Source organism: Anopheles moucheti, chromosome 3 (assembly GCF_943734755.1).
Source record: "Anopheles moucheti chromosome 3, idAnoMoucSN_F20_07, whole genome shotgun sequence".
NCBI lineage: Eukaryota > Metazoa > Arthropoda > Insecta > Diptera > Culicidae > Anopheles > Anopheles moucheti.
The window spans coordinates 50,802,512-50,946,381 of record NC_069141.1 but is presented as its reverse complement, the minus strand read 5'-3'; the positions used below and the strand labels follow the sequence as shown (position 1 = coordinate 50,946,381).

General features: G+C 42.4%; 11 protein-coding genes across 12 annotated transcripts; 8 read left to right on the top strand and 3 right to left on the bottom strand.

The window, feature by feature from the left end:
* Window positions 1-41,484: 41,484 nt before the first annotated feature.
* LOC128303435 (homeobox protein orthopedia) lies at window positions 41,485-76,980 on the top strand. The gene is made up of 8 exons (XM_053040382.1): window positions 41,485-41,518; window positions 50,181-50,407; window positions 50,523-50,684; window positions 72,311-72,380; window positions 72,463-72,597; window positions 72,840-72,968; window positions 75,325-75,569; window positions 76,499-76,980. The coding sequence occupies exons 1-8, from the start codon at window positions 41,485-41,487 to the stop codon at window positions 76,682-76,684; spliced, it is 1,188 nt and encodes a 395-aa protein (XP_052896342.1). The 3' UTR covers window positions 76,685-76,980.
* A 1,756-nt stretch (window positions 76,981-78,736) lies between these two features.
* On the top strand, window positions 78,737-79,872 carry LOC128302424 (charged multivesicular body protein 5). The gene is made up of 2 exons (XM_053039244.1): window positions 78,737-78,904; window positions 78,985-79,872. The coding sequence occupies exons 1-2, from the start codon at window positions 78,836-78,838 to the stop codon at window positions 79,591-79,593; spliced, it is 678 nt and encodes a 225-aa protein (XP_052895204.1). The 5' UTR covers window positions 78,737-78,835; the 3' UTR covers window positions 79,594-79,872.
* An 18-nt stretch (window positions 79,873-79,890) lies between these two features.
* LOC128302423 (centrosomal protein cep290) lies at window positions 79,891-88,430 on the bottom strand. Its single transcript, XM_053039243.1, has 11 exons — window positions 88,260-88,430; window positions 87,052-88,190; window positions 86,360-86,515; window positions 84,696-86,287; window positions 84,487-84,640; window positions 84,185-84,413; window positions 83,042-83,267; window positions 82,593-82,978; window positions 81,101-82,528; window positions 80,864-81,036; window positions 79,891-80,524 (listed from the first exon to the last, which is right to left on the bottom strand). Exons 1-11 carry the CDS (start codon window positions 88,428-88,430, stop codon window positions 79,891-79,893), a joined length of 6,288 nt encoding a protein of 2,095 aa, XP_052895203.1.
* A 358-nt stretch (window positions 88,431-88,788) lies between these two features.
* On the bottom strand, window positions 88,789-90,319 carry LOC128303821 (nedd8-activating enzyme E1 catalytic subunit). Its single transcript, XM_053040898.1, has 2 exons — window positions 90,163-90,319; window positions 88,789-90,098 (listed from the first exon to the last, which is right to left on the bottom strand). Exons 1-2 carry the CDS (start codon window positions 90,317-90,319, stop codon window positions 88,906-88,908), a joined length of 1,350 nt encoding a protein of 449 aa, XP_052896858.1. The 3' UTR covers window positions 88,789-88,905.
* Window positions 90,320-91,140: 821 nt separating this feature from the next.
* LOC128303232 (vitellogenin-3-like) lies at window positions 91,141-94,067 on the bottom strand. The gene is made up of 6 exons (XM_053040113.1): window positions 93,933-94,067; window positions 92,488-92,740; window positions 92,004-92,402; window positions 91,704-91,938; window positions 91,600-91,637; window positions 91,141-91,534 (listed from the first exon to the last, which is right to left on the bottom strand). Exons 2-6 carry the CDS (start codon window positions 92,732-92,734, stop codon window positions 91,320-91,322), a joined length of 1,134 nt encoding a protein of 377 aa, XP_052896073.1. The 5' UTR covers window positions 92,735-92,740; window positions 93,933-94,067; the 3' UTR covers window positions 91,141-91,319.
* Window positions 94,068-96,479: 2,412 nt separating this feature from the next.
* LOC128304494 (uncharacterized) lies at window positions 96,480-98,335 on the top strand. Its single transcript, XM_053041688.1, has 6 exons — window positions 96,480-96,618; window positions 96,759-97,019; window positions 97,099-97,172; window positions 97,368-97,602; window positions 97,668-97,756; window positions 97,840-98,335. Exons 2-6 carry the CDS (start codon window positions 96,806-96,808, stop codon window positions 98,302-98,304), a joined length of 1,077 nt encoding a protein of 358 aa, XP_052897648.1. The 5' UTR covers window positions 96,480-96,618; window positions 96,759-96,805; the 3' UTR covers window positions 98,305-98,335.
* Window positions 98,336-98,788: 453 nt separating this feature from the next.
* On the top strand, window positions 98,789-100,686 carry LOC128304327 (uncharacterized). Of its 2 annotated transcripts, XM_053041506.1 has the most exons (4): window positions 98,789-98,899; window positions 98,973-99,346; window positions 99,419-99,733; window positions 100,183-100,686. In XM_053041506.1, exons 2-4 carry the CDS (start codon window positions 98,975-98,977, stop codon window positions 100,597-100,599), a joined length of 1,104 nt encoding a protein of 367 aa, XP_052897466.1. In that variant the 5' UTR covers window positions 98,789-98,899; window positions 98,973-98,974; the 3' UTR covers window positions 100,600-100,686. The 2 variants fall into 2 exon arrangements, with proteins under 2 accessions (XP_052897466.1, XP_052897465.1); XM_053041505.1 differs by having other exon boundaries at window positions 98,973-99,733.
* Window positions 100,687-101,061: 375 nt separating this feature from the next.
* On the top strand, window positions 101,062-114,631 carry LOC128302796 (uncharacterized). The gene is made up of 7 exons (XM_053039647.1): window positions 101,062-101,321; window positions 101,391-101,619; window positions 103,361-103,437; window positions 113,459-113,585; window positions 113,655-113,726; window positions 113,829-113,918; window positions 113,991-114,631. The coding sequence occupies exons 1-7, from the start codon at window positions 101,274-101,276 to the stop codon at window positions 114,629-114,631; spliced, it is 1,284 nt and encodes a 427-aa protein (XP_052895607.1). The 5' UTR covers window positions 101,062-101,273.
* LOC128301660 (uncharacterized) lies at window positions 104,780-109,121 on the top strand. Its single transcript, XM_053038247.1, has one exon. The coding sequence runs from the start codon at window positions 104,807-104,809 to the stop codon at window positions 108,944-108,946; it is 4,140 nt and encodes a 1,379-aa protein (XP_052894207.1). The 5' UTR covers window positions 104,780-104,806; the 3' UTR covers window positions 108,947-109,121.
* A 12,157-nt stretch (window positions 114,632-126,788) lies between the features above and the next one.
* On the top strand, window positions 126,789-130,095 carry LOC128304049 (uncharacterized). Its single transcript, XM_053041171.1, has 5 exons — window positions 126,789-128,057; window positions 128,275-128,359; window positions 128,432-128,506; window positions 128,734-128,811; window positions 128,893-130,095. Exons 2-5 carry the CDS (start codon window positions 128,284-128,286, stop codon window positions 129,528-129,530), a joined length of 867 nt encoding a protein of 288 aa, XP_052897131.1. The 5' UTR covers window positions 126,789-128,057; window positions 128,275-128,283; the 3' UTR covers window positions 129,531-130,095.
* A 3,643-nt stretch (window positions 130,096-133,738) lies between these two features.
* LOC128302795 (uncharacterized) lies at window positions 133,739-136,909 on the top strand. Its single transcript, XM_053039646.1, has 3 exons — window positions 133,739-133,963; window positions 134,042-134,754; window positions 135,487-136,909. The coding sequence occupies exons 1-3, from the start codon at window positions 133,739-133,741 to the stop codon at window positions 136,907-136,909; spliced, it is 2,361 nt and encodes a 786-aa protein (XP_052895606.1).
* Window positions 136,910-143,870: the final 6,961 nt, after the last annotated feature.

Sequence of the window (143,870 nt, the reverse complement as noted above, 5' to 3'; positions counted from 1 at the left end):
TGGCACAAAGGGACTACTTAAATGGACGTTTCTTCGCTGTATTATGATATTCGTTAGCAATAATGCAATTTTAAAATTGGATCGAAATTAGCATTTTTTATGTTTGGTAATGTAAGTATTAGCAAAGAAATGAATCCCATAACTTGAACGCATTTACTTTTGATGCAGTAAACACTTGTCAAGAAGAACAGTAATACATTTATTATAATTATAATTATTATTATTATTATTATTATTTTTAGTATTATTATTATCATTATTATTATTATTATTATTCCTTATAACTTAACTTAACTTAACTTAACTTAACTTAATATTAGTTTATTTTACGATATTCTTAAATTTTATTCATGCAGATTGTTTTTATATATTTTTGAAAATATTTACCTTTTCAAGCATCTTGCAATATATTTTACATGCACTCTCCTCCCAAACCCAAACTTTCTTCAACAAACATTAACTCCTATCCAAGCAAGCATTTTTTCCATACTCCATTTTTTTTATACGAATTGAACCCAATAAAGCATCAATGATTGATACAATCAAAATTGAAAATATCCAATTTGAGACAATGCCGCAAGAGCACAGAAAAAGAGCTGAGAAATAAAGAACAGCAAAACGTGCGAAGTAAAGGACCCCAAATCACATCAAACATTTACCCTGCGCGACCTTCGCGCAAGTGTCTCGTCCAAATCGGTCCGGCATGCGAACCATCAGAATGTAAATTGAATTTAGATAATAAATCTCATCCCAAACGTTTCCGGTGACGGATTTTCCGGTGTAGTTTCAGGGCGCCGTTCCGCTTCTCCAACGGACGGTTCGAAAGGTTGTCGCAAAATTGAATTCCCTATTTGGCAAAGGAGGACAAGAATCTTGCTCTTATCGGTGGAGCTGGTGATGTTTTCCTTGACTTTGAGGTCTATACGCTCTAAAAGAATGCTTCACAGAGCAACCTTCCCTAGCGGTGAGGAAATAATTCTTGCTGTCAGTACGTTGGCCCCTTTAACCGTCCAAGTCCGTGTACCCGTTGTCGATCAATCGATGTAGGTGATTCAATTTTAGTTGGAATGTTGATGGCCGATTTGCCGCGAGGTTCAAACCCATCGGCGGATGCGAAGAGACACGGTAGGCTCGAGGGTGAAACTACGATGCCAACGGTTTGACATTTACAGTACACCTATGTACACGCTTCGAGTTCCGGTTTGGCTTAGCGTACAGCGTTATCGTTCACTGGTTAGATTTATTTACTTATTTTATTTTATGCACCCATCCGCTCATTTCTCTCCACCCTGAACCCTGCGAGGATGATAATCCCGTTTCCCCGATAGTACGTTTAGCGAACACTTTCCAACCGCTTTCTTTACCCTCGGGGAGATGACTTTTTTGTTGTTGCGAATCGAATGAAACAGAATTGAATGCACTTGTCGTAACAACATAACAACAACAAAACCACTAATGGAAGAGAAAATGGACAATCAGCTCTGATTTAGTTTCATATTTTATTTACCGTCTATCAATTTGTATGCAATTTTTGATGAGGAGCTATTCTTTAACGATTGGCTTTTAACACCCATCTGATCTGCGCTCGTCCCCGAGCACTCGTCGGTGCTGGCCGGTGAGCAAAATCGATGGATGTGCAACATGGTTGAATGCTCTCGAGGCGTACCAGCACCAGTTGGCGGTACGTGCTAGTGTGAAAAATGTAATTTGCTGTGCAGTTTACGTACGGAGCAAAATGTTTTCACTAGCTGTGTACACTCATTGTGCTGAGCTGCGATGAGTTTTGCCGGTGGAATGCAGTAACGAGCTTCATTCAGTTGCAGTGTGTAAGGGTGTGTATCTCTCTCTGTTTATATCCGAATAGTTTAGAGTTGCGTGATTGAGCATGCGATGTGACCATACGCAATGGAGATTGGATACTAGATGTTCCAGAAGAAAATATTGAACGTTTGTTAAAATATTATGTAATTTTATTATTTTTACTTTTTCTATATTTCATACGGCATTTTATTGAACGATTCTAGAGTGTATGTGATTTATTTACTGATATTGGCGCAATTATTATGCACTTATTATTTTTTCAGCAACTCTTTTCATTATTTATAATTTGTTCCACAAGATCGATAAAATGCTTAATAAAACTATAATTTGAAAGCTTATGATTTAATAAGCTGATATCGCAAATCAATCAATTTACAAACTAATTAACAACGTAATAATGAAACAAGTAATGATGCATTCATAAAACATTCTTAGTTAAGCAACAGAGTAAATCTGTTTAAATTAAATACTAAAGGGATTATAGCTATAGTTCAAAATTCTAAAATTATGACAAAAAGCGAAACCTTTTCCACACAATTTACTTAAAACCATTGTAAGTTTAAAATTTTTACCGTTTGAATGTCCTTCTTCGTGATTTTGCACCTCGTCCAAAATACCCTTGATACAAAACATCGAAATAATAACAATAATTTTCAGCTTTTAAACAGCTACATCATTCGTCTGTTTCATTCGCTAACACCCTCAAAACACTGCTTCCGTACAAAATAGCAGTAAAGGTAAAAAAGGCATAACAACTCTAACTAGAAACGACATTTTTGCTATGGCTGCGAGAAGCGAACGGCCACGTGGAAAGCCCACACGTGGTGCTGTTCGATTATACGCATAATTTTCACGCTGCCTCGACCACAGTAGGACCTCCAGCATCTGTCTAATTTTATGACAAAAAAAAACACACACACATACATATAGTGCGCCCTACAGACCAAGCTTATCAAACATGCAATCGTAACAAACGCGAGCACCATTTATCGATCGGGGGCTCGTGCCTTTCGGGTTACAACGGTGCAGTTGTAAAGCCGAGAGCACGGAAAACTACATTGTCGCAAAAATTAATAATTACGGGTTAACATTTGATCGAAGGTTTATCGATGGTATGACCGTGCAGCGAAAGGAGAGGAAATGCGCGGAAATATGACGTCCCATGGCGGGTCAAAACGCGGGGGTCACGGGGACAAATATACTCTTTTGCCTTTTTTTTTGTGCTGCCAACCCCGCCACGTTACCCGCTGCTCGTTCGCTCGGGGCAATTGTTGAAGAGATTTTGATCAAATTATTTCGTTTTCTTAGCGGGGTGGCGCGAGCAAGCGCTAACAGTTTCATTAACTATTGACAAAACCATTGCCGTACGCGATGGTAATTCGGTCCGATCTGGATGGTGATGATGATGCTGGTGAGTGTTGGGGAGTGAAGCAGTGGGAAGATGTTTATCGTGTCGTTGCCATCTGTTAGAGTGAAGTTTACTTAAACCCTAATCGACAGAGTCAAAACTTACTGATTAGATTGTAATTGGCTGATATAATAAACTTCCTTCATAGTGTAATATTCTTAATGTGGTATTGTTTTCGTCGAATTATGTGCAAATAATTGGAAAGATAAAAGAGAATGATGGTTAAATAGAAAAATCATTACAGAGCAAAGGGAAAAGGCAAAAAAATTGCACAAGTTCCATAAGTTGACGAAAGAAAAATATAGAAAAGTTAAAATGTATAATAAATAAGTATAAACATTCAGTAATAGCGTAGAATGAAATAAAACAATCAGAAACCAGTTTTCAATACAAAACATAACACACACACACACTGAGAGAGAGAAACATGCTTCATGAATTTTGTTCATATCAAATGACATAGCACTGTAAATCAAATAAAGCAAAAGAATAAGTTAAAGTAAAAGAATTCCATTATGGAACAAAAACAATGTAAATAAAAAATTTGTACTAATTTATTAATGGTACTAGAATAGAATTGCACACAATAGAAAAGTGATACGGAATATCTAAGTAAAAATAGTATGTCATTAATAACATTCAGTATATGCTAGGACATGCAAAACGCATTTTGTCATAACGATGCATTTCGTTGTTTCGGTCCCAAAACACGGACTTTCGGAATAAAACTAAATAAAACATCAACAAAAATGCTCTTTTATGAAAAATTTGATCGTTTATAACGAGATAACATAGCAAATGAGTGAAACTAGTAGTTTTTAAGCTAAAAGAAGAAAATAATGTGCCTAAAACGAACTCGATACGTACCCGCATCTTATGCAATAGTGTATTCATCAAGATCGCAGCACTATCTCACGATCTCGTTACATAAACAACGCAATACAAAATGTAACTCGCAGTGTGCCGATTTGCAGCCAGAGATAGCCAAGCCGATGCATCTTCAGACATGACGAACAACGAACGAGAACAGCAGATATAAAGGCTATCAGTTCTAAGTTGAATGGCAGTAAAATCGCACGATCTGAACTCGTCAGCGCATGGGGTAGAGAACATCATACAGCCGCTATTATTATTCTATGATTCTAGCAACTACGAGCACGAGTACGCACGCTATCAGCACGAGTACGCGTGGTCCCACGCCAATATGGTCTACAACAACCACCCACCTTTTGCAATTCGTGAAACCCTGCCATGGTGCTATTGATGATTTCTTACAAGTCGATGCAGTTTACATAAATAATAAAAACTGCATGTGACTTTTGGCTTGACTAAGCTTGGCCATCACCCCATCCTGTTGGCCAAGCTCAACGCATTGAGAAAATTCTCAATTTGTTAATGTCATTGTAAAGGTTTTAGTTCTCCAGTCGCTCCTATCTCGGATTTTTTATCTACAACCTACGGTGTGCCGCCAGGCAACAATCTTGGGCAATTGTTGTGCACCATCTTCATCAAAGACGTCTCAACGATTCTACCAGCCAACAAACATCGCCTTAACTCCTGGTGCAAACGTAATGCTTTGGCATTCTGTCCCTTGAAGTGAAGTGTTGTAACGTTCAGCCGTTCGCGAACTACAACGGATTTAACATATAAAATCTGTGACCATTCTCTAAAACGATCGTTGTGTGTACCAGTATCAAAAGATTCTTAAAGTACAGCTGGGATCTAGACTATCCCTTAAGTATCAACAGAAGCCCGTTGTCGCCTAAGGTAATCGTATCGTTGGTCTGATTGTCAACCTAACTCGCGAGCTCCGAGATCCTCTCTGCGTTAAGACATCTTATCGCAGTCTTATCTGGTCGATCCTCAAGTACGTCAATCTCGTCTGGTGGCTTACAACCGCTCCACTTGAGTACATTCAGCGAAAGCTTACCCGTTTCGCTCTGCGCTTCTGAGTTCACCAGCTCGATTTCCGGACGAGATGTCTGATATTAGGACAAATACCTCTCGAGGAAAGGGTGTTGAATTCCAGGCGTTTTCAGGCGACTGATGACGGGATTAATAAATGATCACATTGAGTCTTCTGCGCTACCCTCGACCATCAACATTTACCTACCCGTGCCTTACGATCGCGGTCCTCACTAGCGGTGGATGATCGGCGCACAGCGTTTGAATTTTCGACATATTAATGCGCATGTGCCAGAACTTCAAAGATGTAATGACAAATTCGAGGCTGGTATGTTGGACTCGATATTCGTTAACAACATTGATGTCCTGCGTGCGTCATCCTGAGCCCTGTAATATGTTGCATTACATGATTTATTGCCAGGGTGCTATCGAGAGAGCTATGCGGATCGTTCATTAATGACCGAATCACCAATTACCATTAATTTATTATCTTGGCAAACAATGTGGACCCAGAATTCGTATGCATTTCGAACGCCACCAAAACAGTCCATTTTAAGTTACTTTTTTAAAGACAATGTTTAATTCATTTAACTGCAATTAGCTCTATATGCGATTCTTAATGTATAAGTAAAGAAATATGTAACTGAATGCATAATATATACCAAGTTTACCAGTCGTTGAAAACCCCTTGAACTGAAGAAGAAATACAAAAATGTAACCATTTTCCTTCGAAGTCACCGCCTGCAAGGGCAATCGAGCCAGCTTGGTAGATGGATCATGGCTAATTATCAAGTCTTCAGGTACTTTAACATTTCCACCATCCACCGTGATCATCAATTTACTCCTTCTCATGCTTCTATTTCCTATTCTACCCCCATCCACGTGCTCCGAGCAGTTAATCCAATGAAATTCAGGTGCGTAAGCATCTCCATTTGCTTTCTATTCCGCCATCGGGGGCACTCGGGGCGGTGCACCAAGCATTGGGCGGAGGAGCCGACGAGTTCGAACCGAAGCGGATCAATTAGAGTAATTGTTTATGGTCACTATCCCGCGTCGCGGGCATTTGCGAGGAGAGCCATGGGGAGGCAGCTTTCCGTCGGAACCGGAGATGTCTTCTGACCGTGTTTTATAACGCCGAACGCTACCATGAACGAATGAATGGGGCCGTACATCGGATGAATCTGGGCGAGCGCGCGAGCGCTTACGCGGACTTTCAATCTTCATTAGATAAATTACGCGCGTAGGCCGCTGATTTTCCATCGTCAAATTAAATTAATGACCGGACACATTCATTATGGGCGGAGCAGAGCGTGCGTTGATCGATCGTCGCTGAAGGTACGATCGTTACCATCGTTCGAACAGCTTAGATTCCATAGGTCGAAATGTTGATGGTGAAGATGAATCGTTAGACCAACCGTAGCCCTGCCTTGGCTAAGATATTGATTTTTGAAAATCATTTTCCAATATCCTTCATCGCCCGAAGGTGAGTAAGAACGTGGAAGTTGCGTTACTGATGTTCACGATACACATTAAAGTAGATCTATTTAAACAACTTCTTTACCATCTAATGCCATTTAATGTTCTGTAGTAGGAGCGTTGGGGCGTAGACGGATAGTTTTGTAGTATGAATTAATCATATTCAATAATTACTTCATATGTCTATACTAAACATTCTATATACAGATTCCATGTCGTATTAATCGATAAAAAATTACCCAAAACACGATTTATGCTTCACGCTTTCAACCCACTTGAAACTACCTCGTATGAATCTATCGCTTAGAAAGAACTTTACTTCCTAACGCAAGGAGAAATTACATCGTTTTGTCGAATCATCATCGTTTGGGAGTTCGTTTTTGCTACACTCGCCAATTTAGAGCATCCACTCTTCTCGATCTGCAGGTCTATTTAATCTCCCAAGATGGATTTCGGTTCGATTTCCAATCGCACGAACCGTGTTCGTCCAATCGCGAATCGCATTGAACCTTACCGCAAAATTTCATTACTCCAACCGCACGGATATGCTTGAGCAGTGTGTTGGTGGCAGTGGAACCGGCAGATTAGCTTCGATCATACCGCCCCAAGATGGTGGAACACTTCAATGGCACTTAGCTGGCTTGTGTGCTTTTGGCGCCACACGTTCAATTTAACGGATGATTTGAGCGTTAGTTGATCGTTAAATCAACTGAAGGACGACAAAACGAAACGACGGTTTGAGTTGCACTCCCACACATGCACAAAACACATCTGTAACCATGGTGATGGCTTTAAATCAACGGTTTGCGTCATGTCACAATGGCAGGACTGAAGAAAAAATTTGAGCAACAATTCTAGTTTTGATTTTATACGTTTCAAGCAGTTAAGTTCTTGCACCAAACTTTAGTATTTTATATAATTTTTCTCTTCATCGTACCGGATGTATAACAATTTAAATAAAGATAAACTTAACAAACGTATTCCAGAGTAATTTAGGCGGTCTGATTTTGTATTTGGTAAAAACATTCGTTTCACACGACAGGACCGGTCCAAAATGCCATACAGTCCCAAAAGTAGTATTTTTTACATAAAATACTAAAGGGATAAAACGTGTCACAATGTTTAGAAAGATTTAGTGCAGGTCTCGACGAGTGAAGGACTTTTCTCAAAACACCTACTGAGGACAGTCTACTCAAAACACCCATCGCGACTAATGAAGCAGGGTCCATGTATAACTTATATGTTTTCAATACACAAATACGCCTATGCGACATGGCCTTTGTAGAAAAATTGACTTAGCTGAGTTTAAAGAGGAAAATATTCTGAACAATTTTCGACCAAAATGATTGGACTCATTTTACTATCGGTCCGATGATCTCAGTATCGCGGAAGGTGTTATACTCGGCAGGCTTTGGACAGGCAATCTTCGAGATACCCGGGAAAAATCCGCGTAAGTCGAATCCTGGTGCAATTTTGTTTATTCTTCAAAGTCACAGAGTCGACTTCCTTATCTGCACTTAATTTATTCATCGATCCAGACGGTTTTAAGAAAGAATACATTAAAATAAGTTAGAAAGAAAGGTTTTATATGAAAAAAAAAAGGATTTTAGACCAATTTTTCAACTTTTTGCTTAGATTTTGTGCTATAAACTAGCTCATCTGTCAAATTTCCAAAAACCGCGAATCTCCGAATCCGTGTACAAGAGGAACCACGTATCTCGGGGACTGCCTGTATATGGTTATATCATTAGAATAGACCAGAATACCCAGCCCGAAAAGTAGTTTTAAGACCTTCAGAGGAGGGGCTGCTAGGTTCAAATTTATACCAGGATAACGTATTTACTGACGATGTCATTTGTTCGTTCTATAAGTTTGAAGCGTTCTGCTACTGATTAATCGTTTCTGAAGTCTTTACACTAACGTTTCTTCTTACTAACAACAACTAATCGATAAGACTCTTTAAGACAAACGAAATATGAATCTGTATCATCAATATTCTATAACTATCAACTTACTAACCCATTTTAATTCATTTAAATTAATTTAAATCATTAAAACTTGAATTAATTTATTGCATTATGGTATTCGTCCGTAACTGAAAGAAAAGGCATATTTTCCCTCTGTCTGCTGCACTACTAGGTGGTCAATTTCTCTGCGGGCTTCCCGTTCTGCCACTTGGTCAGTTTAATGTGCGAATCCTCCCGTCGTGCTGCTTGCGCACGAAGTGCCGGCTTCAACGCCTGCCGTACCAACCGTGCTGCAATATTAGAATAGTTGACGTAGTTCAATCCCGCCGCTCGCCAGGCAACCATCTTGTTGCGTTGCGTTTCCTACTGCGCTGTATTTCTCGTACGTTCGCAAGTTTGGCTGAGTTTGCCAAATGTTTTTCCTCTCGATACCACAGTTTCCCTTTTACCGATCAGGCAACAATCAGGCAGGCTAAAATCAAACACTTCAATCGATTTCCGGTATAATTTATAACATACACCTCAAATTAACACTTACCACACTCAACCAAACAGAGCGAACAGACAGCCAGAGTAGCACCTTGTTGCCGTTTTTTTTTTCGTTCCTTTCGTTTGCGAAAACCAAGCCTGCCATATTAATCCACCGCCTGCTGTGCTAATGATCCGTTTTCACACATCTTTTTCTCGGCTACAGTTTCACATCCATGTACGTGTGCTTGTGTTTGTGTTCACACGCATACCGTGAGCGGGTGCATCGCAGCAATCGAACGGCATCTCTCACCATCGGCAGCTTTGCGGTAAGCAGGAACAAGCCGAAAAACAGCCCTTTCCGGTGACGGTGATTGTTGGCTGGCATCGGTTTGTTTTGTGTCTCGCCTAAAAGAGCGGCTTACAGCGACAAACAACAACAGCGCGCAAAGAAACCGAACTACTCACACCTCACACATTTTATTCTCCCTATTTCTTGTCCGTCGCATAATGCGCTCCTCGATCGATGCCTAATTTTGACACCGTGGCTAATTCTGACACGCACGCTTACAATTGGACCGTAACCGCACACCGTCCCCGAGGGACAAACAAGGAAGCCATCGGCATTTGTGGCAAAAGGGATACGATACCCGATAGCTCGGACGGCGTTATTTTTGTTACATTTTGCCAAACCTGATCGCTGCCTCTTACCAACAGCTTTTGGGTGCTCGAGTCCTTTCTCTTACATGGGCAAAGTAAACAAATGCGACAAAGAGATTAAATATCATCTTGCCAAGAACACAGTTGCGCTTACAGTTGTGCATTGGAATTGCACATTTCGCAGCTTGGTATCGTTGGAAGGATTATCCACAATCTATATCCAGCATCTTGGCTGCTTCATTGTTAATGTGTCAGTAGAACGCAGCCTCCCAACATCAAAATTCACATATCTGAAGCAGGATCATGTTAGGGAGATGATTCGAAGAAGGCTCTTCTGTGCTTCCGGATGGATCTAATTGAAACATGATGGAAAAGAAAAATCGGTTGGCACGCGCTAGATGGCTTCGTAGATTATTAAATGCTCAAAGAGAAACATTTTATTTGTATCACAGTGCTCGACAGCAAACAGCAAAATGCTGTTGAGAATTGTGTACTTTGTGGCCTTTGACATATTTTGTAATTTTATAATATGTTACAAATTATACTACAGTATTTGCCCAAGTTACGCAAATAATGCGTGCCAGAGAAATGCGTGTAACTTGAAATTGCGCTTAAATCGAATTCCCTTTATAATATCGTTTATATTTCATAATTGATATTTTATTATGAAGAATTCATAATTGATATTTTTACGTTTATTTCGACAATTAGAATAAATTTTTACCAAAATGTATGTTTCTAATATTAAAATGTAATGAAGTTTTGAAAAAAATTGTAATTTGACAACTAAAAAATTCAAATCCATTAGGAAAATGACACGAACTGTCAAAATTTTGAGATTCGCGTATCTTGAATTCGCGTAACTCGGGAAATGATTGTAATTTCATACACAACTACTTTATAATTGCTTCAAACCACCAAGTATTGATGCTCATGGTAAAAAACACATTTTAGTTTGTCAATATCTTAAGCAGGAAGCACTCCAGCTGATGGGAAACTGCGAATAATTGTATCTTTACACGCTGTACTGCTTCTGTTCATATCATTAAGCTGTTACCTGCACAATTGATACCATCAGACACATTTGTAACTCTTAAGAAGCATCGCCCAAAAAACTCCACTCAAATCGGATTCAAGTCTCACACTATTCTTCTTCCTATCCAGTTTCTCTAAACTCTGTTAAGCCTGGTGCTTCTTACATTCGTGTGGCATGGCCTAAGATGTCACGGTACGGTAGTTGTGCGGCATTGTTTGCAAAGATGTACAGAACCGCCATCTTCGACCTGATCTACCTAGTCATGATCAGCTAAACAGGAAACGCTGAAGAGGTGTGAAATGACGCCACATTGTTTGCGGCTTCCGTGGCGGCACAGCAGGCCCAGCAAAGCTTCGATGCATAGTAAGGAGTGTCTAATGCCATTTCAATAGATGCGGCTATCCTTATTTTTTCGAATGCAGCAGATCTTTTTTTGATACCAATGTTCGCATTGTCTATGCGTTGAGATTAGCAAACCGTAAGCTTCTGTTTTGAGGTCAAACCAGCAAAACATTCGAAAGTAAGCAATCAAATTGAGTAATTGTTATCCATCTGCTTCTGGAATTTCGGAAGTATAATACTTCAAGGTATTCCATTTATGAAAATTGCTTGCAAAGATATAGGTATGACATCTGTAATAATACTAGACTATGCATGTAGTAATGACGACTTATACATTTATATACTCTGATCGGAAATCGGAAGATCATGAGATATGGTCGTGAAAGATTAAAGTATCAACTTCGATGATCATTAAAAGGTGGGAAAAGTATTGAACCCGGAGGGAAGTTAAACAGTACGAAGCAGACGGTGTTAAAAATGTAGTATTCGGATGGATGTTACGATGGGCGATTCACTTAAATGATTTCTGTTCAGCTACAATGTACACATTATAAATTAATAACGTGAGAATAAGGTAGATATTAACTAGATATGAAATAGACCGTAAAACTTAAGGCAAGTCTCAAATTTGAGTTGATAAGTGTAAGTGGGTAACTTGCAAATCATCTTTGTTACTTAAATTTTTATCACAAAATATTTATGTTATGTGTTGTTCAGCGGCGGATCAAACGGTAGGCGGTCGCCTAGGGCCTCGCCTTGTTGGGGGCCCCAAACAATTTGTGCTGATTATGCCATTTTTGGAAATTTAACAGCAGAGTTAATTTATAGCAAAGAATCTAATTAAAAATGTATAATATGTCCTTGATTGTATAAAACATTTGTTTCTAACTGATTAGCTATATTGGCCGGTGTACACGGCTACGCAAGAGAAATATGCAGTGTACTCAAACTCCTTCTTGTTGATCGGCACGACATCTTTAGGGTGTTTAAGCCTACCATTTCTATTTTTATTATTACTTTATTTACCCGTAGGATAGTTAGTGCTGCGTACGGAGGATTGGTGGTCCAAATGAAATTTTTCCGTGGCCCTATCTTGTACAGACCGACTGCGCTACCAATACACCATCTGGCCGCCCCGTGAACCCTTATATGCCCTTTTACTTCAACCTATGCATGTATTCTATTTGTTTTGTTTTTCTATGCATGTATTTTTTTTCATCAGTTCGTAAATGATCCTACCGTTAGAGGCTAGAATTGAAACCATGCTTATTTTCACTTCCGCAATATTTGCAAGCTATTGCCATTGCGATACTCGTGGTGTGGTATTGTTTTCTCTCCCCCATTGAACCGTGAAAATGTCCAGCCTACGTGTTTCGAAACAGTATTGTGGTGGAGTATTGTGTTTAGTATTTCGGTTGTCACAATTTCTGCAAGTTTGCAAGCCGGTAATGATGTTATAATTGACACAATCTGTCAGTGTACTACGAAATAGCTAGCATTGTCATAGAATATGAATAAAATCATATTGCAATCATTAGAACTTTCTTTTCCGTTCGATATTTCATACTTCATGGTTCTTGGAATACCATTTCTGTCTTTCTTGATTATTACTTATTCGAAGCTGGATTGTAGGTCCAGCTTATGTCCACCCATCCCAAACTGTCCAAATATTTCATCATATCCCCGTGTAGAATGCTGTTCAAACTACATTGTTGTAATCTCGGAAACATTTGCATCGTTGTTAGACTGAAGTTGTTTTAAAATTTCCAATTCGAAATCCATACGGTTTAAGATCATCGCCGCGAAATCGTGGATCTAAATTAAAAAAGAGCACGAAAAAAGATACTTGAAGAAAACAAGTATGCATTGATATAAAAACGATGTATTTAGTGAAGAACCTATCATAATAGTCTTGCTAAAACATTGTCGTGCGTGCTGAAAGCGGTCTCGGTTTTTGCATTGAAAACTCAGTTTGTTTGAGAAAAAATAGTGAGAGCTCTGAGCTTTGCTACTGACTATCAAATTGTGCATGAGGAGCACGTAGTGTGTTTCATACTGATGTAAATGTGACGAAATGTTCGCAAGTGTCTTCACAATGAGCGAAGAGATCGGCCCAGAAATTCTTGGATTTTTTGACGCACGGACAACCGACCTAAAATTGGAGCATCAAACTTAATACGCGAAAATCAAGCGAACGATCGAAATTCACATTAATATGTTCAGGGCCACGAGAGTTGACAAAATGCTGACAAATTTGTCCAAAGACCAAATCAACTGGTCAACTGTGAAAACCACTATATCGTAGCCGCGCACACAATTGTTTTCAGATTTCCGATACCAGGAGAGCATGTTTTTTCCAGAGGTGACATCTGCAGCTTGGGACAAATTTGCCCATCACAATTGCTATTGCATACTATCAAACACGTGAGAACGATCGCTAATAAGTAATATCAATCAGAATACTGTTCAAACTACATTGTTGTAATCTCGGTAACATATGCATCGTTGTTAGACTGAAATTGTTTTAAAATTTCCAATTCTAAATCCATACGGTTTAAGATCATCACTGCGAAATCGTTGATCTAAATTAAAAAAAGAACACGAAAAAAGATACTTGAAGAAATCAATGCACACAATTGTTTTCAGATTTCCGATACCAGGAGAGCATGGTTTCCCAGAGGTGACATCTGCAGCTTGGGACAAATTTGCCCATCACAATTGCTATTGCATACTATCAAACACGTGAGAACGATCGCTAATTTAAGGAAGATCAATAAAACGGAAAGCATCCTTCATCTCGCTCAAACTTTCCGTCGGTACGAAATTCCATACAAAACCAGCTGTTTTCCGATTTCCGATACCAGAAAAGCATCCACGGAAGAGGTAGCACCTAGTACAGCAATTTTGGTCGAAAACCGCCGAAAAGTATGCAATGTTTAAACACTAACTTTCCCGTTGGTCGTGAAAAATTTCTTCGAAAACTACCAGTTTCCGAATGTATAATACCAGGAGAGCATCCACGGAAGAGGTAGCTCCTGGTACTACGCCTTAAGGTATGCAATGTGAATACACTAACTTTGCATCCAATTTTCCGCCGTAAGGTATGCAATGTTTATACACTAACTTTGCAACCAATTTTCCGCCGTAAGGTATGCAATGTTTATACACTAACTTTTCATACAAACCAGCTGTTTTCAGATTTCCGATACCAGGAGCGCATGTTGTTCAAGAGGTACCATCTTCCATCCCCCTCCCCCCCTTCCCGACAAAATGGCAACCAAGCTGGCGGCCAAGATGGCGGACAAGATGGCGACCAAGATGGCGGCCAAGATGGCGGACAAGATGGCGGACACATGATGGCGGACAAGATGGCGGACAAGATGGCGAACAAGATGGCGGACACAAGATGGCGGACAAGATGGCGGACAAAAGATGGCGGACAAGATGGCGGACAAGATGGCGGACAAGATGGCGGCCAAGATGGCGGACAAGATGGCGGACAAGATGGCGGACAAGATGGTGGACAAGATGGCGGACAAGATGGCGGACAAGATGGCGGACAAGATGGCGGACAAGATGGCGGACAAGATGGCGGACAAGATGGCGGACAATATGGCGGACAAGATGGCGGCCAAGATGGCGGAAAAGATGGCGGACAAGATGGCGGACAAGATGGCGGCCAAGATGGCGGACAAGATGGCGGCCAAGATGGCGGACAAGATGGCGGACAAGATGGTGGACAAGATGGCGGACAAGATGGCGGACAAGATGGCGGACAAGATGGCGGACAAGATGGCGGACAAGATGGCGGACAATATGGCGGACAAGATGGCGGCCAAGATGGCGGACAAGATGGCGGCCAAGATGGCGGACAAGATGGCGGACAAGATGGTGGCCAAGATGGCGGACAAGATGGCGGACATGATGGCGGACAAGATGGTGGACATGATGGCGAACAAGATGGCGGACAAGATGGTGGCCAAGATGGTGGCAAAAATGGCGGACAAGATGGAGGACAAGATGGCGGACATGATGGCGGACATGATGGCGGACAAGATGGCGGACAAGATGGTGGCCAAGATGGCGGACAAGATGGCGGACATGATGGCGGAAAAGATGGCGGACAAGATGGCGGACATGATGGCGAACAAGATGGCGGACAAGATGGTGGCCAAGATGGTGGCAAAAATGGCGGACAAGATGGAGGACAAGATGGCGGACATGATGGCGGACATGATGGCGGACAAGATGGTGGCCAAGATGGCGGACAAGATGGCGGACAAGATGGTGGCCAAGATGGCGGACAAGATGGCGGACATGATGGCGGAAAAGATGGCGGACAAGATGGCGGACATGATGGCGAACAAGATGGCGGACAAGATGGTGGCCAAGATGGTGGCAAAAATGGCGGACAAGATGGCGGACAAGATGGCGGACATGATGGCGGACATGATGGCGGACAAGATGGCGGACATGATGGCGGAAAAGATGGCGGACAAGATGGCGGACATGATGGCGAACAAGATGGCGGACAAGATGGTGGCCAAGATGGTGGCAAAAATGGCGGACAAGATGGAGGACAAGATGGCGGACATGATGGCGGACATGATGGCGGACAAGATGGCGGACATGATGGCGGACAAGATGGCGGACAAGATGGTGGCCAAGATGGCGGACAAGATGGCGGACAAGATGGTGGCCAAGATGGCGGACAAGATGGCGGACATGATGGCGGAAAAGATGGCGGACAAGATGGCGGACATGATGGCGAACAAGATGGCGGACAAGATGGTGGCCAAGATGGCGGACAAGATGGCGGACAAGATGGTGGACAAGATGGCGGACAAGATGGCGGACAAGATGGAGGACAAGATGGCGGACAATTTGGCGGACAAGATGGCGGCCAAGATGGCGGACAAGATGGCGGACAAGATGGCGGCCAAGATGGCGGACAAGATGGCGGACAAGATGGCGGACATGATGGCGGACAAGATGGCGGACAAGATGGCGGACAAGATGGCGGACAAGATGGCGGCCAAGATGGCGGACAAGATGGCGGATAATATGGCGGACAAGTTGGCTGACAAGATGGTGGACAAGATGGCGGACAAGATGGCGGACAAGATGGCGGACAAGATGGCGGACAAGATGGCGGACAAGATGGCGGACATGATGGCGGACAAGATGGCGGACAAGATGGCGGCCAAGATGGCGGACAAGATGGCGGACAAGATGGCGGACAAGATGGCGGACATGATGGCGGAAAAGATGGTGGACAAGATGGTGGACAAGATGGCGGACAAGATGGCGGACAAGATGTTGCGCAAGATGGCGGACAAGATGGCGGACAAGATGGCGGACAAGATGGCGCGCAAGATGGCGGACATGATGGTGGACAAGATGGCGGACATGATGGCGGACAAGATGGCGGATAATATGGCGGACAAGATGGCGGCCAAAATGGCGGACAAGGTGGCGGACAAGATGGCGGACAAGATGGCCGACATGATGGCGGACAAGATGGCGGACAAAATGGCGGACAAGATGGCGAACATGATAGCGGACAAGATGGTGGACAAAATGTTGGACAAGATGGCGGACAAGATGGCGGACATGATGGCGGACATGATGGCGGACAAGATGGCGGACAAGATGGTGGACAAGATGGCGGACAAGATGGTGGACAAGACAGCGGACAAGATGGCGGACAAAATGGCGGACAAGATGGCGGAAAAGATGGTGGACAAGATGGTGGACAAGACGGCGGACAAGATGACGGCCAAGATGGCGGACAAGATGGTGGACAAGATGGCGGCCAAGATGGCGGACAAAATGGCGGAAAAGATGGCGACTATGATGGCGGACAAGATGGTGGACAAGATGGCGGCCAAGATGGCGGACAAGATGGCGGACAAGATGGCGGCCAATATGGCGGACAAGATGGCGGACATGATGGCGGACAAGATGGCGGACAAGATGGCGGACAAGATGGCGGACAAGATGGCGGACAAGATGGCGGACAAGATGGCGGACATGATGGTGGACAAGATGGCGGACAAGATGGCGGACAAAAGATGGCGGACAAAATGGCGGCAAAAATGGCGGACAAGATGGCGGACAAGATGGCGGACAAGATGGCGGACAAGATGGCGGGCAAGATGGCGGACAAGATGGCGGACAAGATGGCGGACAAGATGGCGGACAAGATAGCGGACAAAATGGCGGACAAGATGGCGGATAAGAAGGCGGATAAGATGGCGGACAAGATGGCGGACAAGATGGTGGACAAGATGGCGGACAAGATGGCGTCCAAGATGGCGGACAAGATGGCCGACATGATGGCGGACAAGATGGCGGACAAAATGGCGGACAAGATGGCGAACATGATGGCGGACAAGATGGTGGACAAGATGGCGAACATGATGGCGAACAAGATGGCGGACAAGATGGTGGCCAAGATGGTGGCAAAAATGGCGGACAAGATGGCGGACAAGATGGCGGACATGATGGCGGACATGATGGCGGACAAGATGGCGGACATGATGGCGGAAAAGATGGCGGACAAGATGGCGGACATGATGGCGAACAAGATGGCGGACAAGATGGTGGCCAAGATGGTGGCAAAAATGGCGGACAAGATGGCGGACAAGATGGCGGACAAGATGATGAACAAGATGGCGGACAAGATGGCGTCTAAGATGGCGGACAAGATGGCGGACATGATGGCGGACAAGATGGCGGACAAGATGGCGGACAAGATGGCGGACAAGATGGTGGACAAGATGGCGGACAAGATGGCGGACAAGATGGCGGACAAGATTGTGAACAAGATGGCGGACAAGATGGCGGACAAAATGGCGGCCATGATGGCGGACAAGATGGTGGACAAGATGGCGGCCAAGATGGCGGACAAGATGGCGGACAAGATGGCGGACAAGATGGCGGACAAGATGGCGGACATGATGGTGGACAAGATGGCGGACATGATGGCGGACAAGATGGCGGATAATATGGCGGATAAGATGGCGGACAAGATGGTGGACAAGATGGTGGACAAGATGGCGGACAAGATGGCGGACAAGATGGCGGACAAGATGGCGGACAAGATGGCGGACAAGATGGCGGACAAGATGGCGCGCAAGATGGCGGACATGATGGTGGGCAAGACGGCGGACATGATGGCGGACAAGATGGCGGACTTGATGTCGGATTATATGGCGGCCAAAATGGCGGACAAGGTGGATGACAAGATGGCGGATAAGATGGCGGACAAGATGGCGGACAAGATGGCGGACAAGATGGCGCGCAAGATGGCGGACATGATGGTGGACAAGATGGCGGACATGATGGCGGACAAGATGGCGGATAATATGGCGGACAAGATGGCGGACAAGATAGCGGACAAGATGGCGGACAAGATGGCGGACAAGATGGCGGACAAGATGGCGGACAAGATGGCGGCCAAGATGGTGGACATGATGGCGGACAAGATGGCGGACAAGATAGTGGACAAGATGGCGGCCAAAATGGCGGAAAAGATGGCGGACAAGATGGCGGACAAGATGGCGGACAAGATGGCGCGCAAGATGGCGGACATGAAAGTGGACAAAATGGCGGACATGATGGCGGACAAGATGGCGGATAATATGGCGGACAAGATGGCGGACTAGATAGCGGACAAGATGGCGGACAAGATGGCGGACAAGATGGTGGACAAGATGGCGGACAAGATGGCGGCCAAGATGGTGGACATGATGGCGGACAAGATGGCGGACAAGATAGTGGACAAGATGGCGGCCAAAATGGCGGAAAAGATGGCGGACAAGATGGCGGCCAAGATGGCGGACAAGATGGCGCGCAAGATGGCGGACAAGATGGCAGATAATTTTTCGGACAAGATGGCGGATAATTTTTCGGCCAAAATGGCGGACAAGATGGTGGACAAGATGGTGGACAAGATGGCGGACAAGATGGCGGGCAAGATGGCGGACAAGATGGCGGACAAGATGGCGGACAAGATGGCGGACAAGATGGCGGACAAGATGGCGGACAAGATGGCGGACAAGATGGTGGACAAGATGGCGGACAAGATGGTGGACAAGATGGCGGCCAAGATGGTGGACAAGATGGCGGACAAGATGGCGGACAAGATGGCGGACAAGATGGCGGATAATATGGCGGCCAAAATGGCGGACAATATGGCGGACAAGATGGCGGACAAGATGGTGGACAAGATGGTGGACATGATGGCGGACAAGATGGCGGACAAGATAGCGGACAAGATGGCGGACAAGATGGAGGACAAGATGGTGGACAAGATGGCGGACATGATGGCGGACTTGATGGCGGATTATATGGCGGCCAAAATGGCGGACAAGGTGGCGGACAAGATGGCGGACAAGATGGCGGACAAGATGGCGGACAAGATGGCGGACAAGATGGCGCGCAAGATGGCGGACATGATGGTGGACAAGATGGCGGACATGATGGCGGACAAGATGGCGGATAATATGGCGGACAAGATGGCGGCCAAAATGGCGGACAAGGTGGCGGACAAGATGGCGGACAAGATGGCGGACAAGATGGCGGACAAGATGGCGGACAAGATGGTGGACAAGATGGCGGACAAGATGGCGCGCAAGATGGCGGACATGATGGTGGACAAGATGGCGGACATGATGGCGGACAAGATGGCGGATAATATGGCGGACAAGATGGCGGACAAGATGGCGGATAATATGGCGGACAAGATGGCGGACAAGATGGTGGACAAGATGGCGGCCAAGATGGTGGACATGATGGCGGACAAGATGGCGGACAAGATAGTGGACAAGATGGCGGCCAAAATGGCGGAAAAGATGGCGGACAAGATGGCGGACAAGATGGCGGACAAGATGGTGGACAAGATGGTGGACAAGATGGCGGACAAGATGGTGGCCAAGATGGTGGACATGATGGCGGACAAGATGGCGGACAAGATAGTGGACAAGATGGCGGCCAAAATGGCGGAAAAGATGGCGGACAAGATGGCGGACAAGATGGCGGCCAAGATGGTGGACATGATGGCGGACAAGATGGCGGACAAGATAGTGGACAAGATAGTGGACAAGATGGCGGCCAAAATGGCGGACAAGATGGCGGACAAGATGATTAACAAGATGGCGGACAAGATGGTGGACAAGATGGCGGACAAGATGGCGGCCAAGATGGTGGACATGATGGCGGACAAGATGGCGGCCAAAATGGCGGAAAAGATGGCGGACAAGATGGCGGACAAGATGGCGGCCAAGATGGCGGACAAGATGGCGCGCAAGATGGCGGACAAGATGGCGGATAATATGGCGGCCAAAATGGCGGACAAGATGGCGGACAAGATGGCGGACAAGATGGTGGACAAGATGGTGGACAAGATGGCGGACAAGATGGCGGGCAAGATGGCGGACAAGATGGCGGACAAGATGGCGGACAAGATGGCGGACAAGATGGCGGACAAGATGGCGGACAAGATGGCGGACAAGATGGTGGACAAGATGGCGGACATGATGGCGGACAAGATGGCGGATAATATGGCGGACAAGATGGTGGACAAGATAGTGGACAAGGTGGCGGACAAGATGGTGGACAAGATGGCGGACAAGATGGCGGACAAGTTGGCGGACAAGATGGCGGACAAGATGGCGGACAAGATGGCGGAAAATGGCGGCCAAGATGGGGGACAAGATGGCGGACAAGATGGCGGACAATTGGGAGGGTGGTGACTCGTTGCAGAAGGATGGTGTCCCGTGGGATGTGGGTAGTGACCCGTGGGAGGTGGGTGGTAACACGTGGGAGGTGGGTTGCGACCCGTGGGAGGTGATTGGTGATCCGTGGGAGGGGGGAATGTGACACTAGGGAGTAGATGACGGCTAATTGACGGCTAATCGACGGCTAATCGACGGCTTGTTGACGGCTAATTAACGGCTAATTGAAGGCTAATTGACGGCTAATTGACGGCTAATATACGGCTATTTGACGGCTAATCGACGGCTAATAGACGGCTAATCGACGGTCAATCGACGGCCAATCGACGGCTAAATGGCATGGAATTGGCATGGAATTGCATAAAAAGTTGCGCGCCATCCACCGCCATCTTGCTTGGCTGGTACCAGATGTCATCTCTTGAAAAACATGCTCTCCTGATATCGGAAATCTGAAAACAGCTGGTTTTGTATGGCATTTCGTACCAGTCGATGGAAAGTTTGAGCGAGAGAGATGAGAGATACTTCCCATTTCATCCATCCCACTTGCATTGGCGATCTCACGTGTTTGATAGTATGCAATAGCAATAGTGATGGGCAAATTTGTCCCAAGCTGCAGATGTCACCACTTGAAAAACATGCTCTCCTGGTATCGTAAATCTGAAAACAATTGTGTGCGCGGCTATGGTATAGTGGTTTTCACAGTTGACCAGTTGATTTGGTCATTGGACAAATACGTCAGCATTTTGTCAACTCTCGTGGCTCTGCACCATTAGGTGAAGAAAGAATGCTATAAAACATAATCAATTGTTGAAATAGTTCAATAAGTAGAAGCCCACCACAGAAATCAACCGTTAATTTTTGTTCATCACCTAAAACATCGACGTGAGCAAATGATCATGGAGGTAGTCTTTCAACACAAAAACTTGACCTAGCATTTTAGTTTTCAAATGCTAAAAGCAATGCAAATCTAACCGACTGTGCATAACACAAATTATTATTATTATGTAAAATTTGCGTTGCTTGTTTAATGGGATACACAATGTTAAACAATCCACTAAATAATAAATAAACAAAAAAAATCGAAATTCAAAACTTAGTAACTCGCTCATTCTGTTTTGCAAAACGTATGACAGGTGACTACCCCTCACAATGCATCAGAGAATGAGCGATCTCCGGCCAGGATATGCAATATACACGCGGCATATTTACGTGGAGTAATTTGATTGGATGAATTTTCCTCTGCATTCGGCTCCATCTGGGGATCATTCTCATGACGTCATCACTATCTGTGTTTGTCCCCGTGCTCGATGGTCTCGGCTGTCTTCCTCGGCGACGTATCTTAAACATACCATGAGTCCAGCCGGCTTCACCCCGTGGAAACAGGATCGAGTACTATAGTGGACACATCATCTGGTTGGTCTCATACACTGGCCTTAAGGATCCTGTAGCACGATGTTGCAGCGCAATCTTCCGTGTATATTCCGTGCTACCGGCGATATCGTCACAAACACACATGAGCCATCTCACCTGCAGTCGGTGCGTTGTTCCGGCACTGGTCAATACCTGGTACACGTGAAAGGAGGCAAAGGCGCAGCTCATCGCGAACAGACATGCGTTCATACGTATAACTGAACATCCGAGTTAGGAGATTGCGAGTGATAAATACTCGCTGCAGGACAGACAATATCGATTAAGTCCACCACCAACTGTTGGTACTTGATTGTTTTGTAAAGTTAAGTTAAGATCGAAGAAGTATAACTGAGTGTTGCATGGTGTTGTGTCTACTTTTGGTAGACTGTGTCTATCACGAGATAATTTGGTAGTTTACATTAACACACTATTACTATAGACACAAACTTTATACAAAATTTATTTCAGTTTTAATTGTACACGCACCGCCCGTAGCACACCGAACGCTAAGTCCTTCTGATTGCGCGCTAAGCCGATCCTGTGGTCAGCGCTCTTCGGGTACTCACGCACTCATCACACGTGACAACCATAGCCGAGCGGCTGTCAGTGCGTAGCGCTAGCAATCAGGTTGGGCCATAACACATGGCGAATATCCCGGAAGCACAGCGAGCGAACCAATTCGATGGCAAAGTGTTCCTTGTATGCTGAAGTTGTAAATTCCACCACGTGCAGCTTCTCGAAGTTGGCGCACATCTGATTCTAGCTCCATTTAGAAGAGTACAGGTACAGTGGTAACTGGAGTTGGTGGTGATATAGCCGGTTCCGATATTGTATTCGAAGATAGTGATGGCCCTGGCGGACCATTTGAAGAAGATGATTAGGGGCGGCCCAGCGGCGGATCAAACAGTAGGCGGAGTAGGCCCCTTTTTACTGCGCTTTTCGCCGTGTCTCATTTCACGTCCCCTCAATGTCCCCCTTCCATCCTGCATCGTTTTTCAAATTAGAGGCCCCAACTATATTTCCGCCCTGGGCCTCCAAAGGGGATTGATCCTCCACTGGTGTTGTTATTTAATTGACCGATGTTATTTACATGGTCGATGGTTTAGGCCTAAACATTGTACTTAAAGCTATCCTAAGAGCCTAACTTAATGTAAAGGAGCAGTAGTTCACTTCTAAAACGATGCACGAAAGAGCTGAAGTCAAAGTGTTCATAGAACTCTTCAAAGTATAATCGGTTACGCAGGGTAGGACCTAAAACTTGCTTACTTCTGATCATTCTTTCACAACTTAATCAATTAGATGTATCCAAAAAGCTTCCTGACGGTCCCCATAGGACGCTATTGTACTCTACAATTGAACCGACAACGTTTACTTACCAAGTTTTGTCATACATCGTTTGTATCGTTAAATTCTTCGAGCTTGTCTATCAGTTGTTTATAGTAGGCATTTAACGTTAACTTATTGTCTAGCACGACTCCGAGATTACCGACCTCAGTTACCAGTTCACATCCTTACCCAAAAGAGTGTAATAAATTTCCTATGGCGACTCAACACACCATATTTGCAAATAGAGATACTGAGGTACTTTAAACCAATCGCAGAAGTTATCACAATATTTTTGTTGGGAATCACTGTTAGTCTTAGTCTTGATAAGCAGGAATACCTGCGAGTCGTCAGTACAGTACAGTGAGCAGGTACACTCGAGAATCACGGCAGTTACTATATTGACGAAGATTGATAAAAACAACGGAGAATGCTTAGGAACTACAATTTGAGGAAAAGTACACTTAAAAGAAGAAAACTAGATATTTAATTTATTAACTAAAAAACAACAGGTTTTTCTCTAAATTTAATGGAAAAAAATTTACAGTTTGCTTCTACAACTCTAGGAAAAATAAATAGTATAAATTTTCCTAAATCTAGGTAGTTTAACACTTTTTGAAAAAAACCAATTAAAAAATCCGTACGAATCGAGTGTTCAACCTAAATTCCCTTCGCCACATACTAGCGACACCAACGGAAAGCATGTAAAGCATGTGCCATAATTGTGCTATAATATTGAGCCATAATTTGAGGCTTCCCACAACAAAGCTTTCAGCGATGTTTTGGAGGAAACTTTCCGAAAGGCTTTTTATCCTTTAGGCTTTTACTATTGTTATAGGCTCTTTTTGTGCAACGAAAAGTCCTGCAATTTATTAGCATTGCAGAGAGGAAGGAGTGTTTTAAAAATATAATGATTGTTTTATTTGATGTAATGTTTGCATTGCTAAACCTTTCGATAATATCTTCCATATTGTTCATCGACAATTTTATTCCATAAATAGGGGAGTGCTGTTTTTGCCGAAACTATAAGCACAATAACATTACCTGCATGTTGTGTCACATGTTTTGGAAATTATTATTCACATTGAAACAAAACTGCTGCTGAAAACTAAAAACATTTCATGTCAAACATTGTTTAAAGTTCTATTATTTTATGAATAGATAATTTATAATACGTTCAGACAGTCCCCATAACACAGTATTATAACCGACCGTAATAATCCTCAAAAGATTCGCGTATGTCTAATTTTCGCATATGTCGAATACGACAGTGAAACCTTTTATACTTGAAAATCATATAATAGACATCTCATAAAGTATTTCTTTGCTCGTAATATATTCAACATTGCAGGTGACTTTTTTAAAGAACGAATATTGAACGAATATTTTAAGAAATGATTTGAATCGAATTGAAAGCTATAATAAATAATTTTTTAATTTATTTTGCTTGAATATTGGGATATAAACTAATCCAATTTCAAAAAAACACGTTCATCCGAATCTACATATACGAGGTATCGTGTATCTCAGGGACTGGCAGTACTATTCTTAAAGAAATTATAATTCACACAATAATCATTTTACAGTCTAGATCCAAGATTTATTCTGGACTAGATTTAGTTTAAAATTGTGTAAAGCCCTCATATGGTCTCGATTTAATGTCATAACAATGTAAAAGATGGAAAATTTTTCTTTCCCATTTTATTAAAGTTTTAAGTAATATTAGTAAGTAAATTTTCCTGTAAGAACTTGAGAATCATAACAATACTTGAATTGCATATACTTTAAAGAGAGAGCAGCAGCAAGTCAACGATTCGTAACAGGATATGTATAATAATAAATGCACATTTAACATTGTCACCTCGCTTCCTAATACTCTCCCGCGTCTCCTAGCTCATTGTACGCAAATCGATTAATTGTTAACCAGCTGCGATAATAAACAACCGCACGATGGTGATAATAAAAACCACATATTAGCCTTAATTGCCGTCAACCGTTGCACTCTTAGCAGGCGAACAGTTTTACTTTCATTCAATGCCGAACCTATCCCCGTCCATGTTGTATGTGTATAGTTTAGAAAATATGGCTTCAATTTTCCTTCCGGAAACAACTGTCCCTACACCGTTTCGTCACGTTTCACTTTCCGCGTGTGATGTCTTACTCCTTTCAGTTTCGCAGCAAAAATGAAACTATAACAAAACAACACCATCCCGGTCAACTCTCAATGCACCTGAACAATAAAATGCAGCTTCTCACTCTAATGGCTGTGAGGTGGGTGGCTTCCCCTTGAAGCTACCGAAACGGTCTGACGGTCCGTTTGTCCGGTTTCGACCAAACAAAAAAAAAACCGTTTGACCGGTTCGGTCAGCTAACCTCATCGATGATGATTACTGCAAAGGTGAAGAAAAAGAGCATCACTGTGTGTGTGGACGCCTTTATTCCTGCCGGCCATTGCGTAAAGCCTTTCGAAGCGTAAAACCATACCTACATTAGCGCAAACACAAGCGGAACGTTTTATGATGCCGCTTTCGGTGGCCCGCGATGCTCCGGTTATGGCGGCTTTGATCTAAAGGATTCTGCCGTCCTCACGTATCGCATCGCCAACGATCCTTCCGAAAACGGGCCCCCGAAATCGCCATCGGTGTACCACGTTGCTACAACAAACATTATTGCCGTTTTATTGTTGTGAAATCCGTAGCAGCCGCATACCACCGGGGTAAGTGCTACCCTTTTTTCGTGCATCTTGAATCCTGCGCGCCATCCGCGCCACTGGTTACCTGGTGGTGACTCCCGGAACATAAGACTACTTGAGGAGAAGCGTTATTTTTATTTCCTATTTTTGCTCCACCCCTGAGTAAGTAGCAGTAGATACTCATTTTCGATGAGTTTTTACCTTCGCGAATGTCGGCGACGGTCCGTGGACACACACACACACCGGGTCGGGTTTAAACCGTCGAAATGACTTTCCGTCAAGCCTTTCCGGGTGCCGGCCGAGAGCGGGGACCTTGATTGAATTTTTACCCCGGGGCACGTGCATTTAATTAGGTGGTGAATGCTTCTATTCGAATGTTTTATCTAAATAGTGTGTTTTATTAATATTTTGCTCCCGAACCGGGCACGTGGCGTGGCAAGTGTGGTGCAGGGCGCCGTCGAAAATCTTCCCACCAAGGGCCGACCCCCCGAATTGGTGGTGTGCACAGGTATTGTGGATGCCATTTGCTCCCATCAAAGGGAAACCACTCGCAACTGAGGTTGGGGACATCGCTTGGTACGGGCAGACCCGGATCTGGCCCGGAAACCATCCTTGAAAAGGGAGTACGTTCCGGGGAATTTTGCGGATAGTTTGCGAGCGAAACGGAACCGAAACAGGAATGCGGTTTCTATGGTGAGCCCCCGGGGTTTCATTTCGTTTCCTGAAGTTCGGTAGCCCTGGGAACATCAACCCCGTACGCCAGGAGGCCGAACTCAAAAAGCGCTCGAAATGAAGCTAACATTCCTACCTCGGGATATCATCAAGACTCGTTGTCGACTGGTTTGGCAAGCACAAGACTGGGACGAGGTACAGGGGCGGGCTACGGTACACGCTTTGAAGAGGGTTTTCCGACGATGGCAACGTTGGATATTAAAAATGTTTCGAATTCACCTTTTTCCACCACAATCGCCCAACCGACCGGCTGCCATGCTGCCTCATCGAGTGCTTTCGAAGGTCTGGTTGAGGGGTTGGGAGCGGCTAACTGTGGGCGAGAACGGGGAAAGCTTGTTTTTGAAATTCAACAGCGACTGATTGAAATGTTATTGGCTTTCTGCTACTGGCTACGGAGAAAGACTCGAACACTGGAGTATTCCATGCCCACTACAACAGGTCCGCAGCGCGCGCACAGTGTCGTCTTCGTGTGCGGGTCAAAGCTTCCTGAGGGGTAATCAAATATACCCTGCATCCAGGTCTGTGGGCAATGGAAAGCCAGATTTTTCAAACATTCGAGCCCTATACCCGAGACCCGGGGCAGCGCAATGGAGCAGTGAGGAATGTTTGATTGAATTCTGATACTAGATTAGCCAGTGGAGTACAGAGTGCGCCAATAACGAAGTGCATTTCGAGCTATTTCATATTCGTGCAAAGCATTTTAGAAATATTCATAACTACCCGATGCAACTCAATCAATCCGTACGAGATTCCACTTCGGATTGTGTTCAGCTCTGTACACTGCACCGATTCTCCAAATGCGAACCAGAAAAACGCTTTGTTTAATATTGAGAAACAGCCGATATACGGCACTCAAGCGACAAAATGCATTCCAAAATGGCATATAAATTTGAGCTCGCTAGAAATTAATTGTCGCTTTCGGGATAATTCATCTGCATACATGGAAAACACACGAAGTAGTAATATGATGCTGCGTTGTTGCTGCGATTGCATAAATCCAGTTCACACAAAGGGAGCAAAGCATTCAGGTTATCCCCATATCCTCGGTAGGTTGAAGCTTCATTTCAAACGCATTCCGAAAATCCAGCAGCGACATTATTTGATGCTAGACGAACGACTTATTGCTTCCGATGAAAAATGATTCTACATTCAATTTTGTGCGTAATGCAATTGTTTAATATTGTATCGATGCACCATGATATCGGAGTTCTCCGTAGACATCCTGAAGCTCGTGACACTAAATTCAAATCAAATTTTATTCCAATCTTTTTATGATCCTTTCCTTTTTGTTTTTGTTTTTTATAAGAGACAAAAACAATGATTGAACGGTAAGAAAAAGAGTATTGCCTTTACCGCCCGCGACGCAACTCTAATGAGTGTGGGTATTAGAATGGACGAGATTGACATCGGCTGACAGGTTGCTTACAAAACAAAACCATTTGCGCTAATGCACACTACAGAAGAAGTCGAAGTAAGAAAAACGCACACACACACACACTCACAGAGTCCTTTTTATTATGCAAATGCGTACGACGCACACCGACGAATCGTCAAGCTGGATGTTGCGACTGTCGTTACTAAACACTGTTCACACCCGATTGGTTCACGGGTTTCTCAGGTCGAAAAATGACGGATGAGCCTTCATCTTCTGCGCTGATGGTTTTCCTCCACATTTGCTTCACCTTCCTCGCGTTCACGCGCTGCCCTCACAATCTGAACTCGTGTCGTCGGTTGCGTGACATTTATTACAAAACCATTCATCATTTCATTTCCGCATACTCTACCAGCAAGACCACCACCGCGCTGACAGACTTTGAAATTGTAACCGAAAACATTGATCAATCGGGATGATCGAAAGCCCGGACGAAAGGGCAGCTGGAAAGGGCATTTTGTTAATTAAATTCTAATCATTCATTTGCTCACCCGGTACTGAAACCGTTCGGTTCGGTTCACTGGAAGCTGTCGGTCAATCGGGATGTCCTCACACAGAGGAAGGTGTTAGGATACTGCATCCATCTTTACGGTGGCGGCACCTTTTACGATGCGCTTGCCCGGTCACGGATGCACATGGTATCCACTGCACCTTCTTCGGGTTCGGTTCCGTTTCACATCCTTCTGGCAAGTCGATCGGTGATGCTAATTAACCGATCTTCCCTAGTACGGCTACCTTTCCTGTTTATCAAATGAATGAACATTTTAATCAACTGTTCGACGCGAACCCTTTATGTGTGGCTGTTTAAAACAATAATATTTAGTTTCGACAATTTGTCATCATTCTCTAACCAAAGAGTACTTTTAGGATCGAAAAATAATACTAGAAAACGCTTTACCCGGAACCCGTTAAACCGTTGTTATTAATGTAAACTACAAGAACTGTTCATATTGCAATAAACCACTATTATTGGTACTACTGTAACAAATATAATCTAATGTGTAATCTATTTGGAGATATAATACAAACTGGTTTATGGCTTATGGTTTACTGGTTACTGGAGAATATGGGGTTTTATCAAAAAACGTCGTACATCCAACTTCATTCCTAACCGCCTAATACTCGACAAATCCTCGGCTTTGAGTCCTGACCGCTGTAATCTATTCGCCTCTCATTTCTCTAGTATCTCTAGCCTTCCAAAACAATCGAACAAACACCGATCTCAACTTCGTACAACTCTAATAATATTATAAACGATGTCACCATAATAGTTCGCCTCGATATAGTACTACAGGCGATCAAAAAGCTATAACCATCATTCAGTCCAGGCCCCGATGGCATTTCTGCGTCGGTGTTAAAGAATTGTAATGTTGTTCTTGGCCCTATTCTGCTTAAATTACATCATATGTCAATAAGAACGGCTACCTTCCCGGATTTATGGAAATTAGCATGGCTCATTCCGTTCCCTAAAGAGGGTAATCTGGTTGATGTTCGTAATTACCGTTGAATCTGCAGTCATCATGTGTATCATGTGCTAGTTCTAAAGTATTTAAATACATCTTTCACTCCCATGTTCTATCTGGCTCCCGAATAGTGTTACACCTCAACGGCTTCTTCCTGAAACGCTCAACTCTGACAAATCTAAATTCCCTTACCTCCTTCGTCACTCACAGCCTTGATCAAGGATCGCAAGTAGATGTCATCTATACTGATTTTAAGGCTGCTTTTGATCGCATGTAATCTAGAGGAGGTGAAAATTAATAGAATGCAATCAGCAATCAGATCAGATCTAGATGTAAACTTTGACAGTAGAATAACTTTCACTAGACACATCGATTAAACAGACAAAAACATCCGCAAAACACTAGGACTAATCAAACGAATGACGAAAGGCATTAATGATCCCTTGTGTTTAAAAGTGCTGTTTTGTTTCGTCCTGAGACCAATACTCGAATACTGTTGTATTATTTGGCCTCCCACTGCTACCTCTACCAGTGATCGCCTAGAAAGAATGCAACGATCATTATGCGATTAACCCGTTATGCGGCCAAGAAAACGTTAGGAAATACACCAGCTACCTTGCCTCAATACGAGGATAGTTATCAACTTTTATATTTAGAATCCTTGCGAAAACGCCGATATATTTCCCAAATAATGTTTGTAGCATCCCTGTTGCATGCCGAATGCTGTGGTCGCTCCTTGCATTGTTGCTCCCTCGACTTCCTACCTTCGAACCCGCGCCTTACGTTCCCGTCATGTTCTATCTGTCCCAAGCCGACGTACCTCAATAATATTTAATGACCTTATGCTGTGCGCCATTCGCTTGTTCAATCAATTGACTACTTGTATGCCCAATCACCTTCCTTTAACATCCTTCTCCATCGCATGAGAATCCATCGCATCCCCGTGATAATATGAAGAGATTATAAATTAAGTTGGCTTAAATTAAATTAAGAATGTTGTTAAGTGTATGTCTCACACAACAGATAAATAATAATGATAACAGTTTAACGATATATTTACTTTTTATTTGTAACAGCTAAGTTTAACGATATATTTACTTTTTATTTGTAACAGCTATATGGGGCGGCCCGGTGGTATGATGGTAGCGGAGCCGGTCTTCACACGAACGGACCGGACCAAAATCCCATCCGGACCAATCCCCCGTAGCAAGGACTGACTATCCGGCTACGTGGTAAAATAAGTCGATACGGCCAGGCCGTTCTAACGAAAAAAAAACATCTAAAACAACTAGGAACAAAACAGTAAACAAATAACATTTGTGACCGAACATGGGACCGAACATACGTGGGTGGCAATATCCTTTCCATGCATTTGGGCTGAGTTATGTAATGTGTTTTTTTTTATGCAAACACATGAATTTAATCGATTAACTATAATATTCTTTAATAAGAACATTCTCAAAAGGTTTTTTATTATTGTTTTACTTACAGCATCATACTTACTTGTTATGCATTATTCAATTGCAAATTAAACATTGATTTATTGTTTTTCAAATACCACATACACCACCAACAGTCTTTTCAGTCAACACCTTTTTTTTTGGAGTTTAAGTCTTATGTTAAATTGCATCGTCGTATCCAATGATGCGCATAATATGATGGCCAAAATATGCCCAAAACCTTTTAAACTATACTATGTGTTATTTATATTCAGTAAATAGTAAATAGTGTCCAACAAAGCCAGACAAAGCTGGGCGAAACGTCCTGTGGTTGTAGTGCCACTAATGAAGGAAGGAGTGGGTATTATATCGTTATAGCTGACGAAACGTACTTATGTTCCCGAATTTTAGCAAATAAGCATTATGCACAATTTAGAAACAAAGATTTAGAAAAAAATGAGCATTTTATAGATCAGCTGCGTTGTCTAATTTGTTGGTCTTAAGCAATAATAGGCTCTTTGCTTGAAAGAAAAGCTCCCACAGTTGATGTTCTCCCAAACCTTACTCCACGCTAAAGCAGGAGTTTCCAGTATTACCTTGGAATTAGAAAAATATTACCTCACTTCGGGTATTAGTGGCTAAGTTCAGTTATTCTGCTAGTGGCTGAAATGGTACGCTCGTTGCTCCGTTTCTAGCTTAACACATAAATATTAAATTTAAATTATTCAATCTTACCTCAAACAAACGTAACAAAGGTTTCGTAAAAAAGGCTTAACATGTCCTCTGCTGTCACAGTGAGGCGATATTCATAAAGATAGAAAAGGCGCGTAATAGGTGATGTTCATCTTCTACTAAAATGAATCATATAGTGATCAACTTTACTCGTCCGATATATCAGGGTGGATGTCACTGTACGGTGATTCTGATTTGGATTCATAAATCCGCATATATTGATTGAATCCTTCAAACCTGTTCGATAATTTCGAATCTTAATTATGAAGATTGATTAATCAGATTTCGATTTTCTGATGATTTGTAAGCGAATTCATTGCACAGGACATAACATTTTTAAAAACTCATTAACCTTTAGCGAGACGACTTAAATATCGAATGATTTTACAATCCCGACTCAAATGAATGGCTCTTGAAAAGATATTCATTAATCACATCTCTAATCAAGGCGGACCAGTGCCTAGGGAGGTCAGATCGGTGAGCAAGTTTCCAACATTCACCCAACCTGTTACATAACTGAGTTATGTAAAATTTTTAAACATATGAGGTAACAGACTTCAACAATCTTAGGGATTTCCAATATTGATTGATCATATCAATCTAACAATAAATAATAATCTAACAATAATTTAGATGAGATCTTTTGTTTAGTTCTAAACTCATGTCCTTAAAATAAACAGGTAAAACATATCAAGCACATGTGTTTAATAATTAGGATAAACAATCATAAGCATATTCCTTCCTATTCCATGTTCGATTCTGTTTTAAATCGGTATTTTACAAAACACAACTCGGAGCTTTTGTTCCGAAATACCTTAAACATTTTGTGGCCAAGGCAACAAAGGCAACTCCACACGCCCCTCATAATAGGCAAACTCTTGGCTAGTGGAAAAATTCATTCGATTTTTCGCAGCTCTGCTTGACTGCATGCGCTGTGCACGAAGCAGATGACATCGGGACGGCGTCCAAACATTGACACTTTTTCCCCAAAAAAAGCATACAATAATCTCCACACAAAACACGTTCGTTTGCTTTGGTTGGTTCCAGTAGAGTGCAAATTTCAGCAGCTACCGAACGGTGAAGCTTTAGCTATTTTTGGGATAAGATGTAAAGTTCCAAAAATGCGGCATTTTTTTCCAGATACCCAGAAACATGCGACAAAGATGAGCGATAAAATACAAACCGACTCATTTTATCCAACATGCCTTGGAACGTCTTGGTTAATACGAAACTTTCCATCGCGCACCTGAAAACAGACGCTGATCGGTGGGATATATTTCCCGAAAAAAAAGAACCCATCTCGGCGAGCCACAGGTGCTAATGAACGATAATTGTATTTTTGCGCGATCGATCCAAACATGGCGCTTGGAACGGAGCTTCCATCTTGGGTAGCCATGTCTCACCACAAAAACGGCCCATGTTTACCTACACGGTACACTTGTCCCTGGTGCCGCGGGATACACATGGGTCGGGCAAACGCTGCCGATCGTGAGTCGATCATCCAACCGTTGCATGGCAAGACCGTCGGAAAGCGTTGGGGGCATGGATGGGAGCGTTTTACCTTTGGCCAAATAATGCCGGTGCCGGGTGGTGGTTTACGCCACAAAGCCACCCGGCCATGGTATGGGCACGGTGCCTGGGGCGTGAAGATGCTACGCTACCTTGCAACACGGGAAACACTCGTGATCTGCTGAGGGGGTGTTATTCCTGTGAGCGATACGGTTAGATTAGCAGCTAAATTAAATCACTCCAACATCCGTACTCAATCGGTACGAACTACTCTAGTTTGTTTCTAATTCTAATATGACGAGTAAACCGGATCGATTCTTCCGACTCACAACACTCAGCAGTAGATAGACATCTTACTTACTTTGAACATCTTTTTTGTTCGAATGTTTGAGGATGGTATTGTAACGAATGATATCATGTGATTCGTTAATCAATACCTCGAGAGACCGTTGTTTGACTAATTTATGTACAAATAATCGAAGAAATATCTCATTGTTAGTTAAAAGTGCATAAATAAGTAACATATCTTGTCCTACTGACCACTTTCAAAGAGAAAATCGGCATTTTAGCATAACAATTTTCATTTTTCCTTTTCATAATGACATAAAAGATAACTTTACCGATTGACGTGGTGAAAACTAAGAGCAAGCTTTAAAAAATCAATTTAAAATTGCGAAAATTCTAACAAGTTTTACAAACCTATCTCTACACAATCTAGTTCAACTTTCGCATAATTCCAAAATAAATCCAATTTTTCTCACTACAAAATACCTTAAATTAGTTTTTAATAGCAAATAAGTGTAATGGAGTAAACCCATTACATCCCAGGAATGCTAAATTGTGATCCGTTAACGAATGATCTAAACTGGGGAGCTACTACGTGATTTTTCTTTTGCTTTTTTTACTTTTCCTGTATTTTAGATATCTAAAGAATAAAAATTCAATACATGCAAACTTTTTACCATTTCGTTTTTTTTTTCGAATTTGTTGCAAAAAAACATTCCTACGGCTTTCTGTAATATTTATATCACAAATTAAAACATCACCAAATCCTTTAGAATAAGCTATTGGTTGTATTGTTGCAATTCACTTTTATCTATACTAGTTTAACCGTACTTTGCACCCTCCAAAACACAACATTATCTACCAAAACTTGACCTACGAAATATTACTAACAATAGAGCCACTCTTAAATTATCATCTGGTATCATTGATAACAAGCTGGACATTAAAGTTTGAGAGTTAAAGTTATAGAGCCTTTTTAATAAACATATCTTAAATTTCATACGCTAGGATATGATCGAGTAATTAACATTTAAAGTTGGATATTGGGGCGACCCAGTGGTGTATTAATAACGGTGCCGGTCTTCACACAGCAGGACTGGGACATAATTCCATCCGGACCAATCCTCTGTCTGACTGACTATCTTGGTACGGGAAAGGAAAGTTGAAAAATTTCCTTTTATTGGATTAATTTCAAGGTAGTCAAAAATTGCGTATACCTTGTTAAGTATTGCCATTAACTAAGTAGTGCTCCCATCAACCAATATATTTGAAATTATTAGTGATTTAGAAAATGACGATACATGAAAAGGAAGATTCACGATGATAATGTGGACAGTTTTACGCTTCATGTATCATGTAACATCCAACATAAATCAAATTTATTGATCTGCATTAAAAGTATATTCTGTTGATTGTTTTTGATTGCTGAATTACTTTTTTTCATTTCCCTTTAATTACAAACGATTTTGAACTTAATATTTCATATTGAATTAGAGAGGATTTACAGGGTTTTTGAGATGATAATTCAATGCAAGCACATGATATTACAATGGCAGCGCAGCTTATCACAAAACTTGTACGTCGGTATCAGCCAAGTACGATCCGAGCAGTATAAACGCATTATGAGAAGGATTATCCTAACCAAACGATGTTTGTTTTGATCTGAAGAAATATTTACTGCCTTTATCGAATTAAATATACTTTATTTCATGCAATATACAGTAAATGTAACTGACACTCATCGTCCGACTGTGAAAATTCATCCTAGGACGAGTTTATACTCTTCGGATCGTACTTCACTCTTACCGCCGTACTGGTGGCGTTGAAGTATGTCTGTTGCGGTTGTGGTGTCTAATAAGGCCGTTGAGCACATGACAGCTGCGCTTGTAGTAATAGGTACTTGCGTTGTTCTATGATCTCAAAAACCCTGTATTTGAGCATCTCTTTAACGCATCCTCGTTTTTGAAACCAGTATAGATTTTTTTTCTTCTCTGAACCATAACAATCGAAGATTCAATAACATAAGTTTGATGAATGATTTATGTATGGGCCGTGCAAAAAAGGTAAATGACCAACCTATTCAACGGTTTAAAAGTAAAACTCAATCGTAGTAGTGCAAATATACTAGCAGTACAATATTAAATTTGAGCTACATTTTATTTATGGATAATAAACAAATTTATAGACAGTTTTTGAAATTTTGAAGCAGGTGTATTATAAAGTGCAAGAATTCAAAGTAGAAAATTAAATAAATTCGGTAATTCAATTAATCTAACTCATCCGTTATCAAAATTGAATCCCTTTGCTCTGTAATCGTCTGTGAATAAACTTGAACAAACTATTAGCCGTATCTCAAACAATCCATTTGCTCGTGATTTCATAATTTTCGTTTGAATGATCGCAGATATCAGTGGCAACATTTACAAATTACCAACAAAAAAAAACCCTCCAAAAACAGACATCACCACGGATTCACCAAAACAAAAAACCCAAAAACTTCGCACTTTTAGCACCAACAGTCACAAAAGATGGTTATTTGCTTTCAGTTCCTCGCACAGCCCCACTTTTCAACCGTTGCTGCTACTTTTCACACCGTTCAACTCGTTTTTTTTTTTGTAAAACTTTGCTGCAAACAAAGAACATTTACCAAAGCAAAATGCAACCCAGCAAAGTATTTGGAAATAATAAAAAAAAGAAATCCCTATCAACCGAAAAGTGCGCTTTTTTGTGCAGTTTGTTTCCAGCACGAAGAGAAACCTCTTCGATTCTAACCACAGGCGGCACTCCGCTGCGCTCCATAGGCGTATGGTGTGCATTCGAATAGCAATAGCCGTTGGGTGTGTTTTTCGGTTGCGGTTTGTGGAAAACGGTAAAACATGGAGCCTTTCGTCGCCAGGATGAAAGGATTTAGGTGCATCGCAGATAGCCCGGCAAACGGCGGCAGCAGTCAACCGCCGAAAGCCAACACGCCACACTGAGTTCACTGCAGCGGGATTTTGTCACTTAGCCGCACGTCAATTGCTCTCCCCCCCCCCCTCCCTCGATGATGAGTGGAGCACCAACGGGCCCATTGTTCCAAGGACGCCCTGTTTCCACCAGTCTGCTCAGCACACGCTATAGTAAATCCATGCTCCGGTTTCAACCTAAGCATTAATGCGGTAATATACATTCAAAACGACAATTTTTCCGAACGCGCCAAATCCCTGCGAAAATCCTTGCCAACGGAACTGCGCTAACTGCGCTTTAGTACGTTCCATTCCGGTCCCTCACTCCCGTCTCGCTTGCTCGTTCCTGCTTTTCCTATTTCTGTCTGGTGCAATTTCCATCCTCACTGAGGAGTTTTTTTATTGTGTATCTTCTTTTTCCTTTCCCTTATGCAATGTTCCCCAGGCCGAAGTGATAGCGCTGAAGATCAACAGATCGTGCGTGTATGTGTGTGAGGTCGAGTTTTGATTCTGCGCTTCTTTTTTTCTTTCGTGCACTCCAATTTATGGTATTTTGCATTTTATCTTCACTGTGAAGAGACCAGAACAAAACATTGGGATGAGGAAAAAAGCCCACACGGCGAGACTGATTTGTTTCACCACGAACCTCTGACCATTTGAAGCATTTATTTGGTCGAATGTTCGCACGCGTTTTGGACTCCGATCGGTACGCCATGCAATGGTAGTTTCATCCCATTTCCACCCTCCCAATAACGATTTGCTGACGGTGGGGACGATGGTCGTAGTCTGGCCGGAAGCCAACACTCCTAGCAATGGGGTAAGCCGAAAGCTAAAAAAACATAAATCACCGCTGATCGCCGAATGGCCATCGAAACTAAATACGTGGCGGATTGTAGATTGCTCTCGTAATGTGTTTTTCGGGAACACCCGGACCCGGACCAGGACTCGACTTGAACTGCATACTTGAACTTTTTCCAAGTCCGAATGTGTATGTGTGAGTGCCAAAAAAATGTGTACGTGAGGTGTGTGGAAATGCTGTTGTGCATCGCGGTTCGGTAATAGATGCTAGCGGCGTTTTTAGTAAGACTATACCGTGATTTACGAGCGGAAACAAATTTGAATAAATAATATTGTGCAAAAATGGTCTTATTGTATTTTCTTATCGTTTCTGTTTGTAAGTTTAATTTCCTCCATGGCGTAAGGGGTTTATTGTCGTTATTATTTATTTTCAGTTTGCATTTTGTTACGTGCGAAAATTAAATGTGTTGATTACTGATTTGATTATTAAGAAAATCATTTTTGTAGAAAGTTTCACTGTTCTCTTTTTTCTGAGCAGTTTTATTTTCATTGTGTTATCAAAATTATTATTTTAAATAATTGTTCTTTACTTGTACAATTTCACAAAAAAGACTAAATATAAGCAAAAAATGAGTTAAGTATACTGAAATATTTTAGGACAAGCGATGATAAAAGTTATAGTACACAAAGACATAGTAAACCAAACACAAATCAATAAACAGATTTAAAAAGTATTAGTAAAAATGTAAAACAAGTTTAAAAATACTAACATTAAATATTAATATGATTATTATATACAATTCAAAAGAATGTCAAAGAATTTACTAACATTTACTTTTTTAAATATATTATAGTTAAAAGAATGTCAAAGAATTTACTAACATTTAATTTTTTAAATATAATTTTAATTCATCCAAATAGTCAACCAAACCCTACAAAACATCAGCTCATGAACGTTTCTAACTGTCATGTGTCTATCGCCGGTGGCACAAATCCCAACAGACACTTCCAATCGCTGTAACTATTCGCTCTAAAATTCATTCACACTGCAGCGGCATTAAAATCGAACATAAAACTATTTGACGGAACTACCTCCCATCGTCACGTGGCATTAAAATTGTAAGGGCTTTCACAAATGTGTGCGGCTTTACGCTACCATTTTATGTCCCCTCGTTTTGGCCCGTTCGCCCAGGCCCACACCAGGCACACACCGGGAGGATATCTGTTGATCCTTACCATGACCAGGCGCCCCAGACGCCCCAACGGCCGAATGGTACAGAAGTATCTCCTTCGCTTCGTAATCGCCTTCTCTCAATCTCCCGCGCACTGTGCAGGCCAACCGCCGTGGAAACACGTTGAAAAATGGGCCCCGAAAGAGCGGAAAACGAGCCGAGCATCGTCAAGGGTGGAAAAGAAAAACGGTTTCCCCGGCCCAGCGGCAGGAAAAAGATATTTGCATCATCACTCACGTCAAACCCGTCCCGGAGTTGGTGCGTTTGCCGTGCATGGTTTCAATCCCACGCCCGTACGATGGTGCGCACGAGCTTTACCCTCCATTCCGGGATGTTTTATTCGTTCAGTGCCATGTCCAAGCCGGGCTGCATGAATGGATGCAACGAAAAACGACGGGAAAAACTCCAACAGCAAATGCAATAAAATAAAACTACAAAAAAACGCAACTTTCCACACACACACACACACACACGAAAAGCATTTCTCCCTTTGCTTAAAATGAACAAAAAACGCAAGGATTGCAAAAGGAAATACCACTGCTAAGAGCCACAACAAAACACAAAAAAACCCTCACTAAAACACAGCCATATAGCTGATGACGATGATGATGATGATGGTGATGTTGCTATTGCTGCTGCTGCTGCTGCTGCTGCATAAATGTGATGCAGCAAAAGAAAAGAGCACGATAAGCAAACGGAAAAGCTACGATGAGCTCATTTTTCTGCGCTCCACAAACGAATAAAGTCTAGATGACAGCGGTTCAGCAAAAAAAGCTAAAAAAGCTCTCCATACATTCTGGTCCCTTCCGGGTGCAGAAAGAGGTTGGGAAGGACGAAATGCACTTTTGGGTTGGAATAAAAACAAAAATTAAATCGATGCACTTGCGGGAAAACACAACTCTCGCGAGCTTGATTTCCTGCGCAGTCGCACCAGCGCAGGATGCTGCGAGCATGTACCGTGCAGCTAGCTGTCCCGTTCCGATGCACCCTGCTCATGGCCTACTAGCTTTTCGCGCTGTTTCATTCGCCCGAAAACGTGCTGTAGCTACGCCTATTAAACGATTCCTTCTCAACCCGTTTCCATGCGGGAAGAGAGTGAGAGAGCGAGAACGAACCCTCACAGTGCGAGAAAAGCACACCCTTCCGTAACAATGGACACGCGAGATTGATGCTGGGATTCAATCCTTCGCTGACAGGCACCGCGCTTACTACACACTCGCACCCGCCTGAACGTAAAATTCGAAAAATAAATCGCACATTTCTTCCGCCACGGTTTCGTTGTTTGCTGGTGTGTATTTTTCCTTCGTCAAACTGCCGTGGCTCACCCACGACAGCAGGGCGCCCAAAACAACCCCTTTAACTTACCCCTAGCTCCGTTCTCCCTCCTAACTTCCCTGCCTGCTGCTTCCAGCAGCTTGCAGCACACACTGTTATCTCTGTTGCTCTCTCGTGCACACGCGTTGTCGCCCTGCCCTCAATCTGGTACGATCTGGTAAGGCGGTTTTCGAGCATCGAGATTTGTCGCCGGACTGGAATCCCGTCAGACTCAATCCGGACGACGCCCGACCAGCTCGTCTTCTGTCCGTGGCTCGTGCGTGCGTGTGCATGCGTGTGAGTGTGTGTGAGAGCGTATGGCGCATTCTGGCAAAGAAAACCCAGCATCAGCTTAAACGCCACTGCACTCAGATCGCAATCGTTCGCAAAACTTGGTTCACACTAGTGGTGTGCACCAAACGCCCACTACCACCACCACCACCAGCTTCAGCACCGAACCCCTCCTTCGGGTAGTAGCCGAGCCGAGTTTTGATAAATAATTTGCTCCTCCAGTCCGTCGTAATGAATTTAATTTGTTACTTACTTATTTAATTAATAAAGCCTAATTAATAAGCGTGAGAAGTGTGCTGGCGCGGCGCCGAGCGCCACTGAGGTGTGCGTGTGTATGTGTGTTAAAGTGTTTGTGTATATTTATATGTTTGTGATCGAAACCTGAGCTACTAGGCTGAGTGTGTCGCGTGCGTACAGTGTATTTAGCTTTTTTATGCTGGCATCAATTGTTCACTGCAAGTGTTATTGTTTTTAACTTTGTCGGTTAGTTTGCACGTCGCGTTTTTTGTTCACATTAGCTGTACGCATCGAACGGGAAACGAGATGCTCAGGAAAGTTTGTGCGTCTTGATCGGTACTGTGATACGGATAGCGCCGATAGAATAGTGATCCAATTCCAACGACTTTAACCTTTTGGAATGTGATGCAGCAGCTGCAAAGTTTCGTTTCAACTGTACACCTGTGGATTTTGAACAGGAAAATTCGTTACCGAACAACCGTCACTCCGAAACGTATATTTTCCTGGCCTACTGCGTATTAGGCGACAGCAACATAGAGCTTCTAGTGCAGTTTAAGTATACGAGTGTAATCAGAGTTGTATTTGTAGTAGAATCGAATCGGAAGGTGGCTAACTACGGACAAGGATACTAGAGGTGCTTCCGTTTAGACAGAACACAGAACGGCTCCTTAAAAAGCTGCAAAAACAGTGCACAATGTGTTCAACAGCGGGAAACTCCATTGTCACCGTCTGGGATTGTTCTCATTCATGCTAATCAACGATTTCCATCGCTGGACACACAAACGGTCAAGCTGTCGGCGCTATCGATACGTAACTTCTCAGCAAATATGCTGAACAATCTCAACGCAGCCGGATTGGGTGGTGAGTTTACATGAGTAAAAGATTTCAGTGTGTGCTCAATGGTCATTGTTTGCTTTGTAATAGTTGTACTCAGTAGCATGCAAATATCTGTGTGATCCTGTTTCATTGTATCAAATCTTTAACAACCAATACTAATTAATTGACTTAGTTGATTAATTGATAAAAAACAGTACTCGTAGTGTGGCTGGTTGGAGCATTATTAAGGTGATATTTCAGTAAAGAACTTCTATTGATTGAAATACATTTGTTCAAGCAAACTTTTTTCTGCCAAGAATAAATTCTTTAATTTTCCCCAGGATAAGCCGTTGGCAATTAGGCAAAAGCGGTATAAAAATATTAAATTCTAAAACTTCTTTAAACTTCAATTATATACAACTTCAAACCACATATTAAACACTTTGACATATGTTCAAATCGAACAAACAATAATTAAACTAATATTCCCCACGGCAGACAGTGCCGTCTGGATACAAACCACAGTGACGTTTATTAAAATTAAGTTCATCTGTGAACTAAATTCAATTTAAACGAACCAATGGATGATGTTATTTGTTTTGTTCTATTCGATTATGAAAAAAAAATGTAGCAATTGCTACTGATATTCACATAATTTTTTTTTTCGATTTTTCATAAAAATAGGATTAGACGAAGCAAATTTAAGCATCCAGCAATAATACTACAAAAAAATGTCTACACATCAGAATTAATTTCCCTAGTATAGAATTTGCTTTGGCAAAGCGTAGGATTATGACTTACCAATGTAGCGTTTACCTCTAATAAAATAAATGAAGCTTTATCGGTAGATGATAACAAATTTTTAAATGTAAATCTTCAAAGGTAGCTTAACTTAATTATAGTTTATTGTACGTTTATCTCGTCCATCACATAAATATAACGAGAGTAGTTTTAAGATGCAATACAAAATGTTTGTCAGAAAATACTGATCTCTCTTCTGTTGTCGTTGTCGAATGTATTTCGAAGTAATTCATTATTACGTACTGTACATACTCCTTCAATAAATTTTATTATAACGTCGAAATCATTCAAGATGTTTTCCCTTTAACTTTAACTAATCGTGATTTTTATTTTGCGTAGGCTCAAAGGTCTGTATGGGATTTGATAGTGAGCTTTTTTGACAAAAGCGGTCACTAACTGAAGTGAAATCTTTTTTTTTTCTTCTATGAGCAATTCTATGCCAATCAACAAGCAAACGACATACAATGTAATGAACAGTCTTAGTTATTTTGCCATCACTGTGCATTTTAAAGATCAGTCAGTCTGGTTCTCACACGGGTCCTTTGTCTTGGTGAACAAAGAAGTTGCGCGTTAGGTATGCCGTTGTCTTTTCATCGTAACGTAGGCATGATCAAGAACAGATAAAACCATAACTAACACAATTAACGTGGAGTGGATTCGATAGGCAATAAAAAATCAATATTCGTATTAATTTAACGTTTTTCATACATTTGTTTGCTGTTCATCACCAGGAGTTAAAACGCGTATTTTATTTAGTCCTATACTAATGTATTGACATTAGTCATTGACTAATATTTCCAGCGAGGAATGGAAGCAAAGGAGCGCAAAATTACAAAATTTATCGGATCACTTAATTCAAATGCCAGCGTTTAACACTAACCTACACAAACTCGATCATTTGTTTAGCGATAGTAATCGTTACGCTAGGAAGCTAATCCAACATGCAATACCTTTGTCGCAATATCACCGTATGATAAATTAAATTCTCACCTCATAAAGTCCGCACAAATGTGTGGCCGATGTGGAATACGCGTGCTGCACTAGCACCAGTCCGCGAAACCATCGAAAATGCGCACACATCGCGAAATCGGCCCCGAACCCCAACAGCACATACCGTGGCGTTCTAGCTTCGTTTCAACATAACGCTCAGATACGCATAATTTATGACACATTAGTGTCCATGCATTATGCACCACACTACTGCACACACGGGACAACAACAAAGCAGGAAAGAACCATCAGCTTGTACGATGGGAATGGTGATGCACAAAAAAGGTGCTTAATCGAGATCATTAGGTCTACCAACGTGGATCGGAAGGGTGGTCCCTGCGTGTGGTGCTCCAATCGAACTCTCAAACTGCACGCTTCATTACATACACCGGAGCGCACAGCGCGGAGGTCTCAATGGACCCGCGTCGAAGAGTGCCCTTTATAACTGCTCTTGTGCATCTTTCGCAGCGGTTGCATTAAGCGTTGTGTAAATTTGTGTTCATAAAATTGATAATTAATGGTATCGCAATTAAACGTGGTAAACAATTGAAATTATGATCGTTTAATTGAAGCGCCATAATTGAATACGGTGCCATGGTGGAATTTAAAAGTGTACCATCAGTCCGACTGCATTGCAGATTTTTACTATCCTTTTAGTGCCTGCATGGTTAATGCAGCTGTAGTATTTCCAATATCACAAAATGGGAAGATTTTCAGATTACTCTACAATAACAGTGTTTTTTTTTTTTTTGATAATGTTATTCTTTATTTCCCTTTTGACTTTTCTTATAAAACTTAAATCGCTTAAAAACCTTATTATGCGATAAAGGCATGTAATAAAAATTGATTTTATTTTTAAGAAAATCGATAAAATTGCTACCACAAAAAATAACTTTGCGAAGAAGCAAAAGAAGCGTGCTATAAAATTAGTTTTTATTCCCTACGTTGTATACTTAAACTACATCATCCCATTTTCTAGTCGAATTATTGAATGGGACGTTTCTACTGAAAAATTCTAAACATTCCGATTCCGAAGCACACATTTCGATCCATTTGCAGCATTACACGGAATTGCCTCCAGTGAGCGGACATTTAGATATGAAACGTCCTTTCACGCGTACACGGGAACATCCTTGCCACGGCTCGTCCATTTCGTCCTATCATCAAGATCCCCAAAATCGTTCCCCATGCCTGCAGCATCAGTATTCGTCGTCGGCACCACTAAAAGACGGTGACAATGGAGCAGAATCGAGAATGAAATGGTGATAATGTTTAATTTAATTTTATTAAAACCTATTTACACGCGCGCTCGAGCGCCCGGAGTCAGTGCCGACGAGATGGGAGTGCCCAAGCCCCACGATTGAACACGATCTCTGCTCTGCACGTCTCACTGTGCCTGTGTAACTGTGCATATTATGATCCGAATGGGAAGCGATGGTGGTTGAGTTTGGTTCTGCTGGTTGTACGTGTCGTTGCCTCCAAGTCTACGGAACGATGTTGTCGCGTACCATGCTACTATCGATCGACATGGATTGGATGCGATTGCTTCCAGCACGACCGTTCGCTCCGGTCGTAAAAAACCCCCATTTTGTCGCATTTTCCATACCGCCCGCTGACTCTCCACCACACTTACCGGCGTACCGTGCCTGAAGGACTTGAAATCGATTTTTCGATGAATTGTGGCAAATTGCACTTCATCGCAGGCGTAAAACAGAAGTGTTCGCCGTAGTCAAACGAGCAGCTTCCCTTTCAGCAGCGGACTCATCATTCGGTTTTCGCTACCCCGCACGAAACGGAAATCGGCAAAGTGCATTAGTTTCGTGCAAAAATGTCAAAGCTTACACACATTAGTGCCACTTTGCAATTCATTAGTGTACGTGTAGTGTGAGCAGTTCGCTGTGACAAGTAACACAAACGGGATAAAGGTTCTGTTTAAAGCTAGTGTGTTCGTTTTTACTGCAAAATTTGCTCTCTACCTTACTTAAACTAAGTGTTTGCATAGAAGAAGACCACTTTTTTACGTTAATGCATCGTATACCGAGGCGATCTTGTTGTTATTTTTTTGGGATTTACTTCACCAACCACAGATGACGGTCGACCTTTAAATATTCATTACTCCTTATGTTTCCTTCGGACAACAACGCACCACACGAAAAAACGCACCACAAAGAAAGAACCAGTTTGCGTTCCAGCACCCAACAAGAACACCCTTGCTGACGCGGTGTGCTTTCATACATTTTTCTTCACATTAATTATATCGATCCATGCGCGCTGGTGATGATGAAAGGTGGCAAGATTTTGCGCCTGCTCTTGTCCCCTTTTGCGGGCAGTCTGGGTGGCGTCGGGACAGCGTTTCGCATTCTCGCAGCATCCCTGTCAGAACGGTGCTGGTAGTCCTGGTAACTGGTGTTTGTTGTCATGGTTTCTCATTTACGTGCGATAGACGGCAACGATTTCACGCAACCCGAACGAACAACAACACCAGACGCACCCGGGAAGGCCTTCATAATTCAAAATGAAATAGACCCTTGGGAGCCGTCAGTGGGTCGAGGTTGATGGAAGTTGATCGTAGGGGTCACGGATAGGGGAATTGAAGTGGCAGGATTTTTCAAGCTTCTTCAGTATATTGACTGGCTGGTGCACACGAGTTTAGGGTTAGATTAGTGATTAAATGACCTTCCCAAGTTTGGTCGAAGCTGGTTACGTGGTTTGTCCACAGAGGGGTGTACTTTAACTTATTTAACCTCGTTACATGCTGATATGTAGTAATTTTCGCTTAAAGAATGTCAATGCCATGGGACACGAAACATATCTAAAACAAATTTTTCTTACTTTAATATGTTTGATTACTTACTTTGATGCATATGTGAAGGTCGAGGATAACACGTTAAAAATTTTGATTTGATGTTGCTTCCTGGTATTAATAACATACTCAGCACATACATACATAGCATACTCATTGCACATAATCGTGACATACTGGACATCAGCGTGATGTTTTTGGCTCATGAAGTTTATTGTAACGTGTTATTGCTATCTGATAACGAATGAAAACTAAGTAAGAGCCTTGCGATTTAAGCAGTAAATACGACTGTTGTGTATGTAACACATGATATCAAATTTGAAATCACTTCTGTGGGATTTTGGATGTGAAAATCATTGGGATTCTGTCACTAAAACAACGAATTCAAAGCAAATAAATTCTGAGATTAATTTCATACATTCGATTTCATTCACTCATTTCATACGTTTAATATGAAGACATACATTTGGAAAAAAAACTGCAGACTATTTTTAATTACTACGGAAGGTTCTAAACGAAACCTAATTGCTCATCGTTACGTATCCATTTCTACGAGTACCGTAAGACTTCAAAAGAAATTTTAGTATTCGTTCTAGAATCTTGTCGAACTGTTTATAAGAATCTTTTCTTAACATATATCTTTTATAATTTACGACGATCTCAAGCTCGGAATTGATCCGAAATTTAAATATGACGGACTCTAAACGATTCCTAAAGTAACATTGTTTCGATTCTGGCTGCTGAGGCCATCCGAACCAATGCAGGACATACTATTCGGCTACGGATAAATAAAGAAAGTAAAAAATGACAGACCTATAACTATTGAGGGTGTTTTGCCGACAAATAAGGAGAAGTACAGTCTTCTAGATCACTATTCGGCAACTTTAGTCGCATTATTTTTGGTACCATACCATTATACCATACCATACCATCATTACAGAATCGTGCAAGCGAATAAGATAAAACCTGACATAGATAGTGAAACGCAAAAAACTTTACGGTATCGCGTGAACTGGATAAGGAATCGCTTGCACAATTTAGTGAATGCCAATTCTGACAGGCAGTTTACGCACATGCGGATTCAAGAGCTGAGATTTAATTTAAAAGGTTTTATGAAATTTTAAACAAATGACGTGCAGGTTAAAAATTAAAAACAATATTAAATAATGATAAATATTTGTATTTAGGTTTTATAAAATATAATCGTCAAAAATTTCGTTTTATCTCTCAACACTTGAATCCGCATATGCGTAAACTGCCTGGCAGAATTGGCATTCACTAAATTATGCAAGCGATTCCATATCTAGTTCAAGTTTTATCTTATTCGCTTGCGCGATTCCATAAGTTAGGCATGCCATATCCTATCGATTGCCAAACCCTTTAACATATCCTTTAAAATATCCCTTTTTACACCGTAACAACTTTTTGGAAAATATGACTATAAGAACTTAAACGTTTTGCAGTACTAATTGAAGTTTAGGAGACATTTCTTTATCGATTCCACCACTATATCAACAATATAAAAACAATTCTTTGCATGATTTTTATTTAATGCGCATTCTCCAATCGCTTGCTATCAATCTAAAGCCATTTTCATCGAATCAAACATGTTTTGTCAACACCAAACTTTGTTCCCGGTTTTTTTTAATCACACAAACAGAAAAGTAAAAGTGTGAAGTAGAGCTATATTAGCGTCCGTGTTTATCAACCGTCCTAAAATAACTCCACGCTATAGTTCGCCGCATTGATACAATAAAAATAGCTATAAATCTTCACACTAGCCCCAAAGCCGCTAATTCGAACCGTGTCACTTTCCATTCAAAAACTAATGCATCAATCAATACTCCGATTCATCTTACGGCCGTTGCTAAACATCTTCTCCAAACACGCAGACGTTTAACATCATCATAAAAGCGTAGCAATCAAAACCTAATAACTCATTACGCTGCGTGTGGTTCGTACGCATGAATGAACATTTTTTCGCTCCCGTTTTTTCCACTCTGGCCGATAGATCCGATTCCGCATTGACGCATTCCACAGATACGTTACGGTGAAATAAGCACGGGAAGATGCAGGAACGCAACGCCATCAGTGTGGTACGGTGTGGAGTAACTCCCCGCACTAATCGACCACATAAAAGAAAACAGTGGCGATCGTTTTGTGCGCTGCTTGTTAAAAGTATCAACTCTATGGTGAAGATCGCTTCGTGCAGAGAAAACAGCTCGAACCCATCCGCTGGGCTGGTGTCGATTCTTCATCGATGCACTGCTTTTTACACGTTAGTGGCATCGAAGCGAGATTCTTGCTGGCAAGACCCTTGCACACGGTCGGGAATGCCTCATGCGGGGGGGGCTTACAGGCAAAGCGTGGCTGCCCAGAAGCGTTAGTCGAAGGTGCCACTTTGCTTCTTGTATTTATTTCTCAAGTTTCCATAGTTTCGTGCTGGTTCATCTCGAGAATTCAGTGTGCAGTATTTCTACATCTCCTACCCCCCGTACCACATATCTCCATCTGCCATCAGCATGCCTGATCTGATCCGCCGGAGTCAATCTCCCAAGTTTTCTGGCCGAACTTTCATGTCCGATCCGCATCCGGTGCGGTGCGGTGTGTAGAAGGCTAACGGCAAGGGGGCGCTCACATGCGCTGACAAACTGCACCACAAAAACGGTAGCCAAAATCGTATAGATGTGTTAAAATTAACACCTGCATATGAAGAGTAGCATAAAAGTGTTTCTGATACGTGTCTTCCACGAGTAAGCCCCACCGGCTCTGCCGGGACCATAGCAGGCTACGATGGAACGGGAGACACAAGGCAAGGACAAACGAGCAGGAGTGGGATGAAGAAAAAAGAAATACACACACCCGCTCTCACAAAACTGTCAGAATGGATCGAAATGGATTTGTACGATCCACCAGCGTTGGCTCCATCCGTTCAACTGTCAACAGGGTGTGATGAGATGTGACATGAGTCGGTTTGAAAACTGTTTCACGGGGCTACCGGGTAAAATTGTTGCTCCAACCGTCAGCCGTCCGCCACAGGGACCCTGACGTGAACGGTGTAAAGCCGATGACAGTGTTGGCATTCACCAGACTACCAGTTGCCCAGGGTATGCCCGGGCATGCTGAAAAAACGAGATCACAAGTACTTGCTGGAAGATTTCGGTGAGCTCATGCTTGTTTGTTTGAATCCTTGTGTAGATCGGGTGCATATGTAAAGCTTTAAAAGCAATGCACTGCCGAAAAGAAAGAAATAATCGAATGTTGGGTGGGGGATGAGTGTAAAGGTTTTAACAAGCGACATTTAAAAACATTATGTTATTATACCGTTCATTTTCGCAAAAGAATACGTATCAGTAGTTGTGTTATGTGTGCTCTTGGAATTTAATTGTATTTTGTATTAATTCCCTTACACAATTCTGATAAAAGTTTAGAAACCCAATTAACAATTGCATAAGGTCAATCAAAGTCTAAGGAAATTACTCTACTTTTAATAATTCTTATCCGTTTTACTGAGACGCGTATTGAATTAGTTGAGTAAATTAAGTCCATTGAAGTTAAATGAAGAGACATATAATGTACAGCGATGTATAAAAGGAAATACATAAGGAACACCATTAAACCTGTTATTCATTTTTAAAGTACATTATCAATTAAATAAGCTTAAATTAGTATTTATTTTTAACTACAATCAATCTAACAAGTGTAATTTTTAGATGTCCAATGTCAGCTGACTTCATGAGACATAGGCCTTCATGTGCATATTTTTGTACCTCAATTTATAAATCGTTTTCCTTCACTTTTGGAAAAATTTCGATAATTTTCGATAAACAATAGTAACTAGAATTATTAATACACATGACATGGTATTGGTTAATCGTTTAAAATGCATCATATGCTCGTGTACAATCATTCCGGATATAATTTAGAAATTAAAAAGCCATCTACTCCTCCATTCCCAATTTTCTACATTTATGGTGAATATTTTATTGTTCTTTTATATAAGGTCTATCCTGTTGTAATTGTCGCTGTGCATATAATTGTTGATCAAAGCATGACAGTAATTCAGTGCAATCGAGTAATGGTTAACAGTTTACCATTTCTACCCATCCGCAGGTCCGAAGGAATGCGATCTGCCGAAGTCGGGCCTCACATCCCTGCACGGTGCGACCGGATTCGGCCAGGTACCCAATGCCACCAACGCCGACAGCAACGGCAACCGGTTGCACGTCAACAGTGGCCCCGGTGGTAATGCCGGTGGTGCTGGCGGCGGTACCGGTGGCGCAGGTGGCGGTTCCGGTGCCGGGTCCCTGTGTGAACCGCACAACATCCACCAGGATCAGGTAAATGTAGCTATGCGGGGGGGAACTCCAAGCGTCCAACGTTTCCGGTCGGATCTGCCAAAGCATCCGACCGCCATTGCCCGAAAGGTGAACGACTTTGCTTACTCTCCACCAGAATGCTGACAAACATGGCGCAAAACAGAAACGGCACCGAACACGCTTCACACCGGCGCAGCTGAACGAGCTGGAACGTTGCTTCTCCAAGACGCACTACCCGGACATCTTCATGCGTGAGGAGATCGCCATGCGGATCGGTCTCACCGAGTCACGAGTGCAGGTGAGTTTTGCTGGTTGTGGATGAAGTTTGTTTTCTTGCCACTCCCTCCGGTACACGAAGGAACTTTAGAACGCGAGACGGTTCGCCCTAATGGAATGTCATGAAACCCTCCGAGTCATGCAGGGTTGGCGTTAGTACACAATGACAACGCTGACTGTGGGGCCATAAGGCGAAGTTCTCACACCCTATTTGCCATCGCTGATTATTTACATAAATCACTTTTCTCGTGCAGGGTGTGAACGGAAAAATGGGAGAAAGCTCCATGAAGGCTCCAGAAAGTGGTCCAGAGCTAGGTGGACGAGTTTTGGTAAAATTAAAAATCCATTGCCCATTGGGACATTAAGAGGTTGTTTGCAGTAACGTTGTAGTTGATGCCTTTGTACTGCTTACATTGTCATTGCATATGATTCAACAAGGTGTCTTTAATTCCCTATCCCGATTCGAATTCAACGCGAGCTTTAAGATAACGAACGGAGGCTTCAGGAAGGCTTCCCGGAATATTCCCTAAATTCCTTCCGGCTTAACTTATTGATCACATTGTGTAACTTTGCATAACTATGCGACTCGACAAATCCTGGACGAATGCAATAAATTGCTAGATATAGTTGCAGATTCCAACGTCATCCCTCTGCCAAGAAATGCCGACGACAGACGAATGTTTTACACATGTAACTACGCCACAGCCTACTACACCACCCGTACCGGCAAAAGCGTACTGGAATGTACAGCCTTTGGTTCACTAATTAACAATTAAATCGACCAAATGAATCACTTACCTAATCCGTTTTCCCAAGCAACCAAGGAACCGCTTCTTACACCGAAAACGTCTCCATTACTGTGAGTGTTAGGGAGCATTTCTTGGGGAGCCAACGGAAAGGGGTAATTATTTAGCCCAGTTTCCATTTACATAAACATGAATCATGAGACCTGTTTGGCCATCTTTTACGGGACGATCGATTTAGTAACCGCCCCTCAATCTCTGCCTAATGATTGTCTGAGGAAATGTGTCCCTTACACCGAAAACCCACATCTGCCGATTGTCGTCAAGGCATGTCCCGTCCGTAAGGCTGATATCTGACACATGTTAACTAACGTGTTGGACAGTTGAGATTCAAGATTTGCTTAACCTCACTTCCCTTTTGGTTGGTAGGTGAACCCCCAATCATCGATTAGCATAGAAGAGTAACAAATCGGTCCATGTTTTTCTTAACATGATATCCTTTTGATTTCCTGGCAAAGGTTTGAAACGTCATTAAGCCTTGTGTATCAAGTGTCTAAAGCACTGTAAGCTTTATTTTAGTGTTTTGGCAAGACAAGAATGGGGTTGAATCGAATACCTTCATATTTTACATTGACGAGACAAGCTTTTCGGAAACATAGACACATTGCTATAATACAATTGGCCATATCTGTTTTGAACTCCTAAAAATATATTTCTTATCGATAATAATGTATTAGTGTAGTTGTGTTGCAATTAATTGTTGAATTTAACATGTTATTTTATCGATTTATATACCTCAATTTAAAGTGTCTAGACATTTTATGAAAAATATAAAACTGATATTGATTCTAGGCGAAAAATATGGATGTTCCATTCTCTGGAATACATACTTCTACCAGATATTTTTCCAAAAAGCTAATCCTCCAAACGAACCTTTAGATCCCCTTGTCATCCCATAAATCAATCATGGAGCTATAACTTTATACGAAAAACTTTAAACAATCTGATCACGTCCTCATTGCTTAACTCGGGCTCGGTGCATGTGTATTTGATTCCCGCACAAAAGTGTGGCTCCCTATATTCCCTTCCATTTGGGGTTGGAAGGAAACCAACCACGCACCAACTTTTTGATCCTCTCTGCACGGGAAATCCACCGGCAAATAACCACCCAACTGGGCGATTGCAAAAATTCCACAGCAGCATAAAACGCTTCCCAGCACAGCCCGGATAAAGTGTTTTCAAGGTTATTGCAGCGGCTTAGCACGGGATCATGCAGATTGTGGTTTGCTTCTGAAGACCACCCTGATGACAGTCTCCGGTGTGCTGGACTGGCACGCATATGAACGCGCACGGTAAACGTGTGCCATAAAAGAAGATTTTATATTCACTTCACTCGCATCCCTGAATACGACCCTATCGATTTGATTGCAACTCGAGATGTGGGCAATAGGTAGCGTTTCCCTCCATTTGTCGATTGATCTGCACCATCTTGGATCGTTTCGCAAATGGGCAGACCGATGGAACGAACGAACTTTTCACTAATCACAGCAATAATAAAGTGCCGTACCCGACGGTCCGATCCTTTAGCAAACTCTCCCGGCCGGTTTGCGGGTGGAGCAGTTGCGTACGAGAGCCGCAAACGAAACCGCATGAACATAAATTCCACAACTTTACGCTTCCCTTTACTAATGGACTCGTGCTTGTGGCTATAACCACTACGCAATAGCACAGCATGGTTTGATCCGTACCTTATTTCCTCCCCGCCTGAAACTCTGCTCCAGCGGTCTCGCAATGTTGTGCGTAGCGTAAGCAAAGGAAAGGCCCGACCGGCAGCATTGTTTTTCCATTAAAATATTTCAACTCTTGCGTTGATGTTAAGCCCAATAGTTACCCACTCCGTCCGACCACTATTGGCTCTCCGTTTTGTGGGTTGCCAAAACTTTGCTCTAAGGTCTGGCGTTTCGTTCGTCTGTTTCGTTTCCAAGTGTGGGTTTCCTTTAACTAACCAACAAAACCACTATGTGTCGTGCACTGAGGATACTTTTTGCTTGCGAAACATCTCATTTTACCACAAGAATCAAATCATTCCACACACACACACAACCGGTCCCTTATTTCGTTCGGAGAAAGCATTCACCGCGGCGAAAGTAGTCCCAAGATAGAGCAAAAAATTAAAGGAAGACGAAGATGTTACCATCACTAGAACGATTCCCCTACAGCACACCCAATCTGTTCCACCGTTGGGAATAAAGGAGGAAGAATTTTATTCGTTTTTTATTATATCATTATGAGTTTATAGGTTTGCTTTTATAGCATTACGCCCAAATCCAATGGAACTAGTGACGGTATTCGCTTGTAAGCACCACGATCGACCGATGCGAAGCATTTATTCGCTGCCACATGGACATGGACCGGGGCGATTTGTTTGATGTTTTGATTGCTCCAAATGTGGCCAAGTTCGGTCTCACACAAAACACCACGAGAATGACCAAAACGATAGAGCAATCGATATGAGTCTTTTGTTTTTTTCTTCCTCTGTTCCACCAACCACCGGGCAATGGGTGGAATGAATTAATTCGAACCAATTTCATCCCAAACGCCCTGCTGCCGAAGCGACTCCTGCAGCAAGTCACGTTATCGAATGGAGAGAGAAAAAAAGGCATTCAGCAACACGGGAGAAAGATGTTACGTTGGGATTACTTTCCCATTTTTCAATTGTGACCAAACCAATTAAAGGATTTGCGTTTCCCGTCGCAATCAGCACTGTGCCGCACTGCTGCCGTCGCCAGGGGACAACGTACTTTTGATCTCTCATTTCCCCCATTACATTGTAGTGTTATTGCGTGCGATCAAATTGTGCTGTAATGATCCATAAATTTGAGACACGGATGTGTAGTGACACTATTGAGTGTAGACGGGCAGAGCGAACACGGACAGTAGCTAAATTAATCCTTTAGGTGTATGATCATTTTGTACACTTGTGCGAAACATAGTTAGGCAACAGTATGAAACCTCTACACGGCAATGATCGTACACCGTACGCTTAACATTGTACTTGATAACATGAACCACTATTTACTTCTATTGTTCGCAAATTTTAGTGTTTTTCTAACATTATTTTTTAGCAATACGGCCAATCTGTTCTACATACTAAACCTATTACACTGAAGAATAACGCCATGAGATGGCCATTTTTTAGTGCAAAATTGTTTTTTTTATTATCGTTAGAACGGCCAGGCCGTATATCTAGTGCAAAATTGGTATTATTAGCACAAATAGTATATCCCGATGGAGCGAATCCAATGAATAGTTAATCGTTATTCGGTCTGGTACTTCGAATGTTGGAGATTTAATAACATCTGGATTGCTCCTATATAGTCAAAACAAGGGTAATATAGTATAACTGTGAGATAAAAGTCGTTAATCTCCGAAAAAGTCAATACATATGCCCTTTACCTATACAAACTAATTGGTTATGTATTTAAAGGAAACAGCCAAGATGTCCAGAATTAAAAGAACATTTATTATCAACTACTCACTGTTATTAACTTTTTGTTATGAATTTAAAACCATGGTGGATTATTTGCATGACTCGTTTCCCAATACAGCGTGAAAGTTGACCATGGGCAGATTTGAAAATGTGCCAAATGTTTATTCTATTAAACTATCCCAATTCAAATGGTTTGGATGAGTTTGAATAACTTACAGCTGAATCCTGCTCCGCTTGACGAGCGAGAGCGAGTTGGCCGAGAAGGGCCGAGATTTGAACCTAGACCGATGGCGCTTGTTGTGTGTTGAGTTGTGCGTTACCGACTTTGCCATTGCACTGGCCAACATTCGGTTCGCTTGGATGCTCTATATAATAATAATAATAATAAGTCTATATAATAAGTCGATCAATATGCACTGCTTTAATACTCAAACACCTTCAACTTAGTAAAGCTTTGTTGAAGAAAGAATTTTCAATTTTATGAAAATACAAAAAAAAACATTGTTTTCTTAGTTCACGGTATTTTTTTATTGGAGAATCTCATTCACTATTTTGTGTTTTGTAGTTTACTACATTTGTATTACGTTCAACTTCCCCTTGAGTACCACTACCGAAGGAAACATGTATGCAACATCACATCCAACCAACACGAAGAATATACAAACAGCGGGGATGTTTGGAAGCGATTTATGACCAACAGAAAACCCCCAAGCGAAGCACAGCCAACCACCACGGCGCCGCATGCAAATAAAGGATCCGTCGTTGATCTCCGACGGGGGTCAACCAGCAAAAGCCGACCGGCTAAATCGTGAGAAATGATAGTGTACTCTTGGCGAATGGCGGAGTTTTGCAGCCCGGACGTCGGGAACGGATGGTTTTGAATTTCCTTATTTTTTTTTGTTGGTTATATTTTTACTTCTCACACGTCCTGATTTGCGAATTGCTCGTCTACACGGTCACCGCTCTATTTGTTAGAGCTACCCGCAGCACGGTGGAGCCGTGCCAGCACGGTTTTCTTTCGGTGAGGCTTCTGCCAATGGTGGGTCCTTATCATTCAAACCGACCAGTGAGGCCGTGTTTTTATGTTTTTGCTTAACAAAAAAAAATGCCTCCATCCTGTTGGCCATAGCCACAACGCGCATGGCTAGTGAGTATGGTGGAGGTGTGTGTGTGTGTGTGTGTGTGTGTGTGTGTGTGTGTGTGTGTGTGTGTGTGTGTGTGTGTGTGTGTGTGTGTGTGTGTGTGGCATTAGTTGTTGTTCCCCAAATCCCCACAATGTCAATTTATATGCGGAAATAATTCCTGCTCTTAATCCTCGGGCTGCCGACCCCGTGAGCAGGGCAGGCTTCTGAAATCCCTGTGCATAAATAAATTCCTCCCAGTGTAAACCATTCAAGCTGAACCGTGCGGATAGCTCCACGTAGATTAAAGACGCTTTACGTTTTGCCTGAGTTTACAGCGTGAAACTTATGTAAATATTGCGAGCAGCTTTAATGAAGTATTTGACCAAACTATTAATGAATCCAATTTGTAAATATTGATCAGTTTTCATAGGAAACTATTTTTTTATTAATAAGTATAACCGAAAATTAACACATACAAGTGAGCCAACTGGTCACTGTATCTGTGCCACAACAAAACATGTTTCATACACCTCTGTCTCGTAGAGAGGTCATTGTACGGTGGTTAATCAACCGATCCCAAAAATTCAAACCGCACTGCTGTCATTCCGTCGTACAAACCCGTCTGAATTCAGCCAAACCAGCCTAGGCTAGTGTAGGCGACGGAGGGACTCTAAAGTGACGACGCGAAGGGAAAAAAACACACCCCATCCCACAACAACAAAGGGACTCCTTAGCCTCAAACTGGCCAGAGCTCATACCGACTCGGCACGGTGGAATTCGTAAGGGAGAATCTCGTCGGTCTGTAATCGGATCGTCAGCCACCGATTCCAAATGTGGTCGATATGATATTCGATCCCGGCAATACCCGATGGGCGAATAAAAATGGGCCCCCTTTGATGGATAAGGGCCCCGAAGTTGGTGGCAGACAATCACTGGGCCGGACGAAACCCGTTTGGGTGTGTGGTTTTACCGATAGTGGTCAGTCTGCTGTCTGATTCCGAAGTGTCGTTATGTTCTCGCCCGGCGTGTTTTGGGTTTTGTTGCTGGTTTCACGCAAATATCAGGTGAATACCACTGGCGAATCGTTTCGTATTTGTATCGAGCCGTTGTTTCGGTAGCGAAACAGTTTAATAAAGTTTCATATCTATGAATAGTGAACCATTACGAGTTTAGATTTATTATTTTTTTCCTTTATTAAACAAAAGATTGTTGGATTGTTTTTGTACTGTTGAGAGTCATTATTGTCTAAATTAATTTTGAATGAAAAGGACAAAATAATGGGTTTTAGAAATATTATTTCAATACGAAATGTTATGACATAAATAATTTGCTGCATAAACTGATCATACATTAACAAACGGGTTCCTCATGTAGTGTATTTATTACGAACAAATATTTTTCTACTTTTTCTAATTTATCGGACCAAAAACCAAAAAAGGTGCCATTTCTGGCTTTCTGTCTGGTTCTTTCTGGCTTTATTTATCCGTAGCTGGATAGTCAGTCCGGCGTAAGGAGGATTGGTCCGGGTGGGATTTTGGATCGATCCTGCCGTGTGAAGACCGGCGTCGCTACCATCATGAAACCGAGCTGCTCAACAAATATTTGTACATTTAAAAAATAGAAGAGGCAACAGAATCTGTTTTTTCTAATAAGTTAGGTGAATCATCAGGGCATAAATTCGTCTTTACATTTTCCGTACTCATATAATTAATTAAAATCGTCATAAAATTTTATATTTTCTCTGATTTTTTTAAGATAGCCAAATTGGAATAGCAACACTATCCTTTGTTGTAATACTGAAATTTAAATTAGGGAGAATGAGATTTGAAGAATTAAAAATGAGAAATAACATTTCTATCACCAACATGAAACATTCGCAAAATCACTGCATCGCACAGGCAGTCCCCGAGATACGCTATTAGAGTGGACCGCTATAACCCGGGGAAAATTCCGCGTAACTCAAATTTCCGCATAAGTCGATTCTTGGTCCAATTACCTTTATACTTCAAAGTCATAGGGTCCGGGGATTTTTAGAAAGATTACATTAATATAAGTAAAAAAACCATTGTTTTATATTACAAAAATGTTTATTTCCACCAAATTTTCACCTTTCTGCTTAGATTTTGTGCTATAAACCTGCTCACCTGTCAAATTTCCAAAAACCGCATATCTCCGAATCCGAGTATAAAAGGAACCGCGTATCTCGGGGACTGCCTGTACTGCCCTAAAGGCAAACAATAAATTAACAAATATGAGAAATGAAATATGTTTAATATCATAAGAGGAAACAACATCTCATGTTTTATTTACCGAAAGCATGTCGTCGATTCATTAAGGTTTTGTTTTATCTTCGGATGATTTTTTTTCCATGGCATCCTTACATCCATAAGTCCTTTGTAGGATGGATCCCCCGTGTTGAACATAAGAAGCTCCTGAATATTATGGTTTCTAATTCTTAACTAAATACTATTGGCCAACATCAAAAGTCCATTACATTGAAGGCATTACGCAAATTCTATATCTAACCAAAGTATAGTAATTTTTCAAAATTCAGCACTAAGTGACAGAAAAGAAGAATGACAGGAACCAAAATTCTCGTTATGCGAAATTTTGATTTGTTCAACCTCGATTTGTTCGAAAATTCGTTAAAAGAGTTACTTTGCATGAGATTGTTTTAGCTGTATAACGGAGCTGGAATATCAAAATGTTTCATATCATATCTCTCATACTAAATCTCCTGATCAAAGTAGTCATGACACGTGATTGAAGTGGCTCCTAATTAAAAAGGCCGATGATGCTTGCGCTTCCGTGTCTCGGCTTATCTGGGCCTTGTCCGTACAAATTGAATGGTCCCCACTACGATGATAAACTCCACACGGGACAGGTGTTGTTGCGCATTAAAGCCAAAATGGAAGGTTCGTTTTTTACCATGTTCAAATCAGCACAAATCTGTCGAAGATTAACCTTGTCCTTACAGCATAATATCAATCCCCCTAACCATTTCGCTTGTTGCACGCGCCATAAAACACGTCCAACTAAACGCACCACGACGTGGGTGGCTGAGCGTGTGCCACCGTGCGAAACCACCTCGATAATACGGGACACGTGGCGAAATTTAATAAAAACAGCAAATAAACAGAAAATAGATTTGTTTTCGGTGCGGAACTCGCTGCAATTGACAAGTTGTCCACCTGTTATTTTGTGCCCGCTGTGCGTAGGATGAATTCTTGTTCCGCGCGTGTGTCTTTTTTCCGTTGTTGTAAATTCCTTAAAATGGTTCAATGGTTATGCAGCCCTACCCGGCTAGGATGACAATTTGAGACGCCTTAAAATTACTTCACAACGATAAAAAGGAAGCACAATGTGTTTATTTGTGTATCTATCTGCATCCTCCAACGCATTTTACAATTATTGTTTGTTCGTCTATAAAATGCCTTACCTTTTCTTCAATCGATACCGCGTAAATGACTAAACTTTCCCGAAAGCCCCCTTTTCGGAAAATCGGTAAACACACCCGATGTAAAGAAGCAAATTCGAAACTGGTGTTACGATTTTAATAAATAATAGCAAACCCGCACCGACTGACACCGAATGCGGTCGTACAAGGAAAACAACTCTAAATCACGCTCCGCCGTACACCGATTCGGGTAACACATCGCCTGATACTATCCTCCACATGGTACGGGATGCGGTCCAACGGGTGGAAATTAGCCGTGAAACTGATGACGACCGAACGAGGAGGGTGACGATATGAAGGGATAATGCTAGCGAGAGCTGCGGTGCTAGGAATCGAATCAAAAAGTCATCCTCCCATTTACACCGCCACTGTATTACTTTCACTTTCCTCCGCACTTTCCGTCGTGTTTCGAGGCTCTGCTCATCCCGATCAGAGCAAAATAGTCACAAAAAAGTCTCACACAACTGGAACAAGCACACAGATAGGGAAAGCCTTTCTTCCCAAAGGACATGGCGCGTCTGTTCCCGGGCCACGGCGTGGCCATGGTGGTTGTAAGAAGAGAGCAAGTGGCAAAGATTTTCCCAGCATGATAAATAGTGCGGCTAGTAATGTGCTATTAATCCCGAATAGATTTAGCACGAAGGAAAAGATTTATTCCATGACTTCGTGCGCATCGACCCTTTGCCGCGACCCTACCGACCATCCATATGGACAACGCTGTGCGGGTAGGGTTGTATCACCGTTGTCTGTCTGTCGCGCAAGTCATTGCCAGCGGTAGGTGCTGGTTGATTGCTGAAATAGGAACAGTGGGTGAAGTAGTTTAGATTTGATGGTTAACTTCGCAGGATTCCGAACACACTTTATGGCCAAATTCCGCTAATATAACTAATTTACTAAATTTAAAACAAACATAGGAAGAAGAATTCCACTACCTATGAAAGTATTGAAAACATTAAAATTTTTGTAATCAATACTCAATTAGGTGCAACTTTTTTTAATGGCTTTTTTTTTAAACCTTTTTAAATCTTAGAACCTCAACTGAATATAAAATTTTAAACATCAAAATTAAACCAAACCGTAAAACCATTCTGCTTATACCACTGTGCATCAACGGGAAACAACGACTAGTTCATTATTTACTAGTCAGGATATTTGTACGAGCCCAAAAATAAACAGGCTACAAATTCCTTTCCCAAAACCTACACCCCCCCACACCCCCACACCCACACACACAAACATACATACCCCTTGGATCCCACCTCCCGAGCATTATCATTGCATTGTGTCCATTTTCCGCTGCTTGTCCCTTTTCTGCCCTGGGTTAATGTGTCTGCTCCTGTGGTGACAGGGGGCGTTGAACGTTTTTCCCGCTGAGCCACCACGGTGATGGGACGGTCCGATCGGCTCGTCGGTGGCATGGGGCAGGGTGTTGATGAGGGTTGCTGTTGGAAACGACAGCGATTCCCTAATGCTTGGCCGGGTCGCACGTGAAGGGGGAAAATGTTATTTCGCCCGCCGTGCCACAAATCCTACCCGAAGTGTAAGGTAATGAAAGTGTAATAAAAGTATTATTGAGGCGTACGATTTATTGTTTATTTATTAATAACATGCAAATTGAAAACATTCGGGCGGGTTTACCGATAACGAACCGAATGCGCTGTACACATACACGAGACGCACACGGACACACATTGAATAGCAATCGATTTCGTGCATAGCGATGGTCGTTTTGGTTCACTACAGATAAATTTCGATATTGGTAATGCAATGGAGTGCTAAAGCTTTTATATTACCATACCGTTTTAAGTATGGGCCGATCGAATAATAATGTATACTATCTTTCTTTTCCTATAGCTAATATTTATTTAATTCGAATGTTCATAACTTCATCATGTTGCAATAATTGTGTTATCTATTTTAAAAAGGTTACTAAAAGCATGATTATCTCTAGCACGATATGTTTGTAGAATACACTGGTGATCAGTTACATAAAGGATGATTTACGATAGTAAAGGTACCAAACGAAACCCAGAAGTTTTTAGTTGTTTTACTTTTAATTATCATTTATTATTTCATGTTCGTAAATTGAAATTTTAAATTGAATCTAAGTTTAATTAAATCAAAAAAATGTAAATAAATGCGAAAAAGAAACTAAAATTTTGCAGATTTTTATTCAGTTTTGCATTAATTTGCTTATTTTTTTAACTTATGAGGGCTATTCGTCATATTGTCGGTCAGTATATGGGTTGAGGGGCGTACGAATTTCTCAGACATTTCCACCTTGTAATGTGCCACATCCCGGACATAATAGGCTGATCTCTCCTTTTCTATAATATTTAAAATTAATAAACTACAACCATCATTGGTGCACCAGGATATAAAACTGTGTTATTTTTGAAAAGAATAAATGGGTTTGTTTCATTAAATTGCGCGTGAGGTTTCACAGCCTTACTTCAAAGGCCACGACTGCATTAATTATAACCCAAGTTACTGTCAAACTGTTTTATAAATCACACTTTTTCTATTAGCTCTGCGAGGTGGAAATTCGTAAAACGGAAGGATGATCTGTCAATGATCCTATCTACCTAAATGCACTTAATTATAAAACAGACATTCGTTAAACTCCTGCCAGAGGAGGGAACCCAGAACAATGCGAATTTTGCATAACGCTCACCGCAATGCACTACCATTTATGCAAACAGCTCAAGTAAATTAAAACAAGCAGTCAATTGTTTTCAAATCCCCGCCTCCCGGTGGCTGCCATTTTCCCTGCAACGTAAGAAAGCATCCGTGTGCTACAGTATTCTAATTTTCCCACCGTCATCGTTCGTACATTACGCACGCCGAACAAAATCATCAAGAAGTTTCACATCTTCCGCGCCCGGTATCACCCGGCGCGACTTGTGCAGCACCAGCCCCGGCCTTAGAAACACTTCCTGTGTTCTAAGCCATTCACGGCCATCATCATCGTAAAACATTTGGCGGCAAACCGTACTGCGTTACCTGCGATGGTGCCCCGTGTGGGAATGGCAAGCTTTTAATCTGGTTTAATTCATGCGAGGATTAGTGGCATGAAACTTTCAGGAAAATTGATAATAAATACATTCACAGCAAACCTGAGGATGGTTTACGTGCGAGCGCAACGCTTTTGACGCACGGGGATTTTCGCAAGACCCTATCAACAAATCTAAGACAAACCATGACATGGCCCAAGGTACGGCAAGAAGGTTCCGCTCGTATCATACCGGCATCGTGGAGCCAGTGCGAGCAATGCCTGACAGTCATCTTGCCTTTGCTAGCCTTGTCCCGAATCCATTATTCCATGGTGTTGACTTCTTCAGAAACGTCTCCATTTTCCGTGAGTGGCAACGGAGAAAAGCGAAAGTGGAAGTTTTCTTGCAAGATTTCCCATCGTGCTAGTATCGTCATTGTTTCGAGCCGAAGCTTCCAGCCTTTGTTTCTTAGCTAATGAATTGTATGCTGAGATACGTTTGTCAATCGTCTTTGCAATCGTCCATGCGGGGAAAAGGCAGACGCGGTGAAGTTTTCGAGGGAAAATACGATACTTTCATCAACCTCAACAACACATGCGCACCACACTTTAAACGGAACGGATTTCCCAGCCCAGCACGAGTGGGTTCCCGTTTGCCATCGAGGCGTGCAACAGTGAAAGGCTTTCAGCATGAATTGTGTCGTGCGAAATGACGGATTGTCTCAGTCGGTGATGGAGTTGTGCCGAAGATGCCATTTCGAGCCACCAGGCCGTCACAAGCATCATAAAACTCTGCACTCGTGATGATCCACTTCCGCGCAAGGACAGGATCCGGCACCGTATCTGCCATTTTCTAAACTTCGGAAAATCGGAAACCAATCAATCAATTATCGTCAATTACCGTGCGCCTCCATCAAAATCTGAAGTGCGTCCATTTCTTGGGTACAACTGTGCAGCCCAAGAGCCATATCCGCCATGCGAGATCACTCCACCGGTAGCGAGTGTTTCTGTGCTTGCTCTGGAGAACTGCATTAATTTTAAAATCCATTAAAAAGCTTTATCCCGTGAGAGGGTTTTATGGTTTTATGCAAATAAAGAGTTTTAACATACGCGTCTCGTTGAAGCCTAGCATACCGAATCGGCGTAAGATTTGTTTCATTTCTTGTTTATGAATGTATCGAATTCATCCATCATCATTGATTTTAACTAATTTCAATAACAATCACCGTCTGTTGCTTGAAATGTGAAGTTAGACGGGCTTCTTCATTTTCTATTATTCTTCTGGTTAACAATTTGATGGTTATGTGTTATTCACGATTTTTTCTATACATTCTTACATTTTTAATGCTATGCTTTAATAGCAGGCATATTTCAAAACGAAGATAATTTATTTTTACCACAGCAATGATTCTTGATACTTGATTTGGGTAACATTTTTGGTAGTTTCAACTTTTTCAACGAACTTTATAATAACAAAAGGCAAATTGTTCTCCACTACAGTGATAGTAGCGTGATAGTTAAAACCGTGGCATCATTTTACGAACTGGCTCGCAACATAAACCAACAAAATACTCTTTCAAGAATGCAGTCAGCATCGCTGAACAACGCTACTGTATTCCTTCATACCGCGAAAACATTCAGCCAAAGCTGGTTACTTGTTTAACACCACCACTAACAATCAACAAAAATGCTTTTGATGTTCACCGACCGACATACCGTTGGTAGCAGAATTTCAAAACAGAAATCTAAACAACACGAGTTGTAACATGTCCACTCTAACAATGACCCCCAAAACCGTCCATCGGTTGTACACATTTTTTTAAAATTTGTTTGTATCAGCTTATACGCTGTCAGGATTTGAAGATACATAACGCACCGGTTTTGTAGCTCGTTTGTTTTTTATTTAACAAGTATGGTAACTCTCTTCAGGAGGTCATTGTCTGCCATTTCTGACTTTTCTGTACTCTATTCAATCCTTCGTACTTGATAACGATTGAGATGGTTTTTTTTATCAATCTATTTTTATTATTGATATTAATTCTATTTATTTATTGATCATGTGCAAACAAAGAATCCATCAAAAACAACTCATGTACTTGTACAATAAACAGAAAATCTTTAAAACATTTAGAAACTGTTGCCCAATTTATCAACCAAATAAATCCTTACCAATTTCTTGAAATTCATGTTACTGTTTTTTGAAAAACGTTCAAGAAAATGGAAAAAAGGATATTTCATGGTGCCTTGTTTCTTAGTATCTTTCTTGTACACAATAACAACAACAAAAACTGGTTACACTAATAAATTATTCTACGTAAAAAGAGACGAACATTAAGGGCCCGAATTTTCAAATTTCGAAACAAAAACTCCTCTGTAACTCTTGCTCGGTACATTGTGGCAAATAAAACCGTTGGATGTTTTGCGAAATGGATCGAATATTTCGCTACACATTAAACTGAACTCAAGTGTACTTCGGTTAAATGCCGGCAAAATTGGCATTCTGGCAGCCCACGGTTGCATGAACGATTTCGGACGAACCCTTCCGACGGTCAAAGCATCTTATCGTCGCTATGGTAACGCTTCAAACTTCTGCCTCAATTGAGCGAGTGGTGGAAAACTGAAGGTATCAAAACGGGGAGCTTGTGCAGCTGTATTAGTGCTCCAGAGTGCCGATACCAACACATCGATCTAGAAAAGCGTGTTTTCCCCCTATCCGAGTAGCCCCTTTTTGGGGGGGGGGGATGATGGAGTACAAGTAGAAGGATGGAGTTAAGATCAGCTAGAAAGAGAGCGAGTGGTAATCACGGTCCTGGAAGAGGCAGCAGTTTTCCAGCTTTCGCCATTTTGGTAAATCCACACCCCCACGGCAATGCTTCAGTATCGAGTGGCGTTTTCGCTTGTGCGACTGCCACTGTGGCAGCATCGCAGGGAAAGAGAGCTCAGGAAACGTAGAACGAATTTTTCAGAAGCATGCGCGCGGGGCATTCACATTGATTCGTGCTGTGCTGTAGTTTTTCCATCTTTCAACACCGTTCTCGCCTTCAAGGCAGATTTCTTACAATACTTTGTTTCTCCTTTTTTTCCACAACTTTTACTGAGGGTAGAAAAGAACTTTTTCGGTCTTCTTTTCTTGAGAAGATTGAGATTTTCGTTTCTTCTGCCGTTGGCATTGTGTCGTTAGTTAGGATCTAAAACACAACCCGGAAACTTTATTACTACTTTCACCGTGTTTGGCGTTCGTATCTGTCTTTGTTGTTGTGCCAAGAAACTTTTGTTCAAATCAATTAAAAAATAATTCAATTTTATAAGAAGCATGTTTTAAACTAGCAATCAATATATTATCGCTAACAGACAATTCAATTTAGTCGTATGTGTTATATAAATGATGTTATATTTTTTTATATTTTGATTCATATTAATATTCCCTTTTTTCGTATTCTGTTAAGCTATTATGTTATGCTATTATTTTTCTTTTCCAGCCACATACAGTGCGTGGCATAACTATAATAACAATTAAACACTATTTCTTTAACGATAAAACAACAGTTCGTTGAGCAAGATTTGAACAACATTTTCGTAAATTATGTGGAGGAACCATACTGTGCGGCATAGGTTTGCCACTGTATGGCATGTGATTGCAGCATAGAGCATTTCGTACTTTTATATTTTTATTAATAAATAGCAATATATTAAATAACAAGAGAAATATTCCTACACACTGCACATTTTCTATTTCTTTATGTGCACATACTGTAAAACTACCTTTGTATCGTGATCAAAGCTTTTTTTGACTATTTTATACTATTCCATTCATTTATTTTTAATTCCCATTTATTTTAATGCAATCAAAACCAATTTACCAGCCAAAACATTCATACTTTTCATTTGTTTATTAAATATTGTTTGAAAGCACCTTTGCTCATGTCCATTAGGCGGCTTCCTGGCAAGGAACAGTAGGTTCTAATGTAAAAAAAAAATCCATAACTTCCGAACTTTAGGCATCGAGGGTTTCGTGCCTACCTCCGCGAAGATTGTACGCCGAAGAAATACAATACCAGACGGCAGCCAAATAACGATGGAAAAAGACCACAAACTGAAAGAAATCCCCGAACACCAAACAAAACAGGTCATCAGAAGCAGCAGCAGCGGCAGCAGCAGCACCACCAGCAGCTTCACGACATGGTAGCGTCATTAGTACACAATTTCACACCAACCTGCCAAAATATTTATTAGTTTCAGCTTTATTTACTCATCCATATTCCACGTCACTGGTGTGCGAGCATTTGGATCGGTATTTCTTTCACATGAACCGGTCGGTGGCTGGTCATTTAGCTTCTCAGGATCCTCGGCAAATGCCGTCGGTAAAATGATAAACAAACAAATCGTGTTTTAGGCGAAAAAAAACAATAAAGCTCTTCAGAAAAATGCTTCATGTTTAGAAATAGATTTTGAAAAAGAAAAAAGTAGTAGAAAAACTCTTATCTATTTTTTTTTCATAAAATATTTATCACTAATTCCGGTGCAAACATGGCGCTACTGCAGTTTGCTATTTTAACACATTATTTGACCATCTTCTTTTATTCTCCTAAGAAATTGTGCATTTCAGCGAAAAAAAATACAATAACAGGTGTCTGGTGCTGTTGTCACCAAAGACGTATAATGCACAAAGAGTGTTTTTGTCATGCAACTTACTCTCTGGGGTCTCTGGGGAATATTTTTCCAACCTGTTTTGTCAGTGCCGTCAAGGATAACCGCAACGTTTCTCAACCGATAAAAAAATGTTCTCGACTGGAAATAGTGTTGCTTGCTTATACATACATTTTTAATACCTATTCCATCACTATCATCCACCAATCTTCATCCTTCACTTATCAAACCGACCGGCCGTTGAAGGTACCCGCTAGCGGTACAACGATTTGCATTTTTCCAACCAGTCTAAATATGGGATACTTTTTTTCCTTCTAGAAAATACCAACAAGGGAACTAGTACGCACGGGCAGGGCCGTGCAAGTGGAAAATGGCATTCAACAATCACTGCGATTACTCGCTCGGTTTCACATTTTTCACTTTACCACATTGCAAGGACATAAATGTTCGGAATCACACCAACCGGGAACGAACGTCGCCAACCGGGTTTCACCGACCGGTGGCTGTTCGATGTTGCTGGGTTTTTTTTCCCTTTTCAAGGATAGATTTTTATTTCCATCATTTATATTTCAGTCGGAGCCAAAGTAGTTTTACGTGTAACCTCACCGGGAACCGCCCATGGGGAATTGGGCACGTTATTGCTGGTCGGCTGAGTCGAATGCTTCCAGGCGTACTTTCGGAAAGCAACAACTACGACCCCCCTCCGACACATACCAGTAAATATCAACAGCGGCGAACAACCTTAAGTCAGTCGGCAAAAGTCCCACAAATGGAGGACCAATATTTTATCACTTCCACTTCACCGTCATTTTAGTTGGTTGTGTGTGAGAGATCTGGCGAATAAAACAGTTCTACCTTCCCATCCCGGCACAAGAAACATGCCACAAATGAAGGAGACAAGTGGTGCAAAAAGAAAGCGTTGCTGTTTTCATTTCATCGCTAATGTATTCTTACAACTTTATTGAAAAGTTATTTTACCAATAGAAGAAATAACATTGTAATGAAACACACAAGAAAGAGTCAAATTGTGAAGAACACAGCTAATTGCTAGTTGTGCTATAAACGTATTGAATGTCGAATAGTGTGATTCATTTTGAGGTTTAAATGACTTGTCTTAATTTAAAAACAAATGAATGAAAGCGAAATTCTTGCACTACTTTGCCTATATTTAAACAAAAAAGTAGATTAAACATAATAAGACATCACATGTATGCACCATGTTCATCGTTCGTGCACTTGGGGAAAAACAATTTCACTGCATCCAGTTCCAACACAACAACACGTAAATCTCATCCGCTAGCCCACCGGATGCAACCCGGAACATTCACAGACCCTCACACGCGCTACGTCATTGACTGGTACCGCTGAGGAGCTGGTGCCATAATGGTATCAACACCGGGAGTAATGAGACGGGTAATTAATCATTCGGACTCCACCATCAAAGTGTGCCGGAGATAAATGGAAAAGGATTCCCCTGGACCGTTGATGGCCGAAATGGGACCATGTTTTTCGCCCCTGTGCTTCCTGTATATGCGTGTGTGTATGTGTGTGTGTATTGTTTGAATGTCCGGACGGATGCTGCAAAGCGCACGATGAGGTTCTGGCGCTATCTGTTCCATGAAACGGGAACGGGTAGTGAGAAATGATTTTCCGTTTGACAACATTATTATCGCATTTGGTGTACTGAGTGAGACATAAATTACCTTTCGAAGGGAGAGAAGGTGTCTATTGGATTGGGAGAAGAAGGAGCCGAAGTGGGAGGGTTTGATATGGGATATAGTATTATTGGGCACTGGAAAAGTCAATAGATAAACCATCGCTCTTTCCAACCGCAAGGCACAATATTGAACCTTAAATCAACATGGAGAAGGAAGGTACTGGGTTGAGTGTGTATCAAGCCAGTTAAATAACATGGTCGTTAGAGGATAAATTCAAAATTTGCCCTGCCGGAGTTCAAAACTTGACTGAACTTGAGATTACACAGCCTACGATACCTATGTTAGGTAGTCAAATTCTTGATACAGGGTCACAAAGGCACGGTCATCGGAATCGTTTAGAAGTTATTTGATAATTCTGATAATTCTAAAATAAAATATTAGCCTAATTTACTTGTTTATATTTCAATTAGGACGGCTTTCACCGTATTATCAAATATTAGCCTTATATTATCAAAACGTTCAGTGTACGTTTTGGTATATTGGCGCAATTTGATGCAAAAATTAAATCAACAATATTGTATTAAATCTACATGCATGTTAAAAAACATACGACACATAAAAAACATAACTCAACAGTAAGATTTGGATCAGTTATAGAAGATCTGCAAAGCACTTGTGCAGTACAGGCCGTCCCCATGATACGCGGATACGCAGATTCGGAGATACGCGGTTTAAGGAAATTTGACATATGAATAAGTTTATAGCACAAAATCTAAGCAAAAAGGGCAAAAATTTATCTAAAATCCATTTTTTTGTCACATAAAACATTTCTTTCTAATTTACTTTAACGTAATCTTTCTAAAAATCGAATGATTCGCTGAATAAATAAAATTCAGAGAAGGAAGTCGACTCTGTGACTTTGAAGTATAAACGAAATTGCACCAGGATTCGATCTACGCGGAAATTCGAGATACGCGGATACTATAACAGCGTATCTCGGGGACTGCCTGTAATCGTAGTAGCTAATCAATCCATCTAATCCTGCAGCAGGTTTCGCGAGTTCAAATAGCACCGTAGTCATACGTCGAAGTGTATAAATGTTTTATCTGTATAAATAACGATGTATAAACATCCAACACCACTAATCGTAAATCAATTCGGAAGAAACTTCCACGCGAGTGAACTATGAAACCCTCAAAAGTTCACACACGATGCACTAATGTACAAGCGATTGCGCATGGTACTAAAACCTACTTCGCCCATCTATCTTCCCTTGGCTTTCTGGCCGCTCACAAAAATCAATGAAAAATCATGCAACCACCACCGTTCAACGCCATTAAAAACGCATACACAGTGTGCTGTACGTGGTTGCCATTACCCCCATTCGCGCACTATTCCCTGCGGACATCAAACCTCACAACTTTTTTCTGCCATTCCTGCCAGGCGAGTCAATCAAAGTCCGGGTGCGGATGACTTTTCACGCCTAGGATGCACGCCCTGTCTTGCCCCCTCTCATTAGTTACTGCTCATTTCCATGCCGGCGGGTAACGAGGGTAAAATATGCTGCATCAGGTACAATCATACGATGATACGGTGGTTTTAACACCCCCTTGTATCCCTTAGGTTGTAGTTGTCCTTTTTTGTTTTGGGAGCGACCACCACTGTCAGTATCTTCTGACGCTCCTTAGTTTTTCGCCGCATATGTTACAATTGAAATCAGGCAATTGTTCTTGGTAGTTTTGCCCTCGCGTTCTCTGGAGGGAGTTTAATTGTGAACGTATGGATTATGGGAAAACATATACAACTGAAAGTCATTGCACCAAAAATTATTAAGGAGGGCTTTTTATTTCCCTGGGAAAGTTTGAATTTTAAGAACAATTGAAAGTTACGGTTTTATAAATGTAGTTATAATATTTTTCCTCTTTTTACTATTCTCTATATTTCAACAAATACCTTTACTCATTAACACGACTTAACGGTGAAAATTAATAAACCATTGTACCGATTGGTATTTAATTACATACGATAACAAAACTTTACACACAAAAGGACCCTCTCGCCCTAACACCGATCGACAAAATAGTAAACACCAACACCCAATGACTGGCCAAATCGGGCAAAAAACGCACAAAAAAGGCATCATCCGGCCAGGTTCCCGGCGTGAAGGTGAACCCGATTAAGGGACCCGATTCCGTGCCTGTCATCGTATACACACCGTGTTGCGTGCGGGTGTCAAATATGGACTCATGAATTTATAATATGCAGTTTTCCCCCTGCATTCGATTAAAAAGTTGAATTAGTTTATCCCACCGCCAGTGGTTTCCTCGCACACCCACCCAGGACGCAACGGCCCGGGTGTGTTCGACACACTTTCGAAGGACGGACGAATCTTTTGCTAAATTTAGCGTCTACACCAAACAAAGTAACAATACCCATTCACCGCAAACGACGTTAAAGGCATAATGGCAAAATCAAAGCAACCAACTTCCATCTCTTGGGCAAGAAGATGATCTCATTTGTTTTTCTTTTGCTCTCGCTCTCTCTCTCTCTCCATGCTGTCGAACTCATAAACCGGTATCATTATCATAGATCATTGTTTACCCACTGCACTTGTTGTGGCCGGGCAGGCTCCCAACCGAAAGTGGCTGTGTGAAAATAATGCTACTGAGGACACAACAACAGCGTATTCAGCCTAAAAAAGTGAGCGTAACGAGTCTCGTGCCATTTTTTTTCGCCTACCTTCCTGTGCGTCCTCTGCAATGTACAATGCATTGCGTGCCCGAGTGCACCCATTGCCCTCCTGTCACCCGATACCATTTGGCTCATTGTCACCCTTCACGAATGGCACACATTGACACTGTTTTTACACAATTTTTTCGATCCACCCCTTGTTTGTAATCCTTGCACACCACCCTCATCCCGCGGACTGGGTTGTTTTTTTTATTTGCGATCCTTTGTGCCCTCCTCCTCGACTTTAAACCGTGGCCGATGAGCACGGAACCTCCCGGAACTGTCGTAGCACCGTACCGCGGTGGTACCATTTTCGTGCAATTTCATACATAATAACCATAATCGTAATGATAAACAACAGTGAATAATAAATAGCACGTGATTACCAACGCGCGTTGATACGCGCAGGACAACGAAACAGCAGAGGAGAAAACAACTTCACGCGCGTAAAAAAAAAAACAAACAAACTAACGTTCTCCCCACCTAACCGCAGGGATGCTCAATTACATCAAGCCACACAATCACCAACAATCGACGGCTGCTTAGTTGATTTTGTTTCTTTTGCTGTCGTGTGCATAAAAATGTGTCCTTTGTAGAATGTCCTTAGTAGGCGGTTGCCCTCGCAGGCCGATGTTTGCTGGGATTTTTATTCCGATCTTACATTACTGTAACTGTTAATGAACTTTAGTTTTGTAAAGCGGTACTTAAAATTTATTAAAATCATATTCTTTCGAATCCATTCTAATGAACTGTAGCTGACAATGATGATGTACTAAATTTTCTTCCACCTTTCTTTCACTCACCCAGGTATGGTTCCAAAACCGACGAGCCAAGTGGAAAAAGCGAAAGAAGACCACGAACGTATTCCGCACGCCGGGTAAGTACCGCGGGGGGACATCAGGATAAAGAAACTTGAAATCACATTCATTTACGCAACCTTTTTCTTTCTATCTTTGCAGGAGCCCTATTACCTTCGCACGGATTGCCCCCATTCGGGGCCAACATAACCAACATCGCGATGAGCGAAAGCTTATGCGGCACGTCAATGTTTGGGGGCGATCGATGGGGCGTTGGAGTTAATCCGATGACTGCCGGTAGGTACCGAAGTGGCCCACGCGTACCAAAATACGTTAAAAAATATAATACATCCCCTTATACTAATACATGTATACTAATATCTGTTTGAATTGGTGAACCACGGTGACTTGGATAAAACAGACGAGCGCATTAAACGATCTTCATCCTTTTTTTCTCTTTTATGCACTCACTGGCTAAACTAAACACCACTAACAAACCTCGACTGCAACTAACCAACGGCTTGACGGTCCCGGTACAGGATTCGGTCAGCTGAACCAATCATCCTCGCTTTCCTCAACGCTCAACACGGGGCTTAACTCGGGCATTAACATATCCTCGGCGATGGGAGCCGGCGGGTATCATAATTATGGACTGAACGCGTTAGGTAATTACTGATTACTCCCGTGTTATGGTTGTTTGTGTATGTGTCTTGAAAACAATCCGATACATACGGATATGCGCCGTTTTTGTGTGAACAGAAAGCCTTTCTTATTCATCCATTGTACTGCAAAATAGATCGTGGCATTTTCAAACAATTGATCAAATTTAAACGGAATTCAACGCTGACTGTGACTTACTTAATGTAACGAACTAACCGTTGTTGTACTCTACATACGTTATTGGCACGATACGATATATTTATTACGCTAATATTAAACTGCCATAAACAATCCGATCGTTAAAAGGCTAAAGAAAGTAGTGCCTAGACAATTCGTAATCAAAAATGTTTATTGTATTGTTTGTTAAAGTTTGGCTACAAGTATTAGTGCACTTTTAGTAGCTAGTGAATTTTGCAATTAAGACTATATTAATAAGCTTATGATTTGGCAAAAGAAGTCCTTTTGCTTGCAGAATGTTTAATGAGATTTGTGAAACAATTAAAAAAAACTGTACTATGAAGTAATTTAGTTATTCCAATCCGCATCGGAAAGCACCGATTTGTGACCTTATAATTCTGTTAATGGCAAATATTTAAATTTACATTACTTTAAATGCCTAAAAGCTATTTGCTTTATTGTCAGTACCATCTGTACAATATTTACAAGGCATGTTCTCCTTTGAATGTTGCTCCATGAATTTATACTGCAGCATAACAATTATGAAAAACCATGATTTAATATGTTTGTTCGTATACCATTACTTTTATTTGTTTCTCAAACATTTTTCTTAAGGTCTAAATAAAGAGTGCACTAATATTAAAATATAGTATGTGTTTCCAGTGTAGCTAATAGTGATGGGAAACATTTTTTTTGCCGGTACGGAACGGAATTAGGTACCTTTTCTTTAGGGAACGGAACGAACCTAGTAGATTCGAAAAGACAACGTTAATAACAATCTCAGATATAAATAACTTTTCATTTTAAAAATTGTTCATACATTTTTGTGATGATTTTTATCAGTATTCTGAAAACTTCTTAATACAAAACATAAAATTTAAACAGGCAAGGCGAAGAAGTATGGTGCCAATAATCGGCACAAAAGAATATTAAAATCATGAAAATGTTTCATAAACATAATTTGATAAACTCTCTGAAACGCTAATCCACTCCTTTAACTTTACCCAGAGTTATTAAAAAAAGTCATACATGCAGGTCATAAAATGTCTTACAGGCTTTGTGATTTTATTTACCTAGGATCGATCGTTCCACAGAACGAACGGAACGAACCTAGTAGGTTTGGAATGAAATTCTCATCTCTAGTAGCTAAATGAATACTTTCTTTTTTATTTTATATTTCCAATATGACGGCCGAGGGCCGTATGATCGACATATATTGTCGAAATTGCATGACTGTGGGCATTTCCTCCCAGTTATGAGCCTTATCCCGGGCTTGCTCGGTTAAATTAATACTTTCCATTAAAATAAATAACAAAATTAGCGATTTTTCTTGTTTTATCGCTGATGCTGACTGTCAATTGCTTATACTTAGACGCCATCGTAATCAACAGTTAAACCAAGTGGTACAATAACATCAAATCATACAAGATCCTTTTTAACATCTACCAGTTTTTAACGTTCATGTTACATTCTCAGCAATATTTAATTAACATAAGAGTCTACCGGATTGTAAGACCATAGAACTAGTAGCAATGTTTTGTCCCTTGCTTTCCGAATTCCAAGGCGCGCTTCGCAAGGTCGTGTTGAAGAAAACCAACACCAAGGTGTAGCTCAGCTCACATAAAACCTCACCTAATGGTCAAATAGAACATCACCGTGAGATGGGTTACCGCCCCACACCGCTACACCACTTACGCCTTGAGCAGTGCGCTTTGGCAATGGTCGTCACGACTTACCACTGCACGCACGGGCCCATCCGGTATGCGGAACCCATTAACACCTTTCCGGAGGTTCGGATAAGAAATGAACAACAGAAAAAAAGCGTATCGACACAAAATTATTCATGCTCGCAACACTCGGCCAGCAGAGGCCTTGCCCACGAGGACGACGCAGAGAGTTGTTTTCAACCGACGCCGGTTTTGGATCGGCACATCGTGGGGCCTCGCAAGGTGTCGAAAGCAACAGAAATGACTGAAAAATGTTTTTCGGTTGCTGACGGGGACGTTGTTTGCTCAAGCTGACAAGGAACCGCTCACGTCTGGGTTGTTTTTCTCGTTCTTCAAGCGATCCGTCCAGTCAACCGAAACTCGGGCGGGTGTGAAGGGCAGGGTGCGCGAGGCTGTTCAGTTCTAGCTATGTTAAACATGGAAATCCGTTTGTTTCTTCCCTCCTTTTTCTCTCTCTCTCTCTCCTCTCCAGGTGATACGATGATGTACCAACATTCGGTTGGTGGTGTAGGCTGCACGGGAGGCTCACCCACGTCCACCCCGCCCAACATTAATGCTTGCTCACCATCCACACCACCCCTAACAAATAGTGGCCAGCAGCCGAATCAGCCTCAGCAGCAACAGCATCAGCAACAGCAGCAGCAGCAACAGCAGCAGCAACAGCAAGGTGCCAGTCAGAACGATGCATCGGCCAATGGGGAAATGGTACGTTTGAATTTATTTCAAACTGGCGCTTACATCGTTTCATAAGTCTGTTTTGTTCAGGCTTTGCTTAATGCTTTTGTAGCTATTTGTCGTGTACTACATGGTTTAAAGATTATTTTCTTTGCGTGAGTTTCAAATTTTCCTTGTTTTGAATGATTTTTCCTGAAGAACGGCTCATTTGCGTCCTTTTTCGAACCCGCTGGAGTTGTATGGAAAATCATCCACGATTTAAAACTATGAAAGAAAATACTATAATACAGTAACAGATTTTCACTTTTTGTCACTTTCCAATGGCAAACATTTGAAGTTGAAGAAGTGACCAATACTAGTAAATTGCGTAAAGAATACCTGATGGAAGTCAATCAGGTACAGACAGTCCCCGAGTCTGTTTTTGGAGATTTGTCAGATGAGCTAGTTTATAGCACAAAATCTAAGCAAAAAGGTGAAAAATTGGTCGAAAAACCTGTGTTTGTTGTACAAATTTGTTTTTTTTCTAATTTATTTTAAAGTAATCTATCTAAAAATCGTCTGATTTAGTGAATAAATTGAGTGCAGAGAAATAAGTCGACTCTGTGATTTTGAATTATAAACGAAATTGCCCCAGGATTCGACTTACGCAGAAATTCTAGTTACGCGGATTTTTCCCGGGTTATCTATAATGGCGTATCTCGGGAACTGCCTCTGGTTAACTATCTGAAATCTGGTTAACTATCTGCAATATGTTGGTTTGAGAAAAACAGATTAAAACATTGAATGTGTAGAAAATTCAACATACAAAATTCTAAACTGTTCATACATGCTCGTGTATTCCGTACATTATTCAGGTACTTCAATACACATCCAAGTAACATCTAGGCGGACAGCTTTAACTAGATCAATTATTACTGAATTATGAATCTTTCTTCCCCTCATCATCCTTTTACATACAGCCCGGCCCCAATCAGCATGGTATCGGTAACTGTCAGAGCTTGTCGGCCGGTACCCCGGATGGAGATGACGATGTTTGGCGAGGACACAGCATAGCGGCCCTGCGACGCCGAGCGTCCGAGCTGAATCAAACCATGCCCTCCTACTTGCACGCGCACAACTACGATCACCACAACTCGGTGTATTGACTGCAGCTGTTCAAGTGAGCGAACGAATTGCAACCGTAACTACTAGCAGCTACACAGGCGCACCCAGAAAACCGACGAGGGGTCGAGTCTATCGACACGAATCGAATACCGGAGCAGTATTACGAGGCGTTGGGAAGGATAAGGCGTCGGCGCCTCTGTGTTCGCAACGATCGTGGCGCACATTGCGGCAGCGATGGTGCGCTGGTGGATCGTCGTTTTATTTGTGTTTTCCCTTTTTGTTGGAATAGTCTGTTACATTCGTCACTAAGATAGTTCACCCTTTTGTTTAGTTTCGTATCATCTTAGGATGGGATCGGCCGTGGTCCCAGCACATGTAAATCAAACTCAATGTAAAGTTTAGTATCATATCATCGAATAGCGAACGAGCAAAGCATCATTTGAAGCATAGATACTAAAAGCCAAAAACAAAACAGAAGAGCTCCACCTGAAATCGATGTATACGAGCGCAGCCCCGGAGTGATGCAGGGTGGGCCGGGATTTTCGCGCTTAGCTGATCGTCATTAATCCAAAACAAACAAGACAAAACTAAACGAAACACACAATTCAATTGTAATGAACGTAACTTATTTGCATGCAACCTTACGTGAAGCAGAAACGGTCGGCCCCAAATTAGACAGACCTAGAGCATTAAGGCACACCTACACTCCCTAGTGATCAAGTAAACTATCGAGCCTAAAGAGAAAGAAACATCAAGTGTAAACCAATGTATACGAAACAATGCTCCGATGCTTAGACGAGCGTGTTGCAAAACAGGAACTATGATGCGTTTTAGAAACTACGAAGCACAAGAATGAAAGAAAAAAGAACCCAAAATTTCAAGAGACTTGAGAACATGTATACGACTACACGGTACGATTAGTAGACACTTTGCGCATAAGGTTAGATGCATGCGAGGTGTGGAGAAATTATATTATGAAAAACTATATATAAAATTATATATATATACACACACAAACACATACAAAAGTACATTTAATCGGTAAAGAATCGCCTCGATCGCCGATGCGCTGCGCTGAAATGTCAGAACAGGAAGTAACAATTGTCAAAAACCATTCTACTACAAGAAACAATCCTAGTACGCAACAACGTAAAACCAAGCGAAAGCACCCATACGGAGACGTAATGCAACTTATTGTAAATAATCGCCTACATATTGTATTCGTTTCACTCATTCGTATTTGAATTGCCACCTGAGAACGAGTCTTTCCCAAGCAGAGCTACATTTGCGCGCCAATAGTGCATGGCGTTTTGTGGTAGTGCAGCTAGGGAAGAAAAATGTCGCCATTCGTTTCCTCCCATTATCATACCCGTTTTGATTTGCGTGGATTAAACAATAACACAGTGCTTTGTGCGATTTACCAAGCCACTAGCTATGTTATTAGCACAAAAGCATTCAAGATGATTGTCCGATTAGCAGCAACAGCAGCCAGATCGATGCCAAAAGGGTCAGAAAATATGTATGTTAGTAAAAGTAACTATAGTATTGATATGGAATAAAAAGAACATTCATTTGATTCAATCCAAACGTATGCAAATGTTGATAAACCGGACGCAGATGTCGCTTAGTAAGTATATAGAACAAATGATTCTTATTCCAGCATTTTTCATTAACATTAAATACTATGAATATTGGTAATTTGATGGGGTTTATCTTTGGTATTTTATATATGTAAAAAAATAATTCATTTGCGTTAAATAAACAATTTAAGTATGGTAAATAGGTAGTCAAAAATCTTTTCAAAACATAGTTCTAATTATTATTCACATTATCACCATAAGTCCGCCATAAAATTTATTTTTTTTTTTATTAATTTATCATGAGAAAGTAAAATAATCAGTGAAATATCGTATTTAATTATTGGTCGAAGTAACGTTCAAATTTGAAAATGTTGCGTAGAACTTTTACAAGAGAATTTTCACTGGGGCACCCGTATGACAGTTTGCATGACAGTGTGTCGACCAGAACCCGTGCTATGATCGAACCTGTGTTCTACACACTTTGAAGTACACAAACAAACAACCTTCAATTGTGCCTCATTTGTTGTACGGAAAGACAAAAACGCGATACACAGTGAAAACTTATTTGTGAACCTTTGTTTGGTCTCCTTTCGCTCTATAAAGCAGTACAAAATGAACCGTTTGTTTGGAAAATCAAAACCCAAAGAGCCGGGTCCAAGCATCAGTGATTGTATCAGTGGTGTAAGCAGCATTGCTAGATTTTATTTCAGACGGATGACTCACCCTTAACGGCTTTCCTTCTCGCACCATCCACCATTCAGGTTGACGCACGGGCGGAGACAATCGAAGGCAAAATAAAGACGCTCGATAACGAACTGCGGAAGTATAAAGACCAAATGGCCAAGATGCGCGAAGGTCCGGCGAAGAACGCCGTCAAACAGAAGGCCATGCGTGTGCTGAAGCAACGTAAACAGTATGAGAGCCAGGTGGAAAATTTGCGGAACCAGTCGTTCAACATGGAGCAGGCAAACTTTGCCCATCAGACGCTGAAAGATACTCAGGCGACGGTGGCTGCCATGAAGGATGGCATGAAATCGATGAAGAAAGAATTCAAGAAGATCAACATCGAAGAGATCGAAGACATACAGGACGACATGGCTGACATGCTGGAGCAGGCGGATGAGGTGCAGGAAGCGATGGGCCGAACGTACGGCATGCCGGAGCTGGATGATGATGAGCTGCAGGCCGAATTAGATGCACTCGGCGATGAGATCGCACTCGATGACGATGCCAGCTATCTGGACGATGTCGTGAAAGCGCCCGAAGCCCCCGATAAGGAACCGGGAGCGGACAGTGTCACCAACAAGGATGGAATACTGGTTGATGAGTTCGGTCTGCCAAAGATTCCTGCATCCGTCAAAACGACCTAAGGCCTTATCGCGATGTCTTTCGCACGCATTGCTTCCCTGACGTCACCATTGTTCCCTGATTCACGTGCGATGTGGCATCCGCATGGATTTTATCATTAATTTACAATTAAATACACCATCCCGCAATCGGTCCTTGGCAGCAGGCAGCCCCAGTTAGTAAGTGATCTGTTTTGTTGACATGTATATTTTTCACGATTTTAAATTGTTCTGATTTACCTTACAATATTACTATTCTTACTAAACCTGCAGCACGATCATAAATAGATGATTTATCTTGTACGAAAAGATCACGTTCCCTTATTCACTTATTTCGTCTATAACGGGCACATTCTGCAAATCGGAACATTTACGCCGTAGCAGATCGATTTGCTCCTTCAGGTATCGTTCCTTTGCCGCTGCACGTTGCAGGAGAATTTTCGCCTTCTCCAGCAACTGACTTTTCTTTTCCAGCTTATCTTTTAACGCTTCGTCTGCGGCAACATCGTCGCGATTCGCGCCGGCAGCCATCGTTTCACCGCTGTATCGCACCTTACAGCGAGTGCACGTAACACTGGACAGAAGTTCTATCTCCACCTGCTGCACCGACACCTTGTTGAGAGCCTCCGTAAGATTTTGCTGTAATTTTTCGTGCTCCCTTTTCAGTCGATCGTACAGCTCCTTGGCAATCGTTTCATTCGGTGGGTTGCTGAGAGATTCAGCGTTAGCCGCACGTTCCCTGTTGCGGTGTTCTTTAAGATGTTTGTTCTCGACACGAAGCTTTTCGATCATGCGCTTTAGAGTGAGTACGGTTTGCTCGAGATTAGCGTTTCGCTCGGCTAGATCACTCGAACCGCTCCGTCGACTACAACGTACGCAAAGATTCTCGAAGTTGATAGACTCTGGACAACCGGCCGTTGCTTTGGCGATTTCTTCCTTAAGTGCAATAACATACCTTAGGAAAGAAACACACAGTAAGTACATTAAAACAAAAGACAACGAAATCTGCATTTGTAGAGCTTTAAATTATCAAGAACATAAAATCAAAAACAAAAAAACAAGATGAACAATCGTGCGCGACCGACCGCAAAGAACCTGTTTACGTATTTTCCCAACGTGTGGGAATTCCCCCACGATCGAACCGTACGGAAGCGGTAACGTATTTGGCATTAACAATTGAACATCATTGTAGTGTCGTTGATAGCGCGTATCGTTAGTTGGAGGGAAATTATTTTAACAATTGATTCGTTTTCACAACATTCTTTCCAAAAGCTCAGTTAATCAAATTACTTACTCTTCTAGATGCTTGATCTGCCTTTTCAATCGTTCCGATTCATCACTTTGCCGCAACATATCGTTGTCGAGCTGGAGCTGCAAAGTCTTGGCTTCTAGACGCACATTTTGAGCTTCCATGTTACATAGCTTCTCTTGCATCTTCTCCAGCTCGTGTGCAACCGTGTTAGAACCCTTCGCGAGAAAAGAAGAAAATTATTACTTTAAAAATCACCCACCTCAGGATGGACATGCTAACCTTCCTATCAAGCTCCATGGCAATAATTCTTCGCTGTTGCGACTCAATCCGGCTCTTGAGCGCATCGATGATTTCTTTACTGTTTTGAGTGAACATTTGTGTTGTGGTCGTGGTGCTGGTATCCTCCGAAACCGTACTGTCCGTGCTGCAGTACTGATCAGGCGATCCCGAAGGTTGATACTTATTGTCCAGCAGCGTGGCTGTTGCAGCAGTTGTGCTCGCGCCACTATTCATCCGCGTACGATCACGCTCCATTCGAGCGATCGTCGTTTTGGCAGTGTTGAAGTGAACCTTCAGCTTTTCAAGTTCTACCTCACGCTCCTTCAGCTGCACCTTCAACCGTTCCGCCATTTGCTGCCAACGTTTCTGTTTGTTCCACAGATCCAATTCGGCTGCCGTTTTCGCACGCCGATTTTCGTTCATCACCGTCTGCTTCCGTAGCTCATCTTTCGTATCCAGTAGCTCCGTTTCCAGCAGCTGCACACGGCGGGCTAACTGATCCTCGCGTGGGGTTGACATTCGATCCGGTTTCATCGCAATGACGGGACGCTTAATCAGTTGGTTTTTGAGCGTTTTTACTAGATCGCGCGATTGCTTTTCGCGCTGCTGTATACTAACGATCTGCCGTTTAAGTGCTTCGATTTGTGTCTTCAACACCCGATTGCTGGCCTCGCTGCGATTCAGGTCCGCACTCAACTGGGACACCTGTTCGGCGGAGTGTAGCGACGTATCGTTCATGAAGCTACGTTGATCTTCATGAAATTGTGACAGCGTTTCGGTGAGATCCTGTATGTGCCGATCCTTCTCCTCCAGCATCTCCTTCAGCTGCTCAATCTCCTGCGCGCTTGCGATCGTTTCGGTAAATTCACGCAAATCGTTCGCTTCCTTAGCCAACCGATCGTTCAGCGATCCCAACTCCATGTCCTTTTCCCGTAGCAATTTTTCGCACTTTTTCTCTCGAGCATTCGATTCCCGCAGCTGGAGCTGCAGCCGCTTCTGTTCATTTTCCAGCTTCTGCACGTTGCCTTCGAGCATGTTCACCTGCACATTAAGATCTGCAATTTCGCGCTCTTTCTTTTCGTCTATTTCATAAATGTTTTCTATTATTTTGTCCGTGTAAACCATCGCGCCAGCTTCCGATACGGTTGCTTCCTCCTCCATCGGTCGGGCCTTTTCTGGCACACTCTCCTGGAGCGCTTTAAGACGATTCATGTCGCTGAGCTGGGTGGAGATATTGTCACACTCCTTTTGTTTTTCGTAAAGTTTCTGCTCCAGTTCATCGATTGTTTGCTTAAGATTTCTTATTTGCGCCATGTTTCTATCGTACACCTGCGAATGCTCGTTTCGCTCCGATTTTAGTAACTCTTGGTACCTCGATAATGTTGTGTCCTTTTCCAGAAGCAGATTCTGCAACGAACCTATAGTAGACTGAAAATCGCAATTAGCATCGAGCAATAAATCTTCCCGTAAAATGGTACTTTTTGAAACTTACGCTAAGAATACTGTCTTCCACGTGATCTTGCTTTATAACGCTTGATGATTGTGTCTGTTGCCGAAGTAAACCATCCTTCTCCTCCAGTGATTTTTCCAGCAGCTTTATTCTTCCCTGGCACTCGGACAGTCGGCTTTCGGCTTCCAACAGGAGCGCACTTCTTGTGGAAGCTAGCATCATTGCCTGTTTAAGTTGAGATTCGAGCGATTTTTGAGCCACCGTTTGAACGGGCTTAGCTGACTGTTCATCGTCTATCACTACGGTTTGATTTCGATCATTTCTATCGTCGTAATCATTTATGGTATCACCGGAAGAACATCTTCTTGGTGGTTCCCCGAAGCTATCGTCTATTATCGGAATTGTGTTAATACACTTGGTTGATGTTTCTGGAATGAAACGAGCATATTAGGACGCAGCTTTACTCGTGAATATCCTGGTCCATCGCTTACCAACAGATACTTGCACCGCTTTGTCGAAGTATTTGTCCTGATCCTTGCGCAATCGCTGTGCTGTTGCTTCTTCGCCAAACAATAGCTCCAGAGTGTCCCAGTGTCTAGTGCTGTCTATTTCGTGCAAACGCAGCTGTTTATTTTCCCGTTGCAACTGATCGACCTGTTCCTGACACAGTATCAACTGTCTAGTCAAATACTCACTTTGGCTTTCGAATTTAATCAACTGAAATTGAAGAAACAATTTATGATCAATACACTTCCCTTTCGAGCAGCCGGAGAAAAACCTCGGGTTGGAGATAGACGAGGCAAAAACAATGTTAATGGTGGCACCTCCAGCGACCCTGCTAACAAATTCTAACAAGAGATAAGTATTTATATAGTCTAATGAAAGTTCTGTAGTTAAAATATCTGACACGACGAATGAAGCTGGGACTTTTTAGAACTTATATAGTTCCACTACTCACATACGCTTCTGAGACATGGACTTTGTCCAAAACTGACGAAATTCTCGTACCAGGCTCCGCGAGGAAGATGCTTAGCAGGATGTTTATCCCCGTATGTGTGGAAGGACAATAGAGGAGCCGCTACAATGACGAGCTCTATGAGTTCTACGATAAACTCACTATCGTACAGCGGATTAGACTTGCCAAGCTCCGATAGGTGGATAACGTCATGAGAATGACACCGGACGACCCGCTCCATAAAGTCATTTTAGGTCACACTAGTGATAAGAAATAAGAACCTGATGAAACGGTACCCCTCTTTACCTGGAGTGAACGACATCAGGTTCAAAACATTTCACTTTTCAATTCCTATGCGAAACCGCTCCGAATATCGCTTCTTTTTGCCTCTCATTTGTAAGCGCATTTGTATTGCAATTTATCTTAATTTGCATCTAACTCCAATCCGTAGGCTCCCGTAAAAAACTCGTAAGCTCCACTCCTTCCAAGGAGTGAAGGGATTCGCACCGTTCCTTTTTTCGGTAGTTTTGGTTCGGCTGAGCATGCCACGGGACAGCATGTCAAGAACTTAAAGCGGTTTTAGTGTCTGATACGTAAGTAGTATACTTGCATTAAGACTTACTGTGTTGCCTCTTACGCACTTAGCTAATTAATTAGCTAGCTTTACTTAGTTACTTACATTGATTTTATCCTGTATATGATTCCCTTCAATATTTTCCTTCAATTTTGCAAATATTCGCTCATATTCTTCATCCCGCATTTGACTGCGAACTTTCCGTTGCTGTTCCTCCAGACTTTCACGCAATTCCATCACTTTTGTGTACATCTTAATGAACTCCGGTATCGCAAATGTGGGTAGATATGTGTGGTTACCCGTCGACAGAAGTTGTAGGCTTTTCTTCAGATATCTGCAGAAATTGTTAACAGAAATGGGACGTAAGCTTTTGTAACCTTTTCACTGCATCCTAACAAGATATATACCTTATTTTAAGTTTGTTCTCTTTCTGTTGGGCACCAAATTCTTGTTCCTGTTGCTCGTATCGTTGCTTCAAGTTATCAAGTTCTTCCATTTTTTGCATCAACTTTTGCTTCATTTTACTGTTCTCCAGCTTTAAACTTTCCTCCTGTTCGCGCACTGAAATAGGAAAGGTATGTTGAAATTTATCTTCACAAAAGTATCATTCACTTACCGAGATCTAGTTCTTTGTTTGCACGGGCCAATAGGTATTTTTCATTGGATTCACTTTGCAAATCAACAACCAGATGACGCAAGCTAACTTCTTCCTCGGAATACTTTGAAATAAGGGACTGTTGCGATCGGATTTGATCGTTGGACACTTTCAACAATTCTTCTAAATGTCCGTTTTTCACCAGCTCGCGATTTAGCTCACGCTCCAATTCGTTCAAACGATCCTTCATGCGCTTGTGCTCCTCCTTGGTTATGAACTCTACCGCTAAGTTGTTATCCACTATGGTCAATTGATTTAGCTTGGTGTAATCTACGTCGGGTAATTGGTTCTTGTCCACTTCTTGTATGTTTTTCAAAAATATGTTATAAATATTTGTCGCCTCAAACTTCATTCGCATCATCTCGCCCTCCAACTTCTCGACCAGATCGCTATCCATCGAGTCAAACGAATCCTCCTTGTGTATACCGATCGCTTGCGTCTGTTTCAGCTCGGTACTTTTCCTTGCCAGCTCTAACCGCAGATCGTGTAGCAAATTTAAATATTCGCTCTTGATCTGACGCAACGAGTTGTGCAGGTTGTCGTTGTCCGCTTTTAAGAAATCCACCTTACGCTGCAGCACACAGACGCCCGATTCGATATCCTTTAAACGGTCGACCGTTTGCACAAGCAGTCGATCTTTCTCGTTCTCAGACGCACTGGTAATGTGAAGTATTTCGTTGTACAGCTTTTGCGTTACGCGCAGCTCGTCCTGCACCGTCAGCAGTCGCTCGTTTTCCGTACGCAGTTGTTCGTTTCTTTCCGTCAGACGGTCAATTTCCACCGCTTTCAGCAAAACCTGTTCACTGAAATCCAGCTGCTCCGGCTCTAGTCGATCGATTGACTCCGAGTTATCATCCTCGTTGCAAACATTTCCCGAATCGTTCACACTTTCCGTCGACTGGACGCTTTTACTTTTCCGTCCGCTTGCATCCGGATCCACTATGGTCAAACGTTCCTTCAGGAGCATATCCCGCTCCCGAGCTGCTAGTAGATCGTTCGGTAGTCGCATACCGCTATGCCAGCCAGACATCGGTCGCACACTGAGCACGTTCAGCAGTTTCTCCAACGTATCCTTATCGATCGTAAGCTGATCCGACATTGCGTCATACTCCCGAAGTTTTTCCAAAATTTCATGCATTCCATCGCGTAGATGTTCGTTCTCCTCCAATATCGTAATGTATTGTTTTTCTAACTCGACGATACGTTGATAGTTGTTGGAATCGTCGTTCCTACCGTTTGTCTGCATTGCACCTCTCGTGCTTTCATCGTCGAAATTCATTTTCAACTGTCCAACGCATTTATCACAGTAATTGAAGCTGTGCCGGAATATGCACGCCTTACAATGTTTCATACTGTCCTGTACGTTGTACTGTTTCATACATTTCTCACAGAACTTCACTCCATGCAGGTCAGTAATCGATGAAATCACTCCATCTACTTCTGCCTCACTTTGTGCCCCAGGAGATGAAGGTGTTGCTTTATCAGCATCAGCTTCGTTGCTTGCTTCTTTGCTTTGTCTTTTCACATTCTGCGCTAGTGCTGCTAACTGCCGCCTGGAAAAAGAACATCGTTTGAAATAGGAGGGAACTATTTGTGAATCGTGAAGAAAAGCTGAAAGCATTTACTTAAGGTCGTTTTTCTCCAACTTTAGCTGCAGTCTCATCTCTTCTGAAGCACGCAGCTTTAGCGCTAACCGTTCGTTTACTTTGGAAATCTTTTTCTGCTTTGCCAGTATTGAACTCGTCGCGACAACCTCATCGTCCTCTATGCCTAATCGTTTTCTGAAACGGAAAGAAATCATTTATAGCTAAACATGTTATACATATTTAGTGTTGGGTCGTGAGCGATGGAGCTACCCCAATCGCTCAGTTCAACTAACTGAACGAGCTCAGTACGCTCATAGCGGAAAAACAAGTAATTCAAAGTTCAAACGAGCGGCTGAGCGCATCGAGCGGTTAAGTGATAGATTTGAAACTAGTGCATTCACGTCAAAATAAACTTCATTTAACTTATTTCATTTGCGTATTTCAACTCTAGCGTTTGATCAGTTTGTCCTCAGTTATTGACCATAGCGTAACAGACAGATATAGCAATTCATAATTAAGGTAACTTCACGGTAGTGTTTAAACACAAAATACATTAAAACAGATGTTGTTTGCTTAATGTTCGCTTGTCGCTCAACGCGCACAGTCGCTTGTATGAACTTTGAGCTTTCTCGCGCTCACCACTCCTCTTGTTGAGCGCCAACGATTCGCTCAGCTCGATCAAATCAGCTACTTGACCCAACACTACACATTGTGCTACATATACTGCATACCGTAACACACTATTTTCGATGGCAATCTCATTAGCTAGATTGATCTCCGATATCAGCTGACGAATTTGTTTGTCACGGGAGTTCACCTTTTCCTGCAAACGGTTCACCTTTTTCAGCGCACTCGCCAGTCCTTCTTCGCCATTTTCGTACCGTCTCAGTGCTTCTATTGCTTCTACAGATTGGCGTGATTTCAACCGATTATCCTCTTCAACATCGGCCAGAATATCCTGCATTTCGCGGCACCGTGCGCTCGCCTTTTCTAGCTGCATTCGATACTCTTGGCAGCAATGGCTTTCCTGTTGCTTCTCCTTACCCGCTCGCTCCTTCTCCTCGCTGATCCGATTCATCACTTCCGTCGAGCGATGCATTTCCTTTGAAAGCGTTAAAATCTTTTGCTCCAAATCGACAATGATTTCATCCTTCTGCTCGAGCCGTTCCATCATTAATTTGTATTCTCGTCGTTCCGCCTCAATATCAATGCCCGGGAACTGGCTCAAAAGATCATCGTACCGATCCTGCAACTCGTTCAGCTGCTTCTCCCGCTGATCAAACTGATCCTCCCATTCGGCAACCTGGTCCGCATGCAGCTTACTGACCTTGCTAAGCTCCTCCACCAAATGTTCCTTTTCTTCGCAAATATTCATCAGCTCACCTTCCATCTGCTGAAGCTTTTCGTTCAGCTTGTTGTTCAATTCTTGCTGTTCCTTCGAACGCAGTTGTAGTTCTTCAAACTTAAGTGTCAGGGCGGTTATGTTTAGCGTTGCATCGTTCAAGCTCACTTGCAGCCCATTGATCGTATCAACCTGAAAGCTGTTCCGCTTTTCCAGATCATCAATATCGCGTAGAAGCCTTTTAATGTGCTTATTCTTCATACTGATGTTGTTATACAGCTCCTGCTGTCTTTCGATCTCCGATAAAGCATCGGGAGAATCGTCACCCTCGCTACCACCGCCGACATGAAGTCCTTCGGCATACTTTGCCTGCAGTTTGGCATTCTCTTCCGTCATGTCCTTGAGCTTTGTTCGCAGGGTGTGGCGTTCCAGCTCAAGCTTCTCAATGGTTCTTTTCCATTCCTTAAGCCGCTCCTGACTGCCGAAATCGTCTTTACCTTCCGCTAGCGTCTGTTTCAATTGTCTTACCTGTACAAAAAAGCCATATCGTACATGTAATTGTACAAATAATATCAAAAAGCTAAATGACCACTTTACCTGATCGTTCCGGAAACGCAGCGCCACTTGTGCCAAACGGAACAACTTTTTGCTACTTTTGCTGTCCAACTTAATGTCGGTGGACAAATTGGCGATTTCCAGTGCTGCACCATCCTTGCGTACGTCATCTAAATTATGCGGAGACAATGATAACAGATGCTTCCAATCCATTTTATGAACAAAATTGTCCCTCTGGCACGGTCAACCTTGAATCACAAACAAAGCAATTCCAATTCGTTTTTTTCCTGTGTGAAATAAATGCTTTTGTTTTTGTTTGCGTAGCTATGGTAACCGTTCGTTGCTACAACTAACAGTCACATGGTACGCACACACAGGGGCTACAACTGGAATCGAATTTTAAAGTCTTCATGTTATTCATAGCAGATGAAGATATTTCGTTGAAGGTACGTATAAGTTTTCATTTAACTTACCAAATTATTATAATTAAATAATATCTACTTATTAGATACTATGTTATTAATTATGCAAATAATTTCCCATGAATGCTATGAACAATTTAATGTTTTATCGAAAATCAATTTTATTGATGCATTTGTTATGTTTAATTATTGTGGCTTCAATGTTTGCTGTTATGTTGTTACCCTTTTAAAAATGAAACGTCATTCTCAAAACTTCCCAATTTCCCTCAAGACATTTCCACCTCATTCGGTTGAAATTTGAGCTTAATAAGGATCGTATTCGGTGTGGTGATATCGGCAACCATTATTTCCTGCCCATCCTTCAGTCCAAGCTCGTTGAGAGATAGCGTTAAGTTTCCCTTCGTTGCTTCCTCAATGCTCTTCACCGTGCCCATGTACAGTGTTTTGTTTTTGCCTTCCAGCACCGCGGTCAATCCTGGACTTTTCATTTGAAATTCCGGATTGTCACACAGGTGCTGAATCAGATCCTGCAATGTCATTCCATTTGGATCGTTAACCTCCACCGGTCTTGGTATTTGGCTGCACGCCAAACAATCCGAGCGTTTTTCCGCCTCGTACGTATAGGTGTAGATTCCGTCCACATCATTGAACACCATGTAGTTGTTTAACGGTTCGCAACAGCTCGAAGCTAGCTTGAACACTTCCGTAGCACAGGCCGCCGCTATAACAGCATTGGTGCTGGCCACTGCCGGTATAATATTTTTCAGCACACCCTGCACTAAACGATACGACAGTCCTGTTATGTTGAAGCTATTTGCCCTTTCTTGTGCCTTCTCGTACACCCAAGTGACGTGTTGCGGATCATCGCCGTCGAGGGCGATGTCCACACCGAATGGAGTTTCCTTTGGCCATTGGATAATCTTCACGTACTCGATGCAGTGCTCAGGTAATCTTGGTGTGTTGGCAATTGTGCATAGAGGATAGTTTATCTGCGGAGGGAACAGATCCAGCGTACAATCTATGCAGGCCGTCATCCCGGGCAGGATCACACGAGCATTTCCTTTGAAGCCTTCCGTACCACCATCAATCAGAGGAATGATGGAGGTCTCATCCACTGAACCATCTTCTTCATATTCTAGCATCGATATCAACATACCGTTGATCCACCGACGAGCAACAATTGAATCCAATCCACACACAATGATATGAAACTGCCGATAAAAGGCTGAATCAAAGTCCTGAATTTTGCAAAAATGCGGTGTAACGACACACCCCGGGACACGTCCATTGATGAAAGCTGCTGCACATTGTGCCTTCGATTTGCCGATATCCGCTCGCCGGAATAAGAACTGACGATTCAGATTCGACAGCTCGATCGTATCCATATCGATTACGTGAATATCACGGAACCCCATTAATGCCAGATCTTTCAAAAGTTCACATCCTAACCCTCCAGCGCCTGTAATGGTCATCAAAAGCATATCAATTAGAACCTGAACATGTTAAACAATGGACGTACGTACCAATTACGAGAATTTTGCAAGTGTTTAACAAAAATTCCAAAGTTTCCGACGAGGCGGCGAAGTTGGGATGGCAGAATGGACCAGACCGTTCGAGGATTTTGCGCAAATGATTCCATCGCTTATTCAAGTGATCGTTATTCTGCGAAGCAACTTCCATCTTTTCGGGAATGAGATGCTCGATTGGTCCAAGGTGATTTACAGTACAAAGCACCTATCTGCAAAGTGAAAAGGCTAACCTTTAGCTTGCGTTTGTTTTCACACCACTTCACTTACATTCTGCGATGAGTACTACCAAAGTTCGTATTGACAACTTTTTATGAATTAGGATACAACAAAGCCTAAGTAGAATTAGTGTCCTGTTTTCCTTCTAGTTAAAGAATTTCTTCGCAAGCTTCCGGAAGAAATTTATTTACTTTTGCCGGCCGATCGAAAACAAAACGAAATGTCAATTCATGATCTCGGGCTACGACCTATGGTTAGCGACTTCAAACTAATTTCGAATTGTCAGATGAAACTTTTCAATTTAAATTTCAAATTCTTCTAATACCCGTCGCATTACAAATTCAAGGAAATAGATTACAACAGCAAGGTAATAACTGATTACAACAATACAATTAGATAGTCCCTGCCGTGATACTAAAGAAAATAACAACTTAGATACACTGTGGATTGCCATTTGTATGTAATTTAAATGCTTGAAATGTAGTATGAGGACGGCTGGAAACCGTTTTATTACGCTGCAGAATTAATAAGTCAAGTCAAGATAAGTCAAGATAGTTTCAATGAAATTAGAATTCCCACCAAAGTCATAGAAAGTAAGTAATAGAAAGGTAAATTTGATATCCAAACACACGAACGAAACACTTCAGGTAGAGCAAGAAAAAGATTCTGCAATACGTGTGGTGCTCATACGCCTCGTGCACCGTAGTTAATATAAAGCACCGTGTCTAAAAATTACAAACAAACGCACGCCTTGTCAATTCAATTTATTTTAATTTGCTGTGCATTATCAGTGCCAGTGCAACCTTTTCATTTCAGTACAACGGTTCAACAATCATAAAAACATCATTCCATAACGTAAGCTGTAACTCTAGTACATACTAAACAACAGAAAAGTTACCCGTGATACCTGCATCAACATTAATCGCGAAAAGGTGTTACGAAGCTAAAGCGAACGGTGATTTGTCGTTTGTCTTCAGAAAAAAGTTTCCTTTGACCGTTTTGGGACAGGCAAAGCCAAGAGGGACCGGATTCCCAATACAGCCACCAGTAGTGAGCGAAAGCAGGGAATTGCACTTCACGGCCAGCAGACTCTTTTCGGTTTCAGGATACACCGTCTCAGCATACAGCTCCCAGGCGCGCTTATGAGAACCTAAAGAGAAAGCAATTGAAGAAATCTAAGTAATTCGACTTTCTAAACATTCCCTTCATACTTACACGACGGATCTATGCATCCGGGTTGGACAGAGACAACGCTAAAGATGAAAAACAAATGTTTAGTACGGTCTTTTCGCTAGCATTCAAACGAGCCGACATCTTACCCGTTGGGATAGAAATCTGCATCACCTATCGGATCACGCTTGCCCAACACCTTGGCGTTGGTGTGAATGATGTCCACAAAATCGGCATCACCGCGCTGTATGCCACTCAGTGATTCTCCTTCATTGAAGCAAGGATTTGCTGGATCCAGTCCCGTAATTCGGGGAATCGTTTTGTTCGTTTTGTATTGGAAGTATCTTCCAGCAGCACCAACGATGTGTGCACCCAAACTGTGGCCTATACATAAGGAAATCGTCTGTAGTTGTGCGAGTGAGCAGTGATTTAATTCCACCATTGCTTACCTATCAGGTGAATCTTCTCCAGCGGCACGTATTTGATCAATCCCTTCAACCCATCCGCCAAACCTTGGCCAAGATCGTTCGTGTTGAACGCGGACCAGGTGTAGAGCGTGTCCACATACTCGGCTGTATCTATCACCACGAAGTTGTAACCGCCACGTGCCTTATACGCGTTGTAGATCGTATCGATGGCCCGATTCGGTTCGTTCACGTTCGACGTCCATCCGGTCACCAAAATGACCGTATCGTACGATTTATTGAAAAGCTCATTCTTCCACAGATCATCCGACTCCAACAGTGGTATCGTCACATTGTTGTCTTCGGTCATCAGGATGTAGTTCATGTCGGTTATGTTGACCGAATTCTCGGATGCGGTCGCATTCGACAGCAGCGCAACAGAGCCTTAAGCGAGTGAAACATAATTAACACATTACTATCACTTTATACAAAAATCCACCGATCAGCCCTTTTGTCGGTAATAACTTACATATTTGATTAATCGTGGCAGCAATCGCTTCCGCCGGGAGGCCAATGATCGACTGCTTACTAAACTCCAGCAGCTGCTGCGGCGAAAAAATTTGCGGTATGCTCTCGGCCACACCCTTCGCCGTTTTGGCTGCCACCTTGGCGACGTCACCGGTCGTTTTGAACAGCCCGCCAAAATCGAACGAATGCACTTGAGGAGTGCAAACACATGCGATCAGCACGAACAACACGATCGACCGCTTGCCCATTATCAACTACATGCGGCGGGCGTGTTTTGTCGAGCGTGAGAGAATAACAAAAGAAAACAATATAAGAACACTCGAATGAACTTAACACGGGAAAAATACGCGTTGTTGGAAGCATTGTTTTCCACTTTCCCTCGGTTTGTTGTGATGCTGCTACTAACTGGAGATCAATTATTGCGTGTACCGTTACATGATTCAGACGCCAAATAGAAGATTGAGGAGAGATAGAATGGGGCGAGATCAAGGAAGTAGTTAAGTGCTACGAACTCTTTATGTCGAAAATGATTCATTCTTGCTAAAACTATAACTTTTTATTCGGAACAATCTCATCTTATGAACATATGCCATCTGTTCGAAGTTGAAATTGACACCTTTGCAATGAAGTTCACATTCAAAAGTGATTGAAAGTTGCAAAACTTTCCCTTTCTTCAGCATCATTCACGAATTAAACCACATTTCAGTCATAACACATTTAACTTGAACGCATGTACTCACAACTCAAAAACGCCAAAGTGGATCATATTCAAACGAGAATTATAGTCCATCAACGGAAATGACTGAAGTCTGATTATTTTTAATGATGAAACGATTAGTATTGACACAGTACTAGATATGTTTCGTCATTATTCTATAAACAAAGTTATAGAATTCTTATTATTCTTTATACTATTCCGGCTTCCTGTACTATCCCTGTTCCTGGCGAGATCATTATCATCCTGTAGCTATTGGCTTGGTAGTAGTCAAACGATGGGGCAGAAGTGTCAAAGAAATTCTAACTTATGAAACGTGCTCATGTGCTCTGGTGACGTTAATAAAACTTCTAATTGTTACTCAGAACGTGATCTCCATTCTACAGCATAAAGATGTCACCGTTGACATTAATGTATACAGCAATAAATTAACATGACCAACGCGTGGAATAAAAAATTCATAACTCTCGAACGTGGGCGATTTAAAATCCATTAAATGATAATGAACCATCATCCATTCCACTGGTTCTGATACAATTATTGAAAATAGGGCTCATTCCCACTGTGGCGAGTTGGGCCAATTGTAGCACATACATTGTTGTTTATTATCACATTAAAAACTCAAACGCTTCCTTTAAATTTAATCTGAGTTTCAACAAGTCTTAACACAGGTTCTACACCGAACGCGTACACTGTAACAGTTTTCCTCGTAAATCTGGAGCGACACGTACCTTTTTTCACAAACTATGTTTGCACGACAGATCAATATTCATACCACGTTTTCCGACAATCGCTCGGTAACTCGGTTAGCACACAAGCGCTTCACGTAACCGCGTAATGCCGTGTTCAGTTTCACTCGGCGAAACAAATCGAACTAATCTGTGATCTGAGAAAAATTATAATTTTATATCCGCGTAATGCAGCGTGGCTCGCGTTCTCGCGTCCCGCCTCAAATGCTCCCTCTGCCAAACCACCCGCTAGCACACCTGAGATGGTGGACCGTTGTCGCCATTTAAACGGTTGTACACTGCACGGCAAGCGTTGAATCATGCTGCTGCTGGTGCAGCTTAATTGATGCCATGCGATTCTGCTACACCGCCGGCGATGGAGCGATGCTGACGGGTAGCGCAACTACGCATCCGTAAATCACTGCAAAATGATGAAAAACAACCGGAGCCTTTGCACGCATCTTACCTCGTGCACGGTCAATGTCATCAATGCCTTCGATATACGCGCAAGCCCCGTTACTACTAGTGACGTCGGTTCAAGGATAACAGAACACTTTGGATGCTGGGAGGTAAACCACACACTGCTTTACAATCAACGAAGGAAAACTTAGTCACAGGACACGTACATTAACGATCAATGAACCGATCGTGCAATGCAGCACACTCGGCGGGAAAAAAAGTTTGCTTCCGATCTGCAACTGATACGAAAGCTAAGTTGTGAGAGAAATTTTGCATCATTTATCAATTTTACTTCCTGTGTGTCACGCATCGTCAATGTCACAGACCACTAGCACCATTCCACCATCCTTTGTGTGCGTCTTCTTCTACTGCACATGCTGAATGTACGGTTGACCACTGACAAATTTGTATGTTGACTTATGAATATTCAGCAGGCGTAAACCTTTTTCATTAACGCTCATTACGGTCGAGTGTGAGTTTTTCGAGAACATTTGCAAACTGGGAGGCACTCTCCTGACCTTGAAAACCATTATTGGCAGGTTGAAAATCTGATCGTTAGGTGCTTTTTTAAACACTATCGAAAAAGAATGAATAATAAATGATTCAAACTGTCGATTGAAGCATACTTTAAACCATTCCATATCTATTTTTTATGGTTCCTTTGTGAACGTTAGCACAGCAGCAATACCCAAACAAATACAGAACAAATTATGTGATCATTTCTACTGATCTAGTTCTTGGCGTAACGATAGTCATAATGGATGGCCATTAGTCTATAGTTCCAATGTTTTACTGCCGGTTGAGATGAGAATCGATTCGACATTTCGGTTTACTAGACTGTACGCAAAAATGGGGTCTTTAGAGTACATTTTGCCTACAACACAATAATAAATGATTCAACATTTGCTTCTCCTTTTCATCTATCAATCATTATGTCTCTTTTTCTCTATATGGCTTTCTTCTACTTTTGGATTAAAATTTTGTCTGATGTGTAGATCCAGTCCTTGCTGAGGCTCAACGAACGCAACTGTGTGCTTGGTGTTCAACGAACTACAGGTAGGGCGTCATTCATTTATTACGTAACTGTTGGGTGCCTACGCCGCTGAACGCTCACGTGCGCTGTCCGCAAGAAGTCTCTCGCTGGTTAGGGAGCACAAGCGTCCAGGGATAAGAGAGCAGGACGATCGCGATCGTTACCCCGCGGGATATCTTTATCTCGTCTCCGATCGGAATGCATAGGAAGTCGGATGCAAGCAGCGGAGAGATAACGCTTGGTATGGATGTGACACTGCACGCACTGCATCGTAATAAAATAAATATTTGATGTCATGTGAAGTATAATTATGTTGTGTCTTCTACGATTGTCTACGATGTCGAGTACGATTTGTTTCGTAGGGAGTTAAAATTAATAGAAATCAAACTCTGTATCCGGTGGCTTTTACCTTAGTTTGGTTTTACGTCTCTGCCGTTTCCACGGTTTTCAGATAGCTTAACGTGTTATGTACGCAGGACTGACTATCCGACTACGGATAAATAAAAGTCACAGAAAACCAGAAATGGCAGGCCTCTTGAGGTTCTTGTGTCGAAGAAGGACAAGACAAAAATCGTGTTATATACTGCGCAATTTTCCACAATGGCCAATTGCAATTTTAATCTAAGGTACAATTCTTATTAGTTGGAAGACACTTCCTTCTCCAAAGGGCACCTTATCCCAGATGTACTCGAGACGTTCATCTTTTTTTTTTGTTTTCCTTAATTTAACCAATATTTTTTGTAGGGTTTCTCGTTGAATTTCCCGTGTTTTCGTAGATTTCTATCATTACACAGAACTTACATATAGACTTTCCCGTTGCTTTTAACAGCGATGTGGTATTTTAGCATCTATAATCCATGTCTCCACTGATTGATAATTACCCTGATAAAAGGGATTGAACAATGAAAGTTTCAATGAATGTGAAACAAAAACGTCAGTTACTTTTAGTGAAAAATTTCATGGCCCAACCTTGTTTGATGAAAGATCTGCGACCAAATGTCAATAGGCGTTTTCTTTATTTTTTCTTCTATCTTTTTCGTCAAATAGAATAACAACACAACAGAATTGTTTACCTTTTCCGCGGTATTATTTTGCAAACCAGAGAAAAGGTTTCGTGTAATGCGCTGATATTAACCACATTGTTTGAACTTCAGTTTAATAAATGCTCTAACGTACATTGCTTAAATCGTAATCAGCGTAAGTTTCGTCGTAAATATTTGTAGTTGCATCACGGCAACAAGGTGCAATCTCTGTCTTGAAAATATAAACTGCAATCAGTGTTAATCAGTTTAGTTTTTATTCTAACCTCCGTTATTTTCTCTATTATTTCTATTTAGATTCAATCATCTCATAATCGGGTTGCGGCACATAATACTACAAAGAAATGAATTACTACTATAAGGAAGATGCCGCACATCCTAGAATAGAGTTTGTGAAAGTAGAACCAAACGATTCTGAACACGATGTTATTAGTGATGAAGAAATGGAAGATCCAAAAATGATACAACGGATCAGTAAATTTGCTCCAAAAGCTCGTACACAACAGAATCCGATAAAAAAGATCACACGTGTACAGTATTATAATAGAAACAATCGTGGTAAGTTCTTCACTCCACCAGTAATATTAGACAATATGAAGGGGGTAACTTTCGGTTTATCATTTATTTCATATTTTAGGTTTGACGACTAGGAAGTTCAGGGCAACAGCTCCTGCGTACAATAATGATACTGTAAAACGGTCAAAGAAAATGGTATGTGAAGCTTTAAGAATATGCACATGAAATATTATGTGCCGTAAGTAAAGGTACTCGATACAGCACCATCCCGATGTAACGAGTAAAAAAAGTAACCAGCGGAAGTTGTGTTTCACAACTGCTCTTCGATTATCGAAAGACATTTAGACATCATCATAATTGTAATTATTTAGGTCTTGTTTCCTTTTCCAGTCTATTCCAATGTCACAAGCGAAAGCTATTGCTTTAATTAAAAAAATTAAAAAGGAGTCTTGTATCTGGGACAGCACAAGTGAGGATTACAGAAATAGAGAAAATAAAGGCAAAGCCTGGAATCGTGTTGCTGCTCATACTGGGTTTCCAGTAGAAATTGTACGAGCCAAATGGACTTCAATTCTTGGGTCTTTTCGATCATACAATTCAAGATATAAAAAAGGCCTATTTCCTGGTTTGTAGCTACAGTCACATCGTTTGCGAAGGAAATAATTATTAATAGTCGCTTTCTTTTTCTAGAGGGAAAACCTAGATGGTATGCTTTCGATTTGTTAAACTTTTTGAGCAATGAAATAGAGGAGTCTGCAGAAGAAATGGGTGATTTTGAGGTATTAACTATTCAATTGTGTCTATAATTTCTATTTGCATATAATTGTACTATGATTTTTCGTCTTTTATCTCATTGTTGTAGCTTTCTTACGTATGTGCCGATGCCATAAAAGAGGATTATGAAGAACCCGAAATACCTCAAAGAGCAGAAGAACAAATCATGCCTCAATTGCCGCAAAATAGAATGGAATGCCTGAAAGAAGTCTTGTTCCCGGAGGCTGCACCCACTATTGAGAATAGAATTTCGGAAAACAACGTTCCAAACGAACGTTCTGAACCTTCGTGCAACGAAGAAATACTAAGAATTGTGCGCTCCATGTCGAAAGTATTAAACAAGATGGCTAACATTGGAATGCCGGTTGACTATGGACGTTACGTTAATCAGCACCTGAAAGGATACGACGATGAAATTCGACGGAAAACAGTGAAAGGGATTATGGATCTGATCATGGCAGCAGATGAAGAAATGTCTAGAAAGTATCACGATCGTTCGCAAATAACGGATGTTAATACTGCAAAGTCGCATAAAAAGTACCATAATGTGTAAATGGAATATTTCCGTTTTGTTCTAATAAATAAATAAATAAATAAATATTTAAACCTGTTGTGTAGTGTGTACTGAAAAACAAAGCGTTTCCTTCACCATGTGTTTTAGCTAATAATTGTTTGGGTTGGTAGGTCTTGCCGAAATGTACCTTCATCACAAAACCTTCGTATGACATGACTATTACGTTTGTGCGTTATAAACAAAAAAACACCGCAATTATCTATACTTATATGATATTAGTATGAGCAAACCTCATCTACCCTGTGTACATCAGGGTTAATCCAATATTTTTGTGGGCAATGCACCGAATAAAACGTCAAAACAATGTACCCTGAGGTAAAGCTGCCAGATGATAACACCTGCGTTGCAGATAATATTACAATATGACATTTTCATTATGAATGATTTTTGTTGTGTTGTTTATTGTTAGCAGCACACTTTACAATCAGACGCACATAACATTGAGGTGAACAGTTTCCTCATGCCAGGATCATCAAAAGGAAAAATTAGATGTGATTTTACATTTGCAAAGCCAGTGTTAACAACATTGGAATCAGTTTTTTGCAAGAATAGTAACGTTTCAGCAGAAAAACAGGTAATTAAAGCCAAGCAAATACATCTCCGAGTGCGGAATTTCATTCGATGATCAACAAATGTTCTTATTCAAGCAATGGATGCAAATCGGATCGAACCCAAATCGAATCCTGCTAATGTTAAGTCGAAAAGAAGAGATCCAAACAAACCATTTTATCCGAGAAAATCTACAAGCAATACGGATAGAAAGCGCATTGTGAAGGCATATTTGAATGGTGCCTTGGCAAAAAACATTAGCGACATGCTCGGCGTCAAACTAAGCACTGTTTATGGTATCGTGAAGCATTATAGGAGAACGGGACGAGTCGTAGCATCTGAGCGTGGTGGCAACCACAAAAAATTATTATCCGACGATGCGGTAAACAGCATCCGAAATTGGCTGGAGGAAGATTGTACCCAGTCGCTACAGCAACTGACCGACAAAGTGTGGGATCAGTATCACGTACGCGTGAGTAAAACGACAGTTGCGCGTGAGATTAAAACACTGAGAGCCACATTGAAACGCCGGATGCTTATTCAGGAAGCAGCCAAATTTAAGGATTTTGAAACTACTGACTCAATGGAAGCATCACAGAGCGCCGACGATTCTGTCGCAGCAAACGAATATGCAGTATTTTTCAAAGAGGAGTACCTCAGTTCCAGCGACGTCGATGAACAATGTTCGGACGGTATCGACATTGGAGAAACCGTGCTTACGCACACCAGCGGTTGGGAGCAAATTGTTGAACCAATCAAATCTGAAGACGATGTAGCAGCTGTAAATAACATAAACGAATCATATTCAACTGAGCACGAACCAATTCTGGATAAGGACATAAGTGCAGAAGAGCTATTGGTAAGTGCTGATATGTGCTCCTATAACTGATTTTCATTGTCGGCGTAACACCTACTACTATTCCATGCCAGCCATTTAAGGCATAATAAACTTATTTTCCACGTAGTTGGAAAATCAGCCCGGTTGGGAATTTGAACCCGTCCTGTGGTATGAAGAACGGCACTCTACCTGTCGGGCCTATTCTTATTAAGTTTAATTGATCATAAAACGGTTTATACTTAGTTTGAACGACATGTTGAAACCTGCACCTAATCTCGTATTTATTCCTGTGACATAGTACTGTTTGTGAAATAAAACAGGGCGTTTTGATTTTGTGACACTAATTTAACGTTCGCCTTGCGCTGATTGTAACATTTTATTACATGGTTTAATGTAGCTATAGTAAAGTTCAAAAAGGAATTCGTCTACGAAAGTAAAACAAAACCCTGATCGTCTTTCCATCGTTACAGAATCCAATTGCCGCTAATCAACCTAACGTCAAGCACATCGCCACTCATTTATCAAGCAAGCAACAGCCAACCGCCAATGAATCGCACCTTCAAGTCAGCGCTAAAACCACAGAAACATGTACTTTTACCATGCAAATGTTAGATGAACCACAAATAATGAAAACGGTAACCGTATCCATGCCCAAGATTCAGTCGGCAACTGACCACTCGATCGAAAGTCCAGTAAAAGTAGAAAAGGCACCAGATACATGCACACACTGCACTTGTTTCCACCAGCTTGTAGCCGAGCAAAAGAAGATGATTGCCATAATGTCCACCTTCGAACAAAAAATTGTTGACGGAATCCAGCAGGTGCAAGAAACTTTGATGAACAAGCTCAAAGATATTGAGCATAGTGTGAAAGATAAAAAACAATGATCAATCTCGACTAAGATACTGTAGCAAAGAAGCGCTTAAACTTAGGGAATGATCCGATTATTTAGTCGACTTTCGATGAACACTATGGACAACATGACAACCCCAAGGAAATAAACTATTTGATTAGGAATAAATCAGTGTTATCTTTGGTACTGTAACTTGAACAAAATTGCATCAAAACAATCGGAATAGGACCTGATGAACAAGGTGAATGATCGGTAGCAACCCCTCTGTTGGTTGTGTTCACCTTCAAGCTGATCAAAGTAATTTGAATACCGTGATTACCAATAATTATGTAGAACTGATTTTTTCCAAAAATCATTTAGTACTAAACTTCAACGTTGCTATGTGCTGGTGTGCCTGTTGGCTTCGTATACACGCGCCTTAACAATCATTGCAAAAAAGGAACTGTCAACAGCGGCCATCATACGAAAAACCATTCAAAACATTCCGAGAAGCCAACTACGCCGGACGTCCTACGCGATTGTGTCGTGAAATAAGAAAATATCGTACAAAACAACACCTATTAATAACGTACGCTTCTGTTAACGACAGTAATTTGTGGTCATTGTCTGTCTATGACAGAAAGGATACGAATTGAGTTGTAGCATTGGCAATAAAACTATCATAATCTTTCTGTGACGCTGATTGTTGATGTTTTGTTACCTGTGACAATGGGAGATCCATTAAACCAACACGGCCGAAAAAAACTAACTCCGTCGGTAGGTGATCACGAGCATGCTTTGTTATCGCGTCGTTAACTTCTATGTGTCCCTTTTTCTCCATAATAGCGATCGGTGAGGATGAAAGAAGAACCTGAACCGGACCTGGAACCGGAAATAGAATTTCTCAGGCTGGCAAGCTCGTGGGATAGTAGCATCAGGGACCCATTGAATGATGAAATAGCAATCGGCGAAACTGTTATGGCAAATGAAGATCCGTTTATGATATTACAAGAATTTGCCATCAAAACTGAACCAGATGCAGATACCGAGGACTGTGACTATGCCGTAGAATCAAGTAAGTTTCTTCTACTTATCTATTTTTTTCCTAGGCTCCTGGGCATCGAAACATTTTTTTCTAGAGATTGGAAAAGCGAGGATCATGAGCTCATGACGGTTTGTGTACAATGATCACTTTAGAATTAGATTCATTTTTAGTTAATGATCGTAAGAATTCACCGTCGTTATTCGGTAAAATTAACATACATATCTGTTTTGGCTAAATCAATTAATCATATTGGTCATATAATGACTCTCTAGAACCATCCTTTAATCGGCCGGGTCACGGCTCAGGATATCAATAATATCACACGATATTTGGTAGCGGCGCCAGCAGGACCGAGGAAAACCCTACCCAGCCCCGGAAGTCAAAGAAAGCCAAAAATGATAGACCTAGTACTCTTGAGATTGTTGTGAAGCAGAAGACTCATCTTTCGCTTAATTGGAAAGTTATGCAATTGTAATTAATTTGTCATTCAACGTGGTGCAGGACCCACTCGATAGCTTACACAATATAAATACCGTGTTCGACATGCCAGCTTCGAACGCGTCGCAAACGTCGGCACATGAGCAGGATCCGGTCTGAAGATCCAAACGCTGTACTCAGATCATCTACCGCGAACCAGGACTTCGCGCTTAAGGCATGGGGAGTTTTGTGAATGTTGATGGTATTCAATAGTCCGCCTATGAACAATCGTCTGGCGTTCAGAATCCTTTCATCGTGTGGCTGGAGACCAAGCAGCAGACAACTGGTAAAATAATCTGGTTGTTGATCCCAGGATCGCAAAGCGAACCTATATCCACATGTATTTATGCCACTGCATACAAAATTCTTTGTGCCTCTGAAACTGTTTCGATATCTCAATTGCTTTCAGATTAATGTAACTACTGTCGAAGAACTCTTTCTCCCTCATTTCGTTCAAAGCAAAACTATAATGCGTCCTTTTTACTACTGTTTACCACTCTTGTTGTCAACATGGCGGATCGATCGGTTCACCAAGAGAAGATAGAAAATTCTCTAAATCTTGATTTCCATCGATTAGTTTTCAGTATTGTTTCTCCAAGATACACGTGCCGCAGACTTCTACTGGTTGTACTGGTTTTAGATTCAGATAGAAATCCTTCAACATGTCATGCCGTACCGGTGTGAATACATAGCTTGCGAGTGATCATGACGACATTTATACGTGGTAGTTTTACCACGCTAAATATCTTTGTCGAATTGTTTATCGGTTTCAGGTCCAATTCGTCCACGCTTATCTCCACTCGTTTCCTTCGAAAAATTATCCCGTCGAGTGAAACGCGCTTCGATTCCATCTCACATTCACTTTTTTAACAAAAGCATATTCTTCTAGCATATAGGCCAGGCAGGTAGAGCACGAGCTTGAACTGCATTTCCATAAACATAGTCTTAAATCTCAAAAATACATCTCACGACCTACAAAACCTATAGTGTCCTCGAAAACTGCAAAGTTGCTCGAAAAACTTTCCAGAGTGATGGTACTTTGTTCAGATCGGATAATTTAGATCAATCAAACGAAAAAACCAGAATACACCGGTACACCGTGGAAACCACAGTAGTACCAAGCTTCATCATAAAGAACCATTTACAGTAAATTAAAAAAAAACACATTTGTAATCTGAAGATCTTTAGAATCTATCGGAATAAAGGAAGCATATTCCTCTTTATCTTCCCAGCTATGTTGATTTTTTATCATTTCTTTTAGTATAATTAGTATATTTTTTTTGTACATTTCTAGGTCCAAAGAAGAAGAAAAAAAGTGACGATGCAAAATTAGCGTACAAATCGACCGATAAGAAAAATCAGAGTGTATCGGTAAGTAGCATTTTTAATTTATATATATTACACACGTTTTATAAGCAATAAGAAATATGTTAAAAGGCTGTTGCTGATTTGTCTTTGGGTGCCTAACAATATGCAATCGCTAATTGAACCCTGCAAGTTTTATGAAAATCCATTGATTCATGACGTAGAAGTCTTTCGCGATTTAAATCACTATGTTGGAATTGTGAAACAAAAATTATTCACGTGCGTTGGATTTTTCGGACGAACAACTCATATCATTTTTTAACACACTGTATTCCCCTATCGATGTTTTTTACGTGGAGGCGATGCTGCGTTCAAAAACTAGGAACCTTAATTCACATTGATCATATTTGTAACATTTATTTTTAATCAGTTTATAGTATTCTTGTAAAAAGTCGCCTGATTTGCTGTATAAATTAAGTGCAGAGAAGGAAATGAACTATTTAACTTTGAAAACCAAAAGATTTTACTCCCGGGATTCGACTTACGCGGGAATTCGAGATACGCGGATTTTCCGGGTTTTAGCGGTCCGGTATAATAGCATATCTCGGGGACCATATGTATTTACATCTCAAATAAACTAACCAACATTACAAGTGAGTTCAATGATAGTGACACTACAATCTCAAGAGGTCTGGGGTCTGTCATTTTTTATTTTATTTACCCGTAAACTGGATAGTCAAGGAATTCGGGGATTGATCTGGGAGGGATTTTGGACCGATCCTGTCGTGTAAAGACCAGCGTCGCTACCGATATACCACCGAGCCATCCGAAACCAACCGGGTTTGCACTTCCTGTTAATGGTTCATTCTAATCGTTTGCTTAGCTGCCTCGGGATTTTATTAGTTGGTAAGCACTTCCAGCACTTATTCAGAAGTGATTTGAATTGATTAAAGATCAACTTTACATTACCCACTGTTTGTTCTAACGAAAAAATATCTAGATTGGGTATGAAATTGCGCAACAGCAAGCGCAATTAGATTTAGATATGTTATCGAGTCGGAAAGCTTCGTTGGTAAAGCATCCTCATGTCGTGAGTATCAAATTCCAAGTGAAGAGTCTCATTCGAACATTCGGGAGTTCGGTGAAACTGCTGTGTAGGCATCAGCAACCGAAAAAGAATCGTTAAATAAATTAACAACAACCAGGAATATATTTCTCCAATAAGCAACGGAATCGCTAAGCTGATGTGTTAAATGTTATATGATGCCTTTGGAAGCGATTGCAGGAGTCCCGCTGCGTGACAAAACCATCGCCACAAATCGTTGGATTAAGAGTTGGAATAGCCGAACTTAAGCCAACCATTTTTTTATTATAGGAATATTCCAGAGACGAAACACTTTCCTGCTCTACCGTGGAATCATGGACTTGGCAGGAAATGGGTGGACATTCATCGTCCAACAGAGTTAATGTTCCGGTTGCACGCTCTCTGAACATCACGCCCTCGATCATCAAGTCGGCGGGCAATGTTCGCATTCCTGCTTCCAGGTGCACCCAGTCTATTGCAAGATCAACAAACCCTCCTCCGCTGGTGTACTTCAATGGCCATGTCGATTCGCCGCGACAAATCCTCTCCACAAGCGTCCCTTCGTCCAGTTCTGTTCAACGCTCAGTAAATTTACCAACAGACAGATGTATCAAAAACGTCTTCTCCAATGACTCCATTATCGATCCTGGGTCTAGCACGGAAATAACACCAGTGAAATCGGAGGAAGAGTTGGATAATCTGGACATATTTCTTGGCACGGAAAGCAACATGCAGAGCATGATAGAACGCTTAAGCAGTTTACTCACCACCAATGATGCTGTAAATCGTTTCAGCGAAGCTCTTTATATTATTATGGGAGCTGAATTTTTAACCCAGTGCAGTTGGCTGGGCGGTGGCAAAGGCGGGCCAAAAATAGGTTTAAAACACTATGGGAACTTGCAAAATTTGTTACGACTTGTAGCGGAAAAAGGTGTGAATAGCCTGGAAACGATTGACTATGTGAAGCTGTTAAAAACCAAACTATACAATGCGAAAGGTAGATTACTCTACAAAGGTATAAGAAAGAGCGTTTGTAAACTTAGACAACGCAAATCCACCAAAGTTCTAGAAGTTGATCCATTCTTCGATACTGTATCTATTACTGAAATTATTCCAGCCACATCCAAGGAACAGTTGAATAGACTGGAAGGATTTCTGAACACTGAGAACAATATGCAGAGCATTGTGCAACGCTTAAACAGCTTAATAGCTGCTGAAGACGCTGCCAAACGTTTAAGCGATGCACTTGATCTGGTTGTTAGTGATGATCTTTTAGCCCAGTGTGGTTGGCTGGGCAGTGGTAGAGGAACGCCAACGATAGACCTAAAGCAGTGCGTAAATATTCAAAATCTTCTACAGCTTGTAGCAGAGAATGGTGTACACAGCCTGGAAAAGACGGAGTTCGAGAAATGTTTACAATTCTGTATGCTTAACGTTGAAGGACGAATACGCTTTAAAAATATCAGGAAGGCAGTTTCTAGATATGAAAATCAAAAGTCAAACATCAACCACGATACCCACGCGTGTGTCCGAGTCATTGACTGTAGGTCGCTCACAGAAAGCATACCAGTCAGATCCAAGGAAGAGTTGGATAGGCTGGAAAGCTTTCTCAACACTGAGAGCAATATGCAGAGCATGGCGAATCATTTAAACAGCTTAGTATTTGCGCAAGCCGCCGCAAATCGTTTGAGTGAAGCTCTTCATATGGTTGTCAGTGATGAATTTTTAGCTCAGTGCAGTTGGCTGGGTCGTAGTAAACCAACTACAGGCCTAGTGCAGTGCGTTAATATTCAAAGTCTTCTACTGCTTGTAGCAGAAAATGGTGTGCCTAGCCTGGAAAGGGTAGAGTTCGAGAAGATTTTAAAATCAAATATATTTAACGTTAAAGGTAGGTTCCGTTTGAAAAATATCAGGAATAGTATTCGAATTCCAAATTCCGACAGCGTCGATGCTGGATCGACTACGGATGTTACGTCAGTCAAAACGAAGGAGGAGTTGGATACGTTGGAGGAATTTCTCAGCACTGAGCACAATATGCAGAGCATGGTAGACCGCATAAAAAGCTTATTGACTGCGGATGACGTTGTAAATCGTTTGTGCGAAGCTCTTTATATAGTTGTTAATGATAAGTTTTTAATCCAGTGCAGCTGGACGGGTAGTGGCAGTGGTGGAACAAAGGTAGCCTTGAGACAGTACGTAAATTTTCAAAATCTGTTACGGCTTGTATCAGAAGATGGTGTGCACAGCCTGGAAAGGAAAGAGATTGAAAAGATTTTAAAAATTAAATTAAATAACGCTAAAGGTAGATTGCATTTCAAAAATATCAGGAAAAGCGCTTGTAAATTTAGAAAACGCAATTTAAACAACACGGGCATTCAGGAAGCTCACTCCAGTGACCGTGTCATGGTCATTGAATCGGCTACGGAAATTTCAACGGTAAAATCAAAATTAGAACTGGATAAGCTGGAGGAATTTCTTAATGCAGAGAAAAATATGCAAACCATGGTAGAAAGCATTAACAATTTACTGACTGCGGATGACGCTGTACATCGTTTGAACGATGCTCTTCGTATTGTTGTGGGCGTTGAATTTTTAACCAAGTTTAGCTGGATGGATGATGTTAACGGGCGGAAAAAGATAGCTTTAAGACGGTACGTAAACTTTCAACGTTTTCTACAGCTTGTGGTAGAAAATGGTGTCCACAACCTGGAAAAGGCGGAATTTGAGAAGATTTTGAAATCAACTATACATAACGCGAAATGCAGCTTGCGTTTCGAAACTATGTTCAAAAGCAAGTCCAGCGATGATCAGGCCATTGAGTCTGATGAGAAAATTTCACCAGTTATATCCAAGGAAGAGTTGGATGAGTTGGAGGAATTTCTCAACACTGACAACAATATGCGGGGCATGGTAGAACGCCTGAACAAATTAATTTCTGCACATGACGTTGCAAACCGTTTTTCTGAAGCGCTTTATATTGTTGTTGATGATAAGTTTTTAACCGAATGCAGCTGGACGGGCATTGGTAGTCGGCCAAAGCTAGCTATGAGGCGGTACGTGAATTTACAAAAACTGCTACTACTTGTGGCAGAAAATGGTGTGCACCGGATGCATAGGACAGAGTTTGAAAGCATTTTTAAATCTAAACTGTATAACGCTAAAAGCAGATTACGCTTTAGAGGTTTGAGGAAACGTGTATGTAAAAAACGCAAAAAAAACAGCACAACCGTCCATGAGATCAACTACAGTGACACTGAGTCAGCTACGGAAATTACACCAGTGAAATCTAAGGAAGAGTTAGATAATCTGGACATATTTCTTGGCACGGAAAGCAACATGCAGAGCATGATAGAACGCTTAAGCAGTTTACTCACCACCAATGATGCTGTAAATCGTTTCAGCGAAGCTCTTTACATTATTATGGGAGCTGAATTTTTAACCCAGTGCAGTTGGCTGGGCGGTGGCAAAGCCGGGTCAAAAATAGGTTTACAACACTATGGGAACTTGCAAAAATTGTTACGACTTGTAGCGGAAAAAGGTGTGAATAGCCTGGAAACGATTGACTATGTGAAGCTGTTAAAAACCAAACTATACAATGCGAAAGGTAGATTACTCTACAAAGGTATAAGAAAGAGCGTTTGTAAACTTAGACAACGCAAAACAAACAGCGCAAGTTTTCACAAAATTCTCCCGATTGACTCAGTTATAGGTACTGGATCGACTTCGAAAAATTCACTGGAGACTAGGTCTACTAAGGAAATTTCAAACAGCGCTTCGAAATCGAAATTTTCATCAGCGACTAAGTCTACTAAGGAAATTATATCTGCTTTTACAAAATCAAACAGCGCTTCCATCCATCAAACGCAATCGATTGAACCAACTATGTACGCTGGGTCGACTTTGAAAGTTTCATCAGATACTAGTTCCACTAAAGAAATTTTACTAGCGTTGATAAAATCAAACAGCGCTTTTGTCCCCAAAACGCAATCGATTGACCCAGTTATGTACGCTGGGTCCACTTCAAAAATTTCACCAGAATCTAGATCTACTATGGGAATTCCACTAGAGACTAGGACAACTAGACAAATTTCACTAGAAACCAGAACGACTACAAAGGTTTCACCTGATGCTGGGTCGAATTCGATAATATCAGATATCAAAACCAAGGAAGAGTTGGATACGCTGGAGGAATTCCTGAACTCTGAGAACAATATGCAGAGCATGGCGAAACGCTTAAACAGGTTAATGTCTGCGCAAGGCGTTGAAAATCGTTTCAACGAAGCTCTTAATTTGGTGGTGGGAGTTGATTTTTTAACTCAGTGTAGTTGGGTGGGTAGTAGATCATCTATAGGATTACAAAAATATGTGAATTTTCAAAATCTGCTACGACTGTTGGCAGAGGATAGTGTGCACACCCTGAGAAAAGCGGAACTGGAGAAGTTTTTCAAAATAAACATATATAACGCTAAACACAGGACACTCATAAAGTAACAAAAATAGGGAATGTACGGAAAAGTTACACAAATCAAAAGTTAGAATACAATACATCATGCATTATGTATGCAATGAAAGGACTAGAATCTCGTGTTATTGGAGTTTAGGTTATTTGTACTACCAGCAGTTAGTATTGTTTTTTGCGGTGAATTAATGAAGTATGTTCAAGGCGAATGAATAATAATGTAAATGCAATTGATGCATAAATAAAATATGATATCTAAAACCTGCGAACTATGTCGATTACAGTTCTCATTTGACCATGCTGAAAAGCCATGAGTTTCAGTTTCAGTCATGGGAAAAGTATGTAGTATCCCTTCTAAAATTTGCGATTCATACGTTACGAAGCGTTACGACCCGGCTGTAAATCAGTAGCGGCGCCGGTCTTCACACGACAGGACTGGTTCAAAATCTCATAAAAACCAATCACTGGCAGCAAGGACTGAATTTCTGGCTACGTGGTAAAATAAGGTTAGGAAGTCAGAAAGTGCAAGCATGAAATAGTATGTCGTTTTACGCCAAGAAGAAATAGCAAAATGTTATAATTCTATAATTATAATATTTTTTAAATATAATATAATTTTTTTACAATTGCTATAAGTTTTACGGCAATGCCATGTGTAGAATATTCTTGTACATATTCAATTGAAGCAACTCGCTACACATATACACAGAAAATTTGATGGCACTGCTGCGTGGTGGATTGAAAAAATATTAAATTGGAGTAAACATAGTTTAAGTAAGTCACCAATCGTAGCAGCGAAGTTAGTATAGAATAAAGGTCGATGCATATAGAGTAAAATGACAAGCAAACTTTTTTGACAGTTAGATGAATAATTGTATCTGTTTTTCGTCCTTACAAAAGTGTTGCTACGCAGAGACGATTATTCCGAAGAGCAGACTATGCGTTTATTCTGGAGCCCGTACTTTAAGTAACAAGGATGCCAACAACCATTGGCGGATCCTACGGTATTCCGATGTAGGGTCGCTTTAGGCCCAGTCATCAAAGGGGACTCCGTAGAAAGCTAGTTTGTTAAAAGTGTTTGTATTCGCCTCTGTTCGTGTGAGAAAAAGAGAAAAGGGGTCCCTCTTGAAGGTCGACGAGCAGGAATCTACTGATGGGCGCCAACTCATGGCCTACCATACCACTCATGGCCTTCAAGTAATTGAATCCGCCACAGAAGCTACATATTGTGTGTATTTCATTACTAATTTTTTGTAAACACTTTTTCATGCAAATGTCAAAATTAAGCTCAACATAGCGAACCACTAGGTCTGGGATATGCATTGACCTGTATTATTATTATTATTATTATTATAAACAGTATTGTTTTAACACGTTCAACGTCGCATCACCCAAATTTGTGTGATGTCAATCGTTAACGCCTGGCCGTACCACCCAAAAATGGGTGATGTTCTATACAAATAGCCAAGTAAGCTTTGACAGTAGCCCCACGGTAACTAGTCAGTCAGGCTGCGCGCTCCTAATTTACCCATTGGAGGAGTTTGCTTCATCTAGCTGTATCATTCGCTCGTGTGTTGTGGAGGCAGTGCAATGGTGTCCCAGAATGCATCAAATAAACCATTTTGAAATAAATGGTTACAAAACGTTTCACAACATTTACCTTACCCGTGGTGCACGCTCAGTGAAAAATTTTTAAAACAATTAAACGAAATTTGGCTCGCTGGGTGTTGGGAACACTACAACAGTGGGTGAAAAGTTCCCAACGACCTGTCAGAGAGCTTGGGAAAAGTGAAAAACGACTTAGAGGAGGAAGAAGAAAAATAGGATAAAACCGGTCGCAGAATGCGCCTGCGACCTCTTTTTCATACGACCAGGAAGGAATGGCACACACGATAGAAACGTGTTCGGCAAAAAAGTCTTGTTTTCTTAGTTTTCGTTAGCAAACCAGTGGTTTTCTAACACTGGGAAATATACGACCTCTGCCAGGCGTATTCGTTCTGTTGTGGAGTTTGTATTAGTGGTGGGTAAATCTGATTCAATTACATGAATCTGATTGAATCTTTGAATTTAATGAAAGAATCTGAATTCTATTCTAAAGATTCAAAAATCCTCACGATTCATGAATCATCGAAGATTCTTAATTCAGAATTAATTCTTAATTTCGGAAACTATAGGTATTTTATAGCCAAAGCCGATAAATTGTATTCTGTATCATATAATTAATAAATATAGTGCTGAACTCAATTACCCAGAATTGATATTTACAAAACCAACTTCAAAATTACATTTGTTCAATCTGTTCTGTTTGATAAAAGTTGTACAACTTATTTTACCTGAACAAAATACCTATTTCTGAATTACCCGAAAAGTTTTTAAATCAAATTTCCCTAGAGATTCATGAATCTTTTGAGAGCCGAACTATGATTTGAATGACTCCCCGTTATGGATTCATACGAATGACTCTTCGCAAAAGATTCATTAAGCACTAAATGCACACATTAAGCGGAAATAGAATATACGCTCATACGAATTTGATTAAAAACACAACCAAGTTGTTCAGTTCATTTGGCGCAAATCGCTGATGCGAGCCGATTTGTGCAAATAGCGGCCTTGATTTGTTGTAAAGATCTATATATAAACGTTTGTAAGCGCTAAGGATACTGTAGCGCTGATTATCGATAAGTCAGTTAGATCGCTCAAGTTACAGTATCCAAATCGTTCCTACTTTTTAGTAAACAGTTGTCAGTGAATTCATGAAGCGACTTGGCATGTGTAGTGAAAGACATGTGCACAAGGCTTATCGGTGGAATAAACCTTACCCCACACCTTAACCTAACTGGAAACCAACGTAGGCCGACTCGGCAAGTTCATTGGGTTTTATTAATTGAGGCTTCAGGAATTTCGGGTTCGTGGATAAATGATCTGAAAAGTTTATCTTAAAACCATAACGTCAATACTTGGATCACATTTTCTTTTCGATTCCTTATTATTCCAACAACTTATACGACTTTCCTGTCAAAGGTATTTTTTTTCGTCGCAGGTACTAGGTAAAAATTCGTCGCGGTATGTTTCGTTCAAGTTTATGTTTTAGGCGATCCTTATCGTTCCTTATATTCAGGCACAATTTGATAGTCGTTCTCAAATAATAAGGAAACACAGCACTCAATAATTGGATTGTTTCTTAAATAAACTGACTTTCCAATGTAAAAAACGACACCTCTTTTAGCACACACGATATTGCCAACTATGATTTCGCATGGGTTGAAATGCGATTTCAACAAAAAATATTGCAATACATTTTCTATCAAATTGGAACAACAGGGCTAGTGCTAAATTCTCTTCGGGCCGTTTCTCCATAAGCTGGACCTACAAACCAGGTGGACCTACAAACAAGCTTCAAATAAGTAAAAACCAAGAAAATCAGAAAGACCCATGAGGTTGTAATATCAAACAGAAGAGAGAGATTCCGATATGGTTTTAGTCTTATTCTATGACAATGCTTGTTGCGACAAGCAACAGCCTTCTTTCAAATACTTAAATCCCACAAACATAGTAAAACACACAAACAGGACTTATTTTAGCACACTTTATTTGCCAATTCGATTGCCTCAGATTTGGCTATTTAAGAGGAGCTAAAAAATCACTTCCTTGTTCGCCGGGTTAGCTTTTTAGAGTGCCATTTCTCTCTCCTGGTCGTTGATCCACTTAGTTCGGACGTGCTCGGCTCGATCGGTTGCACCGCACCGATGTGGCGTCCTCTACAACCAAACGGTCGAAACCAGCTGCCGCATTCAAATCGACCGTTGAATAATATTCAACCATGTTAGATATGTCGTAGTACACTGACAGATTGTTTCTGTTAATACATCATTACCGGCTTGCAAACTGCGGCTTGCAAACTGGCAAAAATTTCGACAATCAGAAATACTAAGCACAATACTCCACCACAGTACAGTTCCGTAACATGCATGCAGGACATTTTAAATTCGGTGAGAGAAAACAATATCCGACGACGAGAATCGCAAAGCAGGCGAATGTTACGGAAGTTAAAACAAGCATAGCTTCTATTCTAGCATCAAGCTGTAGAATAATTTACGGAAAGATGAAAAATTATGAAAATCTTGAGGTCAAAAATCCTCAAGTGATAGAATACATGAATACGTTGAAGTAATAGGGAAGAATAGAAGCTTGAGCACGGGGTGGACCAAACCTCCGACAGGACTGACTATCTGGCTACGGGTAAATAAAGTAAAAAAAGCCAGAAATGGACCTCTAGTGTCGATTACAAAGAAGAAGTTTGAGTACACTGCATAGTTCTCTTGCATAGCCGTGTAAGCAGGCCAATATAGCTAGTCCTATTAAAAAAAATTGCTTTGACCTATGAGTAAGCTTACGTACCGAATTATGATCGTACCGCGAGTTACCAATGCATAAGTTTTATCGAGAATCGTCGAGAGTTATGCGACTTGCATAGTGTATTGTAACAGTTGATATCACATGCCTAAAAAATGCACGCATTTTATTGTTTTTTTTCTCTTCAACAGAGTTTTATGTTACCTCAAAACAATAACATCAATCAAATCACCATTGCCTCGAACATCGTTAGCCCCATTTCCGCCTCATCGTCAAATGTGAATCTCGTCAGAGTTCCAGTGTTCGATCTACCGCATAGTGCGTATAGTATAGTGCAATGTTACATTGTAAAATACATTACATTTAATGTGTACTTCTTTTTTATAGATCTTAATTATCGAATCGTGGCTATACCGTCGTTACCCGGAAGTGATAGCACTGGTGTCCTAATACCTACTGGTTAGTATGTACAAATTATTTTAAGAATTTTACCTATTACATTATGTATATGCTACATCAAGATATGCTATAATATATATATATTGTACATTTATATTCCAGAAACTGGCAAGTTGACCACAAAGACAAAATCTGAACCAGTGAAAGTAGTAGTACCCACGTCTCCAACGCCGCTGCACATTGATGAAAAAGGTAAAATTATTGAAACAAAATTGTATGATTGTTATCTATCAGCTTTTTTATAATATGTTTGATCGGTTTTAGCAAACGTAACCCCAAATTTCTCAAACGGAAAGTGCTGCAACCACAAAGAGCTGTTGCGGCAAAGCGAACATAGGTTGAAACAGTTGGAGGGAGAAAACGCTTTGTTAAAAAAGCAATTAGCGGCTAAATTGAACGCCGCACTACGCTACACTTCCCGAAAAAGGCAAACAAATAGACAAGAGGAACGCGTTGTAGAAAGCATTCCGAGAGAAGGGCTAATTCCTCGGACGAACTTTATGTTAGGAGCAATGGAGAATGAAGCAGAGTTAGAGAGTTTCGAAAACCTTTTAATGAAAGATGAGGAGTATAAACAAGAAGTGTATAACTTTTTGAAAAATCAAATATTTTGCAAGGATGTAAATAATCGTCTGCACCAGGCGATTGATTTGCTGTTTAGCAAACCTTTTTTTGCAAACATAACTTGGACGGGTTGCAGTAGGACAAATGTACCTAAAGTGGAGTTAAGAAAATTTACGAATGTCATAGATATGTTTAGGAGAATAGGTTCTAACGAAACGGTTGTGCCGACGCCAAAATATGTCGCCGATTTTCTTAAACTAAAACTGAAACACGCAAAGAGTCGTATCCATATAGTTGCAACAAAAATGACTTCCTGCCATCAGAAACATAGAGGTAGTTGATAATTTAGTTTTTTGATATTTAATTTCGTAGTATATTCATAGTTTTAGCATTAGTCGTAGTGTTACAAACTGTATTTGAATTTTGTTCATTTTAATTGTTGGATTCGCTTATATTACATCAGTTACACATAGCGTGTTTCAATTTGTGGTACAGAAATTCCGTTACATATTATGTTGTTGGCGAAAGGCGTTCGTTGACTTATCCTGATGCTAGTAAATCTAATACTTCAACATCTCTACTGAATTATGCATCGTGTTCAACAGTTTCACTGACACCAGCGCTTAAATAATTTGTCAAAAAATATTTGCTGAACAACAAATTGTTCCCAAGATTATCATTATCATTTCACTAAACCCTCGATCAACTGTGAGAATTTCAGCAACTGTACAAAGATTTTCTCGAAGCTAGGTCCAATTCAATAATTTCAGATAACAAATCCAAGGAAGCTGGAAGTTGGATAAGCTGGAGGAATTCCACTGACAAAAACATGCAAAGCATGGCGAAACGCTTCAAAAGGTTGATGTCTGCGCAGGACGTTGAGAACCATTTCAACGGAGCTCTTAATTTGATTTTTTAACTCAGTGTAGTTGGAAGGGTAGTACATTAACGTTACGATTACAAGAGTACGTGAATTTTCAAAGATGACTGTTAGTGAAAGACAGTGTGTACATTAAAAAAAAATTGGAGAAGATTACAGCAATAACAATATCGTATGTTAAACGCCAGAAAGTGGGTTGTACGGCGAATAATATACAAATAAGCATTACAATGTAATGCAATGAATTTCTATTCTTAAGACGACATATACATGTTACATAAGACAGATGGACTATACTGTAAATGTAATTGATGAATAAATATAGTATGGTAATTAAAGTTAAATACTTACTTACTTATCAGGTGTTGCAACCGCTTGGTCATCTTGGATTGTCACATAACTTCTCTTCATCTCTCACGGACGATTGTCGTATATCAATCCATAATCCCGGTCTTTCTGGCGGATGCATCAACGCCATCAGTCCGTCTCAATTTGTAACTAACACGCCTCCCCTCTGTGCTTGCGGACGACTTAAACGGACTAAGAGTTAGTCCCTGCTCAGACTGAACCTGGTTGTTTCTTTCTAGCGTGTTTTAACCATTTTCTCGCATAAGTTGGAAATAAAATTTTGATTCACCAATCATATACAGTCAACACCCGAGTTACGCGGTTTTCGACTTACGCGGATCTGACAAAAAATGACATTTCACATATTTCCTAGTAACGTAAGTCGACACGTTAGTATTTCCTGAATTACAATTAATTGGAATCAAGAGAAAATTGAAGAAATCAATTACTACAGTTTACTAGTTAGTATTCGCCAATAAATACTTAAACTTCTAAACGAGAGGTATTACACAAATTATACAAGACGAAGCAAATGTTAGTTTGATGTTTTTTAATCCGAAGCATGTTAAATACAGTTTTTAAAAAATACTTTAAAGCCAGTTATTAATAATTATCAAGAAGAAACTGATAATTGCGATGGATAAAATATTTCCATAAATACATTTCCCAAGCCATTTAGTACTAATTTGCAATTTTGCTACGCGCGGATGTGCCTTTTGGCTTCGTGTACACGCGCCTTAACAATCATTGCCAAAATAAACTGCAACTGTCAGTCTTGCGTCGGAGAAAACCGGCTACCCTGGCAGCACAATTGTACTGATAGCGCACCGCCCAAAATGCAAAAGACAGCAGGACGGACTAACATTGTCGATTTACGCTACAGAGTTCAAGAGTGCACGTGTTTTAAGGCATTTTTACTGCATTATGGTCAGCAATTTTATCTTATATGACTTTAAGAAGATTTTAACTAATTTTACAACTACGTTTTATTAACATTTAGACGATTTTTCAACATTTTGCAAGTTATAGCCCACCTTCGGGGGCATTGCTATTGTTGATGTTGGTACCTTGGGCAGCATATTGGTTGTCACACCTTCACCAAGAAGAAGAAGAAGAAGCTCACGTAAACAACATGAGAGAAGCCGCTGCAGAAACGAACGAGTTTTATCTGCATTTATATGAAATGCAGTTGTTTACATGTTGAAAATAACAGTGAGGAGTCTTCTGCATCTTCTGCCATTGCGAATAAAGCCTTATTCGCTTCTTTATCACCGTCATGTTCGTGCAACCGGTACCACCGTCATGATCATGCTGCCGGCAGAACCAAAGGAATGAAAGAAATGAATGTGCTTTTTTACCATGATACAGGTCCATCTTGTACTAGAAGAGGGTCCTTAACCTTTAGATGATCCTTTTACATCGCACAACAGCTCCAGTGCCATCTCGCAGTGGTTAAAATAGGTTACAATTTTCATCACCGCATCCGACCTATGAATGTGCATGTGATATTCTTCGTCGTGAAAGTTAAATTATTATCGCACGTTTGGTTCCAAGCAGAACTCTTGCTACATAATATTTGCTCCTCTAATGTATTTACATTAGTTTACGCTACGATCACACGAAAACAAGTCGAGACAAACTCATGACGCTAATGATGATGCTGTTCTACTGGAATCAGTGTCTGAAAATGAATGTTAAATACAGACTATTTATACCTCCATTCAATCCAGGAAACACTTTTCTCTGAGGCTGAAGCTTCAACGAAACCAAAATACATACCGACCTTTTATTGCACCATCAATTTGGTGCATCTAGCGCAAATTCATGACGAAGACATACACAGCAGTGCATATATCGCTTGACTCCATCATGGGTGCTTTTATAGCCCTATTTTAACCCCCAACTCAACACAGACGTAAAAGACAAATACATAACATACTGAAGATTGAGACACACGCAATACGAGTTCGATTCTAAATATAGACGGTAAAATGATTGAGGGATGCATAGAAGAAAAAAACAACCAAGAGGGAAGGGTGAGAGGGGAAGGGGAGATGGAGCTGAAAATTTTGTTTTTGGCAGCGTTGCCAATTTTTTGGCTGCGGCAAATGTCAAAATCGGTCTAAACCCTCGTTAAAAAGACGTCTTTCGGCGGTCTAACGGCGGGCGGTAAGACCGCCAAAAGACGTCTTTTCAGTGACATTTGCGATCTGGGCGGTTAGAGCAATTGCAATTGTACGATTAGGGGTACGAAGAAGAAGATCTATCCGTACAATTCAGATTGACAGTTCGGATGCTTCCCCCAAGGTTCATAATGATTATTATTTCTCAAGGTTATTAAATATTAATTAAAAATTTTTTATTGTTTTTTTTTGTTTACAATTTTTATTTCACTACAATGTTTTTATATTACAATACATTACCGCACAATCTTTAAAATAGTTCTAGTCAGGCATTCTGACCGAAACTGGAACACACGATCGGAACATCCTATCACGATGAACGCAGGATGATGATGATGATGCCTACCGGAATGATCATCTACTTCCAGTATTGCATTGTCCTCGTCCTCGATGTTTGTCCGTGTGTCGATATCGTCTTCCTGCGATTGCTGCTGGTTCCTGCAGTGTGTCCCTTCTGTGCCATCTGGAAATATAGTTATGGTACATGTTGAATAGAAACTGTAACTTTTTCAACAGTTCCAGCTAATGTATGTAATAAGTACTTACTTGAAGGTGTATATTCCTTGCACAATCTTTGGTCAGTTGTTCTGTTCTCTTTGATAAACTTTTCACAAACTGCAACTACTTGGCACGAACGTAGAGTGAAACCTGTAGCCAAACAACGCAAGGTACAAAGCCACACAAGCCAATGATACGATGACGAGCTGGGTGATACACACGCTCGCGACCACGCACATATCTACATACGGGAAGCATAGGCTGATCGGTTTGACAGCTAGCCTATTCGTACAATTGTGCCGCCAGGGTATCGTATGATAAACAATTTAAAACGTTATGAAAAACCAACCGTATCAGACGTTGTTCGTGATTGTGTCGTGATACAAAGAAAATTTCATACAAACAAATCTCTTCTAAGCAACCCACGCTTTTGTTAATGATAGGAAGTTGTTGCCATGCTCTTTCTGTAAAGCAAATGAGACGAATTAAGTAACGCTGTAAGTTTACCAAGAAAACCACAACCTTTTCTGTGACGCAGGATTTTGTCGTTTTGTTACCTCTAACCATGGATGATTCATTGAAACAGCATTGTACAATCAAAACAAAAAGAACTCTAATTCCGGTAGGTGATCACGTATTTCCAATTTTATGTGTGTCGATTCTTGATATTTTTCTTGTTTCTCTTTAATAGCAACCGGTGATGGCATTAGTTGAGATAAAACAAGAGCCTCTCGATGAGTGCATCAAAGAACCGAAAACAGAAATTCCCAAGGCAAGCTCTTGGAAATTCAGTGCAGTGAAAGATGAAATAGAAATCGGTGAAACACGCGTAACAGCTCAGGATCCGCTTTCCGTGATAGAAGAAACTGCTATCAAAACTGAACCAAAAGCAGAAGAAAGTGAGGAATACGACTGTGATTCAAGTAAGTTTTATCCGTTTATCTATTTGGTCCCGAGGCATTTTCGGGTAAACGGAATTACTTTTATTCTACATTCTGCACGTAAAGAGTTTATGTATGGGTTGTAGGTGCAAATTAGGGTTTTTTTTTTGTAGACATAATTATAAACCATGAGACAAGATATAATTTTGATATGAAAAATACAGGTACGGCCTCACGTGGACACTAATGTAGATAATCTAACGGCAGAATTTAAAATTAAAGTATTTTCGCGTGTATAGCACCACCCTCGAAGTTTCTGGCACAAATTTTATTATTTATGCTCGGTTTTGATTGTGTGTTGTGCTATTGTTGGGTTTGTTGGTGCCATTGTTGGCGAAGATGTTGTAGATGTTCTGATGTTTGCTGTGAATTGTCCATGTCGTTGTTTCGCCAACTTGGCTACTTCAATTTGCTTCTCTTGTTATATTGATTGATGTGTGTGGTGGTATGTGTTTTCCTTGGTAGTCCTATTGCTTTTCGTTTTCGATGAGGTTCAGACCGCGATCTTGTCGAACGTTGATCGGGTTTGGTCTGCAACAAAATAGACAACAAATAGATACAGACTGGACAAAACAAAACACTATGTCTATTTGAAATGTCTTTGTTTTTTTTTTATTTGTTAATCCACTTTCGGCGGACAATTGTGCTAGACAATTGTGCGGACAATTTGTGCAATTGTGCAATTAATAATTAATTGATTAATAAATTGATAATTATTACTGAAGCATGGGTTAGTGAAGTGGAATAAGAATTGATAGAGATAGATAAGCTCGGGGGTAGATAAGCTCGATAAGTGTAGCAATACCGCCTACAAAATATTCTGCCTTATACTACAAGATCGTTTTGACCCATTCGTTCAAAGGGTAGTTGGAAACTATCATAGGAAATTCTGAAACAGTAGATCAACCACTAATCAGACATCACAGCGACAACCATACGACGATTTTTTGCAGCATTTACTGTATTTTTCATTAAATTAAGAATATTTAATTCAATAAATACAGTACATATTTCTTCGGTTCAAAACAAACATGGTGCTGTTCTCAAAATCCTTCCCAGTGTGCGTCGACTCTTTTGGATCGTACTACACTTTGTACCGTTGTAATGGTATTGTGGTAAGCTGCGATGCCATTGTGATATCATGTCCTTGCATTGAAGTATGCCTGCGGGGAGGGGATTATAATAATAATAATAGTAGTCTGCCTCCCGGCTTGATAATGGCACTACAAAAAAATCATTTACAAGGACCACACAACGAATGAAAAAAAGGATGGGGAATGAAAGGATACACGTGGGAATAAGGATGGAATTCAAAGAAGACCGTTGTCCCTGGCGAAGCGGAAGATAAGCCTCATGTATCTCAGGTTCTTACCAGCCAAAACATCTCGTTCCAGTGTATCCGCGATTCTGCCGATGCCCACGACTGCACTCGTGCACAGCCACACACTTTCGATTACCACAGCCACGCCAGATTGATACGCTGTAGATGTGCATCTAATGCGAAATTATTCGACAGCAGTCAGGACATCATTTGCATCAGGAACGCACGAACGCACATCACAATTGTGTTTGCGTACTAATGATTTTCTCGACAAACTTCTGCAGTTCCATTGTATGTTGGCGGCCATTGGAAGACTAACCGTCCAGGCGGACCATCATACTTGGGCACGGCCATTGCGCCAGTCAATGTTTAATCATCCCCCTTTAGGTGAGGAAGGGCCAAAGTTGCGATCAGTTTGCAAAGGATGCGGGAGGTTCGGGGTCAAGAGGAAAGACTTCAGGATCTTGGAAAGGGAAGGCACTAGGATTCTCGGGAAAAAGCCAAGTCTTCCAAAGAGACCTCATTTCCAGGGTATCACTTTGTCTTGCGTTTCCTTGGACGAGGATCGGGGGTAGAAGGTGCAGCGTACAGAGATCCTGTGTTGCCAAAGGTTTCTTATTTGCTTTTGAGACCTTCCGTTGCACTTTTTTATAAATGACTCTCCTGTTCTTTATTGGTCTGATGGCCATCTGTGTTTTCAGACAGCCGAGAATGATGCATTGTTTCCATCCTCACTGGTCACATGCCGCAAAAGTATTAGCGACGTTTGCACCTTTGAGGACATCGCAGGAAGAGTCGCGTACTCGGCTACCGTCTTACTTTGCTCCTTTTGGAGTTTCCGGTACACGGGGCACTGTGCAACCTCATGGCACTCGTCTCGGCAAAGCGAGCATTTATGAGACTTTGCACTAGTAAGTTGCGTGCAGTGATGTGCATAATGATTCAGAGTGAATTAATGATTTAAATCTCACTACGGAAGCCTATATTTCTATTTGCTTACAATATATTCATTACTAGCTACAACTAACACTAATGAACCTACTTCGGCCCATCTCGTTGGCTAGTCCCGATCACCAAATTTGACGTTTTGAGACTTTAAGTTGCAACATATTCCATTCACGAAGAAGTGCAAAATCAATAGATGTACGTTGCAAAAGTATCATCGTAGCAGTGATCATAGGGAGTTGGTCCTAAAAGGTTATATAAACAGCCGGACAGCAACAACAGTTGTCATTAATTGTTGCACCGAGCTATACACGAAACATGTGTTTCCTGATAGCGACGATGAGTTTGCGTATCTTGTCGTTTAACACGTTCAGCGCCTCATCACCCAAATTTGGGTGATGCCAATGGTTACCGCCTGGCCGTAACACGTAGCAAAAATGGGTGATGTTCTATACAAAGCAAGTAACCCAAGTAAGCCTTGACAGCGGTCCCACGGTAACTATTGCGATTTTTGATACGGCGTTGAACGTGTTAACTGGATTTGTGATGGTGATCATTAGATATTCTTTTATTGTGTAAACAACATCAGAGGTCGTGGTATGCTTTTGCCTCGATTTCCTGCATATTGACCTGTAGTTGGTTCGTCAGTTGTAGGTACGGGGAAACTGTTCGGATAGGAGGTGTTAAGGTCTTGTTGTATTTGTATTTGTATTTGTACAAACTGCACCGGCACTGCTGTACCACGAGGCTGCTAAAAATACAGAAGATTTCTTGACATTTCCTTGTAATACTGATGTACTGTTCACGTAGACAGCTTAAACTTTGCCCGAGAAGAAGTATTCAATTCGTTCTCCACATATCCTGACAAAGAACTATTGAGCTATTGAAACTCAGTAATAAAAACTGCTCTTGGTACATCCATAGAACGCGGTTTACCCCCCAAATAATCCAATCAATCATGAACCGAACAATATCGGTCCAACCGCGAACAGTGCACGAATGAAGGAAGACATAATGGGTCGAAACACCGAGCGTTACTTTTTAACGCATATGATTATAACTGAGCGTTTCTGTAACTGGTTAGGCATGAAGAGAAGATTTGGTACCCCTATTACCGTTAATAACATTATGTGGATTTACCAGGACCAGTTTTTGACTCGGGACTGCAAAAGTTATTTATCTGGTGATGTCCATAAGTTATTTATATGCATATTCGTGTGTACCATCTACGTCTACAGCAATTTCCGATGAAATTCGCAGAAACATATCCGCAATGGAATTTGCAGTCGCTGCAAGATACCCTACCCCAGAGGCGGAAACAATTGAGGAAAAGAAGGCAAGGCTCGCAAGAAAACGATCGACAGTTTACAGAGCCCGGGAGCGAATTGAATCGATTGTTTTTTCTGGAAGAGCAACAGTTGATCATGCTATAGTAGCAGTTTTACCAGCATCACAGACCATATTTGGAGAGCATCACCAGCAACAGCATGAGGAACCAAAACAAGATACGGGAGATACTATCCAAGTAGAGTTCGCTGCAAAATTTCCCACTCCACCAGAAGAAACGCCATTTGAACGTAAGGCAAGATTGGCTAGAAAACGACAGGCAATTTACAGAGCCAAGAAGCGTCAAACTTCGATTGATTTTTCCAGAGGAACAGCAGCCGCAGCAGTTGATCAGCTTCCTAATGTCTCGGTCGATAAGCATACAGTAGTAACTGCTGTAATACAGGACCAACAGCAAGCTGCATCGACTTTAAACCCTGCAGCGGCAGGACTTGCTGTATTTGGACAGCAACAACAACAGCAGCATCAGGGGAGGAAACAACTATATGAATTATATGAACTATATGAAGTATATGACCAATCCATCCGAATGAAAATCGCTGCAAAATATCCAACCCCACCAGAAGAAACGCCATTTGAACGTAAGGCAAGATTGGCTAGAAAACGACAAGCAATTTATAGAGCCAAGAAGAAGCTTCAGAGTCATCAATTGATTTTTCCAGCGTAGCAGCAACAGCAGTAGCTGTTCGAATCCCTTATGCCTCGGTTAATGACCATATTGTAGAAGTTGTTGTATTAGAAAACACAACTCCGAGGCCATCACGAACAGCACATTATGTTTTTGTAAAGCATTATCAACATCAGCATGAAGCAAAACAACAAGATAATTGCGATTAACGATAAAATTTACGCCTTGCGTGGTTCCGTCTCTCACAACGTCTTTGTAACCACTGTTCATCGTCCATGGATAATAAATGTAAATTTTAGTATTGGGAGCGTATAAAGACGAGCAGTAACAACGGCGTCCAGCATACGAATGATTCCTTTCTTCCTCCTCTGGGTTTGGGTTATGGTTGAGTTCCTCGGTCCCTCACGTCACTCTCCACGGTTGACAAACTCTTTTTTTTCTTTTTTTACATAAATGTTTTCTTAAGCTTACATATCTCTTCAGTTAACTTTTGTCCTATAACAGGTTATTACTGCTCCCGAAATGGTCGTTGACAATCCTACTATCGTTTTTTTCATTTTCGGAAGTGAATAATATAACTTTCAAACTAATAACGAACTTACCTTCGACAATAACCTTTTGCGTTGTTATCTGACTGTTTTTAACTCGATGCTGCAACTTTTTAAAATAGCTTGAAACAGAACCCAAACTATTTTCCCACCAGTTTGGTACCCTCGTCCATCTCTGAAGAGCCCATACCTAAAGATGTAACGTGATTGTACTTTGATTACATCGAATAATTTTGATCTGTCATTCAGGAAAACAGACTACAGAACAAAACCCGAGATTTAACAGTAGAAGTGGGGATATATTTAAGAAAATAGTAAGCCATGTAACAGTTTGCATCGGATCGAGGTAATTGATGACGCCGAGAACACAATTTCATGTATATAGTAGTGTTGAGGTGAGAGGATTAGGATAACTAAGTCTAAGTATTACAAATTTGTGAATAAAATTTAGTCTAAGTTTGCAATCCGTAGCGAAAACATCGCCTTTCTTCAGCTATTGAACAGCAACTTTTTTTTTGTTTCGTTAGAACGTCCTGGCCGTATCGACTTATTTCACCACGTAGCCGGATAGTCAGTCCTTGCTACGGAGAATTGGTCCGGATGGGATTTTGGTCCGATCTGTTCGTGTGAAGACCGGCTTCGCTACCATCATGTCACCGGGCCGCCCCATGAACAGCAACCTAGTGCTATTTCTTTTTAAATTAATTTTAAAATAATTAGTCATCTTATTCTTGGCCCGCTTACAGTTGAGCACGTCGTGCTGACATGGTCAGGTCCCTAATCCATTTCCAGGAAACTCGGTCCAAGGCTGCATTCCTCCACCCCCGGCTGCACCCGATCTCCGACAGGTCTTGCTCCACTTGATCCAGCCAACGAACTTGCTGCGCTCCTCTGCGCCTCGTGCCGAACGGGTCACTGGCAAGCACCTTCCTGGTGGGGCATGTATCCTTCCGGCCTTAGCCACCGTTAGGATGTCTGCTCCGCCAAACAGCTCAGCTAGCTCGTGGTTCATTCTCCTTCTCCACACTCCCTGCTCAAAGATACCGCCAAAGATAGTCCGTAGCACCCGCCGCTCGAAAATGGCGAGAGCGTTGGCATCCTCCGCCCGTATTGTCCATGACTCATGGCCATAGAGGACTACCGGACGTATCAGTGTGCGGTATATCGTGCATTTCGTGTGTTGCTGGAGCCTTCTGCATCGCAGGAGTTTGTGGAGCCCGTAGTATGCACGATTTCCCTGAACAATGCGCCTTCGGATTTCGCTGCTTACGTTGTTGTCCGAAGTTACGATCGTGCCAAGGTAGCAGAGCTACTCTACCACCTCGAGATCGTCACCGTCAACTGATACTCTGCTTCCGAGTCGGGTTCTATCACGATCAGAGCCCCCGGCAAGCAGGTACTTTGTCTTCGTCGCATTGATCCTCAATCCAATCCTAGCGGCCTCGCGTTTCAGTCGGGTGTACGCCTCGCACACCGCCGCAGATGTCCGTCCGATGATGTCGATATCAACCGCGAAGCCTAGGAATTGGAGAGATCGGGTAAAAATCGTGCCCCTGATGTCGAAGCCCGCGCTTCGCATGACACTTTCCAGAGCGATGTTGAACAGCAAACAGGAGAGTCCGTCACCTTGCCTCAGACCCCGGTGAGATTCGAACGATTCCGACAGCATGTTCGACATCCTCACCTTGCGCTGCACTCCGTCCATAGTGGCCCTCAACAGCCGTACCAGCTTCCCAGAGAATCCGTACTGCTGCATGGTGTTCCATAGCTCTGTCCGATCTATGGTATCGTAGGCCGCCTTGAAGTCTATGAACAGGTGGTGCGTAGAGATCTGCTGCTCTCCGCACTTCTAGAGGATCTGCCGAAGAGTAAAGATTTGGTCGGTGGTCGATTTGCCTCCAACAAACCCAACTTGATAGTTTCCGGCGAAATCTGTAGCAAGGGACGCAAGTCTGCAAAAGCGTATGCGGGACAGGATCTTATAGGCGGCATTGAGGACTGTGATGGCTCGGAAGTTAGCACAGTCTAATCTGTCACCCTTTTTGTAGACTGGGCGTATGACACCCAGTTTCCATTCGTCCGGTAGTTCTTCCTGGTCCCAAATCCTTAGGATCAGCCTATGATAACGGCAAGCCTGTCCGGTCCCATCTTGAACAGTTCTGCCACCAGTCCATCGCTGCCAGGGGGCACTTCGTCTTCGTCATGTTGGCTGCCATTCCGCTGCTCAATTCTGCTTCCTGTGCCTCGTCCTGTGTTGGCTGTATCTGCTCCGTTCAGGTGTCCGTCGAAGTAGCACTTCCACCTGTCGATCACCTCTCGCTCGTCCGACAGGATATCTCCCTCCACGTTGCGGCACATTGCGATCATGGGAGTAAAACCGCTTCGTGCCGCATTCAACATCCTGTAAAACTGGCGAGTTTCCCCCGACTGAGATAGCTGCTGCATCAGTTGCTCGTCCGACTCTTCAAAGCTGCGCTTCTTCTCTTGAAAGAGTCGGGTCTGCTGTCTTCTCATTCGTTTGTAGTTTTCCACGTTCTGCCGGGTCTCGCGCTGGAGCATTCGGGTACGCGCCGCGTTCTTCTCGGATAGTGCTCGCCTGCACTCATCATCAAACCATTCCTTCCTCTGGTTACGTGTTACGCGGCCAATTGTTCGCTCGGCCGTGCTGCTGATGGCTTGCTCCACCATACGCCAGTGGTCGTTGAGGGATTTCGCCTCGGTAGTGGTGTCCTCCGGCAGCGCTTCCCCGAGCGCGATCGCGAAATCTCTCGCCACATCAGCTTGGCTCAGCCGATCTGTGTTGAGCCTTGGGGTTGGCCGATAGCGCAGCTTATTGGCTACGCTCAGTTTCTGGCGTAACTTAACCATAAAATCAGGAAATGGTCTTAGTCGACGTTTGCTCCTCTATATGTCCGTACGTCGATAATATCCGAGAAGTGTCTTCCATCAATGAGAACGTGGTCAATCTGGGAATATGTCTGCTGTGGTGATCTCCAGGTGTAGCTGAAGCGAGGTGCGTGCTGGAAAAAGGTGCTGCGAATGGTCATGTGCTTGAAGGAGGCGAAGTTTACAAGGCGAAGCCCGTTGTCGTTCGTCAGCTGGTGGGCGCTGAAACTTCCAATTGTGGGATTAAATACCTCCTCCCGTCCGACCTGAGCGTTAAAATCTCCGATGACAATCTTGACGTCGTGTTGTGGACAGCAGTCGTACTCTCTCTCCAGCTGCATATAAAAGTTCTCCTTATCGTCATCGGTACTTCCAAGGTGCGAACTATGCGCATTAATAATGCTCAAATTGAAGAACCTCCCCCGGATCCTCAACCTTCACATACTTTCATTGATCGGCCACCATCCGATCACTCGCTTTCGCATCTCACCTATGACCAGCAACGCCGTACCGAGCTTTTCCCCACCACTTTGGTAGATCATGCAATCACTGCGATAGGGGCGCTCCGTAACTCCTTACCATCGCACCTCCTGAAGTGCTACAACTCCGAAGCCGCGGGCCCTCACCTCGTCCGCAAGAATGCGGGTACTTCCGGGTGCCGTAAGGGATCCGCAGTTCCATGTTCCAAGTTTCCAATCGTTAGTCGTATTTCGTAGCGTGGGTCATTTACCGTTCGAATCATTTTGATGTCCTTCCGTTGCGGTGGTATTGGGGGTGGCTTGCAAGGCCTCTCCCCCAACCCCCTGTCTCGACGGAGGGCCTACGCTTCGCAGTTGTTTAAAGTCCCGTACGAAGCCAGGACAGAAGAGAGAACCAGCCGCCCCTGACATGGAGAACAGACGCTAGCACCTCTCCATCCTCCCAATTTGGCCATATCACCCATCCTCTCAAGGGGTTGGGTTTCCCCGTATACCCAAGCTCAGATATTGGAGAAACATGTTACCGTTCTGTACGCCGGGGACGTATTGGGTGGGAGTAAGGAATGGAGAGCCTATGTTATCTTTCTAGAAGCTTCGGATCCATTCCCGTATCAGTGGAGTATTGCTACTACACTGCCAACAGAACCAGGAAAATTATTAGTATTCGTTTTATATACTTATAGGTACAAACTGGAACAATCTTTGCTACGAAGAAGAAACAGCAAGCAATTCAGGCAACGTTACAAAAAGCCAGCATCGATTTGTAAGTAATATTTTTATTTTTATTTTCTAGATTTTCGGTGGGCGTTAAACACTCCTCCGAAACAAGTCGATTATTTTATTTCGATAATTTAACCGTGGTGTTTGAGGTGCTCAATGCATCAAATATTGTGCAACGATCGTCGCATTAAAGCGTTTTGGAGACAGGCTTTTATTGAACTTTTTATACAAGTGTTGTTAACAGTGTTTTATTTAACCAGTGCTACGAAATGTCTAACATCGATAATCGTCCAGCATCACCCTCCCTGGCAGATATCCATAAGGCTATTTTGCAACTTTCAGAAAGTACGTAAAGTACAGTTCAGCGTTAAATTTCTCATTGTATTATATTTAAATACATGTGCATTTTCTTCACAGTGCCTCAACTTACAGTTGCGAGAATTCCTTCAGCGTCCAGTGGCAACGTTAATGCTCGGAGCGCACTGACTGCTGGTAAGTATGCAACGCTTCAGTACTATGCATGTATTATTATCAAATTGTGCTGGTTTTGTTGGTAAATTTGTTTTTTACCAGATTCCGCAGTACCAGTGCTCACAGTGCCGCTGGACGCTGTGAATGTTGGAGGATCCGGAAGTGGTCAAAATATTCACACTTGCAATCATACAGATTCCTTTAACCGATGACAATCTTCTAATACGCTTGTTTTTCTGTATCTCCAGTGTCTAATCCGCCAGCGACGCTGGCAGTGGACAGTCTGCCAACGACGCCGCTTAGTTTGAGTGGCATAACCGAAAGAGGTTAGAAGATTGATGTTTGCTAACGCAAGAAACCCTTGGTCCGTTAACGTTTTTTTTCTAATACGCTTGATCGATTTTTAGCTTGTGCATCCCCAAGCACATCCACTGCCAGCGAACGACTTTGCTGCAACCATGAAATGTTGTTGCGGGTGGCCGAAGACAGGATCCAACATCTGGAGCAGGAGATCGTGTTCCTCCGGAACAAAGTTGATGGTAAACTGAACGTTATCATCGACAACTATCCCTCGGGAAGGCAAGCATTGAAGGAATATTTACCGATAAACCGACCGAGAGAAGGGGTTTTTCCTGGGTCGAACTTTGAGTTAGTACCATTGGAGAATGAGAGAGAATTGAAAGAGTTTAATAGAGTATTGTGTACGGATGCGGATTACGAACTCAAGGTTGTGCAATTTTTGCAGCGGAAAATATCCTGCGCAGATGTTAAAAATCGTATGCACCAGGCGATCGATTTGCTATTCAGCAAAGCATTTTTTGCCCAAATAACTTGGACTGGTCTCAGTAAAACAGGGGAACAGAAAGTAGAATTTAGGAGGTATTCGAAAGTTTTACAGCTATTCATACCCATAGCAGGTAATGAGTTGCCAACACCAAAATATGTGGAAGAATTTCTCAAGCTAAAACTAAAACACGCTAAGTCTCGCGTACATATTCCTGCAACAAAAGCGACTTCTAGCCATAAGAAACCTAGATTTACTTAGCTAGTAAGTGTATGCAGGTTTAAGGTTAGGATACGGGATTAAGTAGTTTTTGGTCACTACATAATTTATACTTACTCCTATTATAATTGATTAATGTTATAAGGTTTCTTGTTTTAGTTTTTTTCATGGATTCTTTTTGTTTTAGATAAGATAAGATTAATTTAACTATAAAATCGGTTTTATACATGCGTGCATAGCAGAGATACTCTGCCGCATACTTTCCATGCCTTACACTGTTTTAGATTATTTGTACGACGTTGTAGTATTCACTCAAATGTGCGAAACGTTCAATGGGTTTGCTGACACCAACAGTTTAGTAGGTAGTAGGTAGTGATGGAAAAAATTCCAAAAAAAAGGAGCGATTTTGAAACGTTCACTCCTGGAAAAGAGCGGAATCACTCCAACAGGTTTTTGAACCTGGTCCTACGAAAAAAATGTATGAGCCTGAGATGCCCTGCAGACCGGTGGGGGGGCCGATAATACCGATCACAGACAGAATAATTTTTCATGTGCTACACTGAAAAGTGTACAATGTAATTATATTGCAATGCAAGATTCTAGCGCAATGTAACAGGAACAAAAAGAAACTATGTGCTAATACCGAAGATAGAACTGCTTTTATTTTAGGATACAGAAAACTGTGAAATGTTTGTTTTATTTTAGTTTTAAATTTTAAATTTGTAATACAATAAGGCCACAATGACAGAACAATATTTTTTTTTTCGTGTTATATTGAAATATATATTTAAACAATGTAATTGTTTGTTTGATTATCATACTACAATCTAACAGATGCTGTTGTAAACAAACGATGTTTACACCGACCGCTGCTGTCACTGTCGGACATTATATCGTATTTACGAAGTTGTCGGAAGAAAGCTTCACGGTCGGGATATCTGAGTACCGCGGTGAGTGAAGGACTAACCGAAAAAGAATGTATATAAGGGCAGGACGACGCGCGAGACGCCCTTTTTTACCGCTAGAAAACGTTGACGAATAAAGAACTAATTTTTTGGTTCGCTCTAGTGAGATAGCGTTCCTAATTAATTATCGACTTTTTTGCGTTTTCTACATTCCAAAAAATTAGTTTCTAATTTCAAGAAATTAGCTCCAACTAATTCGAAAAAATAGTTTGTTGGAAATCTTCAAATTTCAACAAGTTTGCGATAGTTTGCAAGAATACTTGCGTCGCAAAGCTAAGTTTAGTGCGCGTTTAATTCGCTCGAATCGAAAGTAAATTATCCACCGGGGATAATCGCGATCGCGTAACGAACGATAGTGGATTCCAGTTTATAGTGCGCACGTTTTAAGTGATTCGCGAAATGGAACACGGCGATGACACGGTGCAAGACGGGCAACAGACGAGCCAGCGAGTGGATACTGTATTCCCCTCGGAGGAACAGACGGCTGAACGCGAAAGCGTAGTCGCGACGAATGCGACGCCCTCCTGTTCGGCTCGATCGCCCGTGGCCGTACAAGAATCGTCCCAGAGCGAAGGGATTTTGGGCCACCGGGGCGAGCAGACCGTGCAGACTCCGTGGGGATACTTTCCGGTGAGGCACAGGGATGCCATCGCGCTGGACGCGACACCAGAAGCAGCCCGGCCGTCCCCTTATCACACCAACACGCACGCACAAAATGGCCACACGCAACCGGAGGGTTTAAGACGCGTCACCGATGGCGCATCGAATTCGGCGATGGCGACCGCGCACCGGTCAGCAACCCATGAAGGGTTCATGACCCCTAACCGGGAACACCGGAGGAAGCAGCTCGAACTCGAGCGTTTAAGAATCGAGCTGCAGCAACGAAAACTTGAACTCCGCGCGCGCGAGTTGGAGTTTTCAAAAGGAGAGTGTGAAATTGCGCGCGAATCGCAATGCGAACTAGAAAAAGCAAGTGCTTGGCTGCTGCATCGAGAAAATGGTGGTTCCCTTGATGCTGCTGGAAGGCGCGTTGATATCGACACGGAACACTTCCGATGTGAGGACAACCCTACCGTGGCCACCAGTAAATATGCACCGACGCACCTCCCGACATGGCCAGCGAACGAAACCGCGAGACGTGACGCGGAATTTCGCGAGTGGCAAAGCGCGATAGAGGATCTCATGTCGCGAGATCCTCGCCGCATAAATGGAACAACGCACCGACCTGGACACGATTTTGGGCACAGCACGTTGGCACAACCGCACGCAACTGATCACGACACTTCAGCAGCCGCCCACGGACACGATTTCGAACACAGCACGTCTACACACACACACGGAAACCGATACGGACATACCGCCCAACCACACGGACTCGATCACGGTTATTACACGTTTATACCGCCCCGCGGACTTGGTCAGGCAAACAGCACCTTTGCCCAACCGCGCACGAGCGCGCCAGCAACGTACCCGCACAATGTTTTCGTCGACGGGCATGCGGGAACACTTGGAAGCTTGGGATCGACTTTCTTAAGTCAATCACAAATCGCCGCGCGGAAAGCCAGTGGAAGAGAGCTACCTACGTTTTCGGGTTCCGCAGAACAGTGGCCGCTCTTCATCTCCAGCTACGAGCACTCGACAGCAATCTGCGGGTACTCCGACTACGAGAACCTGCTGAGGCTACAGAAGGCGTTGAAAGGAGCTGCGCTGGAAGCGGTCAGCTCGTTGTTGTTGCTGCCTTCCGGACTTAAGGAAGCCATAGAAGTGCTCAAGCTACGGTTTGGGAGGCCGGAGGTGATCGTTGAAAATTTGATGGAGAAAGTGAGACGTATGCCAGCCCCACGAGTGGATCGACTAGAAACTCTGGTGGAGTTCGGATTCGCGGTGAGGAACCTGTGTGCGACCATCCAAGCATCTGGGCTGCCGGAATATACCTGCAACGTTATCCTGCTGAAGGAGTTGATCGTGAAGCTGCCGTCGGCCACGTGCATCGAGTGGGCGAGGCACCAACAGCAGCTGCCCTCTGTTACGCTGTCGGACTTCGGAAGGTGGATCGGCGAGTTGGCTGCAGCACTCAGCAGGGTAGTTCCGGTAAAGAGCGAACGTTTCGACCGCAGTGGATCCGGCGACGCGGATCGTCGGAGCAGTGTGAAACCGGTACGACCAGATCTGCGCCAGCCCACCACCGCACGTTTGAACATGCACGCCGCCACCACAAGCGGTAAGTACCCACATACAAATGTTTCCAAATGTTCAGCCTGCCAGGGAGAGTGTGCCGCACTGGATACATGCCAACGATTCCAAACGATGACCGTCGCTGAAAGGAAGGAACATATAAGGGATAAGAAGCTATGCCGAAAATGTCTCAAGTACCATAAGGGGTGGTGTCACCTTAAAACAGTTTGCGGATCCAATGGGTGCGAGGCAATGCACCATAGGTTGCTACATGGTTCTCTGGGTATGACCAACACAACAGAAAAGCATTGCCTTACTCATTCCGGCTCCAACGATCGCACTTTGTTCCGCTACGTACCGGTAACGATGTATGGAAAGGATGGCAGGACGGTTCGAACGTACGCTTTTCTCGACGAAGGTTCGTCATCGACCTTCATCGATCATAGCCTGATGGACGAATTAGGGTTGATCGGAACGTCACGGCCATTGTGTCTCAAGTGGACCGGAGATACTACCAGAGCAGAAAAGGCTTCCGTCCAGCTGGCAGTGCAAATATCAGGTGCATACGAAGGGGCTCCAGTGCATGAGCTGACAAAGGTACACACGGTCAGCAATCTAGCCTTGCCCGCGCAGACGATAGATGGTAAACAACTGCAATCTGCGTATCCACATCTGAAGGGTTTACCGTTCACCTCTTACGTCGATGCCGTACCTCGAGTACTAATTGGTGTAGATAATTGTCGTTTGGGAAAGCCGCTAAAATGTACAGAAGGACGGGTTAATGAACCGATTGCTTCGAAAACTAGGCTGGGCTGGATGATATACGGACCCTGCCCTATTGCAACCGCTAGTGTAACCGGAGGACACAGAAGTTTTCACATCTGCAGCTGCGAAGGTAACGTCGATGGTGTACTCACAAGCGAGGTTAAGGCGTTCTTCTCGTTGGATTCACTGGGTATCACTAAGCCATCACGCTTACTCAAATCCAAGGACGATGAACGTGCCCTGGTGATACTTAACCGAGAAACCAAACTGCAGGGCGATCGATACGAAACGGGCTTACTATGGAGATATGATGACGTCCGATTGCCATGTAACAAAGCTGCAACGATGAAACGGTACGAGCTCCTGAAACGAAAAATGAGTAAAGATCCGGAGTTAGCTGCGGCGGTTAATCAGAAGATGAGAGATTACATCCAGAAGGGCTACATTCGACGTTTATCAGCGAGTGAGGCGGAGGACAAACGACCAAACGACTGGTTTTTACCTATTTTCCCGGTTACCAACCCTAATAAACCGGGAAAAATTCGCATGGTTTTTGACGCGGCGGCAAAGGTGAGTGGAGTCAGCCTTAATTCGTTCCTTTTAGCGGGACCCGATCTGCTTGCCGGGCTCCTTTCCGTTCTCTTTAAGTTCCGAGAGTTTCGCGTCGCTGTTGTGGGAGACATTCGGGAAATGTTCCATCAAGTGATGATGCGAACGGAAGACCAACGAAGCCAGATGATCCTTTGGGATGGAGACGATCCAAACGGCGATCCAGCCGTATACGTGGTCACCGTGATGACGTTTGGCGCTGCTTGTTCGCCGAGCAGCGCACAGTTCGTCAAGAATCGCAACGCAGAGCGATTCGAGGAAGAGTTCCCGCGTGCGGCAAAATGCATCAAAGACGAGCACTACGTGGACGATATGCTCGTGAGTGTGGAAACGGAGGAAGAGGCCGTATGCCTAGCGAAAGAAGTTCGGGATGTTCACCAAAAAGGAGGATTCGAAATCCGGAATTGGGTATCTAATTCGTTAGACGTGGTGAGGCAACTGCAGACACAGGCGGAACATCAGAAAAGCATCGATGTCGGCTACGGTTTAGCAACGGAAAAGGTCCTCGGTATGTGGTGGGACACGGCTTCCGACACGTTTACTTTCCAGCTCTCGACGCAGTTTACTGAAAAGCTACAGGCTGGCAAATCGTGCACAACGAAGCGTAACCTACTCCGGATCCTGATGAGCATCTACGATCCCATGGGTTTGCTCGGGATGTTCCTGATGTATTTAAAAGTTCTCCTGCAAGAGATATGGCGTTCCGGAATAGGATGGGATCAGGAGCTGCATGACCAACCGGCGGAAAAGTGGTTAATTTGGCAACGAGTGCTCCCTGATGTCCAGAAGGTGAGAGTCAGAAGGTGTTATCGAGCGGTTACGTCGATTCGCGCTGGAGTAGATCTGCATGTGTTTTGCGACGCAAGTGAATGTGGGATGGCCGCGGTCGCTTATTTGAGGTACGAAGAAGACGGAGTTGTGGAATGCTCTCTCGTTGGATCGAAAACTCGTGTGGCTCCGATGCGTTTCGTCTCGATTCCGCGACTAGAGCTACAAGCGGCGGTGATTGGTGCCCGATTAGCGGCTACGATCGTCAACTCACACCGATTGAACATCTCGCGCACGGTGTTTTGGACAGACTCGCGGAACGTGTTGAGTTGGTTGCGTTCTGATCATCGTCGCTATAATCAGTTCGTAGCATTTCGAGTCGGGGAACTGCTCGAAACAACGGAGGTTGAGCAATGGCGTTGGATCCCGACGAAAATGAACGTAGCTGATGACGGGACCAAGTGGACGAAAACACCGGATTTATCGCCAACTAGTCGCTGGTTCAACGGTCCGAGCTTCCTATGGGGCTCTGAATCACTCTGGCCTGGCTCGGAAACAACATCTCCAGACACCCCCGAAGAACTACGTCCCAACGTGATGCATCATACGGTACAGGAACCTCTCATTAATTTCCATCGTTTCTCGAAATGGAGAAGGCTTCTACGGGCAGTTGCGTATGTGGTAAGATTTGTCACTAATGTCCGTCGTGCCATCAGGAAAGATGTCATTTTAGGTGAACCGCTAACACAAGAAGAGCTGACACGGGCCGAGCAGATCATCATCACCCAGATACAGGCGGACGTGTATGCGTGTGAAATACGCTCTTTGAAGAAGGATCCCTCTCAGTTGCAGCCGTGGAAGAGCAGAGTGGAGAAGAATAGTCCTCTCTACAAGTTATCGCCGGTACTAGACGAACACGGAATAATAAGGATGCGAGGGCGCCTGGCCGGGACGTTGTCGGTCAGCGAAACACTGCAGCAACCGATTATCCTCCCTCGGAATCATCGTGGAACAGAGTTGTTGATACTCAGCTACCACGAACGATATCGGCACTGTAACCACCGCACGGTTGTTAGCGAGCTGCGAGCTCGCTATTATATACCCCGGGTCCTTGGTGAGTACAACCGTGTACGTAAGTCCTGCCAGCGATGCAAAATAGACGGAGCCACTCCGGAGCCTCCCTCGATGGGAAACGTACCATCCCAACGAGTTGCGGTCGGGCAACGAGCCTTTTCATTTACAGGCGTGGACTATTTTGGACCCCTCCTGGTTGCCGTAGGAAGACGAGTAGAGAAGAGGTGGGGAGTCATATTCACCTGTCTGACGTGCAGAGCTATCCATTTGGAGAAGGCTCACTCCCTCACAACGGCGTCCTGCATTATGGCGATTCGGCGCTTCATCGCTAGGCGCGGAAAACCGATAGAGATCATCAGCGATAGGGGAACCAATTTCGTCGGGTCGGCTCGGGAGCTCGAGGAAGCCTTGCAGACAGTGGATGTTAACGCGATGATGGACGAATTCGTTGGGCCCGAGATGAAATGGAGTTTTAATCCGCCAGCCGCACCACATTTCGGCGGATGCTGGGAGAGACTGGTCCGGTCTGTAAAGAAAGTGCTGGGTCAATTTGAGCTTCCACGAAAACCGACGGACGAGGTGCTGATGTCGACGCTAACGGAAATCGAGTTCATCATCAACTCGAGACCACTTACCTACGTGCCGTTGGACGACGAGATGGACACACCGATCACACCAAACCATCTACTACTCGGAAGCTCCAACTGGTGCAAGCCGCCCGCCGTATTTGACGACAGTGGTATCGCCGCTAAATCAGCGTGGAGAGCCGCCCAACGCAACGCTGACGTATTCTGGAGGAGATGGGTATCGGAATACCTCCCCACGCTGACCCGTCGATCTAAGTGGTTTGTGTCGGTGCGGCCGATTCAGGTGGGAGATGTAGTGATAGTAGTCGACAATTGTTTGCCGCGGAACAGTTGGCCAAAGGGACGCGTGATCGATGTAGTTAGGGCCCAGGACGGTCAAGTAAGACAGGCAAGCGTCCAAACCGCCAGTGGAATTTATAAGCGACCTGCAACAAAGATTGCGTTATTAGATGTACGGAAAGGAAACTTACCTGCGTGAGCTAGGAATGATAAACAAAATACGGCGCATGGTAAAGTGACAGCGATCGGCAGCGACAGCAACAGGAAGTAGAGTGAGAGTGAGTAGAGGATGAAAGCCAGTTGTCTCACTGCGGGAGGCAATGTTGTAAACAAACGATGTTTACACCGACCGCTGCTGTCACTGTCGGACATTATATCGTATTTACGAAGTTGTCGGAAGAAAGCTTCACGGTCGGGATATCTGAGTACCGCGGTGAGTGAAGGACTAACCGAAAAAGAATGTATATAAGGGCAGGACGACGCGCGAGACGCCCTTTTTTTACCGCTAGAAAACGTTGACGAATAAAGAACTAATTTTTTGGTTCGCTCTAGTGAGATAGCGTTCCTAATTAATTATCCACTTTTTTGCGTTTTCTACAGATGCTTTTATTTAAATGTCACAAACAAGTTATTTTTATTAATGTTGCATTGTTTATGGTATATTCACTCACAGGATGCGTGGGTAATGTACGTTTAACATATTTTTAAACAAAAGTGACATACGTTTCCAGATTCCCAGTTTCCCAACACTTCAAGGTGCCAGATTGAAATGGGATCTCTGACTGACTGTGCAGTAATTTTACACATGTCAGCTCCTCCGCACGTTTTGTCACCACTAGCTTGCGCTTGATTCGTTCCGTTGGCCACTGGACGTCAGCACCGTTGAACAGGTAATGAATCATTACTAGTTTATCTACACCAACCCTCATGTCAATCACTGCCAATTGTAAGTTTAGAATGCTGTCGTCTGTTGCTAGGATCCAGCAGTAGTTAGCATTGTTTTGCAGCGTGCACCGTGAACAACCACGCACCCACATGGTTCGTCCCTTGATAGTCATAGCCATATGTCTTCGGTGGCACAGCTCATTTGGTGTTCGGGAAGCTTTTTTTTTTTTTTTGGTGAACGGGGAGGGAAAAAACTTCAAAAGGTACCCACCTAGAGGGGCATATCGCGGCTAGACACCGCCCCTCGAGATGGGTTATGTGGGATTCATCATGAAGCTTGACCCGTGAAGCGAGTCAAGCAACCGATGCGACCGCACTAAACCACTCCTCGACCTGATCCGAACCCTGCCGATGCGCTGATGTGCGTAGTACTCCATGCGGGGTCGTGTGTGCGTAGCACCCTTGCTGTTGCGCACTGCTGCGTCGTCCTTCCTGGTTGTCCTCGCTGCTGCTGCCGCTTCGTGTCTTCCGTGTGCTGCTGCTGCTGTTGTTCAGAATCCACCCGTCCGTGGCCGCCACTCTCGGGTGGGTCCTAGCTCCTGCTGCTGCTCTGGTTACTCGTCGCTACCGCTGCTGCTTCTGTTTTCCGTTGTCCTGGTGTTGTTGGTGGCGGGGAGCCGCTATTGCTGCCCCCGTTGATCCGCGTTCCTTCGTCGCTGCTGCCGTCGTCTTCTGGCCGTCGGCGGACTCTCCTCATTCCACCTCACTTGGAGGCTTTTGAAGATTGTCCGTGCGGCCGTCCGGACTGCTTCCCATGTGCTGCGGCTGGCACACATTTCCGTGGCAAGGTTGTCCATCGTCAAGCGGGTGTGGCTCTGTTGCTGCATCTCGTGTTGTGCTCGGGCGAACCGTGGACAATGGAACATCACGTGGTCGACATCTTCCACGTCATGCTCACACACCGGGCAGTTAGGCGAGCCCTCCAGGATACCTTTGTTGACGAAGTAGCTCCGCAGGAACCCGTGTCCCGTTAGGACTTGGGTAAGATAGAAATCTATTTCCCCGTGCTTGCGGCCAACCCATGAACTGATGTTCGGGAACAGCCTCCTTGTCTGCAAAGCTGGCGAACTCTGCTGCTCTGCGCCGGCTGTCCACTGGCGTTCCCAGTCATACAAAGGCGGAGTCTCTTGGTCGAGTTTCTTTTGTTCTCATAGTCAAGTTTTGAGTCAAGTATCTTTCGAGTAGACAACCGACAGGAAGACGAACTTCAACCTTCACGCACACACTCTCACCGCATGGTATATAAAGCGGCGCGTAACCACGCCCGCTTCAGTCGCCCGGCGGCTTTTGCAGCGTGTGGACCTACGCCGGATCGTAGCAAAAATATGATTCTATGCAAAAAAAAGGGGGGTGGGGGAACTAGCACCACTCTCTGGCTCTCTCGTGAGAGCCGTTATCAGAGAATGATACTCTTTTTCCCCATACTATTTGCGTGGCGATAGTGCTGTAATGAAAGAGAATATTGGATTAAGTCGGTCGAGCAGCAGCAATAGGTACATCCTTCAGGGTCGCGCGAGTAGCTTGGCTCACGTGCGTTGCTAACGGTTTATAAACAAAGCCTAACGGGAAGGATTTTTGTCATTGAAAATTTCGAAAAACATTCAAATGGCTTGGCGATTGGCTGTTTTTAAATAAAACATAAAATTTAAGGCATTTTGAAATAATTTTTGCATTGAAAAATAATGAAAAAAATTTTTTGGTATAAGTTTTAGAACTTTTCAAACACCATAGAAAGATGTATTATTTTATTCTTTACATTTTTGTAGAACATCATTTTTATCTATCTCTGCTACTTTTCTAGTTATTCTTAAAAATATGTAAAAATTGTGGAAAAATCACCACTAATATGTATAGAAAAACTACATTTCTTATTCTTAACCACTTTGTAGAACAATGTATGTATCTAACACTTAAACTTTTCCTGCTATTGTTAAATACTCCCGTGTGTTACCGATCGCCACAAAGGAATGTCTTCGAATGTATCAAATTATACCTAGTTTTGATCATTGAATTTGTGCGCTTGTCCTTCAAATATCTTAGGAAAAAGTGTTCCAATTGTTTAGTTTAAGTGTTGCCAATACTTTACAACCGATGGTTTATAAATAAATAATAATTTAACTACGATTAAATGCAGAAATCCACACACGCCAGTCAGTTGGACGCTTTAAATGAGAGGTTGAATATGTGGGCTTCGAGCCGCATATGCTGAGCTGCAAGGCGCGTAAGCTGCATGGACAAAATTTGACTCTAGGTCGGCAGACGCGAGCACAGTACACAGGTACCTGTCGACACACGCGTTATCGGTCGGTCGCTTTGAATGTGTTCGCCTATGCGTACACAGGCGCGTAAGCTGCAAGGACAAAATTTAACTCTAAGTCGGCAGACGCGAGCACAGTACACAGGTACCTGTCGACACACGCGTTGTCGGTCGGTTGCTTTGAATGTGTTGGTGCGTTGCGATATCCGTATACGCGCGATGGAGGGCGTGGATCGCGTACCGTGATTTTGCGTGTGTATCACGTGTGTGTTCGATTTTTTATCTCGCGTCGCATGTAGACCAGAACGAGAGATCCGAATAAAAAATGGATAGGCGTGTTCGAATTGCTCACTGGGTTGCCAGCGCTCCATGGTCTCTTCTCGCTACCGCTTCCGTATGTCTGGTGCTGGACCTCCCCTCGCTGCCTTTTCGTCGTGGCAGCGGATGTCCTCCTCTAGGAGGAGAACTAACGGGGTGGTGCTTGCAACCACGCAGGCGGCGTCGTATGAAACCGTTTGGAAGGCGCTGGCCATTCGAAACACTCCGGTGCGATGCGTTCTCTGGACTGTGGTGTGGTGAATGTCCCTCTGTAGAATCTCCCCTCTTCCGTCTCCACTCTGGCGCAGCGTAGCGGACAATGCTATTCCCGACGTTGACCAGGGGTCTCCTTCTGCTGTTTTTTGGGCCACACTTGTTCGGCATCAGGGCGGTCAAAACGTTCGTGATACGAGTCGCCTTGCTGCAAACCTCCTTGTTGACAAACATCAACGTCGATGACAGCCGGTTTGACAGAAAGCGCGGGCGTGAGTGAATCTAGCCCTGAGTGGAGAAAGTCCGGCGCGCTCACTCACACACGAAGGAAAAGGGATGACCTGTTGGCAAAGGCGATGACCGGAGGACACGCGTGCAATCAGGCGAACTGGGCCCCAGTAACAAGCCAACCGCGCTAAAGAACACGCTTGATTTTTTAATTCGTCCCCGTGAGCCTACTATTAAGGTATTAAATAAACGTATTAAGAAAAGTGAATTTTCTCGTGTCGCGTGTTTGTTGCCCTGTTGCGTTCGCAACACTCCTCTAGATGTCGGCCGTGGTGCTGTTTGCGGCAGAGCTCAACCCCGAGGTACTTGAGCGTCTCCGTGGATTCGATCGTGTGTGTTCCCGCTCGTAGTTGGCCTATCTGCGGGGTGTGATGGGTGCAGAAGATCATGTAGTCGGTCTTATGATGGGCCAGCTGTAAACCACTCCTCCCATCCAACGCTCGATCGTCTCCAGGTTCCTCGTAGCAAGGGCGCTGATGTCCTGCGTGTCCCGTCCAATGAGGGTGAACGTCACGTCGTCAGCAAACCCGATGATGGCTTCCCGAACAGCTCCAGACGGAGAAGGTCGTCGTACATGACGTTCCACAGTGTTGGCCCTAGAACCGAACCCTGAGGCACGCCTGCCGACACTGGTAGCGAGACCAATCCTTCGTACGTCTCGTAGTGTAGCGTGCGATTCTCGAAGTAGTTTTGCAGCATCGCCAGGAGGTACGGTGGCGTGTTCCTTCGCTGCAGAGCCTCTCCGATCGCTGTCCAGTTGGCCGTGTTGAAGGCGTTCTTCACATCGATTGTCACCATCGCACACAGTCGGTCGCCCTTGCCCTTCTTGTCGAGCGCGATTTTTCCGTTGACGAGCACCCTGTTGATGGCGTCCATCGTAGAACGTCCCTTTCGAAATCCGTACTGGGCGTCAGACAGACCACCCGTCGCATCAAGATGCTCCGTGAGTCTGCGCTGAATGAGTCGCTCAAGTACTTTCCCGAGGACGCTCAGTATGCAGATTGGCCGGTACGACGACGGTTCCCCGGGTGGTTTCCCCGTCTTGGAGAACAGCACTAACCGTTGCCTCTTCCATTCGTCCGGGAAGTAGCCTGTCCGGATGTAGTGCTGGAGTTAGCATTGTTTTGCAGCGTGCACCGTGAACAACCACGCACCCACATGGTTCGTCCCTTGATAGTCATAGCCATATGTCTTCGGTGGCACAGCTCATTTGGTGCTCGGGAGGCTTTGGAATGTCTAAATATTCAATCTCCGAGAACCGATTAATCGCGTGTTGCATTTTTTAGCCGCTCCGAAGCAAGCGTACGCGCCTATAAAGCAGAAAGCAATTGTAACATGCAGGTTTGACACCTTTGAGTAATAACGCAAAAACAATTTAAAGAAGCTAAGACACAATGATTAGTAAACGTCTTACGCAATAAAGCCACATGAATTTTAGATCGTCCTAAATACAAACCGCTTAGGATCAAAGTGAATTAAAAGCAGACAGAAATTAGGACAAGATAGCTAATGAGATAGCATGAGAAGTGGCGTCCTCAATACATACACATGAAGATATTTTTCTGCCAAGTAAAACTAAGATCAAAAGTAATTATAACATTGAATACCACCAAAAGTAGCATAGGAATTTTAGTCATAACAAGGTAATATTTTTATAGCACATTCAATAAGGTAAACTATGTAAATTAGAGAGAGTTCATCCAATTGCGCAGCAGGACAATAGGAATTGTTACCAACATTAAAATATGTAAAACGCGTTAGAAAGAGATAGTTAAATATGTTCTCGCATTAAAGAGCTAGAGGGCTGAATACGCCCATAAGGACAATGTAATTATTTTATATAAAAGGGAGGCTGGCGCGGAGCCAAAATCAGTCGCAATCAGTTAGTCAGTCGAAATCAGTTGTAACGCATTTTACGAAGTCTAAATCAATAAAAAGGTGAACCCAAACGAAAACGTATAAGTGCAAGTAAAACTTTTTCTCAAATTGCGATGACTACGGAAGCTAAGGAGCTACACAATGATGGAGTTCAGTTACGTAGCGGAATTTGGATGATAGGCGGAATTGAGTGGAGGCTCTGATTCTAAAGAGGTTGGGCGGGTGGTGGCTTCGAGGCCTCTCAATTAAGGTAAAAGCGTCGTGAGATGGGGCCCTACAACTGTAATATAACTTCTTTGTCCCATAATACAGCACGGTCATACATGATCACCACGGGACAACACACCATGTATAGGTCTACATTTCTTTCAGTACGGATTGGGACAGAGTCCCCAATAAAACACTAGACTTCTTTAGTTGAGCATAACGATCAACTACGACAGTAACCGCGAGTGCACGTAGCTGCGAGTGACTGCCTAGTCAACGGTCAATCTTTATTTTATATCATAATTACGGGTAAACATCGTGAGAACAAATTTGATGGAAATTTCCATTAACCTAGATATTGAACTAGTTTGATGCTTTTGTTTGTCTGAATTTTGATTGGTTGGTTTAATTGTTTTCTTGAGTTCTAGTTCTTATTAATTGGGTGGCGTAGTTCTGTTTCATATAAGCTATGTATGGACGGGTCATTTCCTGTTGTTAACTTGAACCAAGTCAAGCAATAGGGTCTATTGCTATATTGCAAAGGTTGCAACTCTGGCGTGAAGCGCACCTGTACTGTCTTGCAATGAGGTCGCGATGGGTTTTTTTGACGCTGCGTATTGATCGGGTATGGATTGGCTTTGCGTAAGCTCTTTGCGCGGTCGACGCTTCTATGGTGTATGTTTTTTATGTTTTGCCTATTGGGTTTGTACCTGCAACTTGTGTGCATTGAATGAGTACCTGTAACTTGTGAGCGATTAATGTTTGATTTAATTGCGCCTGAGGTTTATGCTATTTGCGTTAATTGTTTATTGCAGTTCTGGTTATCGATAGAGGAGCATGGGGTGAATTTCAACATAAATAGATTTTGGAATGTTTTTAAGACTGTATAGCAGATATGCTACACAACTTTCTCATTGTGAATAGGATACATTGGGTTTTTGTTTTGCAGCAAATCGTTGGCGCTTGAACAGCTGTTGTAATCGACCATGTAATTGGGCTACCGTTCTGTTCGGTTGTTCCGGATCCACTGTGAATGGTTTTTCCCGGTACATCG

What these genes read in the sequence shown, in the direction of transcription:
- LOC128304494 (XM_053041688.1), top strand. Translation starts at nt 96,806, where the DNA reads ATGAATTACTACTATAAGGAAGATGCCGCACATCCTAGAATAGAGTTT. An exon ending in TTATAATAGAAACAATCGTG is followed by an intron (nt 97,020 to 97,098) that starts GTAAGTTCTTCA and finishes TTCATATTTTAG; the next exon opens with GTTTGACGACTAGGAAGTTC. An exon ending in TAAAACGGTCAAAGAAAATG is followed by an intron (nt 97,173 to 97,367) that starts GTATGTGAAGCT and finishes TTCCTTTTCCAG; the next exon opens with TCTATTCCAATGTCACAAGC.
- LOC128301660 (XM_053038247.1), top strand. Translation starts at nt 104,807, where the DNA reads ATGGGTGGACATTCATCGTCCAACAGAGTTAATGTTCCGGTTGCACGC.
- LOC128302796 (XM_053039647.1), top strand. Translation starts at nt 101,274, where the DNA reads ATGGGAGATCCATTAAACCAACACGGCCGAAAAAAACTAACTCCGTCG. An exon ending in AGTGTTCGATCTACCGCATA is followed by an intron (nt 113,586 to 113,654) that starts GTGCGTATAGTA and finishes TCTTTTTTATAG; the next exon opens with ATCTTAATTATCGAATCGTG. An exon ending in TGGTGTCCTAATACCTACTG is followed by an intron (nt 113,727 to 113,828) that starts GTTAGTATGTAC and finishes TTTATATTCCAG; the next exon opens with AAACTGGCAAGTTGACCACA.
- LOC128304327 (XM_053041505.1), top strand. Translation starts at nt 98,975, where the DNA reads ATGGATGCAAATCGGATCGAACCCAAATCGAATCCTGCTAATGTTAAG. An exon ending in TAAGTGCAGAAGAGCTATTG is followed by an intron (nt 99,734 to 100,182) that starts GTAAGTGCTGAT and finishes CCATCGTTACAG; the next exon opens with AATCCAATTGCCGCTAATCA.
- LOC128303435 (XM_053040382.1), top strand. Translation starts at nt 41,485, where the DNA reads ATGCTGAACAATCTCAACGCAGCCGGATTGGGTG. An exon ending in ACAACATCCACCAGGATCAG is followed by an intron (nt 50,408 to 50,522) that starts GTAAATGTAGCT and finishes ACTCTCCACCAG; the next exon opens with AATGCTGACAAACATGGCGC. An exon ending in GAACGTATTCCGCACGCCGG is followed by an intron (nt 72,381 to 72,462) that starts GTAAGTACCGCG and finishes CTATCTTTGCAG; the next exon opens with GAGCCCTATTACCTTCGCAC.
- LOC128302795 (XM_053039646.1), top strand. Translation starts at nt 133,739, where the DNA reads ATGAAACGGTACGAGCTCCTGAAACGAAAAATGAGTAAAGATCCGGAG. An exon ending in TTTTTGACGCGGCGGCAAAG is followed by an intron (nt 133,964 to 134,041) that starts GTGAGTGGAGTC and finishes GTTCTCTTTAAG; the next exon opens with TTCCGAGAGTTTCGCGTCGC. An exon ending in GACCAACCGGCGGAAAAGTG is followed by an intron (nt 134,755 to 135,486) that starts GTTAATTTGGCA and finishes TCGTGCCATCAG; the next exon opens with GAAAGATGTCATTTTAGGTG.
- LOC128302424 (XM_053039244.1), top strand. Translation starts at nt 78,836, where the DNA reads ATGAACCGTTTGTTTGGAAAATCAAAACCCAAAGAGCCGGGTCCAAGC. An exon ending in TCAGTGATTGTATCAGTGGT is followed by an intron (nt 78,905 to 78,984) that starts GTAAGCAGCATT and finishes TCCACCATTCAG; the next exon opens with GTTGACGCACGGGCGGAGAC.
- LOC128302423 (XM_053039243.1), bottom strand. Translation starts at nt 88,430, where the DNA reads ATGGATTGGAAGCATCTGTTATCATTGTCTCCGCATAATTTAGATGAC. An exon ending in ATCGAAAATAGTGTGTTACG is followed by an intron (nt 86,516 to 87,051) that starts GTATGCAGTATA and finishes TTTCCGTTTCAG; the next exon opens with AAAACGATTAGGCATAGAGG. An exon ending in GAGAACAAACTTAAAATAAG is followed by an intron (nt 84,414 to 84,486) that starts GTATATATCTTG and finishes CAATTTCTGCAG; the next exon opens with ATATCTGAAGAAAAGCCTAC.
- LOC128304049 (XM_053041171.1), top strand. Translation starts at nt 128,284, where the DNA reads ATGTCTAACATCGATAATCGTCCAGCATCACCCTCCCTGGCAGATATC. An exon ending in TCGGAGCGCACTGACTGCTG is followed by an intron (nt 128,507 to 128,733) that starts GTAAGTATGCAA and finishes CTGTATCTCCAG; the next exon opens with TGTCTAATCCGCCAGCGACG. An exon ending in GAGTGGCATAACCGAAAGAG is followed by an intron (nt 128,812 to 128,892) that starts GTTAGAAGATTG and finishes ATCGATTTTTAG; the next exon opens with CTTGTGCATCCCCAAGCACA.
- LOC128303232 (XM_053040113.1), bottom strand. Translation starts at nt 92,734, where the DNA reads ATGGGCAAGCGGTCGATCGTGTTGTTCGTGCTGATCGCATGTGTTTGC. An exon ending in TGCCACGATTAATCAAATAT is followed by an intron (nt 92,403 to 92,487) that starts GTAAGTTATTAC and finishes CACTCGCTTAAG; the next exon opens with GCTCTGTTGCGCTGCTGTCG. An exon ending in GGAGAAGATTCACCTGATAG is followed by an intron (nt 91,939 to 92,003) that starts GTAAGCAATGGT and finishes CCTTATGTATAG; the next exon opens with GCCACAGTTTGGGTGCACAC.
- LOC128303821 (XM_053040898.1), bottom strand. Translation starts at nt 90,319, where the DNA reads ATGGAAGTTGCTTCGCAGAATAACGATCACTTGAATAAGCGATGGAAT. An exon ending in TTGCAAAATTCTCGTAATTG is followed by an intron (nt 90,099 to 90,162) that starts GTACGTACGTCC and finishes TGACCATTACAG; the next exon opens with GCGCTGGAGGGTTAGGATGT.